This window comes from Agelaius phoeniceus, chromosome 6, assembly GCF_051311805.1.
Source record: "Agelaius phoeniceus isolate bAgePho1 chromosome 6, bAgePho1.hap1, whole genome shotgun sequence".
NCBI classification, from domain to species: domain Eukaryota; kingdom Metazoa; phylum Chordata; class Aves; order Passeriformes; family Icteridae; genus Agelaius; species Agelaius phoeniceus.
This window is the reverse complement of record NC_135270.1, coordinates 39,236,821-39,380,999: the sequence shown is the minus strand read 5'-3', so window position 1 is coordinate 39,380,999 and position 144,179 is coordinate 39,236,821. Positions and strand designations below refer to the sequence as shown.

The 144,179-nt window shown below is 39.0% G+C and overlaps 1 protein-coding gene and 2 long non-coding RNA genes across 4 annotated transcripts in view; 2 read left to right on the top strand and 1 right to left on the bottom strand.

The window, feature by feature from the left end:
* Positions 1-6,381, top strand: part of MBIP (MAP3K12 binding inhibitory protein 1) — a 15,757-nt gene extending 9,376 nt beyond the window's left edge. Inside the window, exons 6-9 of one of the 2 annotated variants that reach the window (XM_054635726.2) lie at positions 450-602; positions 2,851-2,948; positions 4,263-4,301; positions 5,438-6,381. In XM_054635726.2, the coding sequence (XP_054491701.2) occupies positions 450-602; positions 2,851-2,948; positions 4,263-4,301; positions 5,438-5,545 (398 nt within the window). In that variant the 3' untranslated portion in view covers positions 5,546-6,381. Of the gene's footprint in view, positions 1-449; positions 603-2,850; positions 2,949-4,262; positions 4,302-5,434 lie in introns of both variants that reach the window. The other variant, XM_054635725.2, reaches the window with a different exon arrangement.
* An 84,570-nt stretch (positions 6,382-90,951) lies between these two features.
* LOC143694222 (uncharacterized) lies at positions 90,952-141,565 on the bottom strand. Its single transcript, XR_013182575.1, has 4 exons — positions 141,429-141,565; positions 94,102-94,213; positions 92,185-92,318; positions 90,952-91,230 (listed from the first exon to the last, which is right to left on the bottom strand). It is a non-coding gene; the product is annotated as an uncharacterized LOC143694222 (long non-coding RNA).
* LOC143694221 (uncharacterized) lies at positions 110,153-136,794 on the top strand. The gene is made up of 4 exons (XR_013182574.1): positions 110,153-110,277; positions 120,885-120,926; positions 124,948-125,028; positions 135,790-136,794. It is a non-coding gene; the product is annotated as an uncharacterized LOC143694221 (long non-coding RNA).
* Positions 141,566-144,179: the final 2,614 nt, after the last annotated feature.

Sequence of the window (144,179 nt, the reverse complement as noted above, 5' to 3'; positions counted from 1 at the left end):
TGCTGAGGTTTGTATTGGTTTTTCAGTTGTGTACCTCTCTTCATCTTCATGTATTTATGATGCTTCCTGTAATATTAGTCTGGCCTCTTCTTTGCATTCACAAAAGCTCTCATGTGCAACTGCTGACATAGATATCAAGGTTTCTGCTGTTAATCAGCAGCTGATGACAAATTCTCAACACTGCCATTCTACATGAATGTATGAGTAATTCTTTTGCTTTGCATATGTAAAATCCAGGGGTTTTGTTAGGTTTAGTTGCTCATGCAAAAAAATAAGAAAATGCTTTTACTTGAACTTTTGATCTTACTGCGTGTGGGGCCCTTCATATGCAAGACTTATGTAAAACTGATTTGATGCAGTTTTTTGTGTTTCAATATTTTGATTCTTTTAGTTAGATCTGTTTTGTGTTTCATGTGCATATATGTGTAATTTATTTTCTCTTTACCTAGTTTCTAGGGTAGTAAATACGTATGGACCTCAGACTAGGTCTGAAGGAATGCATGGGTCCAGTCACAAAGCCAGTGTACCCATGCATGATTGTGGAAACCAAGCTGTTGAGGAGAGATTGCAAAACATTGAAGCACACTTACGGTTACAAACAGGTTTGTATGATGTTATAATTTTGATGTTGGTGTGCCATTTTATATAGTTATGATTACTGTGGTGAAACTGGGCAAGTCTGTAAAAACTGTAAAAAAAGTGGCTAGATCCACTGAAGAGTTTTGTTCCCCCAAGTACAGTGATCTAGTGTTTAGGGTTTTATGCCCAATTTGAGATGCTGAGTTAGCAAATGTACACTTTATGTGGTAGCAAATAAGAGAGAGGCACATCAGAACAGGATTTAAAATAATATGGAATATCTGGAGATTGGGTTTCTCCATAGCCACTGGAGTCCTGCCTTGATCCACTTAACAGGAAAAGCTGAGTTTAGGACTAAGGGCTGCTACATGGACAACTTGTGGGCTGGTGGTAGAATCAACAGAAAGGATGGTCTGAAACCTTTTCCTAAAGATGAAGAATGTTTCTTGAAATAAGTTTAGGCATAAAGCTTAATTCCCAGAATGTGGGAAGCTTGTTGCCACTACTTCTCTTTAGGCCTGCAAACATGAGTCCGTACCTTTCACTAAAATAAATGCCATAGCTGTCAGGCTGCTGATGTTTTTTTAGGTAGTTGATTTCCTCACCCCAGCCCTGGTTTTCCATAATATGGCACTGAGGCACAATGAGGCACTTACCAAGGAGGAATTAGTATTTTTCTTGAAAAATATTTTCAAAACAGAACAGAAGCCTAATCTCCATCTAGTTAAGTGAATTTTCTACACATGACACTGCAGACACACTTGATTTTTTTTTTGTCTTCTGAATACTGAATAGATGTCAATCCATTATCTTAAAAATATTTGGAAATTGACTCGATTGGTAGATTCCTGTGACTATGTAGTGGATTAAAGTTCTCTGGTAGCAAGGAGAGTAAGATATGCATAGATACTCTTGAGGCAGCAGTCAGAGCTTGATGCTTAGCTCTCTAACTGTCTCAAAAATAAGCTGGCTTTTGTGCATAGAAATAGAATTTGGAAGCAGCTGGCCAGCATTAGGGTTACAATATGTAGCTTTGGAGTTTATGCATATATCTCATATCAGGGACAACAACTGGAAGTAGTTAAAGAGGGCTCCTTGCTTCCAGGCCGTGCCTCTAATAGGTGATCAGATTTTGTTTGAAGGAATGGGTCAGGTAAACTATAGTATAGGTTAAGAAGATGGAAGCATGCAATACCAGCTCAATTCTTGTTCAAATCAGCAGTCATGGGGAACATCTCAATACTATTTGATGCATACCCCAGCAGCTGTGCAAAAAATGCTAATCTGAGCAGGTAAAATGCCTTAGCTACCTGTTCCACCAGTTTTTGCTTCCAGCAACAGAAAGAGTTAATCTTGACTTGCTGGCTGTTTTTCAGAACAGCTTCCAGTGCTAGTACTGCTCTTTTCCCTGTACATTAAGGGAAAGCAATATTAAGAGTGATAGGTTAGCCAGTTTAATTAGTAGGTGCTGAGTGTTGAGTAGAGGGCAGAACTGAAGGAGTGAAGCTACCTGCACAATTGTTTCTCTGAATGGACAAAATAAATGAATGGCAAAAAAAACCCCAAACCCCACATTAGTGCTATTTTGGTCATTTGTGGAATAGAACTGTCTTGTCTAACAGACCCAGAAATAAAAGGAAATGGGTGTCAAAAAGCAAAAGCTTTCTATGGCCTTGGTTGTCAATACAGTTCAGAACCAGACTATCATTTAAATTGGAGTAGCCAGTACTTAGTTGTGATAAACAGTTATTTCATATAGTTCCTTCATTATAGAACACTATGGAGTTCAAATAAGATGCTTGCTAAGGCTGATCTTTTGATCAGTTCTATCTGTTCTATGGGGAAACAAATCCCAAGCTGCTGTAGAAAAGATGGAAACAGCAAATGGGTTGAGTTGGGATTTTTTTGGTTGTTTTTGTGGTGTCAGTGGGTTTTGTTGTGGGCTTTTTTGTCAGGGTGGTTCTTGGGTGAGCTAGGGTCTTTTTTGTTTGTTTGGTCATTTTTTTGATTTTTTTTTTTCCCCACACAGACATCAGCCAACTACATGAAGTTGTCTTAGTGCTTTCATTGACTACACTTGCTTATCAATCAGGTTTTACCCTGAATTATATTAATTATCCTTCCTTCATATTATCCCATCCATTTGTTTTGTTCAGCTACTGGTTGATAGCTTATCTTGAAGAATTCAAATGTTAGACTTGCAATCTTTAGTTAAATCAATTATTCAAGTGATTTTCCTAATTTATTTTGCATTGCTACTGATGTATTTAGGTGGTCCAGTACCAAGAGACATTTATCAGAGAATTAAGAAGCTTGAAGATAAAATCCTTGAGCTGGAAGGACTGTCTCCTGAATATTTTCAATCTGTAGTAAGAAATTTTCCTACCTTCTCTCAGCATATCTAAATGTATTAATCCTTTTGTGCTTGAATCTTTGATGTACAGAGAAGAACTTGAGTTGGAGCGCAGACACTTTTAATAAACAGCTCTGGATTGGTGTAGTGGTTACGTTACATGTGGACCATCTAGTCAAGGTCATATTTACCTAATTTGTCACTCAAAAGAAGAAAGTGTCTGTTGGGGGGAAAAAAATTGCTGCCACCCAAGCTTAACTAATTTGTAAGAAATGTGTCAGAAAGTTTGTATTTGTCCCCCTTGCCTTAAAATCTGAAGTGCTTCTTATGTCAAGAAAATTGACTGAAGTTTTGATTTTTGATACAAATAATTAATGGCTTGAAACAGCTGAAATCATTTGGGCTTCTGTACATGATCTGATTGCTAACGATATGTGAATAACTTCCAAAAGGATGAGGGAGTAAACTGTCTGAAAATTGCTTCATGTGATTCTGTGACTTAGTTTCCTTTATTTCTGGTTTTCAGGCAGAGCTCTGTCCCTCACTGAATAATACACCTTAACCTTCACTCACCAAAGGGTATTAGGGCAAAGAGAATGTTAGTTGTTACTACATTAGGCTCTATTTGATTATAGAAATTTCTTATCTGTTATCTTGCTCTTCTTTCCCCATGTAACAGTAAGACTGTCTCTTCTACCTTTGTTGATTGCAATTTAATTTATATCTTCTCCCTTGAGACTAGCCAAAGAAGAGTCAGTTAATAAAAATCAATAGCAATAGTGCACATTTTTGTTTAATTATTTTAATTTGTGTTGGAGACCAGTAAAGTTCTTTATTTGTGAGACTATTCCTTCTGGCTGAAAACCAGAAGTTAAAACATGCACTTTCATAAGCTGAGATTTCTATTGAAAAGGCTTTAGGACCTCTAGAAGGAGGATCAGGGGGAAAATTGTGATGGTGGCAATAGTAGTTTTGCACAGTAATTAGCACATTTTATCTGAAGTTTTGCATAAATATTGGCGTGGATATAGGCAAATTTTAGGGATGAAAATATTGACAATTTCAAAAGCTCAATTCTGTCTGAAGGAAGCTTCAGTTAAATTGATAGTTGTTGACTGCCAAGTGTGGAGAAGCTTCAACAGCTTCTGACTGCTCTCCAGTAGTATTTCTCATGATCCAAAGTACTTAATTATGAAAAAGGTTTCTTTAATCCATGGAATGGCAGTCAGTGGGATTTTTTTATAAAGACTCTTAACAATATAGTTACAAGAATTATTTGTGATCTTCTGTCAATGCACCATTAAGTCTGTTTTGATTGTCTTTTCTTCAGAGCTGTTCTGGCAAGAGGAGAAAGGTTCAGTCTCCCCATGTAAGTGCTATTAACTCTTGTTTTTCTTAAGTTTAGGATGTTTTGAGTGGAAAGTAAGCGGGAGTTCTATGAAGCAAGTATGTAAGTTGTCAGAAGTAGCTGCATCAGTATTGGATAGTTTGCTGTCAAAGAGAGTAGGAAGGAGACAAAAAGCTAATGGCTGTTACAATGAAATGAGTCTTCTAAGAATACATACTAGGGTTTTCACCAGTTAGGAGGATGATTGAATAAAACAAATCTATGATGCTGTTAATCAAGCTGAGAGAAACAGGCAATTTCTGCATTCTGATCAGCCTTCTATTAATGTCTTCCATTTTTGTTTTGTGGCATAGTGGTTTTTGTTGATTTTAAAATTATTTTTCATTTTGCTTTATTGGTTTATGAAAAGACAAAAGTGGAAATGGCTGGCTTGGCAAAAGTACTGCAGAAGAACCCAACATTATAGCAGATATTAACCTGTCAGTAAGAATTGCCATTTTTGCAACACCATCACAAGGGAATGCATTTACCATGTACCTCTTAGGCCACAAGAGAAGTTATTGGCGCAGGTAGGACCGTGGCTGGAACCTTGTCTGCTCCTAGCTATCGCCCTTGGAGACAGATGGATTGGGGAGAATGCTTAGAATGGGCTATGGGCCATCTGAGACTTGAGAAAGTAGGCTTGTGTAGGAAAAAAAAGGTCCTGCATAGGGTGAAATATTTTTATTAAAAGGATGATGACCTCCTTCTATAAGAAAACATAAAAGATTACCAAGTTAAGTGGCACAGAGGAGCTTGATGTTGGGCAGTAGGCAGAAAAACCCTTTAGCTGTAAACCCAAGTTCTGCAAAATCTAAGTAGTCTCATCCAGTGTTTAATATGAAGAGATTTCTTAGGGTGGTTTATGAGCAGACTAAACAAGCATCTAATAAAAGTAGCATGAATGTATTGATCCATGATTAGGACTATCTTTCTTGCAAGTTTACATTCTTTTTCCTTTAAATTTAAATAGGCAAAGACTAGATTCAGACAATTCTGCAGAAGTAGTTCTATCACTTAGTACAATATGCAGTGACCTCAAGTATCAAGTGATAAGCCACTTCTCTAGCAATTACAAGATGTAAATGATTGTGATTTTTATTTTGTTCTTTTAGCAGAGCTATTCACTGGCTGAACTTGATGAAAAGATCAATGCTATAAAACAGGCATTACTGAGGAAAACAAAAGAAAGCAAGTTCAAGGAGGCTGAGCAGCTTCTTCGATAAAAGTGTTTTCAGAATCCTCATCATGATTTACACGTACCTAAACCATAGACCTGAGCAGTGTTCATCAGAGATGACTAGCAATGAAGACATAGCATGCATATAAGCTCCCTTTGGATGATCTTGAAAGCTTTCTTTCAGAGTAACTTGTTTAAAAGCAGCCTTATTAATGAAATAGTTACTTTAAAATGAAGACTGTTTCAGGAATGTCATTCTAATAATCCGTTCCCTTCTGTTATAAAGGAGGACTGCAGCATTGTTTGTATGTGAAAAGTCTTAACCTGCACACCAAAGCTACATCTCACGTGTTATTCTTGGTGACTAAGTATTCAAAAGGAGTATCTTTTGGATACTGTTCATGTAAGTAGTTTGCACAGACTTCTGAAATTAAATTCTTCCTCAGAAATACACTGACTTTGGGAAAAAAATTACCTAAACCTTGCAGAATGCATGCTTTCTTGTGGGATTTTTTCTGGATTTGTCAACTGTTTTCACCGCTGTTAGAAATGCAGCAAATTGCATTTGTGTTGTGACAGGTGTTTATGGAAACCCTGTATGTGTAAATAAAAACTGTTCTTCACCTTTTCAGTGTCTTGTGGGAATTCAAATTTCATGACGTGTTCACAAACAATGTATTCTAAAAATCATCCCAGAGGAGATTTAGAGGAGCATGCCAGCAAGGCATCAACTTCCCTTTTATATGCATGCTTACATGATTGAAGCATAGATGCTAGCTTAAAGTCTGACCTTTGGCCAGACAGTGAAGTGAGATTGTGTTGTGACTTTTTGTTTGGTTTTGTTTGTTTTTAATAAACCATTTTCTATTTATATAAGTTTTATTTACTGTCTGTTATTATTTCAGTTTAGAAGAAAAGTTGCTGTTACCAAGAGAGTTTTAATATGACTGCTCTAAGCAGAGCAGTTTACTTGTTTATGTCCCTGTATTAGCCTCTGTGACAGGTGTTGTGAACAGTACTGACTTGGCACAGCCTTTGAAGAATAGTAGGTGTTTTCTGTGACCTCGTCTTTTTATCCAGAATAACATTTGTTATAGCAACTGCAGCTAATGTTTCTCTGGAGATAAACCAGCAGAGATGAGAGACAAGGCTGCTTGAGCTCTTGTCCTGGCTCCAGGAAGGGTGACAGTATGATGGTAACCTCTGAGGTGCTGCTTGTCCTTCCAGGAAGAGATCTGAGTGCCTCAGATACAGCAGTGGATATGAAGAGGTACTGTTGCAGGTGAAGATTGTTGTGTGTGGTACATATCAGTACAGTATTCCTACAGACAACTTTTGTTATATGAAGCCTTGCTGTTGTTGAATATCCTAACAGTATGTTTTATGAGGGATGTTTTGGTGAAGCAGCACAGTGAGCTGTAACTTTCTTACTTCAAGAAGCTTTACTTCTTTTTATGGTCCTCTGGCCTTTGGAGTCATAGCTCCAAAGAGTACAATGTATAGTTGCCAAACCACACCCTTCAAATGGTTCTTGAAAGAGTGGTAGGAGATGGCTGTTACAGGGCTAGGGGGAATGGCCAAAGGGATGTAGCTTTTATAAAGCTGTAGCCTCCACTCGTGTGCATCATAATACAAGTACTGGTAGCAGAGGGTGACATAATGAATAGCTGAGGAAACAACAGTGGGTGTACTCTGGATGGTAATTTATTAACCCTATGTAATCTATCAAATACATGTGACAGACAAACTTGATAGATGGATGTGGTGTGGCATTCATCTTGCTTTGTTCCTAGTCATTCTTTTGCCATTATTTGGTTTCAGGTCTGGCAAGCTGTTGAAAGTTTCCCTTCCTCTGCTGTATGACTTTATGCAAAGAGGCATAGAGAAGCAGGATGGATGCTCTTCTGTGGTTCAGTGCTACTGGTCTTACCAGTTTATCCTTCCTTGCCTTTTGTCTCCCTGGGTTTTACCTTCTATGACTAACTTCCACTGTCAGGACTGTTTCTGCAGAATGATGAGCTCTGACCACGGCCCCATAATAAAGTGGTTGTTGCTTTGACCTCTTTCACCCCCCTTTTTCCAGAACTACAAATTCTTCAGTTCTTCCTCTGCATATGAACACTCCAGTGCTTGCTGATAAGTGCAGCTGCAGTAGCTGTAGTCTGAGGGGTAACCAAAGATTAAGCAAAAGCAAAGGAAGTGCATACCCTCCTCTTGATGTGTCTCAACATGTAGACTACTGACTGAGAGAGTAGGGGGTGGGTACTGATGCTAAGAACTCCTCTCAAATGTCCTCAATGAAGGTGAGACAGACTTTAAATAAAAAGCATGCTTGCTTTGAGCCTAAATCAATGAAGAATCTGCTCTATGCTAATTATTTCAATGGCAGTGGATTTGCTCACAGGCTGAGATACCATCTTACAAGAAAACCAGAAGAAAAGTTTCTCAAATTACTTGCAAAATAAAGAGCTCTGGACTGACAAGCAGGGAGCATGCCTGTTGCTGTACAATAGATGTTCCTGCCGTGATGCAGACAAGTAGAGGTGTCCACAAAAGCACTTGTATTCTTTCTCAGGAAAACTTCAGAGAAAGATACTGGTGCACTCACAGCCTTCCATCCCTGAGAGAAATGCAGCAGATGGAAGTTTAGCAAGAATCAGAGGAACCCTGAGCCCCTTGCCATCAGGCAGAAGGGGGGGACCTGAAAGATGGGAGGGATTGGAAACAGGTCCCTCTTTGGAAGGCAGGAGAATGCCCTACCAGCCTTTCTTGCCATCTCAGGTGCACTTGTGGAATTGGTATGAGATTCTGGAACTTGATAATCAAGCAAGTGATAGTGAAGGAGAAGGTCTACCCAGGGGCTCCCCCAGAGCAAGTCAGTCAACCAGACACATTGCAACTGTGGGTTTTAAGAAAGAAATAATGGTAATTGTTGTAGTGATTTCATTCTCAGGGAAACAGGGCCCTGTATGCTGGCTGGATACATCCCAAAGTCTGCTGCCTCCCTGGGGTTCAGGTAAAAGATGTTCACTAGGAGGCAAGTAACATATGATTATTACCCACTTCTGATTGGCTGGGTTGTCAGTGATGAGGCAGAAGAGAGAAGTTCTAGAGCAATTAAAAGGGACTTAGGATGCTAAGATAACTGGCTGAAGGGATAGGAGCACAGGTGGTGTTTCCCTCAATCCCTTCTCTAACAGGGAAGAATGATAAAAGTGAGCTTTTGCCTTTCCAGTTTTCACTGTAAATAACTTAATGGCATCCTCGTACTCTTCCTGAGTTGCCTGCCCCTTTTTCCAAAGGGTATAAACTCTTGTTTTTCCCCTGAGTTCTAGCAAAAGCTCCCTTTTCAGCCAGTCTGGTAGTCTTCCCTGCTGGCTTGCTTGTGAGCACATATGGACAGCCATATATACTGCTCCTGTACCTTTCAGATTTCCTTCTTATAGTATGCTAGCCTTTAAGCCACATGTTGATCAGGTGGGTTCTCCTGTTCCTTTTATCATTCTTCCCTGTTACCACCCAGGTTTGGGTTACACAGTATTCATTCTGTATAAAAGGTGTTCCCATTTGGGAAATCTTGCACTGGACATAACTACAACCAATTGCAGGATGATATATCACAAGGTTCAGATTAAATTCTGTGAACTTTTCCCTCATATGTCCAATTAAAATTGAAATGAAAATTAAAATACCAGGTAATTAGGAATTGCATTGCTTAATTAACACCCCCCGAACAGGGTTAGCATTGTTCTAGTGTACAGCTATTCCACACTATCAAAACCTGCAACCCTACTGTGCTGTAAATTCACTGGAAAAGACAGAATGACCACTATATGTATGTCCTGCTGGAGAGATATTGCAAAGCATTCCAGGTTGCCAAGGAACTTATCTGAGCTGCATCTCTACTGCCCTGGTGTTTGCAAGGAGCACGCTAAAAATCCCTGTAGCCAACCAAGAACTGAAAGGATAGCCTTGTTTCCACTGCAAGAACTCAAGACAGACTTTTATCCCAGGTTCAATGTATAAAATTCACATATGAAATTCTGTCTCCTTATTTTTGCTTACCTGAATGCTGATCTATTGATCTTTCCAGGTTTTGTCTGAGTCCAATAGTCTGTGTTTCATGCTGCACTTCAGCTATTAAGGGCTTCCAGTTACAAGATAAAAAGGATAATTGTACAACACTGTAAATTTGGCATTAATTATTTGAGGAAAATGTCTAAGAGCATCACTATTAGAGCAAGAACATTTGTCTCACATTGCTGTTTAGCACCTTGTGCAAGAGATGTGGTAAAATATCAGAGCTCATGTTACTGTGCAGTTCTGCAGTGCGTGCATGATCCGTTTCCTTGCTTCAGGCTCCTCTGAGTGGGGAGCGATTCATCTCTAGGAGGCTAATTTCTTACAGTTGAGTGCAGGATTTTAATAAATAAACCCAAAAGTGAAGTGCCCTTTTGAACAGCCCTCATATCAGCAGGTAATATCAGTAATTTAGAAAACTCAAACCATTCACCATTCTATCCAATGTATTGTGATCAGTCCTGGATTATTTATTTATTTATTTAATACATCACAATTTATCTCTTGTTTTAATTAAGACCTTACAACAATACTGAGAAATTTTAACCCCAGAATTTTGCTGAAAATTAATTTTTTGAAGGATGAGCAGGATTTACCCAATAAAGTAAATTTTTGATTGATCAGTTTGCAAATCATTTGCACTGGTGAGAATAAACAATGCATTTTCTACAGTAGCAGATGCTGTAGCAGTAGCCATCCTCTCCTCAATGAAAACCTAGAGAGAAGGCTTTGAAGGGGCAATAAAAAGTCTCTGGAAAGATTCCCTTACAGAATCTTACCTTTTCCCTTGCCCCATTAAAGTGGGTGTTTCCCCATAACCCTTCCTGTGGAAGAGCTGTCAAATGTTCCAGGCTTCTGTAGCTGCAGGGCTCTCCCTTCAGCCATGCTCACACAGGAACCCACATAATCCTCTCACATCTGCTTGCTCCCTCAAAGCATGGCTGAAACTATCCCCAGCCCTGCAGGCTCCTAAGGATCCAGGCAACCTGTCCACAGGGGCTGGGCCACATTGCCTCTGCTGCCAGCATTGCACTAGCCCAGATTAGTTGCTCCTGTGACTAGGAAGAAGGTTTGATGACATGTCAGATAATCCATCCTGCCCAAGAGCAGTGAGACCCAGCTCAACGGGCCTCCAGGACTTAAGGTTTCTTGACATTTCTTCCTAGGATATGTGAATTTGACTTCTTCTGACTTTAAATGCTATCTGATGGGGGAGAGGTGGGAGAACATACTGTAGAAAATCCAATGATTGAGAAACGGGAAAAAAGAAAGCACAACTTAAAACAATTATTTTTGTAGATCTAATGGAACTGCTGCCTTGTCATGGACAAAACACTTAAAAATAACAATGAAAAGCATAGGCATTGTTTGAAGGTATTATTTAGAAATAATCTAAATTTTTAAAGGTTAATTAGTGTAATTTACCCATCTTGATTATTAAAAAGGTTTATATATGAACAATACACATAAGAGTTCAATCTATTTTATTTCCACAGTTAATTCATCCACATCTGATTAGCTTTTTATGACCATCTAATTGATTTGTAGAATTCTGTCCGGTACAGATGGGCTACTGTTCATGACTACTTTCATAGCATTTATATTATTGTTGCTCTGATTTTTATTCAAGGCCAAACAGAGGGGAATATAAGAGCGTGATGTTCACCTAAACATAACAATGACATAAAATTTCTATTTGGCTCTGAGACAAGAATACATTTGTGGAGACAATCTACTATGAATACAAATAAGTTGTTTATACATAAATATAATAACATTTCTTACTTAATTATGAACTATTTCACCGGTTCTACAATATGCTGTTACCAAGTTTTGCAGCAACAGGCAGGCTAAATCAATGGTCACAAACTCATTTGGTTCAAAACTAGAATTATACACCTACTAATGCTTGTGAGAGAAAAAAAGCTATGCCTTTGTAGCCTGTTCTGCAATAATTCTAATAACCCTGTAATAGGTAGTCTCTTACACAGCTGTACATGCATATGCTGCATTATTTCATACATGGTTAATACATACAGAATTTTGCATTTAATGGAAACTGTCAGTCCCCCTTGAGTCATCAAGGCCAGGGGAAGCTGGATAGCTGCTTCCCATCAAGGAGTCTCATCTCTTAGTGAAAACACAGCATGAGCAAGTCTTCACCGAGCTCTGGCCTGTCTCTTGCTCTGTTTTTTTTCTGAGACTTCTGGGTATATCAGGAGTAGTATGAAAGTTCTGCATTGTGGTTGCCTTTAGACAGAGGAATTGTTGCCAACCCAAATCCTGAGTCACCTAAATTATTTAAGTAATGAAGAAAACTTCCCTTAATTTCCTAGTACTCTAACCTCCACTTTATGTAGTTGGAGCTTCATGAATGTAACTTCTGTGTGTATCAGCAAAAAGCAAGATGTCTGCAGAGCTATTACAGTAATGAGAGGCATACTTTATGCCAGTAATTTTGTACATCTCATGTTTGCATAAGCTAACCAGCTGCTTCTCTGGCCAAGAAGGCATGTAGTATCCAACAAGCTCAAATCCTGAACTACAGCCTTTGCACAAAACTCATGAAAGAAAGAAAATATACAGATTGTTGCCTTCATGTATGCATCCATTTTTCAGAATTTGTTGTCACAAGTATAGCATCATAGAATGGGAGAGGAAGGCAGAAGGAGCCATCTGTTCAATACAGACTGAACTACCATTGATGGAAGGCAGCCTGTTCAGATAACACAGCTAAACAGATCCTACTGCCTCTAGCTTCAGTGACAGGGTGCAACATCACACTTCCCAAATTATCTACCACAGTTTAACACGAGACAGCACAGGAATTCCTCATTGCAGCAGGAAACCTTCATTGACATGTTGCAATGGCTTATGACAAAACCATTTCTTGCATTGTGGGGATGAGAGACCTTCTCTTCTCACATTCATAATTCTTCATTAGTATATGTCCCAAACAGCAAAGGAGGAAAAATACTACAAAATGAAGAGTATTTAAAAATCAGTATGTGAAAAGTTGCTGATTGCTTCTCACCCATGGAAAAACATCCTCCAGCACAGGTTGAGGGATGCATCAGTTCCAAACTCACACTTGCAGGGAGAGTTTCATCTCCATTTTGGTTTTACAACAGCATGTATCAAATGAAAACTCTTCTGGCCAGTAAATTTCCCTTTCATACAGGACATGTATATGGACTTGTCTTTTAGCTGTGGCAGAGTGTTTCACTGAGGGCCTCTAATGCAATTACAAGTCAAGCAAGCAGTGAACAGAAAAAATAGATATAGCAAAGGTGAAAAGCTATTTCAAATGCAATTTGAAACAAGACAGAGAGTCAACAAGAGACAATGTAAGGTTGTTCCAGGTATTGGAGCTGCAGAAGAGAAGACACTTACCCAGCACAGATAGCTATACAGGTAGAGAAGAGACCAGGGTGTTACAAGATGTGCCAAAGGGGAGTGCCAGAGACTGACCTTGCAGGATGCTACACAGAAGGGCTGTTAGCACAGAGGAGATGAAAACAAAGGAAAGCAGTCTGACAGGAGAGGAAGGAACCAATTCTGGTTACGTGACTCTGACAGGTTGCTGCTGCTGCAGGTTGCACAGACACCAAGAAGTCTAAAGGTTATCAGGTCATTAAATGCATAAAGGAGAGCTGTTTCTGTGCAGAAGAAAACCAGACTATTAGTCCCTCAGAACCTCTCAGAAAAAGGTATTTCTGACTCCTAGCGACACAGAGCTCCATGATTCTGCCTGCAACAGCTACAGGCTTCAGGAACCAATTTTCTTTCAAAATTACAGCTTATAACAAGGGTTCAGGGTTCTTGGAGGATTAATTAAGAAAGGAATCAGCTTCACAATCTAGTTTTTATGGAGATTGTATAATCATTTTTGTAACTCCATTGAATTTATTAATTACAGAATATTTGTAATATCCTTTCACTATGTCAGTCATCCAAAGACTGCTGTGTGGCAACAGTGAATGTTACTTTCTTGTGTTTTTCTGATGGAAAAAAATTAGTACAGCAAGATTTAGAAAAACAAGTTTAGCAGGTACTAATCACCAAGAACATGGCATACCTTCACAGCAAGAAAGAAATGCTGCCACCCTCCTCACCCTATCCCAGAATGCTCCCTGGGACTACAGCCACTTGGTATGTATTTTAGTCACTCCCATTCTTGACAAGTTAGCTGTGCAATCATGGGTCCCTTTCCCACCTGCTCTGCCTTGCTCAGATTACAGCCCTTGTCCTCCACTTTTCTGCCAAGTTTTTGGTGATCTTCTCATTATTCACTGCTTGGAACATATGAAAAATCCCACTGGGGTAAGGGAAGTCCTTGAACTGCTGCCAGTGTGTCATTATAAGGATGGCATGCTGGTCTCAGTTTTAAAGCAATGCACCCTGGTGTCATGTGGGGTTCTACAGCTGAAGTCAGCAAAGGCCTAAAATACAAAGGAGTAGAAACAATGAAAAACAAAGAATTCAATTAGACTAAATACAAACGTCTATATTCTGGGAGAAACAATATTATCATGGTTACAGCTCTCCCTGGAGACTTAGCAGGGATTGATCCAGTGCTTTCCCATCCTCACCTTACTGGTGAAGCTCTGTGCAGGCCAATTGCTCTTTCCATGTTTATCCTTTGGTTCCCTGTAGGTAAATGGGGATCATAAAAACCAGCTCTCTTACAAGGTTGGTGTCATGATAGATCAAGGAATGTTCAGGATGCATTTAGGTCCTGCACTTAAAATGGTACCTGGAACAAGAATAAGCAGACTTTTCAATATGATCTTTTCTTAGCAATGCTATGGAGCAAAGGCACGTGAATTTTATTGTATTCTGCTGCTGCAAGACTTTAGGAAAACTGGTCCTGCAGCTGAATCCAAGCAAGCAGAGTTTTACAGCTGCTGAAACCAAAGGAGTGCAGGCAGAGCTGTGTGTGCAGGCAGTTTCACCACAAAATGTCATCACAAACTCCTTGAACCACCAGAGCACTCTGCTTTCCCTTGTGGGTCCCTGCCTGAGCCTCCTTGGCCCCCTCCTTGGCCCCCTCCTTGGGCCAGTCCCACCACCTGCCACCACCACTTGTTCCCTGCCCTTCATCCAGGTGGGTCTGAAAGCAGAAGCAAGACCTCAAATGGGAAATCCTTACAAGCAGCATAGCAAAACTTTTTTTTCTGATAAAACTTTTGAGCCATTCTGTGTGGCTGCTTAAGAATTTATAATTATTCTGTTTCCATTTTTTGACCCAGAAAAATTAGTAAAAAACAATTTGGAAAGATGCATTCCCTTAGGAAGGAATTGTTTCTGAAAGCATTTCTTTGAAGGAAAATGAATTATTAGTGTCTCTCTCATCTTGATACTTAGATGTCTCAAAGAAAGAAACAAAAACAAAATCCAGAAACTTACACACTGTTTTTATCTCTGCTTGTTTCACAGAAATAATGTTTTCAAATTGAAAGGAATGAAGGGGTGTGGGAAATATTGAAAAGTCATGAATCAATTTCAATCAATTTTAATTCCAGTATAAGAGGAAGTAATGCCACTTGTCGAAAACAAAGCAATCATTTCTGACAGCTAGATTTGCAAGAGATTTATTGCTGTCTGGAGAGAGGTAAAGCTGAATGCTTCCCTGCTTCTACCTCCTCATTAATTGACTTCCAGCGCTGTTTGATATATTCTAGCGAAGTTTCTTTTCATCCTGTGACTCCTACTTTCCTTCCCTTAAATCACATTCCCACACAAAGAGAATTACTGTTTTTTCCTAGAGTTTTAACTTGAAACTTGGATTTTGTATGCAGCTGTTTTATAAAAATATTTTTATTAATGAAAGATATCTTGATTTAAAACAGATGTTAGAAAAATCTGGAATGATAGTTAGATTAGAATAAAATCAAAAATAAAGATAAGACTGGAAAGATCATCAAGTCCCTCTTTTGTGTCATTTTACTGTGTTTTTTTACAAGCTGACTTTTCTGATACTTTGTGGTTGAAATAAGCCAAAATCCTCTGACAATGCTTATTCATCACTTAGCACCCAATAATAATTTTGACTGGTTGTTGCCTAAACATTTTACTAACTAATTTCCCCCTGAAATCTATGAGTGTTATGGATTTTACATGGATATATTGAAAAGTTGAACAATTTTGCTTTTGTACTACAAAGAAAGGCAGGAGCCTCCTCCTTTGGAGGAACACCACAAGGACTCAGCCTTCCCTGAAGGTTTGCAAGGAAAACACCCCAGTGGATGTTTTCCTTGGAAGTGGAGACCCCTTGACTCCTCCAATGAGGATGTTTGCCCAAGTATCTTCAGGTTGTTAAGAGCTTTAATTCATTGCTAAGTCCTTTAATTCATTTAAAAACTGATTCTTCCACATACAGTGAGCTCAGGTAAACCATGAAACAAACATTCAGATGACAAATGGCACTGAACATCAGCTTCATTATCAAACCTATTTAACTCAGTTTTTCCACTGCTGATTTCAGGTTTTTGAACTGAGGAGGAAAAATTCACTGCTCAGCAGAGTGCTACCTTACTAACACACTCAAGACGATGTCTGTACCTAAAGGGTGCTTTTTCCTAGACTGTGCTGTTGCCTTTGGCAGCACTAGGGTTTGAGAGACATGTTTGTTTGACTGTACTGGAATTGTTATCAGCAGTGATTAAATATGTTTTTTAACTTTTATATTCAATTCTGCACATAGATGTTTGAAAAAAGAAAAAAAAAGAAAAAAAAGAGAGAGAGAAGACAAAAAGCCCCCCACAACAAAACAAACAAAAAACCACACTGCAGTGTGTACTCCACTTAAAATACACAGTAGCAGAAGAGGCTTTAACTTGGAAATTTAAAAATTTGAAAATTAATTAATTTACTATTCTTGAACAGATGATATATCTCCCTTTTCTACGAGATGTGATTTACACACTTATTCATACACATGAGGGAAGAAGCTTGATTGGTGCCCATTACTTGTGTAATTTACAGCAGCACAGTGAAGGCAGCTGTAAGGGCTCCTTGCATCATTAAAGACCCATAGGACTGGGCCCATCTTTTGTTACGGATGTTGAGATTGAGATCATTGTAACAAGTAACTTTCACAACTTTCAAAATACTGAGAAACAAGTATTTCATCTTAGATTTCACCCCTGAAGTCTGTCATTACCAGTTAACTAACTGTTCCCTCCAAAGAGAGCCCACAAAGCTAAAGTATATTTTCAGACATTCAAGAGGCTGTCAATGTGACACCCAGTCTTCCAGGCAAATTCATTAGGCCAGAATTAAATACTTACTGTGGAGGAAAATATAGGAAGAGAAACTTCAGCCTTTGTCACCCATACTTTTGTTAACCTAGACTTTGCCAGATTTGCAGCATGTCACAACCGGTGCTTGCCAGGGCCATTGAGGCAACAGGAATGCATTTGCTTTGTGAAGTAGTTTCCGCTTGCATGTGACAAAGCAGCTAGCTGGCTAGTCAGCCCCAGTCAGTGTCTATTTATGGCAAAATGTCAAAAAAGAATGTCCTGCATTTGTGGCTCAACAATAATGAACATGGCTAAATCTGAAAATGAACAAAGGGAAGTGAACAGCTTTTTAAATCCTGAAGAACATTCGATTCTTGGTGTCCTTTTTGTCCCGATTGTTTGGGCTGAAGGCTATGAAAGGACCACCTGTTGGGCTGCCATTTTGGGATTGTGCTAAATGCAGGGATTGCATGAAAGAACACTTTCCAAAATAACCTGGTATTATTATTCACTTATTTTATAGTAAATCTGCATTCAGAACCTGCAGGAAAGTATAAGGCTTTTTTTCCTAAGTGAAATTTAAAGCTGTAAGTTCTCTATAAACACATTTACTGTGGATGCATGATTTTATAGTGACAATCATGATTTTTTTAAAGGAGCTCAATTAAGCCTTTGATACAGCAGTAAGTTCCTCTGTAATAGAAAACCAACCTTGTAAAGTAATAAGATGAAGGAGTGATTAAGTTATGAAGGACTGAGTATCTCTGCGGTTTAATTTAGCAAGAACCACTTGCACAAAATGTAACTCAGGTATTTATTTTGCTCCTGGCACAAACTTGAAATTTTTAGTGAAGGCAATTATTTTTTAATATCCATGAGAATGTTCTTGGATATAATTTGCTTTTGCTCAGAGGCTGTACTGAATTATGCTAGGATTTTACCAAATTTTGAGAAAGTTTACCATAAACCAGTAGAAACATATTTTATTTAAAAACGTGCAAGCACTATTCTGTTTTCTATGGATTTTTTTTGTGCACGGTCAAATGATAATGGTTTGTTACATAGTAAAATCAAGACAAATGTTGCCTAAATAAAAAAAAAAAGAAAAAAAATCATTTGTGTTCCAGAAACATCATATCATCCAGCTGTGAGTTTCGAAGTTGAGATATTCACACATAGAAACTTCCACCTGATTCCAACAAACACACCCATTAACGTATTAACAAAGCAAACCTTTCTATGGCTCTTGAATAATCTCTATTTAGAGCCAATGTTAATAACACGTAGAAGAGCAAGGAACAAATGTGTTTTCCAAAATGTTTTCTTTTTACACCCATGGTAAATTCTGAAGATTTTAACATTGTGTCCCACCTATAATCTTATTTTTTCTTACATATAGATGCCTATGTAAATTTATTGACATTTGTATGGTATTTACCAGGATGAGCAATGAGTCTTCTCTGTGCCTATCTGAACTTACATTTTCATATCATGCTACACAACACATATTTTGAAAAACTTTATATGAATTTTATCTGACTTCATGATTGGAGCTGGTTTACACAATTAATTGGAGGGATAGCAGAGAGGGTTTTCCACATGAGCAGCTGGATGTATTTCCAGCTGCTTTCACCAGTTTCAAGAACAAAAGTTCTAACTAAAACTCAGGCAGTAGATCTCATGGGTTTTGCTTATTTTTCATCCTCAGAAAATTAAGGAAGTTTTATGGCTGAAAAGGAGCCATAAATATATTAGTGTAGGTAAAAGAGATCTTGTTTCCTAGAAACCTCTTGTATATCTCAAAGTAGCAGAAACTGAGCTTAATGTACCACTATTTTTGCAAATAAACCAGGATTTTAAATATATCACAATCAGTTAAAGTGACTCTTAGAAAATAATTATTTTGTTGGTCAAACAAAACTGCTAGTCAAGCAGATTTTTACATGTGGATTGAACTATATTTCCTCCATTTAAGAAGAATGAGATTTTATGTGGCTATCTGTTCAGAGGGGGAAAAGGTGAGGTGGAGCAGTGTACAATGCACGAGTATAAATTAATGTCTGGATTTATTGTTCACCATGCTGTAAAAGGTATGTACTACATACAGATATTCTATCAGAGAATTATGGAAACTGGAGCTAGTGAGCAAAAATTACTTATGTCTGAATAAAAATATATCTCTTTGGGAGAGAGATAACATGTTTGGAACCCTGAGGGTTAATGAGAGGTAAACTGGTGAAGGGGGGAGAGGAGATAAGGGAAAAAACAGAAGCTGAATAGATGAAAGAAGTGATTCAGTGGGAAGCATTGTTGATAACAGCTAGGTGTCAGAAGCAAACTAGAAAAATGGGAAATGCTTTAACATTGGCAGGAAAATAATATTAAAAAAAAGAACTTATACCACATAGTAAAAAGAAAATAAGAAATAATAAAAGGCTTTCAGGCTTTCTTTGGTACGCATCAATGAAAAATAGTGCCAGCAAGCAAGAAAGAAAGCACTGAAATGGAACCTCTCTGAAGGTATCTTGGGGAGAGGGGCTCATTGTCCCATTCTTTTCACATCAAGAATTTAATTTTACATTCTCTTTGTCTGTCTTGAGATATACTTGCTGTTATTCTACACTGGTTACTTTTTTTTCCTTTTCATCCACTTAGGCAGCCTACCCTGGCAGTGAGAGAGCCAGAATGGGAGAAATCTAGCCACAAATTAAATCATCTGGCTGTCCCCTGCAATGTGATTCTTGAATAAAGTTTTAACTGCACTCAAATGCAGAGTGGCATCCTCTTTCCTGAATACTAGAGGGAACTGCAGCTCTTTAATTTCCCTCATTTTCCGTTCCCATTTTAACATCTGTCTTTACAGAGCAATTACATGTCTGTAGCATCCAGATTTCATTATGCTCCTGCTACACAGGATGCAGATATACCTTACAGAACTTGATTACCTATACTTCACTTTAAGCAACTTCTACAAAAAGTACCAACTTATATTGTTCCTCTGAAAAGACCTACAGTAAAATGTTATTAGCAGAACATAAAAAAACCCCCAAAAGCTATTTGCTTTTTAGCACCAGGGACATTCCGGTTCTTATGTACGTAAACTGTTTACACCCATCCCCCATGAATTCCTAAGACAGTTTCTCTTATATTAAGCTTCCTTTTGGTGCCCATAGCAACACCATCTAGTACTGAAATGTTCCTGCAGGGTTTGCAGGAGTCCTTTCAAAACAAGATGCTGATTCTGCAGTTATTGCACACCCAGCTACTTGTATCGGATTTGTAGGCTGTATCCTCAATAGCACATGGAAGGCAATTCTTTTGGCCACTGACTGTCCTCATCACCATTAGGGACAAAGCATGTTATGTATGTTTTGGTTTGTTTGGATTTTCTTCCCAAAACCAACTTGAGTTTTTTTGAGTTTTGCATTTTGAGTCTACTTAACTGTTTGAAGAAATGGAAGAAGGGGGTGAGCTTTGCAATTTGAGATGATTCTGCTATTTTATTTTCGTTTATCTATCTCCAAACACATGGACATGCAAATTGATATCTGCCCTCTTGTATGTAGTTTGGGAGCCACTTTCTGATCTTAGGAAAATGGTGTGAAGGTAGAAAAGGTACACTTAGTTAAGAACCAAACTGGGAGAAATTCATCGGGAGTCCCAACAGCTGGCTCCTGCAGCTCAGGAACTTTTACCAGAGCTAGCGTACTGAGAGCCCAGGTCCTTTGGGACACAGGGTAGCAGTCAGAGTCACCTACAGTGAGCTGGACCTCGGCAGAAGCCACAGATGTACATGGTGGGGCAAAAAGGAAAAGCCTGTGTCATTGTCACTGCCCCATGCACCTGTGTGCATGGGGATTGAGGAGGCTCTAAAGCTGCTGTGTGAGCCTGTGTGCCTCCATGCCTTGTGCCTGCATGCTGGACATGGCAGCAGATTCCCATTGCAGTGCAGAAGGCTGAGGTATCCCAAGGTGTGCTCAGAGCCTCATAGTCCCCGGTTCCAGATTGTCAGGCTGAAAAGAAATTATGCTGCTTTCAACCACCAGAGTCATGCCCATTGTCAGTGCCAGTCATCTATATGATTTTGGCTAAAAAAATGGAAAGGATCAGGGTCGTGACAATACTTTGTTCGTTCATTTTGAAAACTGTATTTCATTTAAATTCTGTGTTGTGCCATGCTGTGTGCTAGTAAATGTACCCTAGGATATTTTTAAAGCTATGAAAGTTCAGTAAATGGAGACTTCTCTGCAGGACTCAGCTATTAAATCTTTGCTGGAAAGTGGGAGCCACGTCCATTAAAAAATTCATATTCTGGTAAGACTAATCACATCTTTGTGCTACTAAAGTATGCTTGAATTCAGATGTTAATCACATAAATATTTGCCAGTTATACATTGTGCAGAACAAACGCCACAGTTTGGCAGGGTTAAATAACCCCTTATCTCTGAAGTTATCTTGAGAACATGGAAATATTTGGGACATGTGTTCAGGGTGAGGTGGAACACTCGCCACAGTGAGGTAAAAACACTCCCTTCCCTTGCCATCATTTAGCAAGAGAAAAGTTCACCTGGAGTGCAGCTGCAGGACCCTGTGCTGTGCACAGCAGTGTAGGCTGAGCTCTGCTCCTGCTCTGAGCACAGGGCCCCTCCTGGGGACAGTGCCAGCAGCACCCTGAGGAGGGCAGGGATGCTGCTGGTGGGTAAAATATGGAGATAACATTTGGCCTTTGTACAGAAAGGGGACAAGGGGTGGTAAAGCCCCCTTGTCTCTGAGAGATGCCTTGCCTGTGCTGGCAAGGAATCAGATTGAGGTGTGCAGCAGGCTTGTGCTAGGGATGGAAAAACAAGGCCTGGTAAAAGGGAAAGCTTGAAACTCCTTTGGGGGAGATGGGCCACAAATCCCCTTCTTCTGGGCTGGCTTTAGCAGTCATCCCAGAGCAGGAGTTAAGCTGGACAAACAGTGTCTGGAGGTGCAGCATGCCCACCTTTCTTCCTTGCAATCTTCACATATACTGTGAAAAAGGTGTGATTCTGAATAATTAAGAATTTGAATCCAAGTTTAATTTTTAATTTACTGTTCATTAAAAAAGAATAGTTTTTTATGGCTCAAATACCCTTTTCAACTCACAAGGAGATGTGAATGACTCCTAACATTACTATTGGGCAATCATATTTTTATCTGATGTCATTCTTCCTACCCCGCTATAAATTCCCCATTACTGATAATTAACTCCCTGTATGGTCATTACGATATTGCTTTGAGCAAAATCAAGATCTCTGGAAATTTCCTTTGTTTCAAGTCTGGCAATCTGGTAAGCATATCTAGCCCACTGGACAGTTTCTTCCACCCTTCTGGGAATATAGCTCGTGCAGAGGAAAACAAAATTGGGGGTAGTATCGTCTGTGTTGCAGGAACAGAGGATTACAGTGGGGAGGAAAGGATGAATTTGCAGCCCAGCATGGATCTGGCAGGATTTATTTGGTAATTTGATCAAGAAGTGCCACATTAACATTTCTGTACTGGACAGGGTCAGAGCACAAGGCTGGAGTTAGAGGGAGCATCCAAATGTACCAAATTGCTTGATCCCAGCTGGCACAAACAGGACTAGTCAGGAGTTTGAAAAAAATAGAGCCAAAAAATCTGGACCAGTACATTTGTTTATAAACACAAGGGCTAGAAATATAATTTTTACAATTGGCTTATACTGAATCATAGATTATCATCCTGGGTGGGGTTTTGCATTTGTTTATTTGGTTTTCTGTACTCATCTTTCTATCTTTTTTTTTTTAGGGAGTGTTTCTTTTATGCAAAGGAGTCCTGCTCCTATACTAACCTTGAGAAAAAAAACATTTTCGTTGTGATGGGTTTTAAGTAGAAGCTGCAAAATCTGAAAACATTTTCTTCCACTTTGTAAGAAAATTTCTCTTGTGAAGATGCATTAATCCTGTAATGTTAACAAAATATGCAGTTCACAGTAGGCTGCGTCTTCCTTGTATTTGTTTGCTATTTAGATTTCAGAAAGAGCCAAGATGTGGAGTCCAATTCATAATTTAATTAATTCTGGTTTATGCTTGTATAAATCTGTTGCTTTTGAGTTATTTTAAATTCTTTTGGATTAATTAAAATTAGTAAAAAAAACCTCTCAATACATATGCTGCCTCTGTCTGAATGTCTAGAAAGTTCCTGGAAAAACTCACAATGAAGTTTTTCCCCAAGATAGTTTCTAAGGATAATAATAAATCACATGCAATGCTGTCTGTGTGCATGTGAGGAAATGCACATTTTATTTAAAAAAAATTAAGAGAAGAAAAATTACTAAATGCAAGAATTCCTGTGTAACTCGTGGCTGTCAGGTTGCTCTCACTGCTAAATCCTGTCCCATTTCTTAATCCAGATTTGTTGTCTGTGTTTCTTGCAAGGGAGATCCTAGCCTCCCTTCCAAAAAACTGTTTTGCTACGTGTAACTGCAAATGAGAGGAAATCTGGGCTTGTGCCCAGCTATCGTTAGCTTCAAAAAATTCTCTCTTCTGATAGTCAGAATCAATATTTACCAAGTCAAGAAATGCCACTCCTCATCTGAACACCCTGAATGCTTGTACCCAGTCATAACCCATCCCTTTGTTATAATTTTGCTCTGTTGAGCGAACACAGGTTCTTTTCCTGGAATTATGAAAAATCATAATTGTTGATAGAAGAAGTTATTTTTTAACAACTAAGGCAGTAATCAGATATCTGATATAAAAGTCTGGAGAATTAAGCATAGTTAATTTAAGAGAAATTATGAATTTCATCCCTGAAACTATAGAAACTGTGCAGATTAGTTGCTTTTAATCCCATTTAACTACAGCTGCCCATTTCATTCTTCTAATCTTTCCTCACAAAAACATCCTTCCAACTTCTCAGTCATGTTTTCTATCCTCCTTGGAATTTCTCTCTATTTGTCTACATATTTTGAGCATAAAGAGAGGCCCAGGGAGAATGCAGGATTCTAGCAGGGATTCTATCGCCATTGTGCTAAATCCATAATTAAAAAGGGTTAAAGTTAATATATTTAAGCTACAACAGCGAAACCACTTGATCACACATGACAACAGAAGTATTTATAATTACAATGATTGTCTTACCTCTCAAATGGTCAGACTTAGAGTGTTTAATCTGTATAGATTTGTTTTCTATAATGAAGATTTTAAGGACATTTCCAACACAGTGCAATTTCCACTTGAATTGTGGAAAGTGAACTATTTTTAAAGGGTTTTAAAAAATCTTGATTTTGGTCTGCAAATAACAACCTCCTTCACTTTAACACTGTTCTTTCTATCTCAGTGTGGCAGGACCCCTACGTTACAGCAGCACCCTCCGTATGCAGCCACAGAGCAGGCAGGATGATGCACAGTAGGAACCACAGCTGCAAATAACATTTCCAAAACATTTTTCTGCACTTTTACTGAGATGCTTAAATAACACAGTTGTGATGAGGAAAACCCACATGTTCAATCCATCAAGCATTAACTGAATGCAAACAGAATTTGCTTGTGTAAATTTTATTATTTAAACGCTCTCTAAACTGCATTGAAAAAAGCCCAGCTGTGTACAGGAACCCCAAAGCTATTGACTGCCAGGGTGTAGTATTACACTCTGAGACAGCAGAGATTACAGTCATACAACCATAATGTCCTTGGTTTATTACTTTTCTGACCTGAGAAAACTGAAAACTGAGAATAATTTTAAATTCAAGAGCAACATTTGTGCCACTGATGGGCATGAACACACTGCCTTGGAACCCCTCTCATGCATTGGGACCCCAACAGGGTGATGACAGTTCCCACCTTAGAGAAGTCTCTGATCTGAAAGGCTTCCCCCAGGCAAAATTTCTCAGTACTTTGCATTGTCAGACTCACAGGCATAGGGTCCAGGAAGTTTGGGGATTGGGGTTTTCTTTGTTTTGTTTTTTGAGTTTCTTTGGGGGGTGGGCTTGTGAGGTTTTTTGGTGGGGTTTTTGTCAGGGTTTTTTTTTGTTTTGTTGAGTTGCTTTTTTTTCTTTGTTTGAGGGTTTTTTTGTGGGGTTCGATGGTTGGTTGGTTTTGATTTTGTTGTTTGGGGTTTTTTTTTTTGGGGGGGGGGTGCTTTTTGTTGTTGTTGGCTGTTTTGGGGTTCTTTTCCCAACCAGTGCTGCTCTGGAATTAATCCAAACCAGCTAACTTGTGAAAATAAACTGTGTTCTCTCCAAAGACTAATTTAGTGGTACAAAGCACATATGCATGTGTACCTTACCCCACCCAGACACACCTGCACAATTACACACACACACACACACATACATTTACATGAGTAGATTATTTGCATCTAAAAATTAATTACTTATCTGTATGCACACGTGTTATTAAGATTTATAAAGACTACGCATAGATTTAGCTACAGGTTCTCCCTAGTTTTCTAAAAATTTGGATCATAGTATGGTCCTGATGCTTTTCATCCCTCTGCTTTTTACCCACACACCATCAGCATGTGATGTTCATTTGTATACAGTATAGGCAGGTGTCAGGAGAAGATGTATACAACCTATGTATCTGTATATGACCATCATGCATTATTTATAAAACGAGTTTATTGCATATACAAACAATAATTATTCTAAACATGCAATTATATATCCATATTTGTACGTCTATATAGATTTTTTGTCCTTAATGGAAAACTTGAACTGCAAGCAGCCATGTCAGAACTCAGATGGTTAACATTCACTTCTTGCTGTTTTATTGCATATTACTGTGCGCTCCTGAGCAGCAGGAGCAGATTCAGGCAATTACAATCAAGTCAGGGCACACGCCGTGGCTGAGCAACACGATCATGATGAGGATACTGATGAGGCACTTATCGAAAACCCCACATCATCCACACTCATCAGCCACAACATGTCACCCCAAATGAGGCATCAGCTGCCTTCAAATGGCTCATTGCACACTGTTTACAGCTTTCTTTGGACCCACTTTTGATTTTGCGGTCAGGACTTAGTTCAAACAGCAGCTGACTGGCACTGGCAAGCCTCGGGATTGAGCCGAGCTGACTTCCCAGGAGTCGGGAGTGTTTTGACACGGGGCCTGACCAACGGAGAGGAAAGGTCCCAGTTCAGCCCCCCCAAACATCAGTCCCTCTGAGAGTGGAAGGATGAGTTATTTCAGAAGAGTTTGAAATCAGAAGAGGAGGGGCAGCACAAGAGAGGGGAAAAGCAAGCAAACAAACAAACATCCCAGCAGCACTTTCTAGTATTTTTTATTTCCTGCCTCCACCTTAACAAGCAGACAGCAAAGAAAAATCTGGCAGAAACACTTTGGACCAGAGCCCTGTCCTTGCTGGGACCCCTTGAGTCACTTCCATGGTGTGAAAGGGTCTTTAAAGTGGGAGCACAAGTCATGGATTCTCTATTCAGACTGTGTAGGACTTACTCTAAGCTGGTCAGAAAAGTTTTCCTGAGCTGCAAACTCCCCATTACTGACTTGGACTCAGGGAGACCTTTCTTTCTTATTTAGTTATTTCTCCATAAAGCAAGCAAACAAGAAAGAATGAGCAAGGAAGGATGAGAACACATGAATGGTTCCTTGGGATCAGCCCCCTGCTTGAGTGAGGGTCAGGGATGAGCCAAAAAGGAAAAACTCCAAACCAGAGATACAGACAGAGACTCCCTCCAGCCAGCTCCAGCTGATGGGCACTCAAAAGAGGGATTTAGAGATTTACTGGAATAGCAAAGATCATGTCCAGACCCTTGCCTAAACCAAGTGGAGTGAGAACTCTGATTGGTTACTGCCACAGAGCATCACCCTGGGCTGAACTGGAGATGCTTTCTCCTGCCACCCCTGCATGGAAACAGGCATTTCTGCAGCACGGATTAGAACTAATTTGTTTTGACAAATAGAGATTTTCTGCTGAAAAAGTGCTGTGTCATGGAGCCCCTGACACTCTGCCAAATAGAGGTGAAACGACCTCGGGGTAAATAGAAATCCAGTCCTTGAACTTAAGATGTTAGCTGATGAAAACATGTACTAATCAATTATTGTCAGTTCATATCTGTTTATGTGAGAGACTGGAAAAAAATGTAGCTATTTTACCTTATCCCTCTTTCTTCTATATCTCACAGTAGCTCATGAAATTATTTTATTCATTAAAGACAAAGATCAAAATCCCCAGACAATTGGCTTCTATACCAATTAAAAATCTTATTTTACAAATAGACAAGCTAATAAACTGAAACCTGATTCACCTGATCTTCCATGGCCATCTTAGGGCTGTAAAGCAAATAAACTCCCTTCTGAGTTTTCAATTGAGGGGTAGGATTTTATATATACATATATGTAGTTACCTTTATGGTTACAATGCAGACTGTCTCAATAGTTCTCAAATTCTACAAGGCAGCAAATTCCCTCTGGATATCAAATTGTAGCATCATATTGCATTGTGAAAACATTTGAGGCAAAAATAGAGGATCCATGAAGGTTTTCCTACATTTATACATATATTTGAGGGCTTTTTTTGTTTGTTGTTTTCATTTCTACCCTATGTTGCCCAGTGCTTCTTCTCTTAGGGGCAGATTCCTTCTGCTTACAGAGATTTTATTTACTGCTAAATAGAGGAATATTATTTTTCAAAATGGCAAAATAGTTCTAGGAGGGACAGAAAATAATCTGTACCATCTGTTTATCAGTCTTATTTACTGAGACAATATTTTTTTTTATTTTCCCAGGGTTAGCAAATATCCTACACAAGTCCTAAACCCACTAATACCCTCAGAATAGCTTTAACTTATTGTTAGGACTCCTATCATGCTATCCTCTCTGTGGTGCTCAGCAATATGAGCAGGAGGAGGAGGAGGTAAGAGTGTGCATGCGTTAGGATGTCACAGCATAAAATCCCTGAAAACTGCTTGACCGAAATAAAATTGAGCTGCTCGGCACAGCGCTGCAAAGACACGAAACTCTGTGTGAATGATGCTAGATAAGAACTGAAGCACCGGTGGTAAAGCATCCTAATTACAAACCTGCGGTGCAGGCGGAATAATGGACAGAGTGGCAGCTCTTGTGGGTGTGTAAAAAGGAGTGGAAGTTTGCATTTTGGTGGCTGTATCTTGAATTGAAAGAGGGGGGGAAGGTAAAAGAGAGAGAGTAAGAGACTGTGTGTGTGTGTGTGTGTGTGTGTGTGTGTGTGTGTGTGTGTGTGTGTAAAGAACTGTTTTTGGGTCATCATCTTACGCTCTTTGTGATGCACATTCTAATTTAGGCAAAAGGGATGCATCTTTCAAATGCAGATCATGTTTGCATTAGAAGAGCAATGAGAACACTTGTCACTTTCAGAACATTTATGTGCTAGAAGTACTGTTAGCAGAAGAGCAGTTTAGATAAATTCAAGACTTTTTTTTGCTGATCACAAACATTAAGCTTCACACCTGAAACCCTCAACCCCCTGCTGTGCTCTAATCCTAGCACCATTCACCCTTAGAGACTCAAAGTGCTGTGCCACTGCTCTCAAACATTTGATTGCCCTTACTTTGAATGCCACCACCTGCAAAAATGCCTTTTTATTCCCTTTGAGCCTCTTGAGAAGGAAGTAAAAATGATAATTCATGACAAACATTAATTAATTGTTTACAAGATGATCTTTTCTTTTTCTAACTTCTGTTCAGCAGACATGTTGAGCTGCAAGACTCCACGCTTGATGCCAGAGCTTGTCAAGAGGTCTGCATTGTTGTTTATCACTCAGGCATAGGATAGACTGCAGGTCATTGTTTCTGCAGTTCAAGTAGGACTGTCTAGTTCTTGTTTGAAGAATGGAAGTGCCATGCATGAGTTACCCAGCATAAAAGAACTACCGGTTCTAAGGAGGAACGGGGATTTAGCTTCTACTGCAGAGTAAATAAACATTTTTCACCATCTCTCGCTCCATGTGATTTTGGAAAGGTCAAGAGGTGCCATTACAGTATTTTAAAAGCTTCAAATTATGTTTAAATAACGTATCACTAAACTCAGAGAAATCTTATCGGAATTTAGGAACCTATTGTCGTACTTTTAGTTCTTGAATTCACCATCGGGAGGAAGACGTGTTTTGAAAGGAATGTGCTGTTGTTAGGAAGGCTGAGATTACTCAAGGCTGGACATAGCTTCTCCCCCAAGCTAAAGCATAAACCCTTCCTCCCAGCAATGATTTAACTGAGTCCTGAAATTCAAGAATCAGATTGACCAAAGATGTTACAGTTGTAATAATTGACATGAGTATCCCAATGACAGACTAAAAGAAAAAAGTACAGTCACCTAAAGTTATTTAAAAATACAAAACAATGCCACCAAAATATTGAAAGCTGGGCTGCAAAATTTCTCTCACAGAATTATACTTATGCTGCTAAAGGTGAGCAAACAGGTTTGGAAAGGAACTCAGCTGCCACTGCCTGGCTGAATTCATTATAAAGTGTGCTGACCAGCACCTTTACAGATCAAAGCTTTTGTTTACTCCTTTTTTTTAAATATATATAAACATATGTTTATTTACACACATGTAAGCATACATCTTGAAAATGTTGCTCTAATCCTCTTGAAAAAAACAACCATTCCAAGAACTTTAAACCACATCAAAAGTCTGGCAAAAAAAAAGGTAAAGAGAGTGAAAGGTCTTACTTGTAGGAAGTGTACAGTAATATAGCTTCTCGCTGAACTCTGGTTTCCACATTCCAAATTAGGAGCCCTTAGATCACGGCTGCAAGGCTAAAAATCAATGATATTTTCTGAGTCAATACTAAGGGTTGCACTTAACAGACGTGGAGACTAATAAGGTATGCAGAAGGAGTAAAAGCAGTGCACAAAAAATTCAGGCCTTCATCTTGGCGACGATCCAGCACAATGATGTTTCAACCAGATTTGAAAAAAAAAATAAAAAAAAATCAATAACATCTGTGGTATAATGGTTAATTAAAGAAGCTCTTCAGCAAAGCTCAAGATGAGAGGCTCGGCCTGAAATTCAGACAGCTGAAGCTTGATTATCAGGAAAGAATGCTTTTTTAGCTATGAGTGGATAGGCCAAAAGCTGCAATGTGTGGAAATGGGGGAAAAATTGCTTTTATTTTAACTTTCTTTAAGTAATCAATACATGGTTTTCACCTGCATTAGGAGCTGTTCAGAGCAAAAGCCTCTTTCTATATGTCTATATAAATATAATGCATTCCCTTTGGAATCTATAGCTTTAGAAAAACCCAGCAAAGATAAGCAGAGTGGCTGCCTGATCCTAATTCACAAATTCTCCACTTTCCCTCCCCAGCCTCAGTGCTTGTGGCTGTGCCTTATGTACAAAATCTATCTGATGGCAGATCCCTTCAGCTACATTATCTTTTGATTTAGTTTAATTTTAAAGGCCCGAGCCTTTTAAAGATCAGTCCTGAAAGAATATAATCAAAGACTGAATATTAAAGCATGAAATCTGCAGTAACCAGATAATTCTATTGTCAACTTCTGCATTTTTCCATCCTCTTCTTTTTTTGGTCATCTCTATCTAAAATATATATGCACAGATTTACAGCAGAAGGGACTATTTTAATCCATGCCCTGTGTGATATTGGACAGAGGTTTTCAGCTGGTAATTCTGGTGGATTTTAGAGAATCTCTTATTTAGAGATTTCACATTACAAAAAATCTACTCTATCTCTTGGCAAGTTGTTCTGAAAGTTAATTAGCATTATCATAAAACCACCTTTTTTTAGCCTGAATATCTCCTACCTACTTGTGTCTTGGTCTGCAGAGTTCAAGAGCCCTGGGCTGTTAGAAATCATTTCTCTGTAGAAATTACAGATCACAGTCATGCCTGGTCTTCATCTTCTTCTGGTAAACTAGAAAAGATGGTACCTCTTTACACTCTTACAGTAGACAGACTTTTTAATGTAGACAGATTTCACAGATTTTTTCTTGTAACTCCTTTTAACTTCAGGCTCTTTTTCAAGGGCAAATAGAAAACCCCCCCTCTACTTTCAGTGGCAATGTCACCAATGCTTAACATCAGGACTCCGCCCTCTACTTACTTTTTTCCCATCGATCCATCCAAAAACTTCCCAGCTGTGAAATCCCTCACTAAGAGCTCAATTATTTTAGCTACAATTATATCAACCCTTTTCTCCAAAATGCATGTCCCTTCCTTAAAAACAAGAGCAACATTCCTTCTTCCACGGGGTGAAAATAACTTGCATTTGACCATGTTACAACAAAACCTGTTAGAGTACAGCTCTGGAAATACAGCAACTCTTTCGTTCTGCAATGCTAATCAAAACCTCTCCCACATATTACAACTATTAGGAGCATAATTTTCTGTTTTTCAGGAAATTACAAAATGCAATTCAAACAGATGGCAAAAATGTTTTAACTTATCCAACAGATGAAGTTTCAGGCAGAAAAAAATTGTTGGGTAAAAATTATTTATTTGAATAATTTAAACATCTAATTCAAATTTTTATGTTAAGCTAATGTGGTGTCTATTTATGCACTGCTTCTTAAAATGTACATAAAATTAACTATCAAGACCTGTTCCAAAATGTTTTAAAAAGTTATTTCTACACTAGCACAGTATTTCCTTTCTTTTTGCTGGGTGCAAGCTCTTGAAAGCATTACTTTCTCCAGTCTTTACAAATCTAAGGGAAGCAACATTGCTCATTAAAAATTGTTATAATAAATGAGCTCAATTCATAATAATAAGCATCTAAGAAGTCAGGTCATTCTTTTTGAATTTTAAGGCACAATGTAAGCATAGAAATAAAATCAGTAGTTGTGAAAACTCAGAATTTTCAGGGCAGGGCTTCCCAAAACAATCGGGATCAATTTACTTATCCATCCATTTAAATCAATGTTAGCTTTATGGCTATTTTCAAAGGGAGCAGACCAAAGTCAAGAGAGAGTGCAAAGTAAAATCCTGCCCCCTTAAACTTTCTGTCAGAATTCTTCAGATTCCTCTGGAGTTCAAGTGGAATTTTCCTCAGCAAACAGCATACCCAGTGCAAAGATCTTTTATGTCATCAGCACTGAAGAAATGAAAACATCAGCAAGTACATATTTGGAAATATAACTGCATTCATAGTCAAGACCAAAGGAGACAAACATCATTTAGAAATGGCTGCACCTGATTTACTCCATGTAAGATGATGTCCATCGGTGCATTTGGTTGTATGTGCCAAACTTATTTTAGCATGCAAATTCTTCCTGAATTAAGTTTTATTTGATACCTATATATGACATCCAAAAACAAATAATAGTATTTTCTTTCTGGGCAAAAAGTTCCCCATCCCCTCAAGACATATTGCAAAGCATCACATTAACTGTTCCCTGCCATGATTATAAGCTCCTGCAGGCACTGGACCAATTCCAATTGCCCCGTCTCACACAAGGTGAGAAGAGCAGTGGTGAAGCCTCCTTGTTCTCCCACAGCCTCCAAAAGAGCCAAACACTCCATTAATAAAATAGTTCTGCCTTGTAGACCTCCTCACATGAATTGACAGCTCTCCAATCTACAGCAGCCCCCAGTGAGATCCCTTGCAAGGGTCGTCTGAGCAGGCAGTCTGCCAAGAGATGACACACTGAAATGGTGTCATTTCTAAACCCAGCTTTAATAATGATCTGGCATTCAGCTAGGTCCATCAGCCCTACTTCCCACAGCTCCATTTAGGTAATCAAGTAGCTCATTATTATTTGGCATGTGTGGTGCATACTCATTGTTCCAGGCAGAATTCCTCCCAAAAGGAGCAGGGCCCCCAGCCAGATGAATGGTGGCTGTGAGGGCTGCAAGAGCAGGCAGTGGGCCCAGCACTGGGTAAGGATTTGAGGCAGTCACATCAGCACTGGGCTTGCCAGTCGTGCTCTCAGGATCATGGAGAAGGCCCAGGAGGCAGAGATCCGGCTGAGAAACTGAGTTAGCATGAAGTTTGTATGTCATCCACGCTGACTGAAGTGTGGCAATAGACAGCCTTGAACTTCCCTGACCTTTGTGGACTCTCCAACAGGACCTCAACACCAAATTGCTTTTTGCCTCCTTTCTCTCAGAAGGTCCCAGTGGAACGTGGCTTGGAATTGGTCTACTGAGTACACAGAAAGCATCATCTATGTCACACCTTGTAGTGTGTGTCCCATAAATGAGTCCCAGAAATGTCTTTTCTATGATGTGACATCTGTGTCTGACCCGGAACTTAATCAAAAGTAACCTTTGTAAATCTTGGCCCATATAATCAGAATATTTTTCCCTTTTCCCTAAAACTTGTTCCCTCATGAAGGTTTCCGAAATCCGCTGGACATGCAGACACCAGAGGCAGGATGTGCAGAACTTTGGACATGAGACCAGTGTCTAAATGACTGTGTCTGTTCTGTTGGTCTAAACATAGGACTGATATGACTTGGATCTGGTCACAGCACCAGCTTAAACACTTTGCATGGCATTGCTTCCAATTTGAGTTTGAATAAACAGACTGTAACCATGCTTCAAATCTGCTCATTTGTAATGCCCAGGAATACAGAAGAAAGCTGAACTGCATTTAACAATAATTTCTGTAATTCCTTCAGACCACTGAGACCAAACAGGAGCTTGCAGAACATTCTTGCATCCCTAGAAACCTTAAAAAGGCCAAAGATATTCTTAACATATGTCTGAGTAAGATACTGAGATAAGGCAAGTCACTTAAATGCTGGCTTTAATGAATCTAGTAATAAGATTTCTAGTAACTTGTTTAATTTGGAGGATTTTTCATCCCTGTCTCTCCTAGAAGGCTGGTTTATAATGTGAAGTGGCAATCTTTGAAACATGGGAAACATACATACTAGAAAACAAGGAGATCACCAGTGTAACTCACATTCTTTAGCCCAAAAAAGAGATACCAAAGGTATCTTTGAGTTGTTGCAGAATTGGGGCAGTGATGTAGAAATGTGAAGCCCTATATTTAATGCCTAACTTCTCTGAGACCAAAGAGTAACTACACATGTGCATTGCAGTGGTTGGCTGAGCCTTCAGGCAGAGATTGCTCTCCTTTGCTTGCTTTGGTCTGAGCAGAGACACGCCTGTGTTTCCTCTTCCTGCTTTAAGCTGCAGATGCCATGATAGAACTTTGCCTCAAAAGAGGAAACGACTGGCATGGGATCCCCATGAAATTCCAATGTGTTACTGGCTTGATGTTTTTCTCCTGTACGCTAAGGGCAGGAGTGCCAAAGGAACACTCCTGACTGGAATCAACGAGAGACAAAATTCAATTATACTTTGCAGTTCAGCCTCTGAAGTCTTACCAGCAAAACATGATTCAGTGTGAGATACTCCCACACTGCTTCAAACATGCACACATTGATATGAACACACTTCTGCAAAGTCTGGAGCAACAGAGCAGCTGGCAAAATCAAGAATTAACAGACAAACTGCATTCCAAAAGAGCTCTTGCTCAACTGCCTCTCTAAAAGTACCAAGAGCCACATGCCACACTGATAAAAGATACCTATTTCTTCCTGTTGTTTTCTTACCTGTGTTTTGAATTATGCAGGTTTTCATGCTTCAGTGTTTTGAAGAAGATTGTACAGACTGCAGTGCAAAAAATGGCAGGTAAAAGCGGATAGAGGTGATAAGAGTTTAAATAAGGTCTACCTGAGTCAGAACAGCAGTCAAGTAATGGATCTCCTTAAACAAATTAATCCAAAAGGCAGAAGTTTCAGTTTAGAGAATGTCTGATTCATCTATGCACCAATTCATACATTCAGATTAATTATGTCACCCCCCCACAACCACAAAAGAAATACAGCAAGAGGCAGACCTCTGCTATCTTTGCAGAAATTCACTCTTTTGACTTCTGGGAGTTACTCTGGGTTTAAAATTAAATAAATGAGAGCAGAATCTTGCCCATGAAACTATAAACTCAGCTGCTATCAGGCAGTCTTAGAATTCACTATTAATATCAGCACTGAGAGCTATTCTGATTACAATTGCAAAAGAATATTTTATATCCACTTTTACTATCTTATTCAAATACAGGAAATGAGTCAATCTCCAGCGAACAGAAAAACCAGTCAGAAGAATTGAAGAGTCATATTATTCAGCATCCAGCTTTGAAGTGAAGGAAAGGAAAACTGATTCCTGCAAATAGTCTGCAAGTGGAACTGTTAACATATTGCAAAAGATCATACCCACAGACTCTCTTGATACAGTGGTTTCAGTTGTTCTCTTCAAAGCACACACTGCCATGTGGATACCCCACTTCACTAAATGCCAAATAAGAGCAAAAACTACTGAACAAAAAATGTCTATCAAAGTCTTCCTGAAGTAATTCAACATGAAGTAACTTGGATGAAGAAAAGTGAGGCTGATACCTGCAATTTGTATTTCTGTCCAATGCTAACAATAGCTCTCCTAAATTTAGGATTTTTGAGCACTAGTATGTTTTGTATAGTTCCTACTTAAAGATGCATTTTCTGTAATAAACAGCTAGACCAAATACACTTGTTTCTCACTATAAACAAAGTATTTAAAATAGAAACCAAATCACTTGTCCTTCCTTGGTGTCAAGGCTTGAGCTGGCTTTTCTCTTGGAGCTCAGACTCTCTTCTCCTTTAATGAAGTATTACAGACCAAAAGAAAAAAGAGGCACCAGCTAGTTCTACTTTTATCCCTTATTTTTCATTGAAAGCGTGTGCCTTCTAATGCTTTTAAGTTTAGTTCTTAAAATCTACATTATGTTCTAGCTTTCCTGAATGGGGGAGTGAAGCCATGGAGGTAAAAAACAGATTAAGGACAGGTTGTACAAGACTATCCAGGACTTTGGATATGATTGTGGGTGCTTGGTTCACTACATGCTTGTAGTGCCATCCACAGCAGAGTTTAAACTACCAAAGATATTTTTATAGAACAGCCACAGCATAAAAGGAAGGGATGCATGAGCCAGGAAATGACAAAGAAAGTCCCAGGAATCATCAGGAAATAACCTTAGTGAGGTTTGAGCTGAGGAAAACTGTGGAGAGGAGCTCTTCCTCTGGGTTTGCATTCAGAAATTGCCACAGCAAGGAAAAAAAACAAGTTTCCTTACCCGATCATTTGCCATTTTATTTTCTTTCAATGATTGCCCTGGAGATATCCCAGGGAGTCAAGTATCTTACCTGTCCTCTGAAAGAGCAGTGTTCTTGCTCACTGGACTTAGAAAGCCATGCTGCCATCTCCCCTGCAGCCAGGCACAGGAAGGCTGCTCTGTGAGTTGAGAGTGATGGTGCAGCAGAGCCCGAGGTCTGGAACAAGGCCAGGCACAAAGTTGTGAGCTTCTCATTGGAAAGAGGGGACAAGACATAAAGGGTGGTCTTTATAAGAGAGAATTTAAGTTATAGATATTCCATAATGGATAGAAATATTTTTTCTAACATATGATTTCATATCTTTTAAAACATTGTCATAGGGTACTTTGAGACACTTCAGAAATCCTTTGAAAAAGTGTAAATTACAAATTTGGATGATTTCTCCTAAATATCAATGTTGCAGTTACAGTAGTGTGTGTCTAGGTCCCTTCTGTAGGTCTTACAAGTATTTTACATTTAACAGGAGGAAAAATAACTGACAAATCAAATGAATAGAAATCATCAACAATGTGTATTGAACAACCCCTGTAGGTAAATTATAAAATCATTTAGTATGTTAATTGTTTTCAAATGACATCTCAAACTCCAAATATTGAAGTCTGCTTTGTCTCAACAAACCCAGGTTACCAAGGTCATGTTAACTACAGAGCTCTTCTGATGCCTGAAGTCACTGAGTGGTGGGTGAGACATATGTCTCCCTTCCTCTTCTTTTTTTTTTTTTTCTATTTTCTTGTTCAGGATTTGGGTATTTTTAACCTAATGGACAATAAAAGCTTTCCTGGTCCATGGGCAGAGAGAAGCCCAAACAAGCTCGGGGCAGTTGCAGCTCCTCAGCAGAAACAGGACCATGATTCCCCAGGGGAGGGGAGAGGGGCAGGGGGCCCAGCGCAGGCTGAAGCAGCGAGCGTGTACATCCTGCTTGCCCTCTGGAAACACGGGCACAGCCTGCCTGGGGCTGGACAGGTGGGGACTGAGACTCACATACCTTCCTCTGGGGGCTGCTGGGAGCTTCCCAGCTCTGTCTCCAGAAGCCTTAGGTTAGCCTACACAGAGACACTCAGGAAAGCTGAATTAACTGAAGAAAAAGATTTAAAGAATATGCATTAAGCTACAAGAGCTTTGCTACTTTGAGTAGTAAAGTAGTGTTTTCTGTTTGTTTTCCATTAAACTTAGATTGTCCAGAAAAAGATATTGCTTCTTCCTTAAAACCTCCCCTGCCTTCTTCACTTCAGCCCTAAGACTCCCTTGTTTATTAATGAATTAGCTCTAGTGTACCTGTATCAAGGCAATGACACAAAATTCACTTTATAACAAAATAGGAATATATCATTACCCTAATAGACAAGGATTTTGAATTGTGAATCTCTTTGGCTAAATGAAACCCTAGCTTCCAAGAGAATTTAATAGCACATTGGTTAGCTATTACATAAAGCTGAACCCACAAACTGTCTGTGTTGCAGCAGAATTATGGAAATTTGACCTGACACACAGGGTGTTGTGTCAGTGCTCTCTGGCTCTGCAGGAGGGGGTTGCTTTCACACAGCAGCCCATCTTCCTGTGTATGTGTGAGGGATCCTCAGGGCAGCATGTGTTCACCCACACAGCTGGAGGGGTTCAGGTCTTCTGCAGCAAACCACTGATGCTCTGCACACGTGGTCTCAGCACAGCTCAGCTCCCTGAGTTTCCTACCTTTCATCTGTTTATGTCACTGCCCTATTGTCAAAGCCTTTTTTGTTTGTTGATTATTAGTTTATGTGGGGAGGTAAAGGAAATGGGTCTCTGGTTTATTAACATTTTTGAGTCTTTGTGTAAGCATATCCTCTAAAGTTATGGCCTCTCTTTGAAGGTAAATTATATCTTTTCCAATTTTAATTAACAGTTCATGAGTGGATAAGCTAAATAGCCATTTAGAACTATGGAAATGTAATTGCTCCACCATCTGGTCAGCTGTAATATTTTATGATGACTATATGAAGGAATAATATCATATTTTTACTACCACAGCAAACCACCATGACGCTTTCAGAGCACAGTTGTGCTGATCTGCATCCTGAATTAGAAGACCAGCTTCCTGGATGTCATGGCTGATGGCCAGGTAAAGTATTATTTATACTTCCCTTCACTTATTTTGAAGTTACTGCTTACAGATGCTTTGGTTTAGCATTGACCTTTGTAAAGTAAGCAGGAACACTGAATGAGGTATATGACATTTTAATTTTTTCATATGCAATTCTGATTTCTTCTGCAGTTATGCAGAGCGAAGGAAGAGTTGCCATTCCAAGACCAATGTGATATTCTTTGTATTTACTCTGCTACTTCAAAGGGAAGAAAGAAAAATTACCATAACAATGCAGAATTCATGTGTCACAACGATAATAGAACTCTATTAACTTGCTGGCTACTGAGTCTTGGCAATTTAAATGTAGCAACACAGTTTTGCTGCAAATGTCTGGTCACAGAGGCCATTCCTTAGACGCTATTGTGGAAAGGATCTACAGCACTGGAAAAGTATTTTTATTTCTGAAAGGAAGGACAATGGTGAGAAAAACGGGAACATTATCTGCAGAAATTGACTTTTTTCTTTTAAGTGGATGACTGGAAAATATGTAGACCTTTACAATAAGAATGTAAATTTCAGACACAGCTTTGGCAGATTTAAAACTTTGATGAGGTCTTGGGTAAGGACAAATAGAGAAGGGGTGCCATATGCAGAAATTGATATGGCCAAAATTCTGTGGCAGTCCATAGGAACTTTACCACTGACTTGAAGGATTCCAGACTCCATCCTACACTGGAAAGATCCTAACTGTATTTAACAACTTGAACCCAGGCTGTTATGCAGAAGTGCAGTGAAACACATTAACCAGAACACTAGATACAGTAACAGGATCAAGGTAGGGCTCATATCTGTGAACAAACTGCTAGTGAGACTTTTATGTGAGCTCGACAAGTTGTCAAATAATTCATTCACATAAAGAGTCAAGATATTGTACTTTGCAATGCCATTAAATTTCACATAGTGAGAATTAGCACAAAGAAAATATCCAACAGAGTCTGGTGGAATCAACTTCCTTGTGAACTTTCATTCCAGGTTTGCTTACTAGCACAGAGAGGATTTTGCTTGTGATTTGCAGGTGGAATACATGCATTCTCTTGCCCATCTGAGGAAAGAATCAGCACTTTCAGAACATTTAATTTTTTATCAACACAAACAGAAATATCAGATTTTACTCAAGTGTTATGGGACGGCAACCTGAGCCTCCCGTGAAACGCGACCCTGTGCAAACAGCTGGCAGTGATGCAGAACAAGAGGCCCATGGTTATCTAGGGCTCCTAATGGCCATGTCTGTGTTAGCATTTGGGTTTGGAGGAGCCCTGAGGTTTTGAAGCCAGTCATCCCCACTCACACTGGAACCTGTGTTGGTTCAAACAGGATGGGTTTGGTGCATTCTGGCTGGATTCCCTCCCTTATCGCATCCATTGCTACTCAGAGCTTCCTGATGCTGCTAGGCTTTGGGTTTGTCTCCCCCATTTCAGACTCTTTTCAGGATGTTTTTTCCTTTCATGAGCAGTGCAGTCCTATGCCACAGCTGGGATCAGTTCCAGGGCTGTGCACTAGAGGGCAATTACAGTCATACATTCGCCCTGCTTCATTACAATAATATTCTTGCAGTAATGCAGAATATGCTGATGCAGATATCCTCAATTACCTGCAGGATCCTGATGACTACAAATCACTCTCTGCAGGCTAGCAAATGGTACTTTTTAGCTGTCTCCATTGTATAAAATAGCTTTGCATTTTGAAAATTACCTGAATATCTTATTTTTATCCACCTAAGAGAGGAGTCTCCTTAAATAATCCCATTTTCCACTGATATCCATTTAGATATTACTTCTTTATCTATCTTTTTTAACTTCAATTTAAGAATGCAACACCAGTGCATATATGTCTCTATAGCCAGATATTGGAAAACAATTCAGAGTTCAAATCACTGTTTTGTTACATGAGATTTTATTTATGGTTTTATACGTTTTGGAGAGAAATATTCCCAGCTCTGCAGTGAGTAAAGAGATATCTTCTGTAAGAGCCTGATTTAAAACCATTGCTCTCAGTGCATTTTGTTATTTAGTTCAATGAAAACAGAGGAAACTCCAAATATTGCTTTTGTTGCCAAGACATTAATCAATTTTTAGTTTCTACAAAAAGAAGGGGTGGAGGGGTTGTTTGTTTTGGTTGGTTGGTTTGTTGTATTCCTCAGACAAGGACCACATACAGTTTAGGAGTTTGTATGTCACCTGCTTTGTGACTCGCTCCTTCCTAGCGTTGTGAGCACAGCAGCCTGCAGGCAGGTGTGATGGAAGCATCTTTAATGTCTGCCAGGAGAACACCTGCCTGTGAGACACAAAACTTGGTGAGACCTCAAGGAAAATCTGCCTAAGAACAATTCTTCATGTGAATTACTGGAGACTTAGGTAAATGACTGCTGCTGGAGCTGAAGGAGGAGGCAATTGCTAATGGCAATAATACAGTTTTCCAGGATTTGGTCAAGCAGAAGTCATGTGAGCTTTTAGTGAGGCAGTGAGGACTGAAGATAGATTAGGAGACCTTGAATGAACTTAGAGGGAAGAAAGCAGTTTCTGCTCTGCTATTATTCAAGTAAAGCACTATAATGTCTAAAACAACCAATATCTGTTCCAGAATCACTGGACCCATGTTTCCCACCACTTTTGACAGCAGATTTACAACTCTGGCCATCATATATACATACTTCACTGGAATTAGAACTAGAACAGAAATAACTGCTGGCCAAAATCCTCATCTCACACACCTCTTCTTACATGAAGACATGAGCCAGGCTGCTCCTTACTCAAGGCCCAGCCTACTTGCTGAGCTTCTCCTATCAGAAACTCCCCAAGCCTTGAGACCCACACCATGGTCCTAGGGACCACAGCATCACCCTTGAGACTTGAGGTGATCCTTTTTATGGTGAAATATGTACTTGGTACTGCTGAGAGAAGTCTGGAGACTGTGCTCTGCTCTAGCTTTAACTTCCCCACAGCTCAGAGCTCACCTCTAAAGACCCCTCCAAGCAGCCCACTCCTCTGTTCAGAGCAGGTGTCAGAGGGACCATTCCTGGTGCTGTCTTTTCAAGGAAGTGTGCAACTTGATGCCTCTAGTCCCTGAAGGAGCAGCTGTTTCTGTTGGTACTATTCTGTCTGAGATGAAAATCATCCATCTTTTCCCTTTATACTTAGAGGGGGCTGGAAAAAAAGTCTGTATAAAGCTTTAGACCTGCTATTCTTACTGTTGCATTTCAATCACTTCTCAGATTCAGGGCTGAGTTGCTTGTCAGCTTTCCTTGTGCTACTTAAGACTATAGTCTTCTCTTTTCTCCAGAAAACATAATTTTATTTATAGGCACATTAGTTACAAGAGGCTCAATGGAAAGAAAAGTGAGGGCCTTGAACAAGGAAGAGAAGATGATGGGTGACCAGAACAGGACAAGGAGAAAATGCAGGAATGGCATAAAGTTAAAAAAACCCAAACAACCAAACACTGAAAATGCAAGGCAATATTCAACCAAATATCAGACTTAGATGGTGCTCCAGATGTCTGCAAATACCCCTGCCAGCTGCAGTTTGGTGAGTTCTCCTTGCATTTTGTCCTAATCATAGAAATGGCAAGGGACAGTAAAAAAGAAGAAATTCCTCCCTGCGTCATTTTGCTTCTGTGGGGGACAGGGAACAGAAGGAAGTAGAGTGGGGAGAAGAAAGACTTTTGTTGTTCTCCAAATAGCTCTGGGGGCAGATTGCTCTCTTGCTAAAAGTACTAGTGCATAAAAAACCTTGAACAACTTGTGGTGAAGGGCAATTCATTAATTCCTAAAGATTATTAGAGTAATATTAATTATGGATGGGAAAGTCAAACATGATAAGCCCAAAAATGCAACTCAGATCAGAATATGGCTACTATATGGAAAGAATAAACACAAGAAGCAGGAAGGAAAAATTCAAGTGAAAGAATAAATATACTGTGTAAACATTACCATTTGTTTCACTAACACACCTATCAGCCTTCTATTTCTAACTTAAACCAAATGTTTCTTCTTGAGTTCACAAAAGTTCTCAGTTATCATGATTTCTAAATACCAGGGAAAGAGAAATTAAAAAGTGAGATGTTTGAACCCCACAAGCCTCCACAGCAATTTAAAGATGACACTCTGCTAAAAAAAACCCATTTTGTTAAAAATGCTCAGTTAAAATCAAGCGTGATGAAGTATGTTTTGAAAACCTCTTATTTGCAATATATTAAAGAGAAAGCAAATATTTTCATGATTTTGAAGCAATGGGAAGACCAAAGTCAGGGTTTTACCTGGTATGTTTTTCCAATGGAAGTAGAAACTATCTATCAAAATGTTGCCTGTTCTCAAGAATAAAAAAGGAAAGAAAGAACAAAGAGAAGAGAATGGCGTTAAAAATAACATCTGTATGGTCCCCAAACTAAATTATTATTTTACCTTAGGTTTCACCTCAGATAATGATGTAGAAGCTGGGAACAAAAGCAGCTTGAATAATGAGGAATGTATCCAGAAATGTTTAGAATATAATTTTCTATGTTAGCTGGTAGAAGAATTCAAAGAGCTCAATGTGTTCAAGGAAGGTACACCAAATAACTTTCTTCCCAGACTATTGAAGGGACTGACATATGAAATTTTGAGCCCTATAGAAAGGAGTTAAAATAAAAATCTGTCAAGTCAGAGAGGGATTGTGTGACTGAAAAAGAGTGAGCATAACACCTGCATCTAAAACAGAAAGAAAAGGAGACACGGGCTAGAACAGACCAGTTGTAGCCTGACCTCAGCAGCATGAAAAGATTTCCAGAGTACAAATGATACACCTCCCCCCCACCCCTCCCCCTTTTTTTTTTTTAAGTAAATAGGCAACTCAGGGGCAAAAGACGGCCTTCTGTAATAAATGGCCCCTTTACAACCTTCTGGGAATATTCCTTCCATGTTCCTTATTTCTGTCTTTGCCAGGCTCTGACCCCTCTTCCCATATTGGTGTCTTCTAGACAGGACCTCCTTCCCTTCCCTTCCCTTCCCTTCCCTTCCCTTCCCTTCCCTTCCCTTCCCTTCCCTTCCCTTCCCTTCCCTTCCCTTCCCTTCCCTTCCCTGCCCCTCCTCTTTGGCTTACAAAAGCAGTTGATACTGTGTTTCCACAGATATTAAGTGACATATTACTTATGGGATTGTGTTACCTGGACACCAGTGTTGAAGCACAATCTTTTAAAAAGCTGATATGAAAGGTCTGACATATGGGTCATCCTCATGAAAAAACAGTAATTAGATATATGACATTTAAAAACATTTGAAAACACAACTTTATTAATAATAGGCCATGCCTTCAATTTCTTACTAATAATTCCCTTCTGTATAGAGTAAGTGGATAGAGTAAAACTGTGACTGCATTATTCAAAAAGCTTTTGGGCTGGCTGCACGTTATTGACAGAATTCCTCCAGAAATACCCTTTCAAGTATTATAATACATATAATTTTTCCTTTAATGATGTGTGAAATCCAAAGTGTCAGTCATGCTCTGCAGAGCTAATAAAGTTAATTTTTGGCATAAGTGGCACATGGAACCAGCACAGCACACCCACACAGCCCACTGCCTCCCCACTCCCTTCTTCACTGGGACTGGAAGGGAACCAGACCAGAGCAGAGATCTGTTCACATGTCTGTGGGGAGGAAAAGGACAGCATTTCCACCTCAAGAGCAGATGTATTACAGTGTTAGCCCCCCACACTCAGCATCAGCATGGCAGCAGCCACCTCTATCAGCTCCTGATTTATCTTTTGCTTTCTCAGGGATTTGTGAGGGGACCATGAGTCTGGTTTGCTCCTTCTGAATGCCTTCAATTCTCTTATTTGTGAGAGCTCTCTTATTCTTCTGATTTGATATATCAGCACATATTTTTATGTTTTCTTTAAATTTTCTTGGGGACTTCTTCTCTGAGCCATCCACCTTTACAGGTGCCTGTAAAGGTAGAGCAGGCACCTGCCTCTACCTTTACAGTTCTCCTAAAGATTCAGATTTTCAAATTAAATAGGCCACCTTAAGCATACACCAGCCTGTTCAAGTTACCCCAGATGCCATGCACAAACAGATGGAGGCTCTGCTGTCCCATTTCTAGTGGAAAAAAGTTCCACTTCCCTATGATGGATCTTCTTTCTGTGCTTCCCCTTATGGCTGCCTGAGGGTATTTAATGGGTTGGAGAGTCTGAGGAAGAGCAAGGAGGCGTGATCTTTCATGAAAAGCAGAAAAGTTGAAGAAGAAAAACCCCAGATCCTCTAGTGTTTAGCACTCAATAGGTAAGCAGGAGAAAGCCAGGTGCAGAAACAACAGGTGTAAGAGAAACAACAGTACAGGTGTAAGAGAAGGGGACAGATCCAAGGTCAACAGGATGCCAAGGCAAGCATGGTAGCTTGCTGTACAAGCCTGATGATGGCCCCAGCCTTGTTCCAGAATCCTCTGGATTAATGTGTCCTCTCTCCCCAGTCTCCAGACTAGGTGGGGCTGACCTCAATTTATCTTCAACACAATCTCTATACTCTTAAACTCTGCATTTTCCCCCTTTCTATCTAATTCCTAAAGTTTCTGCTAAGATTTATTGCTATCACCCAGATTTATTCTAACATCTCCCACACCCCACTCAATTTAATCTAAATGGTGTCCAGCAAACAATCTAGCCTTATTTGCCTCTGTCCCTCTTTGTAGCACTGATATCTACAGCTCCAAGATGAGTATGATGGGCTCTAATGCTTTTATGTTGAGATATGAGCTCATTACTGGTCTGGGAACTTCACTTCCAAAAAGCCTGAGCTCAGCTGCACTGAAGGCCTTTTTGGTGGTGCTGGTAGGTTCTAGATGACTGCACAAATGAGATGGTCAGCATCAGTACTTGAATAAAATGCAGTCATCTCAGAGGGTGAGAAGCAAAGGGTTTTGTACATGTACAAAACAAGAAGCATATGGGGTAAGGATCACTATGGAGCTATCTCTAGCTGGGTACAGAGTTCTGATATGAAGTTGGTGCTTGGAATCTGGTAGGCAAGTGGCAGAGTAGTAGAAGTTAGCAGCCTAAAACCTCTTGTACTGCTAACATAAGGAGATGATGGCAGCATGTGATGGCCACTGCATATAAAGCCCTGCTCAGCTTTGCTGTTAGCTTGTATTCTAACCCCAGTTTCCTGTGCTTGGCCCATGCCTGGCATGCAACAATCTCTTCGGCTTATGTGGTGGAGGTGGAGGACCTGCAAGGAACACTGATGGCTGTGCCAAGCAAAGATTTGCAGCTGGTAGGAAAACCCCTGGCCTTTGTTTTTGCAATGGCTGAAGGTTCCTTTATACAAGTTCAAAGGGCAAGGGTTTGCCTAAGCATTTTTTACACAGTGATTTTAATTGTGCAATAAAATAACTAATAATTCCACATGATATCTAGAGTTGGCTGCGAGATTTCCCCAGCAGCCATCAAGGGTGTGAAAGAAGGCATGACAGAGTATAGAGGCTACAGGAGTGGGTAGTATAGAAAAGAGTAGCCAAATTATTCAACTCTACAGCATCATTATCAGATAAACCACTTGGAAACATTCAGGGTTTGTGCTCACTGCTGTTTTCAAACTGTTAAAATGCCTCCAGGCTATCCCCAAATACCTCCGCATTTTAAAACAGCAGCTTCTCTTCTCCATCCCAGTCCCTAAAATGCATAAACTGCTCTCAACAGTAGAAATCACAGACTCATTTGTCAGCAACTGCAGCCAAAGTTTTCTTCATCCCTTTCCTATAAAGAAAATATCAGAACTTCTGCCATGTAATTGGGAGCTTTTAGAGGAGGCTATTAGCAGAAGGCTAAATTTGGGGTATTTCATTATCGTTATGTCTGTCTCTTGATTTGTGGCACATGTACAGTTGCAGTTCAAGTTTCCTGGAATTGGAAGAGAAGTCTGCACAAAATGCCAGGATAAATTTTAGAGTGATTACTAATATGCAGAAGGGGTTGGTTTAAAAACAGCAAGCCATGACTTCTAATCAATGCTTGACATATGTCCAGTTTTCTAAAATTGAAGTGAAAGGTGAGGCTGGTTATTCATAACACAATCCAGTCTTATTTATTTGCATCCACGCATTTGAAAATCCAAGTTTACATTTTTAAAGCTAAATAAAGTTGCCTTGTGACACTCATATTGTATCTATTACATATTTCACTTCAAAACCTCATCTCTCCTAAAGCCTCTTCAGTGTGCTTGAAGTAGCACAGCAAAAGAAAAGGAATTTTCAGTTTAACTAGAGCACTGACATTCTGTTACACAATTCGATCTTGTCTATTTACCAGCTCTCAAAAAACAGAAGACACTAAACAAAACAAAACAAAAAAATAATGCTGAATGCATCCAGCCAGCAGTGCCATAGGTGTCTGAATGCATTTGTAGCTTCCCTCTCACTCATCAGTGTAATTGTTGTCATCTTATTCCATTTTTTGATTAGGCTGGTCCGCCAAGCTCCCAGCTTTTCCTGGCCAAACGTTCTTCTGCTGGTTGTCATGGTGACTGCATTGTTAGCGGGGAGAAAGGCTCTGTTGTCTGCCATTGTTCTGTTGTGCTTTAGGTAATGCACGAGGCATCACAAGTGAAGTGGATGGACCTTTTTTGCTCGGCATCATTGCCGAGTATTGAAAATCTCACATAAAAAAGGAGCAAATAGGCCCTGACCAAAGAAATAACCAACTTCTTTTTTTTTTTCTTTTTTTTTTTTTTTTAAAGAAAGCACGCATTATTATAAAGAGGTAAAACAGCACTGGCGGTTAACTGAATAATCGAAGAAAATGCTATAGAAATCATATTTATTAGAAGAACAATTGCCATGATTTGGATGTTACTATACAAGAGTAACCATTTGGCAATTTAGCTTGAATATAGTTTTTAAATATTCATTTCTCCAGCTTGCAATGTCATTTAACCTCAGATTCCATTTAGGTTAAAACACTACACTCTAGGAGTTGAATACAATAATTTAGTTTTTTAAATTTTAATCCATGAATAGCTGCTTTTAAAGTAAGCTACCAGAGTTTATTCCATTTTATACCATTGTCAGAGTATCTAATCACTGGTTTTTGGTTTTTTTCCCCGGAAAATGAGGTTTTACTCCAATTTTAATTAAATTGTCTGAAAAAAAAAATAAAATAACAGGCACTACTCATAGGTTGACTTTGACACTCAGAAAATTTCTTTAAGAGACAGACAAATTACACAAAAAGCCTGCAGAAAGTTCTTCAAAGAAACTTATTTAAGTGGATTACCAGACAAGATCTTGCCTTTATACTATTATTAATTAACACCTTTTCAACAGCAAATACGCATTAAATACTGAAAAACCTAAAGCAAATCCCAACTGCCTTAAAACAATCAATAGTATATGGTTTGGGAGTCCAGTTTCCAGCCTCTGTTCAAATTCATCTGCTGATCCCATTAAGGGAAATCAGCAGGGTACCAGCATTTCTCTCCCAGCATTCCAGGAGAAAAAACACCTTCCAGCAGAACCTGTCACTGGATGTCACCAAAGTTCCATGAATTTGCAGGAAAAACAGCACAATTTTATCAGAAACACTCAAGAGTCTTAAAGAAGGCAAGCAAAAATAGGTATGACAGCCAACCCAGCTTACCTGCAAAGCTGGCAAGGCCAGACCTGCGCTCAAGCAGCTGTGGGTGTGCTCACTGTCTCTTGTGGAGCCCCTGAGGCTCACATGCTGTGGCTTTAAGCTGCCCAATACCTGGAGTGACAAGAGGTTTACAGCTGCTGGCACACGCATCTGAAAAAGTGCCCAGAGGGACTTAATTTGGGTTGTAATACATACTGACATACATTCTTCCCCTTCAAGTCTGTAAAGTGAGAATGAGATTTTTCTTTTTCTTCCTTATTTAGTGAGGTTTTTTTTTTTCCTGATGGGTTTTTGAGACTAGGAGACTGGAGCTGTACCATACCCCATGTGTCTCCTGCACTGGGGATTGCTGGTGGAATGCACAGCACCTATTTTGCCTCTTAAATACTCAGCTATGCATTTGTCAAATTGGGAATCTAAAAGGAAATGGTAGGAGATGCAGATTGCCTTGCAGGGGAATCAATACAAACATATAATCTAAAGAGTAGCTCTTTGACTAATATCAAAATAATTGAGGCAAAGATGAAAAAAAACCTTTGCCATGAATATGAAACTTTTTAATAACTAATATGTGTTTCAGGAAAATGGTGTGTCCTTTAGGAAAAAAAAAGTCATATCACAAAGTTTGTCTGCTTTTAAACCTCAAGAGTGGGGACTCCAGAATAACAAAATTAATTGGACATCTGTGCCACAAAGACTTCCCATGAGTACTACCTCTCCAAATCCCCTATCATTTCTAAGAAATGTCATTTCTTAGAACTTATAAAGTTTTCTAAGAAACGACATTTTTAAGCTAGAGAAACTGGCAGCCTTCATACAAGCTGCCAAGGAACATCAAAGAATAGTGATGCTGAGTTTGCTGTGGACTCAAGCTGGCCCCAGCACTTGCTGGACACAGCAGCAATCCTGCTGTCCTCACTCCTCTGCTCCAGGATGCTCTGGACATGTGCCCAGGACCCTGCATACAAACACCCCTGAGACTGGGTAGTAAATCAGGATTTATCATGCTCACATACATGCACACAGATTATTTACTTGCACAGCAGCAGCAGGTCTGCACACAGCCTTGCATCAGCTAATGCCAGCTTCATCTATGGCAGAGGTATAATTCCTGATGAATTCCTAATTCTCTTTTAATTCTATGAAATTACTATATAGCCCAATTCATTTTACCCTTATTAAATTCAGGAGAGCTTTTCCATGAGGGATGGCTTCAGAAACACTAATATAGGACAATTGCTGTTTTTTGGAGAGCTCTATTGCAAGTGTATTGCCTTCTCAGCTGGAAAGGATGATTACTGATGTCTGAAAAAGGTACTTACAGCTTAGTACACAGTAAACATGTATTCTGTTTTTCTTTTGCTCTGTTAAACAATATAATACATAGCAAAAATCTACAGAAAAAGCAATCAAAACAGACACACTTAAAGAAGAATCCCAAAGCTTCTTAATTTGTACTTCATTCTTTCCATCAGCATTTCCACCCGCATTCATCACTGAATATTCATTCCTGCTTCTGTCTTTGGGTTGAATGTGGCAGCAGCCCAGCAGAGTCACACAGGTATTCCCGTGAAACGGGTGACAAAACATCCCTCCCCCATCACTGCTGCATGGCGGGAGGGTCCCCAGCCCCTCTCTGGTTTGGGAGAGCCGAGCTCCCCATCAACCCCCTTTCCCCCGCCTGATGCGCTGAGAGCTCCCCCTCCTGTTACAGCCAATCTTAACTGCAGTCGACAGATTAATATTATTACCTCATTTTAATTAATTCCTCTCCTCAATTCAAAAAAGCACATCTGGTGCTTTTCAGAGCCAGACAAAGCTTCTTTCCTCCCATCCTCTCCTGAACATCAATTAATAACTTGGCAACAAAAAGAAAAGAAGTGTTTGTTCTCTGTACCTAACAGTCACAAGTGACAGAGAGAAAGAAAAGGGACTTGCTACAGACAGAGGTCAAGGGAAATGACAGAACTGCCAAATCTTCTGTGTTTCTGCAACTCAGCAGAGCTTATTAGTGACACAGCTACTGTGGCAGTGCAGTTTCCAGACCAGGAATTGTCTCACATCTCTCCAACTTGGAAGTCCACGAAAAATGATGTGTAACTTGTCTCACCAATTCAGGCAAGTGGTTAACCATTGGCTCCCAGGCAACTGCTCAAGCCCAGAAGGTCATTTCAGACCTTACTGAAAACATTTCAACACTCAAATCCACAGTTCAATTTATAAATAGAAGCGATTCCCCTTCCAGAATTTCTCAAATCTCTAAAATCTCCTAATACAAGTAGAAGATATGCAGCATCCTGAGCCCCCAGTCTTACACAGCTCTGTGCCTTGCGAACACAACACAGTAACCAGTGGCACAGAAGACAGTGAGGATGAAAAACAATTCCCAGTTCTCCAGAACAGGTGGAATTCTCTTTGACTGGGGAGATAAAAATAAGAGATGTTACCATTAAAAAAAAGAAAAAAAAAGGCGGAGTTTGGCATAAGAAAGGGCAAAAGTTTGTTATGACCATTTGTGCAACATTAAGAGAAGCAGCACTAAACTCTGACTCTGGGTATGTCCTCACTGGCCTATGGTCTCCCACAAGACCAGATCTGCAAGCAGGGAGAGGTCAAGGCCAGAGCTGAGGCCAGGATGTGCCCATCTGGCTGGCAGGGTGGGTTCACCAGCATGGGCCATGCATTGTGTGGGCAACCACTGGTGCTCTGCAGGTGGGAGCTCTGGTGGCCATCAAAGCCTGCTCACCTCAAAGTCACCATTGGACACACATTCAAACATGGCTCAACATTTGCCACTGAATTTTGTGACTGTTTCCTCTTTTCCAGCCTGACCTCAAGAAAGATACTTGATGCCAAAAAAAGTACATGAAACTTCCCAGGATGATAAACATCCATGAGAAGTAAGGAGAAATGTCACTGAGTCAAAACCAAAAGTGAGGTAGAAATGAAAGGAATAATTTATTAGTTTTTCACAAGTGAACTGGTGTCATATTGTTCTGTGTTGTCTACATGCAACTCCAGAATCTCAGTTTTTCAGTTCTCATTGCAGAGACAGGCTTTGAAATTACTGTCCAAAATGGCTTCCTTCTTTTAAACTCAGCATCATTGCTAACTCAGTAATTGAGATTTGTGACTTGCTTTGGAGCTTGTCTTTCCCTTGGAATTTCGTTTTGTTGATGCCTTTATCCCAGCTTTGTAGCAGCTACTTTCTTCCACCTTTTTATTTTATCTCCTTTTTTTTTTCCCCCCTCAAAGACATTTAGTGTGGATTGCTCTCATGTGATTTCAGTTCTTCTTTGGAATCTGATTTTTAATGCCAAAATACCTCGGATACTATTTGAGGTGCTAGTACATGAAGTTACACATTTCAAAAATCCAAATAGGCATGAAAATGAGATAAAAACTATTTATGCATAATTTATATCAAACACAAACATGTATTTTGTATCAGATGAAATGTCTTCTCACAGGCTGGAATTTTATTAGATATGAGGTGAATTTCATGACAACTAAAAAAAAATCAGAACAAAAAAGGGGGGGGGAAATAGCTAATAAACACAGATTTTAAAAATGCAAAATTTAATTCAACTGTACCAAATCATAAGTTTCAGGATACTAGCAGCATGCTCACTCTTAAAACGTGCTTTAAAATTTCTGTTTTATTTTTATTATAGAACTGACTGCCACACAAAACAATGTAAGGGAAGGAGCTGTGTTAGCTAATCTGCTGTAATCCTTTCAAATCTCTGAAGGAACAACAAGCACTTGATAAGCAGGGTCAGGCTGGGGCAGGATTTTGATAGGAGACATCTAAGGAATGTCTAGGTGCTTCAGGAAGGGGATGTGGGTGATTTAGCAAGATGGCTAAATCAGCAAGCTTTCTCCCCCTCCACTTCGGTAAGGAGTAAAGGGAGCAGACCATGTGCTGCAGACAGAGCAGCCTTTCAGGGGAGACAGGTGTGGTACAAGAAATCCCATTCAAGGTATTGTTTTATCAGGCAGTGGTTCTAACAGACACCAGTTCAGGTAAGCAGCACATTTTGCCTTGTTACTGATGGATAAAGTATTTCCCACATCCAGTCCTAAAAATTACATGGTGTTGTCAGGTGCTGTTAAGCCATGCCATAAACCATGCTGTTCACCCATTGTCTCGAGCCACTTCTCTCTTACACACTTTGTACATGTTAAAAATGTGTTTCTGCAAAGTGCTTATAAATTGCAGGAATGCCAGCTGCGCCCATTACAGCTATCACCCATAGCAGTTCTAGTGTTGGTTTTAACAGCTGATTATATGTATAATCACCCAGAGCAGATGATATGAAATACCAGAAAATATTTTTAATTAACTCCCCACAAAGTTCTCATCTGAACCGGAAAAATAAATAAGGTAGAATTATTTTAGAAGGACGTACCTTGCACTTCTGAAATATTATACAGGCTGTGCTGGCAAAAACAACTGCTCTCCAAAAAAATACTTGATTGAAAAGTCAGTACCTGTGACTTACTGAAAGAAATGCAGCAGTTTCAATGAAAAGAGTAAAAACCTCTCAGACCTCATTTTATGCTTTTTTTGTTTCCACTGAGCATATTTTAAGACTAATCAGCCTTATAAAAGGTACCACTGTTAATCTACTGTTTGTCTTCATCTTCACTGCAGCTGCTTAGTAGATAGAGAGCAAACAAAACCAGAATAAAGGTCATTCCATTTAAATCCTTCAGAGTGGAAGACAAGGACTAAATTATTGCTGAGAATTACATGAAGGAAAGCCCAGGATAAGATACATATTGTTTATTATTTGCCAGACCCATAGTGGTACTGCATTTACGTATTTGTGGAGGGATTACATTAACATTTTATGAGATTAACTGGGATAGCACAGGGAGATTCTCTGATATAATGTCCACACAGAATAAAAGTACAGACTGTATGTGGCATATATGGATAGTGAGAAATAACCCAAACTTTCCAGCTACCAATCAATTGTAATGCACCAAATATAATTACATTTTTTCACATTAAAAATGTAAATAATTTTATTACTTCTTATCATGCAGAGCATGTCTGAATCGCATAGGATCGTTAAGGTAAAAACCTTAATGGATCATTTTGTTTTCTTTCATAAGACACCTTAAACTCGTACTTTCACATTTTTAAGGCAGAAGGAGCAATAGCACAAAAGATCACTTTTATGCTAATAATAGGAAATAATTTCACAGTAGTCAAACATGACTACAAAACCCACAAATTTTTTCTTCAAATTAGGAAATATTCCCTCGAAGCCACTCTATAAATAATACATAGTAGGTTTAGCGTAATCTTTAGTACGAGAACGCGCGTTCTTTAGAGCCAACAGTAACACCACTTCAAGAAGGAAATGCTGTGTGAAGAGAGGATCTTGCAGCTCTCTCCCACTTTAAAATCAAGTACATAGGCTCCAGAATACCGCCAGCCCCCAGGAGCCTGCTGGCTGCGAGGTGTGAGTCAGCTCCAGCACTCCGACCTCTCAAGTGGCCGCAGGAATGTCCCGGTGTGGCTCCCTGCGCGGCCGAGGCCTTCCCGCACTCAGCCTCTGCAGGCTCACTCAACACCGAGGCTGGGCAGACATCGAATATTAGCGGTAGGCATCCACAAAGGGAAAAAAGAGAAGAGAAGAGAAGATTTCAGGAGCTTGAAAAGGACCTCTGCCCACATATGATGCAGGTGGGGGGGTGAGCTGCTCACAATGTTGTGATCCGCCCTAGGAAATGGGCCCTGGTGAGAGGGGTAACCACGCACACCAACACAAAGTTTGTATCCTTCTTTTTTCAAGGAACAATTTTCACAGGAGGTTAGTCTCAAACACCAAATCACTGCAGATTTACAGACAGCCTCAAAAAAATCCTCTTTTCCCCCACCCCTTTCTCCTGCTCTCCTTTCTCCTCACTACGCATGAGATTTTTTTGCTTATCCTGTTTGGTCTCCCAGAACTCCTTCACCCTTTCAAGCTGAGTAGAGAGTGAGATCCTTTAACCACAACCATGCACTGTCTGTGTCTGGGTTCTGTGAGAGGTGACAGCAGGGACCCAGACCAGGGACATGACCCCCAGGGGACCAAGCCATTAGGACTCACTGTGTTTACAGGTCACACCAGTGATTCCTGCAGCTTGCTAGGAGCCAGCAAACCTTTGTGAGGGAGTTTTGCCCCAGTCCCCCAGATATCTTAGCAGCACACTGAGTCAATTGGATCATGTTCTTTTGGTCGCATCCCTTTTTTTAACAATTCACCTGCATATGTTTCATCTTATGTGGCTCTCCTGGGCTTTGATATCAGTAACTGGATGAATTACAAAAGCAAACTAAAAGCTGTGGGTCATAAATCTCTCAAGTGCCAATCACTAGCAGTGGAGTTTCTAGGAATACCCACAAACAGAAGATTCAGGATGAGGCAAGACTAAGTGTGGGGTTTTTCTCCCTTTTTTAAGGAACACAAAATAAAAAACCCTGCTTTATGTTCTATTCTTCTCTGTAGAGTATGCCTGCTTGCATTGGGAAACCTAACCAGTGTCTGCATTCCCCATACAAAACACACTTCATTTATCCATTTAGGACATACATAACTTTAGTGTCATAGTGCTAAGGACTTTCACTAAGGAAATAATGAAATACAGTCAACTATTGGGTACAATAATACTGAAGATAACAGTCATTACTAGAGGCACTGAAGAAACACATAAAAATTCTAAAACTGTCAGAGGTGACATCTGCGAATTATGTCACTTGCACTCTTACATCTCTGAAATGTCTTGAAACACTTACACAAAAATGTCACTAACATAATTCACCACAGGAATGTTACAAGGATGACAAGGATGACAGGGCTATATAGGAAAATTGCTAGAAATACTTAATATAAGGAAAAAAAAATCTTTATGGCATGTAGAAAAGGAGAAAAAGATTATTAGTCACATGCTGACATGCTGAAAGCAGTCTGAATTTACCTTAAAGTGCAAAAAAAAACCCTGAGTCCCCAGACATGTATTATTGTTTTAGAATATTGGAATTCTAACTAGAGCTCAGGATTTAACACCCTCTGTATCTGGAAACATATGAACATATGTGTCTGTATTTTCTTGTGTGCACATAAGGTCAGAAATTCTTTCCCCCTCATTCCCTGTTCTTTCTGTGAAATGCTGCTACTGTTTTGTTTATTGTCATAAACATCTGCAATCACCACATTTATGTGTCATTTCAAGTACTAGAATAATAAGAAGAGACAGAGGTCTGTGGAGAAAAACAAAAAGTCCTAGGAGGCACAAATGGAGAACGTTGCTTCTAGCCCTCATTTGTTGGAAAGAATTATCAAGAAACAAGTCACCAACAGACATATGTCACCTAATGCATCCACATGCATTTCCATCAGCATGACACCTGCCAGTGGTGCTGGCAACTGCTTGAACTTTAATTCTTGATGATGCTAGACTAAGTTGATAGCATGCATCATTAACAGCAATTTGGGAAACATATGTAACACCACACAAGGGCTGTTTGTCCAGTTTGATGACATTTTCAAAAAAGAAAAGTTGTATGGCAACACATCAAAAAGGGCTTTATGTATTTGTAAAACACTCTTTATTGTTTTATCAAAGTTGACCTAGTAGTTGGGATAAAAAAAAAAAGAAAGGAAGAAAAGGATGGTATCCAGCTTACAATTATAACTAAGGAACTAAAAAGTTATTTATTTGCAAATGTTAGTCTCTTGAAAGGAAGTTGCATAGAGATTGAATTAAATAATTTATCTAACAAAGAAGGCATTATATTTGTAATATGTAAATATTGACTGACTTAGCTAATGAATGGCTGTGTATAAACAGACTCCCTTTTTTATTTCCACTGGAGTCTAGAGCAGACAGCTTTGTATATTTTACAGTCTCTTGTACCTGAGCCAACAATTGATAGCGGTGGAGATCAAAGCCTTGATACAGAGATGCCAAGCAATTTGTGTATAAATGTGCTCCTTAAAAAATGATAAGAACACAAAAGAAGTTTTAAGATACTTTTGTCATTGTTTAAATGGTAAATAGCTAATTACTGATGAGTTATGTTAAAGTTGTACACAATGTACCAACAGGATGGAAGTCAAACAAAAGCTTTCCATTTTCCCCCCAGATTTGTAAATGAGAAGATATTTTACACTAAAAACAGCCAGGGCTCTTTCTGTTCTCAAAATTAAAATTTCTTAACTACCTAATTATTTCTTCAGAGTTTATGCAACAGGCTAGGGTGTCATTTTTTCTGCAAAATTTAACTAAGGTATTTAAGGAGATAACAAGGAAAAAAAATGCCTTCAGTGTCCATAAGATACTCGCTAATAATGTCTGCTCCACTAAAGTAATTTTTAACACATTAAAGTATATATTGGCACATAGATTGAGAACATTCAGTTCAAGACTCAAGCCTCTTCATGGTTTCTATTAAAGTTATGCTGCCTAATTTATGAGCAGGCTGAGCATGTTATGCTTCCATAAATCATTGTGTAAAGAAAAGTCAGTTAAAAGTATAAAAGCAATCAGATGTATTTTACAACCAGCTTGCTGAGATTGTAGAACTATAGAGAGTCCTACAATGTACTACAACTACAACTACAATGCCTTCAATAATTTGAAAAACTCCATGTATTATGCTTGTGTTCCTATATATTGTCTGAAGGGTTAAATTGTGTGCACAAGTATTTTCTACTTATATAACAAAGTACTTGGCTTCTTCACTTTTTATTATGCAATAGAAGATAATAAGTCAGAAGTAAAAATGTAACACTTAACTATAGCTCTTAGAAATGAACATTTTAACCCCATCTCTTGAGTTGTTTTCTCACACTGTATCAACAAAATTGGCTAGAACAAAAGGGAAAGGTGAATAATATCTGAACAACAGACACTTACTTACTGCTGTGTAGTACTAGGAGACAGGCAGACTGGAGAGGAGCTGAGAGAGAAAGGCGCCTCTCCATGCAGATGTGTTTTAAAAAGAAAAACAACAAAACGCTCTGTGTGTGAGTGCAGTGTGTGTGTGCATGTGTGCACATGTGTGTTTGTGTATGTCTGCAGAGCAACAGGAAGGGAGCGTTGGAGGGACTGGAAATACATCCACTCCAGCTTTAAACCAGCCAGCTCCAGCCCCAAAAACACAGTGAGCATGCAGTCCAGGAACCAGAGCACATCCCAGCCACTGTGATCTCAGCAGCAACCTCTGCAGCAGCCTGGGTTCGAGTTCCTGCTGCCATCACACCCCTGCCTCCAACACAGACTGATCTTCTGCAGCAGCAGCAGCCTCGCAGGCACAGGCAGAAACCTACAACAGTGCACCCACCACCTCCCTGTCCCACACCTTTGCTTTCCCTGTGCCTTGGGGGAAATCTGAACATGGATTTCTCTCTCCAGACACCGCTTGCTTTACCCAGCTGTAAAGACATAGGCCTAGAAATCTAATTTTACTACTTTTTACTCCATTTGCTCTAGTTAAAAAAGTTGCAGAAGTTGAAAATAAATACTGAGTGGGAGTAAGTCCCTTTACTGCTATATACATAAATAGCTGTGCTCATACTTACTGTACTGCAATCTAATCCCAGGCCAGCAACAGATGAAAAATAAACATCATCAATCATAAAACTAACAGTAAGGCAGAAGTGGGGTTTTGCTGCCAGTTAAATCTAGGTTTGACACGTAAGAGTGACCCTAGTAAGGCACTCTGAGATTTCCAGATGGAAATACAGAAGTTGGGCATGAGTTGAGCAGCAATATTACTGCTACAGGACCATTTTGCATCTCCCACCAAGGGAGGAGAAAGCCCTAATGTAACAGTGGGAATGGAACAGGGGTCCCACACAACAGTGTGGGTACCACAGCTGGGATGCTGAGGGAATATAGAAAAGTATTATTATTATTATATCAGCACCAAATAGGGAATATGGAAATAAGATCAAAGAATCATACGTTAAAATTTAAGAACACAATTAATCCTGAAGATTTGCAAAAGGTGAATTTCCATACTGTTATATGATTCTACAGGTTGTCAATAGTCCTTGCAATCCAATTACTTACATAACTGCCTGGGAAGTAAATGTCTCTCTTCTAATTTTCTTGCAAAATTAAAAGGAAGAAGATAATTAGAAAATTCAAACGAAACACTGATACTGAAACCAATTTTAAAATTTCTAACCACAGTGAAATAGGCTGTGTTTTACCGTGTAAGGCATAGAAGCAACATACAATGATTTGACATTTTAAAATAAATATTTTCAAAGAAAAATGCTAAAAATAGCTCTTTCTGTATTTAAAGGTCCAATTCAACCATAGATAACCACTAAAACATAAATTCCAATTGCAATCCAGTTACAATGCACACCAAGCACAAAAGCCCTCTAATGATCTTTGATTAGTTCTTTATTAAATTCATCAAGGGAGCAAAGAAAATTTAATAGTCTTCACCATTTGTCATCTTTCTGATTACAGTTTTGATTAGAACTTTCAGCTCTTATTTTCTTCTTTCCTAGTCATGGCTATTACTGTGATAGCACTTCTTTCCTTTAGTTTAAGAAGTATGAGATAGAACAAATGGAACACATTCGCAATTAAATTTGTAAAATATATATGTATTTAACTAGGTGTGTTAATGCCCAAAAAAAGCCTAGTTAAGAATATAAGATCTTAAAAATGCAAAATAGCCCTTAATGGAATGTCTCTACACTCATGCCACAAAAATTTTCATAGCCTCAGGTAAGTAATATCTTGATTAATATCTTAACTAATCAAATAACTTAAAAATACCCTACACACAGATTTCTGTAGAAGAAGAAAAAAAATTTCCACATTTGAAGAGTAATTTTAAATTTTTAGAAACATTTTTGAGTGTGTTTTACTGTTTTGGTATTCAGTGTTGATTCACTTATTCAATACAAACAAAGAGTTGTTTTACTTTGCATTAGTGATACCTCTATAATAAAAAATTGGAAAGAAACTGATTGAAATGGATGAAACAATTCTCACAAAACTGAGCACAATGTCAGTAAAAAATGTGTGCATTTCAATCTCTGTTAGAAATGTTGAAACTTTTATATTCCCAATACAAATCCTTCTCTGTCACCTTCTGTATGAAGCAGGCCCTGATTCACTGTGAAGAGTGAAGGGAGTTGCAGTTTTCTTATTTACAAGTATTACTGAAAAAACCCTTCAGCAGCAAGTACTGGTTTAATTAACAAAGGATACATTAAGCAGGCACTGGGTAAAATCCTGAAAAACTCCTGAACCAAGGGATAAAGTCAGGAAGCCCATCTTTAGCCCGAGGACGTCCCAAGCACTGGGCTGAAGAGCCATTATTTCTCTCCATTCTTATATCCCCAGACCAGGGAACCTTTAGATCTTCCTTAGATCTGAATGTTCAAAAGAAACAGAAGGTTTGAGCTGCACTCCACCCTTTGTGTATCCTGATAACTCTGCATTTTCAGGATGCTTTTTAACATTATGTCATTACAGGAACTGCTCTACCAAACCAAAATGCTTATGACATATATAAATTGCTTTGTTGCAATTCTGCTGAATATTAGGCTCTGTATTTTACAAATCTGCATTTCCAAGTGCATAAGTGAGAACTTCCACTAGCTAATCTGACCTCTTTTTCTTCCTCACTGGCTGTTTACAATCTCTTATATGATCTTGCATTTGCAGTATCACCTGCTTGTTTCATCTTATATGATGAAACAAGCAGGTGATACTGCAAATGCAAGATGTTATTTTGGACCTTTCCCTTGTGTATGGTGGTGCATTTGTCGTGTGGTCCCAAAGGCAGCAGTCATTTGTTTGTATCACATTTGGCTTAATAGTCGTAGCAAGGGGAAAAATGTGGAGAAAGGCAAGGAATAATGGAGGCATTTAACATTGGTGTTTACAGTAAAATTGGTACATCTTCAGTGCAGCAGACTCATGATGTGACTTTGTCACTATGAAAGGCTTCATTGTAAAAATAAAGCTTTTCAGTCATGAAAAAGCATCATCTTCAGCACACAGAGCTTGCAGAGAGCCAGAAGTGGTAAAATCTGCAGAGGGGCTGATAGCATCATTGAGAAGTCAAAGTTTTACACCTCCTAACTGTTCTTTATTAGAAAATGATTTATTCATTATAAAATAGGGTTTCAAAATGATAATGGGATTAATCAATATGTTAGAAGAGAAAGTATTGAAATAACTTCACGGTTGGCACAGCCAGTTGTCGGATCAGCTCTCCCTTTCATAGGCACTTGTTATAACAGGCAGGGGGCTAACCCTCTCAGACATGGAGCTAATCAGTCCTTGAAAGTCACTTCATCCAGTGGAGTGGAATAATGTACTCTAGCATCGTTTGTCCACCTCTACCATTTGGAGCAATGTTATTTAGACTGTCCATTTTTGCCTCATCAGCTTCCATTTCAAAGAATTTTTTCCCCCAATGTCATCTTTTATCAGAACATCAGGTTAAATGTATTGTCTCCTACTATCCCCTTTGTAGTGGGCATTGTAAAGACCAGTCTGTGAATATATAGCAAGATAAAGAAAATGCAGCTGCATAGTTGGAATAGCTATTCTTTAAGCTTGATTAAGTTCTCACAGAAAGAAAAAAAATCTGGACAAGAAGTAAGATCACAATTAATGACCAAGAACAATATTTCCAGCAAAAAGTTAACTTAATCAGCTTGCTGAACTGCAGGGTCCATTTACAATTACCATGCAGATTGGGTAGCTTTCATCCTTCAGGCAGTGCACGTGCCTGCCCACCCTCTGCAAACAGATGTTCTTTGTCTCATTTTGCAATATTTGTTTCTGCCCTCCTCACCACAGCTGGCTGCCTGCCCTGCCTGCAAGAATTGGTTCTTTTCCCCAGTCTGGGCTGGGCCTAATTGAACATGAATAGATTCCCTGGCCCCAAACAGGATCACTGAACTTGAAGAAGACAAAAGCTGATGGACAAGGACAACAGAATCAACTTTTCTTCACAACCAGCTATGCCTCACTGTCACTCAGTGTTATCAGAAAATTAAATGTTCGCAAGGAAAGTTTTTTTATAAAGAGGTATGTCTTTCTCCTAGTACTTGGATATTCCTCCTTGGGAAATTTCCAGAAAATTAATAAAAGTAGGACTGGATGAAACAATGTTGACAATTTGATTGTATTATACACAGAATTTACCTGTTCAGAAACCCTCTTAGTGTGTTAATTCTACTATTTGATTACATTCATTTTGTTTGTAAGGCAAATGTGTTTTGCTCTTGTCATAATACTGTCATTTTAGATGATCTTTTCTCATGTCTGGAGGAGGCTGGTATCAGCAAGGAAATAGACATATTTTGGCGTTTGTTGATCCAAATCAATTCCTAAAATGAGCACACTTAGATTTTCCTCTTTGTAATGCAGCAATAGTATGCAAGTGGCTATTTAAAACATTGCTTACTCAATGGCCACCACAGGGCTTCTGGTGACTCCAGCTGTGTCCCTGTGTCTTCCAGTGTTTCCCATTACCTATAAAAGATCACAAAAAATCAATTTTATTTTGCATAAATGATTGCCACTTATATATCAATAGCACAAAACATGGTGCATGGGTTTAAGAGTTAGCACTACCTTCCCTGAGCTGGGAAGAGTCTTGCTGTCATGCAGAGGAGAATATTGATGCCAGCAGGATGTTTTCAAGAGGTTTCTGTGTTTGGGCCATAGTGTAAAAAACATCTTGCTCAATTAGCTTTTTCCTTTTTCAATGTCACTGTGTTCGTAATCACAGTGCATAATATACTTATTCCTGACCAAACAGTTGAAACAGAAAGGAAGCTAATTTGAAACCAACGGCAATTCATTATGCACATTTTTCTCTTTTGATTAAATGATTTGTTCTTTAAAATAAAAAAAAAAAAAATTGGTCTTGTATTGAAAACCAGTGAGCTTTACTTTAGGAAGACAAATAAAACTGAAAAACCAACAATCCCCTCTCACCTTTTCCTCCAGAAGAAGGAATTTTCCATGGACTTTTTATAACTGAACCTATTTTTTTTTTTTTACTTTTATGAATATGTAATTCACTTATTTCATCACAGTGTGTGTAATACATCTTCTAGAACTTCCTACAGACCTTGGTTCTCTGCTGTCCTCCCAGCCAGTGAAGCATAAGCAAAAGTCATTACACTAAAATTAAAAGAAAATGAGGAGGAGGAAGAGGAAGAAAGATAACCATCCTGAGTCACCTTTGCTGCTTCCATACAGGAATGATTCCTGATACCACTCATTTGAATAGAAAAATGAATTGTGTTTTTTGCTGACTTTTCCATCTAGTTACAAATGGCGTTACTTGAAAGGCTAACTCAAGTCTTTTGCACTGTGAGAGTAATAATGTATAATGGTACTTATGTGTTGTAAATTAGGCCCTCGCCAATAAACATCCTTTTCAACTAGATACTTACTTTCTTGAATTTCATAATATAGCAGAAATAACCTGTGTGAAACAGGAAATAATCTATGTGGAACTGAAAAATTAAGTTAAGGAAAAGTTACTTTGATATTCAGCAAAAATTATTGGGTAGTAATCAGTTTCATTCAACATAACTTTCTAAATCAGAAATAGGAAAAGAGAGCAAATTAATTTAGAGTCTTCACATCACAAATCACAATGATGATAAAGAAGATAGTTGCAGATAACGAGATGTGTTGCTTTCAAATATGCCACATGATCACAGGCTTATTTATATACAGTTAATGTTCTTTGTTTATCCCTTTGTTATGATTCTGCCAGATTTTCGTTTTCTATCTTGCCTGCTGTGGTTCTTCATCATTATATGTATTTCTCTCACAAGAGAAATCCTGCTAAAATCATAAGTGCTTCTGCATTTGAGTCTGTAAGCAACTGTTCACTGAATCATCTACTTTACATCTACATGGAGGAACAAATTGATGCTTAATTGTTTTATGGGAATAATTGATGCTTCAAAGGAGAGTAGGGGACCTTTCTGCAACTCTCCTGTAAAAATTGTTTAAAAGCATTTTAAATTCAATATCTTGACAATTTCTGCCTTAATACATCAGGTGAGATCTTAATTGATAAGTCAGTGGAAGTTGTAAGCTGAAATAAATCCAGATAATAGCTGAAGGCTAAATTGAATGGATTGCGTATCACCTGTATTATTAATTGAAATTAATTAAATTGTTTAAATTAACAAAGCATAGTTAGAAAAGGAACATGCAGTTATCTTTCCAAAATGGATATGGCATCCTGAGACTTAGCTCTTGAAGGAGGGACACAGACCAGTGCCCCCCAACTGCCTGTGCTTCAGTGCTCTTCTGCAGTGCTTTCAGCGTCCTGAGTGAGCAGACACTACTCCCTCACTGTCTTTGCTTACAACTATCAAATCTCTCCAGTGGCCTCTCCTATGACTCCCCACCCTAAATGTATTTCAAATCCTAGTACAATTATGGGTAGCTACGTGCCACATTACCTGCTAAGATAGGTGCTTCATGCTGAAGTTGGGGGATATCTGGCTGTTACTATTTTTCTGCAGTCTGACATTACAGTGCAATTGGAGCAATGCTTCTGAAAGACCAGTTCAGTACATTAGCTCTCAAATATGAAAAAATACACTTTCATCATGGAAATTATTCACTTATAGCAGCACTTCAGCAAAACATTGTCCACACTGACCTTGCAATTATATCACATCTAGTGTGTACTGATTTACATACTGTATGCTTTTCCACCTGTAATTGAGGCTATTAAGCAGAATGCAGAGGCTGAGCTCCACCCTCTGTATCTACCAGATTACACAGAAGGTGCAAGCTCAACAAAACGTGCTGGGGATGCTGCTGCTGAAGCTGCACTACGAGGGCTCATTGCCCAGCAAAGGAACACTCCTGCCTGGCAGATGATTCTCAGCATCTTTTGTTCAGTAAAGGTTATTCCATTCCTAGTGTAAATCCCACATGCTGCTCAGTAAAAATCATTCTAAAATAAGCTAATCTGGAAAAAAAGGGAGACATTGGGATGACACAGTCTCATTTTTAGGATTAGACTGGAATTAAAATTTTAGATTAGATTAGAATTTTTTCAGTAATTTTAATGCTGCTGTTTGAATTGCTCCTTGGAAAAGTATTTCTTTGTATTTTTGGTAATTTGTCGACTGAGTGAAGAACTTCTAAAAATGCTGAATTTTTAAACACCAAATGCCTTTTAGATTTAAATAATCATTTGCCCACAAACTTCAGGATTTGGGAATGAATGTGTCAGGTTCCTCTGGGTCTTGAAAATACCAGTAAACTAAATCACTACTTTCATTCATATAAAAATACCTTTAAATATTTTATTTTACAACACTTTTTGTTTTGTACACTGTTTGGCTGTTAATGTACTGTGAGCTGAGAATAGTCATGGCCTAATTTGCTTCTGAAAACGTGAAAAATGTCTAAATCAGAAATGGCCTGAGGGGAAGGCCCAGGGGAAATAATAATATAAATGTAAAGCCATCTTGAGATCTTAATCTGGAATACTATTTTACATTGTTCTTGCCATATAAAGTAATTATGGGATCAACTATTAGAAGACATTGAATTAGAGCCTTGGATGGCACCAAAAATCACTGTTGTGAAGGACAGGACAGGACATTTGCATGTGAAAGGATTGTGAATAGTATCTGTAAAGAACTGTGAAATTACTTCCATATTTATTATTATAATTTTGTATCATCACAGTCTCATTTCAGCATGACCTGCAAGAATAGATTAAATTAATGTCATTTTCTCTTCTTGTTAACATCTTTATCACAAGAGCAAGCTGTCACAATTTTAGTGTCTAGAATAGTCTGCGAATTACGGAGGGCAGGAGCAGGACCATTTCCCCATTCTGCGCCTTGGTTTGCTCACCTCTCCCAGTTCCTTCTTCCTTCCCCACCACGCAGAGTGACAATCAACATAAAAGCTCTTTGTATTCTACCCTCCAGTAATAAACAGAAGACTTCACTATTTTAAACCTCAAGGTAAGTTAAAAGTATAGAAGAACAGAACTGAATGAAAAAAGAGTGGAGAAAGAGGAGGTTTGAATGGAGGCAAGGTTTAGAATGGATTGCACAAGAAAATGAAAGCCAGTGTATACATACATCTTTAATGTACATACAATACACATGGCTAGAACACACACTGTCAAAATAATTGTTTTACACTGATGATAAGAGAAAAATCTGGCTCTAGAACTTCACCAGTAGTTTTCATGAACAAGTATTTTGAACGTTAAAAAGACCAAATCTCATAAGAAAAAAAATTAAAATTGGGCTTTGGGAATGTTGTCTTGTTATATAAGCATATTATGAAAAATTAGAGATTATAGTTGGTAACTTTTGTTTTATTTCTGCCTTCCATTTTGCCATTTCCTTTTTCTTCATTAACTTCAAGTAAATGGACAGGAAAGGAATTTCATATCAAGGAGTGGACGTCAAGAATTTCAGAACTGAAATTTTGAGACATTTTCAGAATATTTTCCAAAAAATGAAAAAATCTTTCATTTGGATACCTGTTGAACAAAGCGTTCAGGGCTTTGAAGCTAGTCAGTGGACAATTGTGTGGAAATGAACATGGACTCAGAAGAAGCAGTATGAGCCACATTTGGTTATTTAAATCTACTCAACATTCAAGGCTTTTGGAAGACCACACATCTGCTCCCTTTAGTTTTATTCTGCTTGGTAGTGAGCAGCAAGGTGAAACCAATGGCTTAAACAAGTAGACAAATTGTTTTAACTGCTAGTGAATGGACTGGGGGTGGCTTCACCAAAACAGGGTTTTCAGTACTGACAATGCAGATGATCTTCCTTTCTGACCATTCATCTAACCATTCCTTAACCTCTATCTGCCAAGCTGTCTGGGTTAAAAAGAATACCACAATTTAATACCAAGAGAGCATTTGAACAACAAAGCTGACAGAACTGGGAGTACAGTGATGAAGTTTTGGACAACCTGCTGTTCCTTCTTAGCAGCAAATAAAGTGGTCTGGAGCATTTTTTACCTGCATAATTCATAAGGGTGCTTCTTAGAGGAAAGTAAAACCAAACCCTCGTGGAGTTCCAAAATAATCTTTAATTTCTCTTTGATATGCTGAATCATGATGGCTGATTTTTATCAGAGATTTTTAGTCTACGAATATCCAAGGGTTATAACTGCAGACCAGTTTCCAGAAGGATTAGAAGACTAAGGCATAATTTGATGTAGGTCATGTTGTTGTCAAATGATGGCTTTTTAACATGGTATATTTATATACTAATTCCATTGTATGCAAAGGGTGATTACTTATTTAATGAAGAGTCTTTGCTGGAACAGAGTTTTGTCACAAGATAATGGTCTCATGCTGTTAACTAAATGGGAAATCATTTACTGTAAAATATATACACTAATTTATGAGATTACCTTGTAGAAGCAAAGATCCAGCAACGGGATGTGGGCAAACATAAGAAAATATATTATGAGAGAAAGAATATTTGCTTGTTCATAACAACAAAAATGGTAAGACACAAAAAACCCCCTACTTTGTTTCATCTTTGTCCCCAAATACATATACTGTCAAAAGCTAGTTAAATCAATGCATGCTCTATGTATTTGTGGGAAAAAAAATTCCCTCAATGGTGACTGCTACAGAACTGCAGAATTCAACCCTTCTGCCACTTGACACTGGTAAATAACAAAAGGTTATTTTGCATGAGTTTCTATGCCTCTTGGCGTAGGTACCTTCCACCCCTAAGTACACATGTTCTGCATTCAGCACGTGTTCACGGAGGGCTCCCAACTCCTCTTTCAGTTCCTCTGTTTCTATTATCAATATAAATTAATTTGCATATAGGAGTTTCCTAATATTCCTGAATGTGGTGTTAATATACAGCTATAAACTCAAAGTGTTAATCAGGACTAGTGAGGCAAATAATCTCCCTAAGGGGAAAGTGTCAGTTACATAATCAGAATACATTAAAATCTGGTAAACCGCATGTTTTTAATAAAAAAGAGCAAAATGAAGGGCTGAATTTATAGCCAGCAGACAAAGGTCCCTTAAAAATAGACCTATTAATGCGTCCCACAAGGTCAGATCAAGGATGATGAAATGAGAATTGACCAAACACGAGAGCAATTCCCAGCTAAATAAAAAGCCAGATATTATTTTCTTCACTGACAACAGAAAATGAACATAGAGACAAGAAAGGTTGATCACTGATGCCAAAAATGTGTTTTCCATTCTCTGAGCTTTCTAAAGTCTCTTCTTTTATCCATTTTCTATTTTTCATCATATTGCCATTCTCCCTTTTTTGTCAATGACCTTTCTTCTGTCCAACTCAGCTTCTGTCTAATGACCTGAAGAGGCCTTCTTCACAGCCTGGAAAGCTTTATATTTAAGATCCCCCTCCTTCATTAGAGTGAAAAGTGAACAGCCTCTATGTGCTGGGTGTTAATGAATGTGAAGAAAGATTTTTTTTGTATGTGTTTTACACATTATGTTCTTGACTCCTTGAGGTGCTACAATAAATTGCTGCGCTTCATTTACAAGGAGTGATAACAGAAGCAAAATGAGGATCTGGCAGCAAATTACTTCTCAGTTCACCCTGGGTCAGGCTGCTGGGGCTAATGAGAAGAGGTGCTCTAATTTTAAACTCCTCCTCAACCAAGCTATTCTTGCATTAATGTTCACTGCTATAAATTGTAAAGTCAAATGAAGGAGCACTGTTGAAAATTAACCAGTATTTTTATCTTTTGAGTACCCAATAGAACATATTTTGGCTTCTAAGCCTGGTGGTTATCAAAGGCAGCACAGCTACACCAGCCGCTCCCGCCTCACCACGGCAGGATGCTCCCCACACACACACACACCACTGTTTCTGCCTTTTCTTTACTTGAGAGGCAGAAATGGTATGGCTTTACAACCAGATTATAATTTAACTCAAAGAAGAAGGTGTTTAAAGCCAGCCTTTTTGTGTCGCTTTAACAGGACACTGCACACAGACATTAAGATCGTGCAGAATTACTCCATCCATTTAATGCTGCCACATGTTTAATGAATTGTAATTGTGTATCTGGAAAGACCCTGTAAATCACTGACCCATTTGTGTCTATGAACTCCTTGTTGCTATAACCCAGAGCAGGATTTGAGTAGTTAATGAGAAACTAATGCAGCACCTGCTTCTCTCATGAAATATCTTCCTAAGCCTGTATTTTGTCAATTTGATAAAATCAAATACAACATAAATAGGAAAAATAAATAAACAGAATAAACCCCCAAATAAATAAACCCCAAACCAAAACCATAGTGGAAGGTTCACAATCAGGGAGTTACACATCTTTGAAGAACATGATTCCTGATTTTCATGACTGGATTTTTATTGATAACTTGGCACTGACTACAATGACATTAATATATTTGAAATATATATCAATGATATGGCATTCATTTTTTGTGAGATGTGTCTGTCCTGGTACATTCTTCCATGAAATTACTACATAACATACAAATTAACCACACTACCCTACTCTAATCATTGTAATCAGTTATGTTTTCATGTGTACATTACTAATATATAAGGTTGTTGTAGTTCTTGTGTGTGGTTTAATTGCTTGTTTTTGCATATCTTGTGTGATTGATGATGTTCTAGAAATCTTTTCCCCGAAAGGAGACTTTCTAAATTACTTTGTTTAGATGCTAATGATTGTATTTCATTAGTGGCCCTCTCATCCAGAATCATCTTTAAATGAATGAATATGCCATAATTAAAAATCTGAATTATGAATTACTTTGAAAGGAGACAACATTGTCCCGATTTCCCACTGCGACTCAGTGTTATTTCAATTATGTAAATATGTTTAATCATTCCCCTTTTGTTTTTCTAATTATTTAATATTAATGTTGCTTTACCCCTTTATTGCTACAAGAAGGGATATGGCATCTTAAATGAGAGTACTTAGACAAGTGATACACAGATGACTAGATTCAAGCAGACATTTACCAGAATGCATAACCCATTTCAAAAACAAACATGCTATTAACATTCATACTAATATAGCAACACTAGCAGTAATTGCCCTTCATGCATGTTTTGTCTTTATAAACCTAATGTATTCACAATGTACAATCTCCAATCAATTTTCCTATCAAACTTAAAATCCATTTGTATAACTTCAGATTCTCTTGAAGTGCAGATTTTAAGTAATGAGATTTCTCTGCCCAGAGGCTGCACTTTTTCAGTAGTTTAAAAAACAGATATAAATTATAAAGCATCTGGACATAAGGTCTTCTTTTCTCACTGAAAAAGGCCATTTTATTTTATAGGATAGGCAAGCAAATTATTTCCTGTGAGTCTGAGCAACCTGAAAAAGTTAATGTTCCTGAAAATTATGCATAATACTGCACTGCTACTGAAATTCACAAAAGGAAAGGAATGTGAGGTTAATATCCGTAAAATTGTCAAAATCATAAACCAACATTAGGCATTACACACACTACATAAGAGAAAATGAAAATTAATTATATTTACAGATCATAGAAATGCTATATGAGTTTCTAAATAGATTATAGTCTAAACCAAAATAAATTGGCATTTGCTTTGAAACATCCTGAAGTAGAATTCCTAGAAATAAGAGTATCTCACTCCTCAGTAAGACTAGCAACACAAGTTCAGAGAATTATTTAAAATATCTATTTGTAAATAACCTGATGTATAGAACCAGCATAGGAGACAGAGAGAAATGTAAGTTTTATTTCTATATGCTTTGAACAACACTACAGCGCTGTGAAAAAGTGAGAACTTATTAGTGGAAGCTAATGCATCTCTTTCAGTTTTTATCAGTAAGAACTTTTTTAATTTAGAAAAAAAAGTCTTTATTTTTAATCATAGGTCTTACATTTTGCCAGTGACCACAGGTCAAAAAGGGTAATGAAATGTGCATGAGTATTATCAGGGAAATCATTCTGCCACTTCCAGTTTGAGTTTATTATTCTCTGCTTTGCAGTTTTTGCAGAGAGAATACTTCCAATTAGCACTGCTGCTCTTTTAGCCTCTGAATTACCCTTGGATTATTCAATACAAAGGAAAAAAATTGCTAACAACACATTCTTGTTTGGATTCTTTAAAAATAAAATTTTCCATAGGCAAGGATAGGGTAGTCATTTTCCATGGACTTCTCTGTACTGATATAGCCAAAGTGGTGAGCTTTATTCATCACATCACTCTTGCCATTGGATGAAGGTCTGCCTGCAAGCAGATTGTGCATTTTGTCAAAAACACACACACACGTACAACCAGTTCAGCAAGCACTATTACAACATGTATTTTTATGTAGATGTATTTTTTGGCACTAATTCTTCCAAAGTCATCTTTAGTGGTGCTGACATTTTCAACCAAAAAAATGACACAAGGTAGCAGCTGCAATTTCTGCTCTATTACTATTTTGTGTGTACGTGAGTGTCTGTGAAACACTGTGTGTGTGTGAAACACTTCATTTCTCTAACTAAATAAAAAAAAACTAATAGAAGCAACCCCTTAGTGTTTCTGCACAAGAGTTCCAGTGAACTACCTTTTCTTCACAGACCACATCTCTTGAGAGACAATACTTTGTAAAAACAGTCAGAGGAGAAGAGAAGAGAGAAATAGATATAAAACTTTAATGGGCTAGTATGTTAAAAATGAAAAAAGCAAATAGCAGGAAGCTTAGCCTAGCAGGCTCCATTTTATATGCTACATTTTTCACAAGCCAGTTTCATTACAAAAATTAGGAATGGTAATTGCGACATATAAATGTAAAGTGTCTCTCTTGGCCCAGCACAGGGGATAAAAACCCCCAACCAAATCCCAAACTATAATGCCACTCTCTGTTCTCAGGATTCTTAAGTATGCAAATAGTTTTTCCACTTAAGATCTCCCAGATACAGATCTGGTCAAAGCAAATTACCCAAACAGTTTGCATTCATCAGAAAGGAAAAGAGATGATAAGGCAGATAAAACCAATGATTGTAGACATTTTGAACAAAAGCCTGCCATTTTACAGAGGAGATTATCTTGTACTCTAATTCTCTAGTTATATTAGTAGCAGAATCTTATTTTCATATTATAAGATAATGTGAGGTGAAATGGTAGATAAAACCTGCCTTCCCTGAAGTGAATGACAAGATTTTAATTGACACAAACGGGGTACTTTTGTTCCAGGGGCTTTATGCCATGTGCAATTTTTTCAGTGGTTTTTTTGTACAAATATTAGCCTTTCTAACTGAGTTCTTTAGCATTCAGCATTATTTGTGCAGCCTATGTTTCACCTGCTCCCATGGAATTATTCATCTCAAAACAAAAATCATCTAGCGAATCAGCTGTAATTCAACTTTCGCGTATTAATTTTGTGAATAAAATTTTCTTTTTCTTTTACATTGTAGGTAAGATGGCCATAATGCATGGAATTATGATGCAGAATGTTACTCTGTGAAATGTTATGTATAATTTATCTTCTAACAAAATACAAAGGTAGAAAAAACATCTTAGTTTTTGTATAAATGCTTATAATCCTTGTCCCATACATGTTCCCTAAAGTCTATGACTTTATTACAAACTTTTTTTTGTCGAATCTCTCATTGCTTAACATCTAGGACCAGTTCTTCTGTACCTCTTGAACACCCATGCTCTGCACAACAGGATGTTGAGCATGCACCTCTTCCCAGCTGAACACAAGGAGTAAGAATGATGGTGCCATGAAGCTCTGGTTCATGTGTTACAAACCACTATCCACCATGCAGTAGTAGTGGCCAATTTTAGTAGCTCCATGAGTGCCATCCCAAAACGAGAATGATGGCACAGTGGCCAGTTATCTGGGTGAGTATAAAAAATTTTCCAACATGTCTTGGGTGAGAACAAAAACACATATTAGGAATAACAGTACAAATATTTGATGAAAATATCAATGAAACAGTTTTTTACAAAAGTAAGGAAGATTAAACAGTAAGACTATAAAATAACATGATTAACACAACACACAGAAGCTGAAAAAGCAGTTAAATTTATTACAAATAGTATTCGGGTTATGCTTCAGACTTCTGGGTTTATGCAAATATCTCTGACCCATTTAAAGAAAACCCAATAAATTCCTTGTCCTCCCTGCAGGGGACATAAGGAATAATAGATTATTATCCTCTTCATAACCATTTGTGACATACTGAAAGACTTGTGTCCTGTTCCCTCTTTTGTATTTCCCATAAATTGATACAGACACATCATGCTTTCCACACAGTTTAGCAAATATTTAGCAAATTCTTTATCAAGCCTGTGGCTTCTCTCTCCAGAGACTTGCTTTGTCCTGGAAGGGCCATGTCCAAAGCTGGACACAGCACTAAACAGGGATACCCAACTCTCGCATCCATAACCTCAAGCTCCCATTAACACCTCTCAGAATGGAGTCTGCCTCTTTTTCTGCAAGAATTCCTCCAAATCTTTTCTAGTTCTGCTGCTTTTTACAATCTTCCCTTAATGATCACCACTGGGATCACTTCTGATGCAGTGGATAAAGCTAGTCTGACTCTTACTTGTAAATGGATTTTTCTCAGATCAAAGTCTTAGATTAACCTTTAGGAAAAAATGAGATATTTGTAATATCTAGTTCATTTTAGAACAAACTAATTATTCCAGACCATAACGAGTGACTGGCAGTGTCATTAGTAAAGATTGTCACCACTAGCAAAGCCCATTTTATGACAAAAAGCACTTTATGACAAAAAGCATAAAAACTGAACATTATCACAAAGTTCTTTTTACCTGGTTCTGAAATAAAAACATTAACAGGCATATAAGAGGTTTTAGTAGAATCAGTTCTTAATTGCTTACAGCTTTTTCAGCAGATGAGCATATTAAACTCATCAAAACAAGAAAATCTATAATTTGAATAACACAAAAGATCTAATTTAACTTCCCCTGTCTCCCCAGAGCTAGTACTTACATCACTGAGATAGTTCTGGATATGTCCCTGTAATTGCACAAAACACTTAAAGAAGCAGAATCAGAAACAGCTTCAGTTTTATTTTAAGTAAAGGAGTTGGAGGAAACGCTTCCTTAACTGAAGCCATAGGTCAGGGAAAGTCAAAGGATCCCAGGCCATGGCAGAAGGCAGATGCCAGGTCAAGGAAGGGCACCCCTGGTCCAGGCTTGGGGTGGTCAGACTAAGAGTCAGACTAGCTGGGCATGGCAAGGATAAGCCAGGAGCCCAGAAAATGAATCACAGAATTGTGAGGGTTGGAAAGTACCTCTGGAGATCAGCTTGTGCATTTGTGGACATGGCTTCTCATCCTGTCACTGGGCACCACTGAAAGGACTCCGGCACCATCCTATTGACATCCATCTTTTAAATATTAAATACATGGATGAAATCCCCTCTCAGTCTTTTCCTCCTTCTCCTCTCTAGGTTGATGAGACCTCACCTATGCTGGCTAAGCTCCTGCCAGGCTGGTGAAAAAGGCAGAGACCGAGTGCCAAGTCGGTGAGGCGTCACTATTGATTTTAGAGGGTTGAACATCAGAAGGAATAACTACTATGTATCTAAAATTGCTAGACTCACCATTTCACGTGGTAAGAAATGCCTGCTGAGGTTGCACATTGTTTTCAGGGGCAGGAGAATCAGATTCAGACTACCAAAAAGAATTGTGGTTTTCTAGTTCAATGGCTGACCTGAGACATGGTGGAAGTTTTTACATTTTATTTTTAAAAGCCTGCCTCTTCAAACCTATTTTTTACGCCCACTTCCAGGTTCAGCATCTTGACTCTGAAGTCAGTTTTAAAATGAGACACTGAGACATATTTACTTTTAAAATATTGAAAGAATCTCAACTTATTTTCGGTCTTTTCTTTGTTCTAACTCATTACTGATTTGAAGCTAATTTTGTAGAAAGTTTTGATTCCTTTCAAGATTATTCCAATGGAAAAGCCATACCTACATATACGTATATGTTTATTCTATTGTTTCCCCTTCTAGCAATAAGACACTGTCTAGTAATAAGACAATTTTTGAGATTTGCTGAACTGTTACAATTATGTGGTGAAGCCTGTGATCTGAGCCAGGTCTTGCTTTGCTAAAACTGTTTTTTTACACAAAGAACGTACATATAATTCTTTTTCCCAAAACCCAAAAGGAAAAGAAACAGTTCATCTGGGCATGCTTCCAAGCCTGTCTTTTCAGACAACCAAGCTCAAAAGAAGCTTGTCTTTTCTGCTCAAAAGAAGCTTGGTCTTGCCTTCTTCTAAGGGGAAATGCCACTCCCAAGTTCTCTTGCCTCTCCTGCTGCACCTCTTGCTTTTCTGCTTCCACAGCTGTGTTCCATCTACTGCCTGAGCTCTGCATTACCAAACAATGGTAATTTCCACCATCCCCCAAAAATCATCATCTTAGTCTTTCATATTTCTAGCTATTTTCTACTTTGGACACAGACTTCTCTTTTTTCCTTGTTTGCTTTCATAAAGGAGTTTGACTGCCTTCTTTTATTCAGTTGAAATTAAGTAAAACAGTGTGCCAAATAGCTTGTCTATGACTGCCAAAAATAAGCTTGCTGGAAGCCATTCCTTTCAATGCCATAGACCTGTCCATAGTCCAAGTGGAATACAGAACAGAGATCTTGTGGAATATGTCTCTGATTCATCCCCACTTAACTAACAGTTCTTAGTTGTTTCTTATCCCAAATATCCTCTTAGCCATGACACTGTGCCCTGGTTCATATTTCATCTTCTAATGATGCCTTTGAAACCAAAAGAAGTCTAAAAACCCCAATATTTTTCAAGATACACAATCCAGGAGATCTTTTCATTGCTTGTAGAAACTTTTAACAAGACAGCTGAGCAAGGGAAGACATATAAATTAAGCTTTTTCTTCAACAAACTTGAGGAAGAAAAAAGGACTATCCACCACAGTATCTGGTCATGTTGCTGTAAGGGGTTTTAAAACATCTTGTAGCATGAGGAAGGCAAAGAGATGCCCTGGCAGAGAGGAAATAGCCCTAAGAATGCTGAGCACCTCTCTGGAGTAGCATGGAGAAGCTAATAGCCAGCTTTCAAGGTAGCTGAAATGCTGCAGCACCAAGCAATAATAAAAAGAAGCTTGTTTTAAAAACAACCTAAAATTGTGTTCTCTTGTCTTCTATATTTGTCCCCATGGTCACAGACCCCATATTATGTATTCCTTATTTTAACAGATGAAGTAAAATTACTTTTTTTAACTGAAATGTTGTGATAAAGCAGGACCACTTAGAAGCACACATGCATATCTTTCCAAGATCGTGTGCAATGCTCCTGCAAGAACTGAGTCCTGATTTTGCAGATAAAAAAAATTTGCTGAGTTCCCCAAGGAGCTGCTGGCAAGCACTGGAAAAATTAGTGAGGTGCAATATTTTAGTGACTAAAATGTTTCCAGATTCCTCAAGAAGTTCTGCCTAGGATGAAACACTATGAAGCTTTCTCTCAACAGCTTCTAACCTTAAATAAAAGGGAAAATGAACAGTAAGGAGATCTTCTTTCTCCCCCTTCATCATGAATATCACTCCTATGCACTGGATGGAACCACTACTAACGTGCTAAGACTAAGACTAGGATCTTTTATTCTGGGAATCAATCTAGTCTGCAGAGGGGAAAATGTATGGCAGGTGTTGGGGGAGGCATTGTCCCACTACTCTGCTGAGTAACAGGCACAGGTGAACCAAATTTAAAGAAAATAACCATTTCAGCAACCCCTCAAACCACCATATGAAGTAGGAAGTGCAATCACGTACCACCTATCACAGAGCAAACTGCAGATGTGATCTCATTAAACCCTGATTTGATATTATGCAAATTTTTCTTTTGTACATTTCCACCTAGACTTTGTTAATACAAGTCTGTGTTAGCTCCAGGTGAGAGACACAACCAGGAAGGGCAATGTTTTGGTAGTAGTGCTAAGAACAACTCCTCCACCAGAAGAGAGCATCTCAAAGGCCACAGCAATCTCTGGCAACCAGTGTTTTTAATATGAGTCCCTGATCTAGCCCTTCAGATAGGATGGCCTTGACCCCTGACCCTGAGCTGATGTGAAATTCCTACAGGCCACACACAGATTTGCAGAGAGAGGGCAAAGAGGCCTCCAGGTCTCTGGTGCTCTCACACCTTGCTGCTCCAACAGCTGGGCAGCTTTCAGGTTCAAACTCAAAGTACAATAATTAAACCTGTTGCTTTTCCAACCTCTGAACCCTGTTCAGAAACAATGTTTCTTCTATGCTGTATTGGCACTAGTAGAATCTGTTTTGCTGTCACATAGGAGTGTGGAACCCAGGGCATGGCACAGAATGGTAACGCTGACAGCAGTGTTAGAGCAATAGTCAAAACTGCTTTTGCCCTGGCAATATGCTATGTATAACTTTGTATTTCACAAGACTTTGCCATTTATGGTGGAGACATTATTTCTTCTCATCTTTTAAGGGTTTTGGTTTTTTTTTTTCTTTCAGAGCAATGTTATTTATAGAAATAATTTTCAATTTTGACCCCCAGCCTGAGATCTGGCAATTTGAGCCCTTTTCATCAGTGTTAGCAACAGTATGGAAAAACTAAACTTTGGGATAACACCATACTCAGCTTGTTATAACTAATCATGCTATACAGAATCAGCTGGTTAAAATATGTGAATAAACAACTAAATATATCTATGCATTTTGGCATCTGCAAGACATTCTTTGTGGAAATCTACATGGCAGATTACTTAAGGAGCTTTCATAAGGGACACTGACTGTCATGGAGGGCAGACTAGTTATTGTCTAATGTATAATAACCTTCAACCAAGCAGAGCTTTCTTAATGGTTGGAAAAATTTTATGAACTGCAAAGGACAGTACTACACTAAAGTTGAGAGAGAGAGAGAATGATCCTAAACCACAAGAAAAAAATTGTTTCTCTCTTATGAAAATGTATAACTATTGTGAAAAGGATATATGGGTAAACTCCCACAAAATATTTGGATAAAACATTTGCATGAAATGCTGGCAATGTTATGTAAACACTGTGATTAAATGTCTAATTAATTATTATTATTTGCATTACATCCATATTTGAACATTCTAATTGAAGGACAGTTCTGCTGAGTTCAATACTATACAAATATGTCAAGGGAAAAGCTCCATTTCCCTTGTGAATCTGCAATCCAAACAGCAAATGCAAAGTAGAAAGAAAAAGAAATTAGGAAGTGACTCAGCCAAGAGCATATAGTAAGTCACTGTCAGAATGATGGGAAAAATAAATTCAAAACAACAAAAACATTCCGTCAGTCTTATGATATCAGACCCCATTGCCTCAATTTAAATCATGAAACATGAAAGCATGTGTAGCTCTGTTCATTCAAAACCACATCTTCATTATCCTTCTCCTATTACATGCCTCTGTCTGTCATGTTGACTTGGGGAGTGTGTTGGAGACAGAGACACCACTCACCCTGATGTTCACGTGGCAAACAGGGAGAGTTCATTCTCAAGCCCTTCCTTACAAAGGGCATTTGAAAAACCTGGTCTGGATATTTTGATTGGTCTGATCTCTACCTCCCTTCAGGCTCTGGCCAGTGAAATGCTGCAGCCTTGGGAGAGATGTGATTGGGCAAAGCCCCTGTCAGTCAGCCCAGGGGCTGCTTAGTTTGCCTAGCACAAACCAGTTAGTATGTGGCAAATCTGTCCCTATTTACAACTGAACCTTCTGAACACAATCAAACATCTGAAAGGCACAGATATGCCTTTCCTATTTCACAACATAATCTGGAAGTTTAGCCCTTCGCACACTACGTATATTTTATATGGGACAGTACAATTTGTGAACTTCACACAAATAAACCAAAATCAAACAAACCCCAATAGATCAAGTCAAGCACCCACTGAAAAATACCAAAGGATGAGATGGGCAAAGATCCCTCAAGCAGAAGAGAGCAGTCCTGCAATGATGTTTGAAGGATGAAAAAAGGTGTTCTTACTAAACAACATTCCCAGATCCAAGGAGGAGCTCAAGCTTCCACAAAGCTGGGCTGGTGTTTAAAACAAAGAGCAGAAACAGCCAGCCTCAAAAACAGTGTAAGCAGAAAGACTTTCCCTTTGAGAAATACAATTGTAGAAACTGGATTCTCCAGCAGTTCTGTGTCTTTTTTTATGGTGCTACAAGAGAGCAGCTCTCAGGTTGTGGAACCTTGCACTGGGTCAGTGGTACGTGCTGCTCCCAGCTGCAGCATCCTGCTGGTCCCACAGCTCCTAGGCAATTGGCACATAGCAGCAGCAGCCTGCAGCCAGAGCAGAGTACATCACATCCACGTTTATAGCTTTTCTACACATTTCTCTACTTTTTAATGGAAGAAGATAGACATTTTAGCTGCAAGGTATACAGAAATCTTGATAGAGACTGGGAAGCAGGAAAATCTGCTAGAACAGTGGGATGAGAAAAAGGAACTTGTGTAGCTGTATTTTCCCTAGAGCATTTTTTCAATTTTCATGGAAGAGTATAAAAGAAACTTTTGTTAAATACTTCTGGCTAAATACAGAAAATTCAGTTTTGGAAATGTTGCCTCTGTGACTTGTGTTGCCACCCACCATGGTGGACAAACCTTCCCAAGCTCAGTACAAGGTGGTTTCCCTTCCAACTTAGTCATCACTGCCAGCCTTGATAATGTGTGATAATGTGTACAAAATCATCCTTGCACTGGAGTCCAGCTCAGAGAGACAAACAAACCACAATTTCTAGGTGGGAATTACTGGGTACATAATATTGGTGGTAAGCTATGGTTTTTGTTCAACCAACACTTCAATCTTCTACTTATTTTGGAGTTTTGTTCAACTCCAGCCTCAACAACTTCAGTCAGTAAAAAGGCAACCCTTTCAAACCCCTCACGTGGGTTAGAAATTTCAACATTGTTAAGGAAAGCCTGTATTATGAAAAGGAGGAAAAAAAGACATTAATTAATCATTGTCTGCCTTATCTGATGTTGAAGAAATTTTTCAGGCAGAAGTTTTCAACCAATCTTATAATTAACCTTTATTTCTACTCTCTTTGTAATTCACAATTCACAAGTATATTTGCACCCAATTGCAGAATTCATGACCCAACCTCTGCAACTGTATTTACAGATATTTTAAATATAAAACAGAACCCCCCAAGAAACAGCATCTTCTTCTTCCATTTCTTCCCCTCCTGCTGAAACACACCTCAGAAATCTTTTAAAAGAAAGATTGTGTAATAACTTGCAATCAATCCCAACACCAGTTTTACTGCAGTTACAGCCAAGCTATACTCAGGACCAGATCAAGGGATAAGAAAAAGGTAATTTTCTGTCACCTTTGTTATCCATTCTCATTTCTCACACAGTAAAAAGCAATGAGCTAGTTAAGTTATCAGGACAATTTAGAGTAGTCTTTCTGAATTAGTTATCTGCAAGGAGCCTCACACATCTGTCCCACCAATGGCAGAACTCCACAGTGAAGAAGCAGAATGAAATCACCTCTTCCCACTACAGGACTCCAAATGCAGAAGGAAGCTGGAAAAAACAAGACTAGTGCAAGGTCACCACATCCAGGACTAGAAATGGCATAAAATCCTGCATTAAGTGTCAAAGATGTGCCTAAAACTTCCAAGAAGATCAGACTCCTGTTTCTCTCTGTAATAGGCTGTTATGACTTTTGATCCTCAGACCACTACAATGTTATCTTGAGGATAAACAGTAGGACTTTGCTATTTCTATAGGAAAATGGATATCTGCTGGGATCTCTGAGGTTCCTCCTTGCTGCCCCTGGTAGCAACACCTTCTCCTGCTTATTTGTGACCCCAGCAAGCCATCAAAGCTTCCTACAGCATTCCAGAAAGCGTGAGAGGACAGCACCAGAAGGTGAAGCAGTGACTAGCACTTGCCAAAGAGCTCTGAAGAGCCCAGAAGTGTTGCAGATCACAGCACACCACAGAGCTGTCCAAGCTCAGCAAAACCTGGCATACAGCTGAATGCCTCCACAGCCAGGAGGGCTCAAAGCTGAAGGAAGTCACAATTTGTAATATTTCAATTCACAAATATTTATTACAATATATCTTGGAAACGTTTTGATGGGCCCATGGACTTTACGGCTATTAATGACACCAGAAGCAGAAAAGCGGAATCTCTGGTAGCCTGTTTGAGATGAATACATTAGCTGTGATCAGAGTGACAATCTGGGTAGGAGGAGCTGAGTAGGCAGCAGCCAAGATACAGATCCCTTCCTTTATGGCTTCATCAGATGTATACAACTCTGAAGGGATAAATATCTCAGCAGCTTTTCTGGTAAAGGGCAGTTACCAATTCAGTAGCACCAACTGGCTAATGAGGAACTGAATTAACAGAGCTGACAAGAGCTCAGTTCCCCCACACTGCTTGGATTATAGTGACTAGGAAAAGAGAGCAGCATATATCCAATTCATGAAGGTGTGCATTAGACCCACCTAATCTTGCTGCCCATCACAAGCCCCATTCTTGCACCTATAAGAGTTGGAATTGGTTCTACTATAAGTATGATTTAAGTAATTTAAACTTGAATAAAGTATATTATCTAGTTCATAATCTAAATTTTAATGCTGTATGTTAACCAAAGCTAAATTAATCAAAACTACTCCGCAAAAAGCCAGATAGGAGAAATGGGCACTTTAAGTATGGTTTTAGGCAAGTGGTCTCCTTTATGAGAACCTGGGATTTTGCAATCATTATTTTGTCTTCTTTGTGCCTGAAGCTTTCGTTCTCCATGATGGTTTGATCCTTTTTGCCAAGTCTCTTCAGTTGTAGAAAGCTTTGGTTTGCTTTCCAGTTCAGGTTCCTGTCTGGTGCTTCTAATCCTCATTTTCATTCTTGACAGTTAGTCATCTGATTTCTTTGATCCTTTGTAGAAAACCTTGAGCTCCATTTTTATTCAGATTAGAATCCAGCGTTGAGAAGTAATGTTTTCTTTTCCTTGTAGTTTTGCAGCCTCTAGCTTGTTAAATCTTGTTTATTTTTTTCCAAAATCTTCAATTGCTGCACTTGAATTTTCTGTGGTTTCAGGCCATGCTTCTGACCTACACACAGCATCTGTGACAACAGTTATCAGCCTCTAACAATTGCAAGGGGTGAACGTCTTCCATGTCTTCTCTCTTTTTCAGTTCCTAATTGTTGTTTAGGAGCTAATGCTGGTGTACAGCACTGGGAGAGCAGTAAGTTACCCAGCTGCAACAGGCACTGCTTGGACTCTCACAGCCTTCCAGGTGTGTAGGACAATAAGATCTTTCCAGGTCTTCCAGGCACTGAGGTGGGGGAAGCACTCTGAGGATCTCCACTGTTGAATGGGAAGTGCCTAAAAACCCTTGAGAACTTAGGGGGTCTAGGCTGGCATCTCAAGGCACCACCACAGCAGAAATGATAGCTCCAGCCAGAGTACAGCCTCTACAGGTGACTGACAGACACAATTCATCCAGCTCATGCAAAAGAGGATGGCACTTGACTTTAGCACAGGTCATCAGGATGAAGATGCTGGTGGACAGTAGGATCCCTTCCTTGGTGTGCCAAAATGATCATGAATTCTCAGTAGCCAGAATGGTCATCTGAAATATCGCTCCAGTGTGATCCAACTGAAGTTTCCTGGAGGTTCCTGTCCACAAAGAGGGAGGAAGATTTTTCAGTTGAAACCAGTGGAAGCAATAAGTTGAGTGGGGTAGCGGAGTTGTGGTCTTATGAGGTGACTCAACTGCTACAACATCAGTGTTAACTGCTAATTCCTTGTAGAGGACAAGGTGTTTAATCCTCTATTTGAATACACCACTGTTCCTTAATTGGTTTAGCAGTATGGCCAGTGCTGTTGCAATTAGAACAAAGGTTCCCTTTGCATAAATCACCCAGCAGTGTATTCTGCATCTCCATGCGTGGGGCAAGAGAGGACATTGAGTTTTCAGCTTCAGAGCAATACAATGTTCTTAGGCCTCCTTTTGAAGAATCCCACGAGGATTTTTGGAACCATGATTATTTTCCACCAGAAGGTCCCTCCTGGAGACTTCAATGCCATGAGTTTAGGAATTTTTCAGCCACTGTTATTACAGCAGTATTTAGAATTACATGAGATGTAATTCTAAACATCCTTAGTGTTAAGGATGCTAAACCAAGCATACCCAAACTTTTGCATTCTCAGACAGACACAAACATGTTGAACACTTCTCTGGGGCCTGCCTTTCTATAAGTAGAACAGACGATGCCTGTACATGAATCCCAAAGGTTCAGAATTTGGCATAGAAGACATCAGAGATGCAAAACAGTATTGAACAGGCCTTGCAGATATAGACTTTGAAAAAATAATAATTTCAAATAAGAAAAGGAAAAAAGCTCTTCACACCTTTGCAAAAAGATTTACAGATTTTAAAGTTTGCAAAAAGGATGAGCTGAGCAGTCACTGGGTTGCATCTGAAGAGTGCTAGGGAACAGCCATTAAATCTGTGTTCTTTATACTCCTGCATGGAAGCATGAAAGTCAGAGTTTATGTACATGTTCTTGAAAGATCCTGCTATTCAGATGTCTGATTTCTCACATGCATGTGCCTCCCGGTCCACACTAATGAGTACTCAAGGAACACAATACATTGGCAAAACAGAAAATAGAGTCCAAACAAACAGACAACATGCAACAATGCCAAGAAGCCATGAAAATGCTGGTTTAAGACACTGTTAACAAATTTTAAGGACTGCCAAGTTACCTAGTTCCCTTAAGTATAGATAAAGAGGAAATTAAAAGCCAAGGGATCATTGCAGAAGTCCTTCTGAATGGGCCTTTTCTATAGGAGGATTAGTCACCTGTTTGTCCAGTAAGACCCATTATTTGTCCAATAAACACCAGTACATATATATATATATATATATGCATTCATTCTTTACAGTTTTCATTATACACCTGAGACGCTGCAGATACAAACCCTGAGTGGGAAAGAGATGTTGAATTAAGTTTTCTTAGTAATTACCCTAAGCAGAGATGATCTTTTGTCTCTTGGTCTTATCTATCAGGCATTAATTACTTCCCTGGTTCCCTACAGCTTCAGAGTTTTCTTTTCCTAAGCCTCTTTCTCTTCCAAATACATTTCTTGCATTTCTTACCTGTATAGAGCTACTGAGCCCTTTGTTGCCATAGTATCCTTAATTGTTCCCATGTCTGTCCTCTCCTGTTTTCTACAACATACAATTCAAAAACTTTTGCCATCCAGGATCTTATTTACTGACATAAATCACATAAGTTAACAAGAGAGATATTAAAGAGACCTTTAACACTGTGATATTTGCAATTTATAGTTTTGATTTAGCCACTTGCTAAGACTCGACAGAAAACAATTTTCTGTCTTCTAAAGCTTTACTTCATTGTAACCCATAAACAGTGTAAAATAAGAAAGATGCATTCAAAAGCTAAAACCTACAAATATAAAAGCAAGCATCCCTCAATTCTTAAAATAGAGCTTTTCAAGCAGCTTGTCTAACTATGGTGTTCCATGTCCCAGTGACATCTTCACCTCCCCTGGGATATTCATGCTGTTTAGCAAAGTAGGTAAAGCATTTTGTCCAGATGGTAATTTGTGCCCAAAAAATGCATGACTCATGAGGATAGTCAAAGAATAGGCTAAATAAAATCAAGGGGGGGAAAAGTTCATGTTACTTTTCTTCCACCTACTCACACTACATTCTGGTTCTGAGGCTGGTGGCTGGTGGACAAGCAGGAATAGCCACATTTGCTTCTCTGTCATTGGATTGCACAGATATTTATGTGTACATACATGCCAAGTAGTTATTCATTCATAAAAGAAACAAAGCCAAAACCAAAACACCCACAAAACACCAAACAACTTGTGATTTATTTGACTCATAACCAGAACTTGTAAAGAGAAAGCATACAAAGAACTAGCAATTCAGTAGTAATATTCTGGGCAGGAAATTTCACCAATAGATAATATCTATAACAGCCAGTACAAGATTTTATTTTCATGGAACTTGTTGAACAAGAAGTACCAGATGAGCACCGGGACACGGGGTGTGTGTAGAGGTATCGCCCGGTGAGCACACCTCACACACCTCCCGGTCCTGCATTTCCCATTGATGTACCAGAGCCACGCTGACAAGTATTCCGTACTTTGGGAAGGGAAAGCCGAGTGCCGGGCGCGGATGCCGGACGAGCAGCGAGCCCCGTACGGCCGCGGCGCAGAGCCCGGCGGTGCCGCGGCCAAAGGCGGAGGCGCAGAGTTTAGGAGATGCTAAAGCCGCGGAAGGGAAACGGCGGGTCCATTGGCTGCTGCCGGCTTGGATACGCACCGCCACCCCACCTGGCAGCGGCGGGAACTCCCGCTCCCTCCGAGGGACACCCGTTCCGATCCCTCCGGGGGACACCCGTTCTGATCCCTCCGGGGGACACCCGTTCCGCTCTCTCCGGGGGGCACCCGTTCCGCTCCCTCCGGGGGACACCCGTTCCGATCCCTCCGAGGGACACCCGTTCTGATCCCTCCGGGGGACACCCGTTCCGCTCCCTCCGAGGGACACCCGTTCCAATCCCTCCGGGGGACACCCGTTCTTGCCGCCCGCTCCGCTCCCGCCGCCGCGCCCCGCGCCGCCGTGTCCCTTGTGCAAGGGCGCCATCTGGCGGGAGCGGCGAGTGGCGCCGCCGGGGCTCCTGTCCCTCCGCCTCAGAACACCGGCAGCCGGGCGGCCCCGGGAGGCTGGAGAGCCCCGGGAAGCCCCGGGCAGCCCACGGAAGCTGGGGAGCCCCGGGCAGCCCACGGAAGCTGGGGAGCCCCGGGCAGCCCATGGAAGCTGGGGAGCCCCGGGCAGCCCATGGAAGCTGGGGAGCCCCGGGCAGCCGCGCGGCCCCGGCTCCGCCAGCAGCACCGCCTTTGAGGCGCCCGGCACCTCGCGGGCCAAAAGAGTAGGAAAGGTGCTAAAGGTGACTCGGCAGCGCGTCGCTGGAAATGCCAGGGCTAAGGCAGGGGAGAAGTCTATTTTTTAATTTTTTTTTTTTTTTTTCATGGAAAGTGTAATTTCGAAGGGATTTAGTCACAAGACAGTAGCTTGTCATAATAGACCATTATTCCATCGTCAGAGTCGCGCACGGGAAGTTCCCAGGGCCCGCTGGTCTTCCCAGAGTAAAACACAGGGCGCAAGAGGAGAGAGCCGAGCAGGGACCGGGTTCTGCGAGCACGGGAGTTCACGGCTTGCAGCTCTCAGCTACTGAAATAACTACTTCAGGGGCAAATTTAAATGCGCGTATAATCATTCACACTCATGAAAAACATTCGGGGAAAGATTCTTATCAGAGGCTGGAGCTTAAGTGAAGTATTTGGGGACTGGCCACCCCCTCATTTTCATCATAGGGATGCCGAATTCCTGTTCCTCTAAGGAATTTTTTTTAAAAGCTTCTCAAAGATTTTATGCCTGGATGTTCATGTTTCTCTGCAGCAAAAAGATGCTATTCTCTGTATCCAACAAACCACACTTACGGTGCTATTTTATATGCACATACTTTTCACTTTTTTTTTTTTTTGGTCTACTTACAAGTTTTCCTCTTTTAAAAAAGTGCAACCTGCAAACCTGCGCACACACAAAAAAACCCCAAACCCAAAAAAACCCTGGCGAGTCAGAATCTGTAGTAATTTGCAGCTCTCTCCTTCAGAACTACTGCCTCTGAATTTTAAAATTACTTATCTCAAGAGAAATCGGTATGCTGGCAGAAGAATAAATCTCAATAGCTGTATAAGAATCTGTATTCATTCAATCTCTTGTTGAGGACTTTGCTTTGTAAGACAGTATTTTGTAATATGTCAGGTTTTGCTTCTCTGGTTCTTTGTTGTTTAAACTGACGAGCAATAAGCTACCTTTTCTTTTCATCCTCCATCACTAAAAAGTTAGCAATTTTCCACAACAATAAATGGAGCATAGTAAAAAAAGTAAAAACTTACAGTGAAAAATGCTTGGAAAAAAATCTTGAAAAATCATACCTACTCTTGTTTGTAATGTGTGAAATTATTACAAGTATGTTCACTATGAGGACTATTGATAGATTACTCACAATTTAGCTAAATTCAATGAACCACATACTGTGCCCATCTCAGTAGGTGACTCATGCATTTTGTATTTCAAGTATCAAATGTTTGCCAAAAACAGTATTTAAAAAAGTAGGAAAATGGTTCAAAAGGGCTTGTGAATAGGTTGGGACTACCCACAGGCAGCTCTTACTTATGTTCTGACCACTTACGTAGGATTTCATGGCACTGCTGTAGTGTTCTGCTAGAAGTAGTGCTTAGCCACAGCAGCCCCACCTTACGCACTTCATGTCTTTTTCTCCCATATATTGTACATTCTTTAAATACACACACATTAGAATTTAATGCAATGCTTTAAAGCAGTTGTGTTTTAAAGAGAAAAGCCTGCAGAGTAAACATTTTCCCTACGGAGTTACTGCTCTGTAATTTTATACACATTTCCTAATTTTCCAAGCACCATGCTTTGCCCCTCTAAATTTCAATGTAAAAAAAAAAGCAAACAAATCAGCAATGTCAAAAGAATAATTTAGCTGATCCCTGAATAATGTATAATACTATTTTAAATCAAATATTTCAATATAAAGCTCCAGAATCAGGTCCACAAGAAGGAACAGGCTTCAGTCCTCCTGGTGTTGACACCTTTTCACAGTTTCAACACCTGCAGGGTGACAAAGGATGCTGCTACATGTTGATGACTTGTAGGTTAGCTTAGATTTAGGCAGTTTTCCAAACTCTTTCATACAGAGCTCAGAATGCATCTGCATCTTTTTTACCTTCAAGTAAGAGTTACCTGATCCCAGAATATTGTGCATTTCATATGCACAACATCCATGTATTATAAACTATTTTGTGAAAGCAGACAATCATGTGCCTTTGTGGTGTGGGATGAAAGGGGACAATTTTTTTTTACCAGGACCTGTGAATTGTACACATTTATAGAGGGTGTGACTTTCAGTGTCTGTTTTCTGGATGCCTTAGAATGGGTGAAATATTTGGTGAGATATTTTTGCATGTTTGATGACTCCTTTAATTCGTCACTAATCATCATCTTCTTTCCCAGCATTCCTTTGGCATTTTCCTCCATGAGCTGGCTCTATATGACAGAGTCCCTTCTGATCCCTGGAGGAAGCCAGTACAGTGGCATCTAAAAAGTGATCAACCTAGAGTTCACAGAATCATAGAGTGATTTCAGTTGGAAGGGCCCCAGGAGATCACCAAGTTCCAACACCCCAGCCAGGGGCAGGGACACCTGCCACTAAACCAGGCTGCCCAGGGCCCCATCCAAGCTGGCCTTGAGCACTTATGGGGATGGGGTTCTCTGGGTGACCTGTTCTAGCATCTTATATCCAGTTCCTAATATCTAATCTAAATCTACCCTCTTTTGGTTTAAAGCCATTACGCCCTTGTCCAATCACTGTGTGTCCTTGGAAAAAGTCTCTCCTGCTCTCTGGGAGGGGTCCAGGGAGGCTGCTATAAGATCTCCATGGAGCCTTCTCTACTCTGGCTAAACAATCCCAACTGTCTCAGCCTCTCTTCAGCACCTCTTGAGAGTTGCTCAATCCTTCTGATCATCTTTGTGGCCTCCTCCTCTGTGGGTCATGTTGACTAGGGATATATTATAATAGAGCCTCTATTCTGGCCTTATTACCAAGCAGTGCAAGATAGCCCAGGAGCCCAGTCCTCAGGGAGACAGGGAGCCCAAAAGCTGGGCTAGCTCATGGCCATCGCTGCAGGCCACCCTCTAGCAAGCTTGGTGATTGGCAGCTCTTTAGTGATTGCAAGCTCTCTTAGGATCTCAGCTCTTGCTTGCTTGCTAGGTAGGGAGCCCTTGGCTGAGGCTGCAGCAGACGGTGGGAGAGGAGAAGGAGAGGTCCTGGCGTTCCATAGCCGTGTTTATTGGGGAGTCTGTCAAGGGTCCCAGAGACAGCTCTTCTTCTGTCAAATGGGCTAAAACAGCCCCTTTTATAGGGTTAAGGGAAATCCAAACTTGACCAATAGTAAGGGTTAAGTAACATGGCCTATGGGGTTACAGAGATAAGCTATGGGGCGGGGGTCAGAGAGACAGGAACTTATGTTGCTGTCTCAGCAGTTCCTATTGTTCAATCCTCCACGGGGCCTTACCCAGGTCCATGGGGTTTACTACAATATATTAAGTTGATGGAGTCACAACTTCCCTATATATGCAGAATTGCTGCAGTTAAGCATAATATTGACCTCTGAACTTTATTTAATAAATTAAAAACCTAGCATGAAGCCCATTTCATTCATTGCTTTGTCAACCACTTCACATTTGTACCCTGTGTTTCTTGCAAAAATTGTCAAAAGAACACATGTGGAAAAGTATTGTGGGAAAACATTTTATTTATTTTAGATTCATTTAACGAGATTTAGCAACCAGGCAGCAAATAGGAAAAACAACATCAGTATGCCCAGACAATTCTCTAAAGGCCTTTACCAACTGTTTTGTAACAGGTTCATTAGCATCCTGCCTATGAATTACCAAAATTGATTTCTTCATATTGATGTGGGTGAAAGTAATGATACTTGAAGGAAATAGAAAATTTTAAGCAGAGAATGTATACATATTTTGCTGGTAATATAAACTTGTCCAAGTGTTCTGCATTGGGAGTGAATGCATGTACAAGATGGAAAGTCTCAAACAACATACAGATTGTATTTCTTAATACTCTAAGATTGAGGCATTGCTCCACTTGGGAAATCATGTTAATTGTTAAATGATGACAGCTGTAATATTAACATTTTTAACAAGGGGCCAGATTATTGCTTTACTATCCATGCATCATGCTAGAAATGCTTTTTAACATCAGAGACTCAATATTTATCAAGAGAATTTGATTTAGTAATAACCAGTATAACAGTACTCCACAGTTTCCATTAGTTTGATTGAATGTTATATCTGTCTAAGCAAACCAAGCATTAGGCGCTTCAGTGAAAGTCACTTGTCACGGAGAAAAATATAATGCATGAATATTTCATTAGTAGATGAATACCCATAAAAACTTTACTTGAAATGCTTGAAAGCACCTACTGAATGCTTGCCAGTTATCTCATAAAACAGAGATGGTAGTAATGCTGCTGTTGAAACAGGAAAAAATCTATTAGATCATTTAACGTACTAAAACAATTATGGTATAATTATAAGGAACATAATTATATGTTCTTGATGTCTTTAACAGTGCAAGCCTCACTAATTAACATTAGAAATTCAATCAAAACAAATTATGCTTTAAAATTTAAGGATGAACTTAAAGAGAAAGATCACATTTACCAAGTCAAACAAATATAACTTTAAATTCCACCTATAGTAGGCAAACTCTTCATATGTATGTTTGCAGTCTCTCTCTCTTTTCATCTTCTAAATGTTACTTAGTGTATTTGGAGATATATTGAGAGAGAGAGAGAGAGATGTATGCATACATTCAAATTACTTACTATTATAGAGAGCTATAGTGTCAGTTTTGCCTGAGACAAAGTCCAATTGGATTCTTGTGGCCTTTAGTTTAAACTTTAAAGGAAGAGATTCATTCTGTTTCTGGTGTATTTGGGTGTTCTCTGCATATACCTGCATTGTGTATAAACTTACCATAAAATTTTAATCTCCGATTCTCCTTGGTTTCTATTTTACTGTTCTCTGTTGCTTTTCACCTCTCAGGACTATGGGACTTTTTATAGAACAAAAAACCCACCAGTTTTTGGGGAAAACATTCCATTCTTTTAAAAAGTTTAGATATGTCATGTCAGTAGGACAGCAGAAAAGATCTGCCCAGACCTTTCCCTGTATGAACTATTCTCTTTGAAAACATCTGTTTTGCAGAACTGGAATTAGCCTAATTGCTTCAATCCTGTTGTCATTCTTAGTTTTCCACTGGAAGGGATTTCTCTGAGGCTCAGGCTGGTTCCAGTCAAAATATACAGGTTCTTTTTTTGTTTCTTCGTAAACAAACATTGTGTTTCACATCAAATAGGCATCTATGGCTCTGTCTCAGTTACCACTGTGCTCCACAGGAAGGATGGGCACTTGCTTGTAGCCCCTGCATCCCTTCAGAGAGGGAGGGGACTTCCAACCAGCTGGGATGCATTTCTCTGGAGATGTCCAGTGAAGCCCAGCTCTGTGAGCAGCACAGCCAGTCAAGGTATACAGAGCAAGAACACTTGAAAACTTTGGACATATATAGAGTAATATTTAATCCAAAAGAAACAACCGCCATTTTTTGTTCAGTATTAGAGTGTTAGATACAAAAACAAATTTCAAAACATCTGAATTGCTTATGGAGTGGAAATTCCCCATTTTTGGCTAGCGTTTTTCCTAGACTGCTACTGATAGTCTGATAATTCTCAAAAAAATCTTGGTGTGAGGACTATGAGATTTCAAGTCCTTATTGACCATTAGAAAAGCTGGTACTTTAGACCCAAGTGTATTCCCAGAAATACTGGACTTTATCAGAGCACATCAGCCACAGCAGTGATCAGTGCCAGTGAAAATGGGCAAATTTTTCACAGAATAATTGCATTGGAGTATTTGAATTCTAAGAAGAAAATTCAGACAACTCCTTGCATAATTTGATTAATCAACACCTCCTCAGTGAATAAAGAGTCTCTCATGCTATTAGAGGTTGAATGGATTCAAGAGCTTTGCTGGAGAATGACAGCAAAAATTGACTGAATAACACAGAAACAAACTTGACAAGTCCTCCACATATAAGACTGCTTTCTATTTCAGGTTCTATTCCATTCTTACACAGAACCAATGATGGGATGTCTTGATCCTCCATATAAGCCCTTTAAATATAGCAGTGTAATGCTTTTGTTTTTATGTGACAAAATATCCCTGTTATGGTTGGGCTGCCTGCTCTGCTTTCACCCCTTCACCACACAATATTTCTCAGTGCAGCTGGAGTATGGAGAAACCCTCTACAGTTTTTCCCTGAGAATTTCTATACTACATTACATTCCTTCTGTGAACTGGAGTTTTCAAAACAATTTTATTCACATTTTCACCATATTCATATGGTCAGCTGTGCAATACAGTAGGCTTCTGTTATTTGGTTTAGTTTGCAGATGTTTTTAGTAAGGCTTACAATAAAATATTTTCCAATGCCTACCATCATCTTTCCTCTTCTGAAGAACCACCAAAATACCTCTGGGGCCCTGGCATGCATTTCGCTGGTATTTGGAATGGCAGCACACAATGACAAATAAATAAATGGTAATAAAGAAAAAAATGTCACATCAATTTCACTTTGAAACAAATGACTGCAAAGCAGCTGATTACAACTGGAGAGAAGATGTAGAAAGGTAAAATGCTGGTAGTATCAACTGGAGTGAATTAACTGGGTTGTTACTCAGGCACAGTCTCAACAAGAAGATTGACTGTCAGAAGGAGATTTTAGTGGTGTGAAAACTTGCATTGCATTTCTTCAGCACACAGAAGAGCAATCTACCTGGTTTTCCCAAACATTACAAAATCAATCAGGCATTTTCCCTGTCTGTTGTCTGCTGAGAGGGATGGGGAACCCTAAAATGAACAGGAATGAAAAAGACCAGAAAATCTTTATAGTACACCAGTACATTTTGAAGAAATATAGTTATTTCTGATTTTTTTCTTAAAAAGGAATTTTTAAAAACACTTTTGGAAGAAAATATAGCACTTATTGTCAATTTGCATATTTGGCAAATAAAGGGAGAAGTAGTAGAAAACTGCTGGACACTGCAGGACACTCAGACTGAGTTTCTCATGGAGTTTTCTTTTCCAAATTTTATCTAGCTATTACAGTCATTTAAAAGGTAATTTTTAACAGAAATTCCAACACATGTACTAATAATTTTATTTTTTTCTCTTCTGCTTAGAGCCTGTTGTGGCATTGGTTACAGTTGCTTCAATAACTTCCTTAAACATCTTCAGCCTATATATCACCAAGTTAAATATGTCTTCACCAGGTCCAGGAAGGATTTCTTGGGAATGTGAGGGAGATTTCCAAATCTACTTGTCTGAAAGAACCTGACTTTTATTTTCAGATTTGAAAATGTTAAACTATTTTTTCCCAGTTACCTGAGATGCACATGTACTGCACATTTCTTCAGTATTTTAAATCTGTAATTAAATGGGTTTAGCAAACAGAAAATCAGTCTATAAGGTGAATATCCTGGCCTTGAAACCAAATACTCTGAGCCCATGTTAATTTTTATTTCACTGCTGCAAATATAGCTGTACTTTTGTCTTAGATGCAAGGATTTCAACATCTTGTCGAAGTATTACACAGCAGAATTAATATTCTTTAACATATTTTATCTGGTGATCAGGATAAGAAAAAGTAAAGTCCCTCCAAAATAAGCTTACTGCATTCTTAAATTGTGTCTTGCTAAATAGATTTTAATCAGTGTTATCCATTCACAAAAATTAGCAATGTGATGCATAACAAGAGCATAATTTGCTGTACTGGGACAGTGACAAAGCAGAGTACTTACTTACCCTGTAATGGCCATTCAGATCAGAAAAGAAAAGGGGAGGCACACCAAACTGATTAAGACACATTCTGACCTAATGACCAGGATCTTGGAAAAGTGGTTCTTCAATATTCTCAGCTGTTAATTCTCACAGTTTCACTGTAGGATAGCACAAATGAAATGGGGGCAAAGTCAATATTGGTGTGCTTAAGTTAATGGCATGGAGACAATGCAGCTATAATATTTTCATGTGTCCACTTATGAACTGTAACTTGTGGTGTATCATTAGACTCTGCAGAGGTGCAATAGTAATAAAAGGAGAAAGCAACATCTGTCCTCAGAAATTACTTTCCCAAGGGACAAGCATGAGAGCAGAAGGAATAGCAGAGGGGTGGGTCAAGGAGCATTTTGCCATCTGAGAGAGAGTAAAAAGAGTGAGCTACAGGTAAGATGAGAAGAGATGAGAAGAGATGCCATATCTGTCATCCTTCAAGGAGTGCTCAGAGAGGATGGGCTCAGTAGGGAAGTGCCAGCCTCCATTAGGGTAAGTTTCCACCCTCAGCAGTTAAAGCAGGGAGCTGCACTCAGTGTTGTGCATTGACATTCAAGCAGGAAATCTGACATCCCTCTTTTGTCACACTGATGTAACAGGCTGTGATTCATGTCTCTTTAGAGACACTTTCCCAGCATGGAATATGGAACTGTGGCCCTTGAGGGAGAATAACAGCATGAAATCTGTGGGTATGTGCTCCTGATGAAATCAGCATTTTCTTCAAACCTTCCTCTGAAGTCCAGAATTTCCAGGACTTCACGTGAATGTTCAGCATTTATTTTCATAGCTACTTAAGCAACAAAAAGATTTCAAGGTAAGAATTGCAGCTAAGTCATTTCTGACTCGCCCATCTGGAGGACACCCCAGCTCTCTTCAGTAATGCAAGTCTTACCTATTTTATTAACTATTGTATTGCTATTTTATTAACCAAACCAAAAGGTACCACAATGGCAGTGCCCCATTTGCCTTGCTGTCCAGGTTTCAGATGGGATAGAGTTAATTTTTTCCTAGGAGCTAGTAGTACAGTGCTGTGTTTTTTGGATTTAGTATGAAAATTATATTGATAACACACTGTTTTGGCTGTTGCTAAGCAGTGTTTATGCTCACTCAAGGACTTCTCAGCTTCTCACACCTCCCCAGCAGTGAGTCAGCTGGGGGGACACAAGAAACTGAGAGAAGACACAGCCAGGACAGCAGACCCAAAATGACCAAAGAGATATTCCATATCATAGGGCATCACAAACCAAGGGGAAAGGTGGCCTGGGGCCACTGCTCAGAAGCTGGCAGCAGTCCTAAGAATCCTAGGAAATGCTGACTTTCTGAATTCATTGCTTCCTGACTGGAGGTGTTTAAGCTGGTCCATTTTACTGTGCATTGCAACATGCAGATATTCAGTTACCAATCCCCAGCAAATGAAGCAGTAACCAGCAACATCATTAAATGTCTTAACAGAATTTTCTGAATTTTTCCTGCAAATGTCAATGTTTAATCAGCTGATGGCAGCATCCTGATAAAAATTATATTTATTCATTAGTTCTATATCAAGTTAAAGTAAAGCAATTAAAATTCCTTTACACGTCCATAGAAAAAGTAGATTTAAAAAAAAATCACTGTGTTGATTAGAAATTTAACAAAGAATAAGTATTGTTGATTCTAGAAGTCTTTTTTTTACCCTTCAAAGAACAAGCCTTAACGTACTAGAGGTCACATTTTAGATCTAAAATATGGACATAATGAGACTCATTTCTTTTTTACGGTGCTTTAAAATCTCCTGATGAAAAGTGCTATATAAGACCTTGATATTATTATGATTAATGCTCATAATCACCATCTTGTCAGTACTTTTTCCCCTTCTGACCTTCTAGTTTCCATGTAGTAAAAGGCACTTACCTCACTGCTTGATCAAGCTCTTAAGACAGCTCAGGCAGCAGGTTTATGCCTCCTTTCCAGGAGGTGGATTCAAGAATCTACCTAGGTGGCTTGATAAAAGAAATGGGATGCTCTGGAAAAAAAAAAAAAAAATAGAAAAAAATTCTAAAAAATCATTGATTCTTATTTATCCAAGGAAGTTTTTCTTCTCCTCAACTCTCAGGCTTTTTTCTCCCTGGGTCACTGTCCCTTTAGGTAGGACATCCATGGAAATCATTCTGAGTGATTTTATTTGAGATGGGATGCATTAAGGATGGTGTTTCAGCAGTGAATGTTTCAGCAGTGAATGTTTCAGCAGCACTCATTCCACTGCAACAACTTCAGGCTTGTGGGCAAAAATTGGGGTTATCTCCCTGTTTTATTTTGGTTATTGGGCATGAACTGCTGAGATGCAGCCTCATCAGAGACAGAATTTGGAGAAGTGAAGAGAAGTTAAAGGAATTGTGTAAATTACACTTTGGTGCTTTTCTGGTTGTACTGGCATTGGTGTTTCTCACGGGCTGCAAAACAGCAGCCTGCAGACCTTTACAGGAGCTGCATCCTTATGTGAGTTATCAACTCCACAGCCCCACCCTAAAGCAAAATGCAAACTCACTCAATAAAATCCTGGTCTCAGCAGCATTAATGACAAAACCTCCTCTAGCACTGGACAAATGTCATCTATCCTCTGGCTGTGTAAAATATTCTGGAAAGCTTTGTTCACAGGTAGAAGGACATTGTCTAGGTTTTTTTTTAATGCACACATTTCAAAATAATGGTCTGAACAAGTTTTTTAATAGATGTCTTTGTAAGTTTAACCACTGGAACTCTTTCCCCAAGAGAAGAAGTCCCACTACCAGCCAGGGCTTATGGAGTGTAAATCCATTTATAATGAGCTTCACTCATACTTTTCTGTAAAAATAAAAAGGATGGTTTTTGTAAAATACTGAAGATGCTTGAATATGAGATAAGAGCAAATACAAAACTTCTCCTAATTTACTCACATATCTGTAATTGAGCTGTTCCTAAAGAAGAGCATTAATGTGTTCCTTTGAGTGAAGGGTGACAAATTTCTTTCCTACTTAATACTATTCCACTGTGGTGGAATATTGAACTTAAATGAATTATAGCTACTTTAAAATATTTTAATTAAACTTATCAATATATTAATCAATATCAATTATGAATGTTTATATTAAATGCATCAATATAAATCTGATGATGCTGGACAAACTGCTTATATAAAGAGATATGATTTCATATAATATTCCACTGCCACATAGCTATATTAGTATATCTCTACACCACTGGAGATATCCAAACTTACAGGAAACTTTAGGAAATGGATATCCTGAAACAAAGAGATCAAGTAGGGACTTCTCTGTTATTGCAGATTAACCAAATATTATTTTAGGAACTTGCTTCTCTTCTGTTGCAATGTTTGTTTCTGTGTTTCCAGGTAGCATTTCTCCTTATGAAATAGATCAGAATGCATTAAGAAAACACTTAATGATATTGTAAATAGAATAGCTGAGCAAGATTATCAAGTAAAGCTACTTGATAAAATCAAGTAAAGTTAATTTATTTTACCTTTCTGTTAGTTCATGTCTCACTACTGTAAGTAGAACATATTTGCATTCTAGGTAATGTGACTGACCTGGGAATGCCAGTTCCCTAAGTTCTGGCAAGGAGAAATTTGTTACATATTTAAAATGAGCAGAGGTCAGCATTTTCAGGCTATGATCTGGCAGTGCTAGAGCAGGCTCCCCACCCATGAAACCAATGTAGTGCTTGTGGTGGTATATCCATAACTCTGAGGCAAAACTCTAGTTGATATATTTCCCTCTGGAAAATTAGAATTCATTTCCTAAGTTAATGAAACTACATAATGGTTTTGGCATTAACAAACATATGACCTACATTTTTCACAAAACAATTGACAACTACAAGCATTTTTTAAAAATACAAATATCTCTGGAAAAACTCACTGAAATAAAATCAGTCAAATTCTATTTTAAGGAGGAAAACTCCCTAGATTTAACTGAAACTTAAACCAGGAAACTTATATTTGGAATAACCATGTAAGTATTTATGTTTCTTGCCACTAAAGTTCAAGACAAATTTCCAGAACTACACACATTCAGATGTTTAATGAGGTCTAAAATAATAGTGGTTACACATATTTATAGCTGTTTTGACAAGCTGGTAAGATAATTAAAAGCACATAAACTGAATACCCAGGGAGTAGGCTTTTTGTGCATCGGATTTTCTCTTTTCATGACAATTTTCCAGTGCCAAGGTTCCTACAACAGTCAGAACATCTAAACATTATAAAGAATTAGTAAAATCCAATTTGATATTTTTCCTCTGAAATTGCCTATATACAGGTTGATTTCCAACAGGTTAAATATTCAACTGTGGGACAAACCTGCAGATCACTTGGTTTTGTCTTACTTTGCAAGTAGGGGCAGCAGGTGGTATGGGTCTCATATGTTTGCTATTTTCTTTGCAGCCATCCTTAATGTTGTTTTAGCTTGGGTGGTACTGGAAAAGAGGTGGGGAAAGGGTATAAGGGAGTTTGATATAAATATCAAATAATATAAATTATTTGAGTATAAAGTATAAATTTTATTTCTTAAGGTTAGCTATCCAGATTAAAAGGTGGGGGGGAAAGGCCTGTAATTAGCAGGAGTTGCTTAACTGTTACTCAGGAAAGAGGCAAGGAGTTCATGAAAATAATATATGAATACATATATTCTCATTCTTCAAAATGCCCCCCTCACAGTAAATGTTTAAGCATATGTGTAGGCCAGTGTAGAGGAACTGTCACTAGGGCCATCAGAGCTTGGTCTTTGGAAAATTTTGTTATCCAACAAATTTAATAAGTCCCAAATTCACCTTAAAATCTTCCACTTTTCTTGATAGTCACAGGCAGGTGATCAACCCTTTTCCATGCCAGATCAGTCACTCTCCACTCAAACTCAGATGTCTCTCTGAAATAACCTTGGTTTATATTATTTTTACATTTCTCTGTACATTTTTCTCATTGCTTTGCTGAATTAGTTGTGTTTATTTTTACCTCCCTCTGCCAGCTGCACAGATACCACTAGCTGTGAGACAAAAACCCTCACAGCTGGAAACAGCCTAAAATAAGCACTGGGATGATGCCACAGATACACAGCATCAATTAGCAGTGGGAGCAGCTGTTGCAGCCAGCAAAGACCTTCCTGTGTTTGGTTTGCAGCCTTGTCATTTAGCATCAGATGACAGCACTCCTCATCAGGATGCAGTCATTGCACGGAGCTGCGCCGCAGTCATCCCAGCCCAGGGGGCCAGAATAAGGCTTTGGAGCCACTTCTATGCAGCATAAGCTCTATTTTGAGACTGTAAGTAGTGCACAGGGAGTTTTTGCTGGCCCTAACACATCTAACCATCCCTTATGGGGAGCAAAGCACAGTGAGAGCTTAGTCACTGAGGAGCTGCCCTTTTTTTAGGTGGCCTAGATTGATGGGAGTTCTGTCATCTCAGTGACACTGTTCCAAGGACAATGCATGGCACAGAGGCCTCAAAAGTCACTGATGATGGTGCAGAGCTGAGGGAGTGTTATTTACATGAAGTCATCTTTCAAACTGTAGCAAAGATGGTGGCTCAGGCTTCTGCTACTTGTCCATGATTTCACAGGGAGACAGACAGAAAGAGGGCAGGACGATGAGATGAGAAGGAGAAAAATATGGTGCAAGAGAGAGGAGAGAGAAAGGGACACATTAAACTCAGGTTGTAAATTATGGGCCAGATAATGAGCCTGCTTCAATAAATTAGTGTTGTTAAACCAAATACAATTATCCTCCCAGTACTCTCTGTGTATGCAGGTTGATATCCTCAATGTTGTTGTTTCACCAGGAATCCAAGACACCATCACACATCAATCTGTTATAACCCTGCTGTGGATCATGAGCAGAATCACTTGAAATGACTTGCCAGCAAGAGTTTCTAAATGATAAAACAAATTTAGGTACTGTGTACAAAGCATTTGGAGGGAACCATAGAATGAAATGCATTGAAATAAGCTTGTCTAAAACAAATTGCAGCTTGGAAACACACAGAAATTTCAGTGCCCTCTAGGAAGAATGCTTTATAGGAGCAATTTTGGTGGACAGGTGACTCACATTAATTCCCTCAAATGCTTCTTCTTGCAATTCTCAATATATGCAAAATTAAACATAAAGATTGTTACTAGATTAAACATAAAGATTGTTACTTGATTAAACATAAAGATTATTACAAGATTCCAGTAGGTCTTTAAGAAGTACAAGCAGAGCATAGAAGAAAATAGGGAAATATTCAGCCATATTTTTGTATATACATTGAAATAACATCATCACAAAATACAACACTGTTGTAAAATAAGTTCTTTATCATTGAATTGTTGTATTTAATTCTAAACATAGTCATTTGTACTGAATCCAACCTCAAATTCATTGAGGTTTAATAGTTTTAAATTATTCTTTAAGGGAAATTAGTAATGAAGAGTCAAATCCCTCACAGTTGAATCACCAGGAAAATATGAAGTGAGGCATTTAATCTCAGTTCACAATGGGACAGTTCATCAAGAGAGTTAGTAATCTTTATATTACTCACACAAATAGTAGGAGGTTTAGGGGTTTTTTTCCTTAGAAAGTATTCCTCTGAGCTCCAGTAAATGCCAATGCCAGACCAGAAGTGCATTTTCCATGCCTAAGTGTTTCATTCCTCCTGTATTTTAAAGCCTCGGTGAAAATATTAATTACCTCACCATGACTGTTTCACAGACCATAATTCATGTAACTTCAAAAATTCTCAACAAGAAGACAAAATAAAGTCAAAAACGCCACAATTCCTTCCCTTAACTTGCTAAAAGCAGTCCACAAAACTCAGCCATAATTTGCATCATACACATTGAAAAATGCTTAAACCTTCAAGATATCTATAAAAAGTTGTTGTAGATACTCAGAGCTGTGCTAATTTTTATACCTAGAGGTACTATGTCTTTGCTAAACTACCCTTATACTGATTTTCTTGCCTAAGACTGTCCAAAATGCTTGAGCCTCTTTTTCTGCTGAGCCCAGGGTGTTGGGTCTGCTTGGTCCCCCACACCCTCCCTCACCTTATGGTGGCGGTGATGTCTTTTTCCCTCATCCCTTGACATCACTGCCACCATTGGGCTGCTCTCTGTACACAGCCATCCTCCTCTCATCTGGGAGGAAATGGGTGATGTCAGCTCCTCAGATCAGGCTGGCTCCAGTGGGACAGTCTGTCCAGCTAATGCAAGAGGGCGTGTGTGCCAAACACAAAACCTCAGTGTATGTGGAGTCCAACAATCCTGACAGGGCTCCTTGTCTTTAACATCTTTGCTGTCTGGAGTTATAGACTTTGAATACACTGCATGCAGCTTCTGATTTTAATACAAATTTACCCTTACACTTTGTGTTACTATTGGTGATGCCTACATAAGCATTTCTATTTTAGTTCTATTATGTAAGGACATTTCCTCCACTGTTTTAGTCATCACACTTCAGCTGAGCTAAAGAGCTGGATTATATGAAAAATTTTTTGCTCACTGGAGATTACTGGTGCAAATCCAAATGGTTTAAAAGAAAAGAATACCTGGTAGAAGTTATTGTACACCTTGTGTACAGGAAGGTTATGTGCAGGCATCCACACCACAAAACCACTCCCCAGTTAGAATCTGGCCACAGTCCTGTGGCAGTCTCAGATGGCATTCAAATAACAGAAGAGCATCAGAGACAACATCAGTCTTTAATCCACCACAGGTAATCATGTTTGGGCCATGAAGAACATGTGTGAGTACAGAAGGGCAGGAGTGCTGCTACCAGCCCTGTCTGCACTGTGAACAAACTTAGGGCCTCTGTTCTTGGGCTGTCAGTGCAGGGCCTTTCAAAAACACTAAATTCATGTAAAAGTGCTGTAAAGTTTTATTAGGGAAAAAACACCCTTTAAACAGTTGGTTCAGTTCTCTGCTGAAGGAAACCTTTCTCCTTGAACAGTCAAAAGTGCTCAGACCAAGACAAAAGTACATTGGGAAAGTACATTTAGCAGAAACTGGCACCAAGCTAAACAGTAATTTTCACATACCAAGTGTCACTAGTGCCTAACTGTGGTTATAAATCAGGTGTGCCCATGCATTTTCTACACTGAAAACAAGTCACTGAGTTATGCCTGAGTTTGTGCTTCACTCTTCCACAGTCCAGACTAAGCCAAGACATATAGCACCGTGTATTAAGTGAAACTGCTCTCAAGAGCTTGTCAAATTAAACTAAACAATGTTACATTGCTCGGTGGGGTTCTCTTCTCTTTTTTTTTTTCCAAAGAAATAGTATATGATTTTAACTATTACAGCTGAAAACAAAATGAGAATGCCATCACTTTCTCTTTTATTTTTCACATTCCTGTTACCACATGGCAGGTAATGCAGCAGTAAAATGACATTAAAAAAATGGACAAAGATGCATAAGTGCCTTTGGAACTTCAGCCCATTGGGCTTTTGTGGCTAATTTCATATATATTCAGTGTCTGAAAATGTATTAGGGTAGATAGGTAGGTAGGTAGGTAGGTAGGTAGGTAGATAGATAGATAGATAGATAGATAGATAGATAGATAGATAGATGGATGTACTGAAGAGCCCAAGAGTCTAATTCTGATTCATTTATGCTGAAAATCTGTACATGTCCTGTACAAATAGTATCAAAATAAAGTGAATTACCCATGCACCTTTTTTACAAAAGTAAAGTGCTTCCATGTGCTTTTACACACTATGTATATTTAAAAAGTTGCCTCCATGAATTAGATTCAAGAGGAGTATGCAAGATATTGATACCACTTTAAGAACCCAAATCAAAAATACACCATTCAAATCATCAAAACTTCTGCAAGTTTCCACAAGAGAAACCTCCTAGGAGACTGAGTTTCTGCACAAAGAATGAGCAGAAGTGCTCAGGTCCTGAAAGTACTCAGCAGTTTGATGTCAATCTCACATCTAAATGCACTGACATTCCCAGAACAGGGAATGTTCCATCTACCTCACCCTCAAGAGCTGACATGTCAGATATATCCTGAGGATGTCTAACCTCAAAAGAAATGTGGCCATTCCCTCATTCCAACCCTTCTTGTCCTAGCCAGTTGTAGTAGTAGTAGTATCAGAAGTGTTTCCTTGGGATCAGGAAGGATCAAATCCCCCTTAGATTTCTGTATTTCTGTATTCCATGTAAGCATCTTAACCACCAAACTGCATCAAGCTGCCTGCTCTGCAGAAGCACATCAGAGACGCGCCTCACCCTTCGCTCGTAATGATGGATTTACAAGGTTACAGAGACACTTCTTCCTCTTCTCCAAGATGACTTTGGACAGGAGGCAGAGAGACAATTCAGGAACTGGAAAAGCATGATTCTCTTTTGCTAGTCATGTCCCTAATGCTCCTTGGTATTTCTTCCCAAGGATAATTATAGTTACTCTTCACCCTGCTCCCTAAATTTTTCATCCAGAGAATGTGGGATTATTGATGTATATTCAGTGTGTGGCAAGACACTTGGAAGTTGGATCCTGCCTTGCAAATCCTCCTTGGTAAGTCTCAGCTCAGTTGTTTAAGGAACCAAAACTCTAGGTTTATTTATTTCATTTTCAGTTAACTCACTTAATTTGGTTTATGACTTTCAATAAATAGAATTCACATGTCCATGTACCTTTAGAAGCTGAGTCCTCAGCTGATTTTGAAGCTGTGGATTAGGGTTCTAAATTATTACAAATCCATAAGAAATTTTATCAAATATTACTTCCTTCAGTATTTGCAAAAGACTAAAATAGCTAGAGATAAAAAACCTCAGACCTCATTAAATATTGTAAGGTCTCACTCTTGCTTCTAACCTAAAAACTGTAAAATAGATTATGTAATGTAAAAGCAAGCTATAATTGGATGAAGTGGGACTAAAAAATTGCAGGTTTATGTTCCCCCCTAATATTAATTCTCTGCCAAAGCACTTCATTAAATCTCAGTTACAGGTCATAGTAGCACCATTAAATAGTAGGATATGTTAAATAATTATGTACCAAGCACGGGTCTCTATTGCCTCACTTCACTTTGTGAAAAAGGTAAATGTGATTTTGTGAGGCAAAATTTCCATATCCACCAGACATTTATAGATCAGGAGAAGGAAATAGATTTGGCTGCAGGATCCCCTGGTGTTCTTCCTCCATAAAGTATTTTCTCAGGTTACCTATGAAATCAGTGAAGCAATGGTACAGCTGTTCCTAAAACATGCAGCTAGAAAAGATTAAAACTAAGGGAAACATATGCCTTTGTTCTTCTTAGATGAAAAAACATTTGATAATTCTTTTGCATTTTCAGTGATTTGACTGAAAAAAGTCAGCTGAGCAGTGTGAGGTAATAAGGAAGCAGGGAATACCTGGGTCTGTAAGGGCAAGCCTGATGCTTGACTCTTCCCTAATGCATGGAAGAGCCAGTACCAAGGAAGGGCAGCCATACCATGCAATAGCCTCCTTCAGCTTGCAGATCTGAGGCATTCAACCTGGATCTGTGCTCTTGACAGAACAAAGGATCCCTGATCAATGACAGTTTTGGTTTCCACTCTGGCCAGCTGGTGTTGGCTAATGCAGGGCATGTTCTACCACAGCAACTTAGAGAAGGAACTCATTATTTTTTAAGTGAATAGTCTGGTTGTTTTGGTGGTTTTTTTCAATAAACAGTTTAGAAGTTCAAACTACACTATCATCTAGAGTTTATGATTTTTTTCTCTGATCTACTTTATTAAAATAAAATTGATTGCATTATGTAGAGATGGTTTTATTCAGCTTTTCTGCTGCTGAGCACTCAGACTGGATAATTGGCTACCTTATACATACATAGTCTGTATAAAATGTGGTCCTTTACACTCAGGATAATTTGGAGGGAAAAGCATCCTAGACAGATGTCTACTCCATGGTTTATAAGAGTATGTGATACCATCCTCACTTCTCACAGCTAAACCTTTGAAAACTGGGAGATTGACAAAGGGACACAAACGTGAAGAGCATTCATTAAAAGATGTAAATAGCCAAGATCCGTGCTGTTTTGTTTCAATCTTCTTTATCCTGTTGAAAACAGGAAAGCCTCCTGTCATGCAGGCTCAGGGATTTTCAGGGCCCGATAAAGGTTAGTGACATTTTCAATTCATGTTTGTTTTCATTCTTTAATCATGAACCCTGTGTCAGCCTGAGAAACCAGCTGAGCTTAATCCATAACCTTTTACAAGTGAAACATTAACGCACAGCATGTTCTGTTGTCTTTTTAAAGCAATACAAAAGCAAAGGGAGGGGGAAAAAGAGCCAAACATACATGATAAAACATAGCAGCAACCAAATGTGAAGGTTACTTGAAAGCATTTACAGTTGTGGACAATAGCATATATTTAGGTCATTAAATTCATCATGTTCAGATGTCATAACTGCTGGTGTTTTTCACAAGAGCACTCAGGACAGAAGAATAGAGGCAATAAATAGGAAGAGCAAAGTAAAGATTATCTAGAATTTTATCCTATATTTTGATAAATAATCTAACACATTTCAGTACCATTATTTTTGATTGGTATTAACTATGGAGAAAATATCCAACTAGTTTCTCCTCTTTCCTTCTGCAGATTAATTCATTCCACTAGTTGGCCCTGCAAGTTTCACCAGGTGAGTGGACAATGCTTTAGGGTTTTGTGGCAATACAGTGCAGCAGAGTGAATTTTGTGCAAGGTCAGACTACTGGCCACATATGGCAATCTTCCTGCCCCACCAAGCATGTGGAATGGCACACACTGAGCAAACCTGGAGAGAAAAACAGCTCTGACTACAAAGCACACAGGGTCAAGAAAGGATAATTATTTCTCCAGCTTGTAAAAGCCATCATGGAGAAAACCTGACCTCCTGTGTCTCTGTTGGATAACAAACACAATACACGTGTATTAAAGAGGTTCTTGAGTTACAAACTTTTATTACTCAGAACAAGAAACCATGTTAATTCATAGAGAAAAATAAAGAAACAGCAGTCAGAAGCTGTCTGAAAACAGAACAGTAAGACATAAGTAAAAAGGTATCTGATTTAAAAAACCAAACAACCTAAGATGAAAAGGGAACCCTCAGGAAAAGTGACTATTAAGTTTGAATTAGTGCATGTGCCACAGATAGTTCCTGTGAAAAAGAAACCTACACACTAGCTTTGTAAAGTATTGCTGATGTATCTGAGATTATAAAGAGATGCAAAATAAGGGAGATTTCATAGGATATTTTTTTCTTACCTGAATATCTGTGTTCAAAACATCTTTGGATTCTCTATATCTGTGTGATTGGATTTGAAGAATAGGCTGAAAAATTATAGAGGAGAGGGGAAAAAGAGAAAGGGAGAAAGGAAATAACTAAAATGTAGGCAGAGTGATGTGTACACACACACATCCACAGTAAAATCCTAGAAGGGCCATTTCCTTAGCAAACCAGTTTAAAACATTGAGACATAATTAGAGAAAGTTGACATGTGAAGACAAAAAGTAGAAGGATGTTACTCCACTGATGATGCACCAGATGTGAGCCTGTTGCCCAGCCCAGGCTGCCTGACCATGACATTTTGCCAGTACCTTTGTGTCTGCTGGCACCACAGCATTGAGACTTTCTTATCTAGCTCAAGGCTAAGAAAATAAAAAATGTTGAAGCTGAGGCTCACAGAAACAGCAAAGTATTACACTACCTTCAACATGTTACTCTCTTGTGCAGCAAGAAGTTTGGCATGGAGAGCAGGACCTGCATGCAAATCAGCAGGGAAATCAGTCACCGTATCTGCCAAGTGCCTTTCCCTCTGGTTTTTCAGACAAAGTTACTGGTTAGACTGGAGGCACAGAGCCACAGTCCAACCCTGACTTCAGGAGCAGAGTGCGGAGTGCGGAGACCAGAGTTCCAAGTTCTGCTTAATTACCTGACCTGCTCCTGAGGCAACATAACTAATTATTGAGGACATAGTGTAGCATTACCATCAAATCCTGAAGAAGCAAAAAGAGGCTTGGGAGGATTAAAAAGGCTTTTATGGCTGGGGAAGTATGTATGAAAGAAAGTCTATTAACAGATGAGGGCGATAAAATTAATTGCAATCCAAAAAACAGGTAAGATAATAGTCTTGCTAAATGAAAAATAGAAAAAAAAAATCAACTGAAAAGTCCACCAAAACAGCCATTGGTAGTCACATGTAAGACTCTACAATTTACTTATACATTTTAAACTTGTTAAATTTAAATTTATAATTTAAATTTACAATTTAATTATTTATACCATTTAAATATTTCATTCATCCTTATGTATTATGAGAATTAGCTAAGAAATTTATTCACTCACTGATTATTATAACTTCAGAAAGTATATCTGCATATTCAAGCATGACCTGTGATGATGTTGTAGCAGTTTCCAGAGGATTCTCTAGTTTGACTCATATCTTTGTGATCTCACCAATCCATCCATCTTCATGTTGACTAGCCTTCTCTATTTTATAACTCCCTTAGTGTTTCCCTAATTTCTTTTCTGAATGTTTTGCAATTCATAGTTTAAGGTTCTCAGCTAGTTTTTAAGAGTCCCTTTTCTTTGGCTGTATTTCTACTACTAAAGAGCATTTATCTTTAGGACTTATGTCAGTGTATGTGCTTGTCTTTTCCAACATATTCAGGATGATTCATGTCCCTGGTTAATTTCCCATTCTCATCTCCAGAACTGACTGTATTGCATCTGTCACTGCAGTACAGAGTATCATGCTGTTAATGTATCAGTTAAGACAGCCACACCACTGGAAACTCCTGCTCCTTCCATCTTTCAAAATTCTTTCACAGGAGGTTCAAAATAAACTTTATATTCATGTTGAAATGACATTTTTTAGTGCCCAGTCCAATGGAATCATTCCTTCCCATTTGTTCTTCCCACTGGGGTTTGATACTGATGACAGAGGCCTGTGGTGAGTTCAGTGGCATGCTGTTGAATCTGCCATCCCCCTAAACCTTTGAGATAAGAGGTGTCAAGCACTTTCTAAATAATAAATAAAATAAGCAGTTAGTGGGTGATGGTGTTTTTTCAGTTCTGTGGTTTCAGCACTGTGGATGGTTTAGGTGTTTTCCCTCCTCTGACACAAGCTTTCTGTACCATGGCAATATCCTCAGCATTTGCTTCCCATGATCATACAATACAAGGAGATGATTTTTTTTGAAAGTGATATCAGTAAGATGGCTCAGCTGTAACACTGTTACATCCACATTCTTTGTAATGGATTAAAAAATTCCCTTCATCCAGTCACAAATGGCCAATTTAAACATCCATACAAAGCTGCAGATATTCACAAGATCAGCACAAAAGCCGTTAGCCAGATTTTGCAGTTTTGCTGGGGCACCGTCTCTCTGCAATGCTTTCCTGAGCTGCATTTTCAGATCAGCACACATCACAAGTAGTAGTAGTAATACCTTAGTGGTACCTATGAGCTGTGTGGCCCTGACTTTTTTCTGTGTTTCTGTTGTCTTAGACTGTGAGTAGCTGTACAGGTTGGCAAAGTGAACACTGCATAAGTGCAAACCATTACCTGTGGCAAGTCTGGCCACAGAGACCTTTTTATCATTACTTCTTCTCCCTGCTTCTGAAGTTGAATGCAATTTGCTGTCTCTTGTTTTACCAGCCTTAGAGTTTATCTGCCCCTTTGCTTCTATGGTTCCTTATCTGCTGTCTATGTGTGAGCTTATTTTACCATGTCCCACCAGCTCAAACTCTTGCATGGCAGCATGGTCCAAAAAGGCCTTAGAGCAGAAACTGGGCTTTACAGACAGTATTTCACTGCATCACAAAATTTTCACTTATGAATCATTCACAATGCTCACAATGCTCACACTTGGTCTAGACATCAAGTTCTTTCACTTTTTAAACTTCAAAATGTCACTGTCTATTGAACATTCAATTTCTGGCCCTGGTTGGGTTTTTTAATTTTATCAGATTATGCTTCTAGGGTGTTAACTGAGGAGAGATCAGGACTGCTCAGGTTACCAGGACCATTATATGAAATTAAATGCCTTTCTGCATTATTACATAAACCCAGATCAATGTTCTCTATTAGTTTTGAGAATTCCTATTGTTAATAATCTTAACTCCTGTTACAGGAGTGACTGATGGATTTACTTGACTTTTAATGGGCTTCTCTTGGTGCCAAGAATTAGATCACAGAATCACTAAAACTGGGAATGAGGAGGTGAAACAGCAAAACAGAGCAAAGCAGAAATTTCAGAGTTTGGAAGCCCAGAAGTGGGTAATGTTAGGCTTCTAGTTCCTTTTGAACTCCTAATATCAGGGCTGAAAGACTGATGATCCCAGTCAGCCTCAATGAGAGCTACTGTATTCTCAGCATCTCTCTGAAAACCTAACCCTCATCATTCAGTCCCCATGTGGTTTAGTTGTTTTTGAACAACTTTGGAACAGGTTTGGAAGCCATGCCTAAGAGCAAGTGGAAAGAACAGGACTAAGCAAGGGGAGAGAAAGCAGTGTTTGAGCACTATGAGATTGTTACTGATCACACAATACAGATCTTCAGTTGCAGTTTTTTCCAAAGGAAAAAACAAAAGGTCCAACACCTGGTGTGCCCAGGCCAGCACTTGTCACCCAACACATCACCTGCTCTCACCCACAGCTGTGCTGAAGTTAGCAATAGTCTTTAGTGTCATATCACTGCTATTTGTTCACTGCCTCAACCTCCCAGAGGGCTTCCCCCATTTTCCAGATGCAAATTGCAATAATTAAAACAAAGTCTCCACTGCCGGTGCCCTGAGTACAGAACCACATGTTTCAGGCTGTGCATTAGGCAGAACTTGAGGCAAACTGAGCCCAAAGTCATGAGGCTCTCTCCATAGTTAGCGGGAGGTGGGGGTTGAAGCCAATGGGTATCCTTGATCTTTAGCATACCATTTATTTCATTACATCTAATTTGGTTGATATTATCAACATTATTACACTGATAGTTGTTTCAACTCAGACTAATTTAATTGATAGAATTCTGTGTCCTTGCTATTATATGAGACAATTAGCTCTCATTAGTTCACATTTCACTCATTTTCCACTGACTGATTGCACTACATACTGATACTTGCTATCAATATGTAATGCAATCAGTCAGAGGAAATGTTGGTATAGTATCTCTAAAAACTATCACACTTAACATTCTGATTGTCTTCAAAGTACCAATATTTTCCTATAACTTAATGGTTTCATAATGCAATGTTTTGTATTAATAACAATCTTTTTAAGGTCACACAGTTAATCACATACTGATTAAACAGTAGTTAACTAATGAGGGTGACAACTTATTAATAAATTGCAGATTATACATTTCCGTTATTCATTGTAACCTTTAAAGAGCAGAGCTAAGACTGAGGGTTGACTTAAAGACTTTTTGCCTCTTTTCACATATATTCCTAAGGTTTCTTTCCCTGAATTCTAGGCATTATTGTATGCTATTGCCACAGTCCTGCTGTAACCATATGGACACCTTTAGCAAAGCAAGAACATGCAGCTGATTCTTAGATACAAGGGTGAAGGGGTTACTTGAATTGTACTACTGTTAATTTATCCTTTAAGCACCTGCAGCAGGGAGTCTGTAGTGGTAAGGACTGAAGAACAGAGGTCTATCAGATTATTACATCAGAAATGCTAAAGATTCGAAGGAAAGAAAAGGGTAAAAGTGCAACCAGCTTAACATAATCCACTGAGCTTTCACTGAAGTTCACCTCAAAATGCAGCAATAATTTACTCCAAAAATTGCATACCTATTGCATACCTATTTCTCTTCTTAAAAATTTGTATACCACTACTCACTGGTGTGAATTTGTAGCCATGTTTTATAAATAAAAAACTTTCAGTCCTTACATTTCTATGAAGTATAAAATCCCTCAAAATGTCATAAAGCACAGATCATTCTGTGAAAAATAACAGTCCAACATTCTTCAATATGTAATTTGTAAATCTCATCTATTCAACAGCAAACACGTTTAATCAGCTCTACAGTGAATCTGAAATGGACTGTTAGTCTTGAAAAGTTAACAACATAAAAAAGCATAAAATAAATGGTTTGCACTTGGGGACTTCAAAAATTCCCTACAAACATATTTTAAAGAGTAAATCCAAATTAGTCTTGCAATGCTAAATTTGATGCTAAATAATGACAGAGGACATTTAAATACCATACTTACTATAATAATCTGTGTTTGAATCATGGCTTCCATGAACTGGGCTAAGCCTTTAGACAGAAACTAATTGCTACAAACATTAATTTTCAAGTCCCTTTTGTTTCCTACTGCAGGCACCTCTGGATGCAAAAGGTACCCAATTAGCAGAATTCATGGTTCTGATTGTGCATTGTGGGACTAGTATAAACACTGCTGATTACTATTCCACTGTAATGGTGGATTTTTATTTATTTATTTTTTTCTGATTGCTTAATAAGGCCATCTATTCTGCATCAGACACTGGCAGGGCTGCTGGTAAAATCAGTTAGGTCACTTTTTCTGGTCATAGTAGCAGGAGGAGCCTTGTGATGGTAAGAGATGACTAAAGGCATAATTACAGGCTATTTAACCACATCTGTTTCCCCACTTAACATTGTCTGCTCAAGTTAGTTGTAGTTAAATATATAAAAAGGAAAATAATGGTGAAGACACTAAAAATTACTATTACATGGGTAAAACTCTAGGGTTTGTTATAATTACAGAAAACAGAGTTTACCATGATTTTTAAAAGGCACTAATTTATATTAGAGAGTTTCTATACACATACACTCTGGCTGGTTGCTGCTGCTTTTATAGCCTATGTTATTTAAACATCTTTTTGTACAGAAGAATTAGTTGGAACTAGAAAAAAAATGATTACTATCCTTACTTGAATTTTGGTGTACGTCTTCATTCAGTATAGTTACATGACAAGACTCTTTGTGATTTTGTGTTTAAGAACAAATACACAGAACACCACCAGTTCCTGTCAATGGCAATGGGAAGAGCAGACAGCTCTGGGTACCTCCATATGTTTCTCCAATCATACAGGAATACTGTTTTCATCCTTTTATTTATAAAGGTAAATCACTTGTTGTCATTTCTGAATATATTGCTGCTTCATGATGAAAAATAACACATAAATAAATAAGTACTGTCAAAATCCAGCTTGCACATGCACATGTAGCCTGACCATCTAGAGCAGCAACATGTCTAGCTAACATCAGGACACATGTTCTGTTAGTTACCTGCACTCTTTTGTTCTGCGTAGATAAATGACATCATGTAATCAAAATATCCACTGTAACACTGTAGCCTTGACAGAACAAGGAAGATAGCTTGGTTGATTGTTGTAAAACTAAGATATTGAAATATCAGAGCAAATATTGAGCTTCTTCACATCAGTTGCTACCGACAAGCAGATTTTTAGCTACCACCAGTGCAAAACCCACTGAAAACAGTGAAGTTTTGTCAAAATAAGGCAGGTGTCCTTTCTTGCTCTGACTAGGAGTCCTAGCACAAGATCATTTCATGCTTTGAAATACACATAAGGCAATAGAATGACAGTCTATGTCAGGTGGGATTATGGCCCTATTTCTTTTATTTGGGTGGGTTTTGGGGGTTTTTGTTTGTTTGGTTGGTTGGTTGGTTTGGTTTTCAGGCTTGGTTTGGTTTGGTGTTCATGTTTTTTTGACAGGCCGTTGGAAATAAAGGTATAGAAGGAAAAGTTAGTTGTTTTCTTCAGGTTTCCAAATGCTCAGTTGATCTGGGACCTGTTTTTGCTGGATACAGTGGAGGGGAATGATGAAGCTCTGCATCCTCAGTTATGCACTAGCACTATATTTGTAACCATGAGACCAAAAAGAGTTAGGAATCAAATACTTTAAAAGCAAAAATGCAGTAGTAGGAAAGAGGGAGTAAATAAATAGTACAATCCTAACCTCCCAAGTGCATCAGAAAAGAACATCCTTTCAGAGCTGAACATCCCAGGATCAGATGCAAGAGAGGGTATAAGCAGCAAGGGCACTGGGGTGCTCTGCTGCCAAGGAGCTGTCGCTGCACCTCATGTGCAGTGCAGGCAGAACCTGCTGATTCTATTAAATCTGTAGAGGCTTCTGTTAACACAGGGTGCAAAATGATCTTTGCTTGGAGATATTTGCTTGGAAACAAGTAGTTATGACAATGCACCTCCCTGCTGTGCATGCACTTTTGTACACATGCACTCACCTATGCATATACATGACATAAGATCAGAAATGTGATTGTGCAGGATTGAGAGATTCACTATTCTGCACCCTGCAGAAGCATCTGTATTTCAATTACATTGCCTGTTCCTGGGATTAGACTTCTCATTTTCATCAGATTCTCACTGGTGGTAATAGATTTAACTCTGACCTTATTCTTCCTCTATTTCCACCATAAAGGATGAAGAAAATGAGAGCATTGCTCCTGTTATCAATTATTGATATTATTATTGCCCTGTTATCATTATTGCCCTGTTCCATTATTCTGTTTTCTTCTAAAACAGAACTACCCTTCTAGCATGTCTTACTCTTGGCTCCCTCCTTTACATGTTGTCCAACTGCAAGCAGCTAAGACAAATTTCTCTGTACCTTTCACTCCCTCCCTTTGGATTTTTCAATCTGAAGTCTTGCTCTTGAATTGAAGGCCACATAACAACTTCACTCCTTCAGCTGCACTAGCCAGCCAGGCCTCTTTTAACAATTCTTGCAAAAGAGTAGATTCATTCTTTAACCATTTCTAATGAGCTGTAACTAAACAGGTTTCCATTGCACTATTTACCCTCAGTAATTTTGGATGTTGAAGTTCCCAGTGTCGCAACATCCATTCTGAGGAGGAAAAAAAAAAGAGCATTAAGAAAAAGAGATATGAATATGATACAAAAAACTATAAGCTACCTGTACTATCAACTGAATTTCTTAACAACTTTAAGGACAGCCTGAAGTGTCTTGTGTGGTGCCCTGTGTGAAGAGCCAATGCACTCAAACCCTGCACATCACACATCATTATTGTTAAGAAATGGCCAGTCCATTTTCTTCAGTTTCTATATTTCAGGTACCTATCATTATCATTTACCTCTGGCCTTCTTTTTTAGCTGATCCTTACTGGCCTTCATCTCATGAATCAGTTTAGGGGACAGTGCAGCTTCTCCATCTGGAGCACAGCAGCTCTACAGCATTCTCCTAAGCATGGGCACTGCAGAGACAGGCAGCATCACACACACACAGAAGGTGGACCAAGGGGTTCTCTCTCTCTGTCAGGAGAGAGAAAGAGGGCTACAGACATGAAATGGTCATATATTCTGTGTATATGTTCCAATTTCATGACAAAGTCACCATCGAATGGTTCTGCAGCTCATGTCTCCCATTATCAGCAGGTTCAGGATGAATCCACTGTTCATGTAGTGGTAATGTGCTGTAATTTAATCAGTCATAAACACAGTAGGTAATCTGTGTCAAGGCACTGTTTAAAACACAATTTTATTCACCATTTTCCCTGGGTAGGTAGGCTGAGAATGGTCAGGAGCACCAATATATCTGAGGCTGCACAGCTCTGCCAGCTGCTTGACTTCCTGCCCATACCAGTGTGGCTTGGTGGCAGGCAATAGACCTGGGGATGGCAGTGGACAATAGATTTGAGATAGGTAATCACTTCTCTAGCTTCAGTTTTTTCTAATAAATTTATTTCAGGGAACTGAGGCCTAAACAAATCTTTTCCAAATTTAGAGAAACAGAGGTATAATCACTTTTGTCCAAACTCCAATTCTCTCTTGCAATGATCAAGAATTCTTCTTTGAATTGACCTGTGTTTTTTGCAGACAAAACATGTGTTGCATGTGTTACTGTTTATTTCCCATAAAAATATTCTAAACCCATTCTCACAGATTTGTTAATCCTTCATACTCACACAATTTTTCTTTTATTCAACTTATTTTTAAAATTACTATTACAAGTTATCATCTTAATGTTTTTCAATAAATGCTTGCCTTGTTTGCTGAAATAGTAGAGAGGGCAGGAAATTGTGACATCAACTATTCTGTACTAATAAACATGAAGAGTGTTTCTGACTATTACCAGAGTTTTATAATAGACAAGGCAGTATTGGTTGATTGGGCTTGGGAGAAGAAAAGATGCTGTGAGTTTCTTTGAACTACACTAACAAGTAACAAATTAATCTGGCCTTTGCTAGCTTCAGTTGTTGCAAAGCTTACTCAGATGGTGAATATGTTCATAGCTGAGTGAAAAATATCTCAATTCTTTGGAGATGTGCTTTTAGTATCATTACTGGGTTTTGGAAAGGAATTTATCACTTTTTGAAGCATTTGACATTGAATCACCTGGCTACTGGTGAGACAAAAATAACTGCATCTCATTCACAGGGTCTTTCTTTAGCATCTGTATCTGTAATATAAAATAAGGGAATGTATTCTGACTTACTCCCTACTCAGCAACATCCATGAATAAACATCTTCTAAAATTATCAGTTTCCACCCCCATTAAAAAAAAAAAAACAACCCAGATTTTATTTCCTGTAATACTATCATCACAGGATCTGTCCCTGGTATTACTGTAGATGTTTATCTCTGACCCTTATCTCTCCTTTTCATTGTTCCTTGCAGCATCCTCTATTTTATGGCACCCTGTACCTGCAGCCAGTGCTGGAAAAATTAGCAGGTACTTTTGTTTTGCAGAATCCAAAGTGTTTCTCTGGGTATAATGTGCCCAGAAGATATTTTTGTTCCTTAATTTCATCTCGGAAAATTTATATTAATTGTTGAAGCACAGGTATGGTACCTAAGCATTTTTATATATGATTTTGGCTTGTGTTTCATTTTTTGACAAAGTTATTCAGTTAAAATCATATATCATTTTGATATTTTATGATACTCATCTGATCATTCCATAACAAAAATTTTACCTGGCATTGTAAATGAAATTTACATTCCTCCTAGTGTTCCTTTACCACTCTGCTGTAGAACTGCATTGAGTTAGTTTTGACTGTCTTTCTTCCAGAGAGCTGATGACATCATTGTAGCCTTACATGTTTATAGATACCTGCCTTATCTCTTGTTCCTTTTCCTGTTCTAAGCTGAACAGTAGGGTTGCTTTTGAAGTTCTGCATGGTATTAATATATGCAAAATATCTCAAGCCCCTACTATAATGGGGAATGGCATTCCCCATTATAGTGCTTTTTTTCCTAGCCATTGACTTGACTGACAAAGGTTTAGCTTTTTCATAAAAGTAAATTTTTTTAGTAGTATCTAAAGACATTCTGGTTTTGGATGGGGGAGGCAGGGAAGGTCCTCAAAAGCTATGGCATGTTTTTCCATGCATCAGTAGCTTATATCAGCTTATAACCTTCAAAGAATGCTCTTACAGAAAAATATTAAAATGGCCACACAATATCAGTACAGGCTTAGTGTTCTCTCTTACAGCCCTGTTGGACATTTGCCATTTTCTTGTGAAGATTTAAGGCTTTTACAGTTGCTAAATAAGGTTTCTTTCACACCCATGTGATGAGAAGCAGGAATCTAGGGTGCTGCCTTTGCTGCTGTTTAATATTGTTTTGTTCAGCTTGCTTTGTGCTGATTCACTCTAGGATGGGAGTCACTCTTGCTGTTATACTCAGTCCTCAAGCTGAAGTCTCCATTTCTCTTCCAGATAGGCTGATCTCTCTCATAAGCCTTTCCTGAAAGAACCATTTCCAGAAACACAGCCTAATGCAGCACCTGTACTCAGAGATGCTCACATACCCAGTAATTAGAACTCAACCACAATGTACAAGCACTAGAGATGATTATATAGAATTAACAAAGGCACAGAAATATCTCATGTGATTCCCACTGATCATAAATCCTTTTATTAAGCATTTTTAAGACTGAACACTCAGAAAGTTTAGATACATAACAAGAAAATATTTTAAAATCGATACATTTTTTGGCTTCATACATTGGCTAAATAAACTTTAAGAAACATATGTAAAAATTATTAAACAACAGACAAAGAGTGAATAACATTTTAAAATTAAAGGATGAATTATTGTTAATATAGATCTCAAGTTCAAACTATATATTTTACAAGAGAAGAGTCTGGATACAGTTTTTTTTATTTCCTGTGTAGTTTCTGATTTCTTGTGTTATTTAAATCTATTTAAATCTACCCACTATGCCAAGCAGTGTTACCAAGCAATCAAAATCTGGAAGCATACAAGTGTCACTGAGGACAAAACATATAGATCCTGTATTTTGAAAAGCATGTTACCCTTTTGTGTCAAAAATACTATCCAGCAACTTTGTTCCAACTGGATGTCTACCAAAAAAATAAGACAAGTTGAAAATCAGTGGAGTTAAACCCCTTGGAGAGATGTAATACTGTGAGTATAATTGAAATGTTAATAATTATGTTCATGCTGATAATTACCAAGAATAGTTTGGTATAGTAGTTACAGAGCTCACCTTTCACCTCTGGGTCTTGGATTTGATTTCTACCTGGGAGTGCATGAAAAGAGTTCAATTATCTCCATCTGCCTTTTAGTGGAAGGATTTTTCCACCCCTTTCATACTTCAAAAGTAAACAAAAATAAAAATAAATGGACAGAAAGAACATTTCATGCTCCCAACAGCTAATTGGTATGAAGTTCTGGGCGTTATTTTTGATAAAATTTGACAGGAAGTATTACACAGTTTAGACCATTTGGAAAAGACACAAAATGACGGAAAAAATGCAAACTGAAAAGAAATCACTACTCCTTCCTCTACCATTCCTTTAAGTATTTTGAGTATAACATACAAAAATTACTGTAGTGTCATAATGTAATGATAAAACACTCGTTTCTGTGCAACAGCCTCATAGCTATGAATCCAACTTTATCAACACAACACCAACATTTTAGCACAACACTTGTCCTATTCAGTCTAACACATAATGAGAGAAGGAAATAAATTACAGTTTATACACAGGATTAACAACCGAAGTTCAAAAAAACACATTAAACAGACCCAGTATTTTGGTGCTGGGTTTTAATTAGCCCAATTTCCTCCATCTACCTGCCACATATAGCAGGAAAAGAGTAACACTTGCTGGATTATGTAGGGATCTAAGCACATGGGTCTCTTAACTTTAGGGTTTCAGAGATTTTATCAAGTTCTGCTCATTTTGCTGGGCATCTCTTTAACACCATGATAATAAGAGCTGGGCAATAGCTGAAGCCCTGATGCAAAGTTATAAGGCAGTATGCCACTGGGAATTTAACAACCAGTGAAGCTTGCTGTATCATGAAAAGTGAAATCTCAGGGAGTCCTGCAGTGATAGGCAAAAATTAAAAAAATAAAGATAAGAATTTAACAGCAATCATTGTTTATGAGACAATGCAATTAGTTTCCATCAGTTATATACCATTTACTATAGTAAAAATTTATTTAATCTGTGAGTTGTGCAAGTCTGAAAAAATACCCACAAACACCAAATCCACCATGTTTCCATAACAGGCAAAGATGCATTCCTTAACTGTATCAAGAAGATCATCCAAAGGGGATTTTATTCCATTCCTATCTGAAAGCAATGCCATCATTATCTGTGCTTTCCTTTCTTAATTGTTCTAGAAGCTGAGATAAAATAGGAAATGAAATAAGATCTAGGCACCACAAAGAGTATATTTTAGAAAATTTAGATTCTAGTACTTTAATACCACTAGACTGGAAAATAAATACAGTTAAAGCCTGGAAATGAACAGGAATTCTCCCATGGATTTCAGCAGCATTCAAGAGAAATTTGAAATAAATGGGGCTAATAGCAAGAATGTGAGAGTATTCAGCTCAGCTTAGAATTGAAATATACAGAAAGTGCTCCAGTTACTGATAGTAAGACATCCCCATTGCTCCATTCCTCTCTCCCTTTCCCTGGTTTTAGTTACAAGTGCTTTGATTTTAAGTCAAAGGGTAAATACTGTGTTTATATATGCTTTGTCCCTTTTCTTTCAGCGGTGTAGGGAGACGTAAGTGAAACAGAAGGTACTGGGGGTAATGCAGTCAAGCACAAGGCCAAGATTTTTTGAAATCAAGATTCACTAACGCTGCTTCACTAATTCTGCCTCAGTTAGAGGCAGATACATAGGGACAAAACCCTTTCCTTCTGTAGAATATGTCCATGCAGTTTCCTGCTTAGGTTATGCATAGTTTTATTTTTCTCAGAATTCCCCTGGCACAAATCAAATATATGTCTTACAACTATGACACCTGCTCCATTTCTTCTGAGCACCTTACTTGCTTGATTCCTTCTGTGTGGTAGAGCCAAGTCACTTTTTCTAATAAAAGTACTTTGTGATTCTTTGTGTCTCTCTATGCTAAGACAAGGTAACCCTAAGTGGACAAATTAGCTACAAGAGGTTATTTAGATTCATTTAGGTTATAAAAGACCTCTGAGATCATTGAGTCCAAACTCACCACTGCCAAGTCCACCACTAAACCTTGTCCCTAAGTGGCATATCACACCTTTTAAATACCTTCAGGAGTGGTAACTCACCCACTCCTCTGGGCAGCCTGAAAAAAATTTTCCTAGTAATTTTTTTCCTCCTGCAGCGCAACTTGAACCCCTGTCCTGTTGTCTTGTTGCCTGGGAGGAGAGGCCAACACGCACCTGGCTACAGCCTCTTCTCAGGCTGTAGAGACCAGTAAGGTCAGCCCTGAGCCTCCTTTTCTCCAGTCTGAACACCTCCAGCTCCCTCAGCCATTCCTCATCAGGTTTGTGCCCCAGAGCTGCCACCAGCTCTGTTGCCCTTCTCTGGACACACTCCAGCCCCTCAGTGTCTGTCCTGTCAGGAGGGGCCCAGAACTGACCACAGCACTCAAGATGTGGCCTCACCAGTGCCCAACACAGGGGGACAATCACTGCTCTTCTCCTGCTGGCCATGTTATTTCTGGTGCAGTCCAGGATGCCATTGGCCTTCTTGGCCACCTGGGCACACACTGGCCCATGTTCAGCTGCTGTCACCCAGCACCCCCAGGTCCTTTTCCACTTTGCATCCACTCTGCCCCTGGTCTGTAGCACTGGCTACTGCAACCCAAGGGCAGGGCCCAACATTTGGCCTCATTCAGCCTCGCACAATTGGCCTCAGCCCATGGATCCAGCCTGTCCAAATCTGTCTGCAGAGCTTTCCTACCCTCCAGCAGATCAACACCTCCATCCAACTTGGTGTCATCTGCAACCTGACTAAGGGTGCACTCAACACCCTCATCCAGATAAAGGTACTAAAAATGATTGAACACAAGACACTGAGCCCTGGGGAGCACCAGTAGCAATCATGAGCCAAGTGGATTTAGCTCTATTTGACACCACTCTTTGGCATCACCCATTCAGACAGTTCTGTACCCAGCAAACACTGCACCTGTCCAAGCCATGAGCAGACAATTTCTCCAGGAGAATGCTGTGGGTAATAGTGTCAAATCCTTTGCTGAAGTCCAAGTAAAAAACATCTTTCCCTCATCTACTACACTTGTCACTTTGACATAGAACATTAATTTATTAACTGAACAGTCATTTATTTAACAACACAAAAGTTTGTTTTCACACAGCTAGTAGGAAACTTTATGTGTGAGCCACACTTCCATTTGGCAAAAATGTTCACCATTTACCATGTCTACAGTTTTAAATGCTACAATTCTGACACATGAAAACACTAAGTACCTTACTAAACATGGAAACTTCTGAATTATCCTAGCTTTTCTTTGTAAAGCATCAGGATTTTTCATTCATCCAGTGGCATTTGAAGGTCTTCCTGAGAAGAAAAATACCAAATGAGTCTTGCATTTACTGCTGTGAAATTAACACTGTAGTCCCTGCATAAAAAACCCAATAATATTTGCATTGAAATTGCTAATTATGTGGACATAATAATCTGTCTGGTAATAGAAGCACCTGAAAAAAAGGAGAAGAAGTGCAAGATAATTCTGTGGCTGTGGGAGCTGTAAGATGGAGGGAATGAAAGCATTTGGAAAGCATCCTGCCCCAAGTCTCACCATAAAAGGACCAGAGTCAGAGGAGAGGAGCTGAAAGGCCTTGCTGTGCACATTTATCTTATCTGAGAGATGTGCACAGGCACAGCACTGCAGGACTGTGCAGTGTGTGACAATCTGCCCATGCCCTGCTGCATTCTCGGGCTGCATTTCACCTGTGGCATTGCCAGTCACATTTTTAAAAAATTACAAACCTGCATTAACAAGAGTCTTACAGCAAAAGTTACCTGGCAATTAAAATGTATTTTGAAAACCTTGAAGTGATAAAATGCATAAGGCTGCAGGGAATGCCTGAGACACAGGAAGGAATAGGGCAGGGAAGAAGAACCCCCTCAGTTAAACATAATCAAAGGCTTTGATATTAAATGTTCAGCTGCTGTAATGTACCCACAGAGTTTCAAAACAGTTACTACAAGGTTTTCACTCCTTGGGCTTTAAAACAGGAAAAATACTAAACCCCAAGTGAAACTGTGAAAATAGAGAATCCATTAAAGATATTCTCACAGTAGGGCACAACAGTCCTACTATTTAGTGGCTTACAGATGGTGGGTTTGCAAAGCACATAGTTATCAAATAAATGACAGATGAAGGAACTTAAAATGGTGATTTCAAATCTGTATTTCTTTAGCCTTGCTCTATTTAAGAGAGGTTTCTCTAAAAAAATGTTTAGATACCAAAGGATTCTGGCCTTGAATCTCCTTTCACACCTGTTTTACGTGGTTATCTCATGCATTCATGATCCCTATCAAAAATATAAACAATTCCACTTCTTCAGGTATAGCTTGACTTATTTGTGTCCCTGAATCCTCCCATTTCTCAAGAGGAGAGATATGGTGCTTTACATTGTCATTACATATGTACTCTGTATTATGTTTTTCTCCACTACTAAATGTCCTTCTTGTTGACTTCATAAGCATTTCAGTACATGTGAGGATATAAGCAAACACAGCATTTCAAGCACAGATGCATTAACACCACGTGTCTTGCAACACTGCTGCTTTTCGTTTGTGCACTTAGTCGCAATGTTTCACCAGTGCCAGCCTGTGCTTCAATTGGCAACTTTATATTCATTTTTCTTATCTTTAAAACTCCACCCATTTCTAAACTTGACTTCTAAAGAGCTAGTCTCCAGTTTTTATGCACCCTATTGATCTTCTTTCCTGTGCCATATATATGAGCTTTCTCTTGCTTGTATTTAACCTTATTATCAGATGCAATTTTTCAGTCACGCACCTTATAAGCAATTTTTTGTTGTTGTTGATTTTGTACTATGAATGTTCTAATCTTCGCCCATATCTTTATTTTCCTTGGAATTATCTCACTGTTCTAGACCAGCATATGTCCTCACATGTGCAGCCAGCTCCACTGTGAAAGCTGTTGCCTGTTGTGCACTTAACACAAGTTTGTCGAAGGTCCCAGAACACTCACTTGCTCTGAGACCTGGCATTACACAAAATAGTGGTCTAGGTCATCGTTATGCTCAGCTCCTTTTCTTCCACTTTATCCAGCTCATTTTGACATTTCCAGGTTCTAACAGCTGCTTTTCCTATTGGAAAATGTAAAACAGTGTGAAGAGGCAGTGGGTGGGCAATACTTCAGTGGAAGAAAAACAACTCTGTACTCTTTCATATGTTGCTCTCCTTTGATGATATCACAGGTCTAAAGAAGTACTTTCACACCTGCCATCAGTGGGACTCCTGTAAGTTACTCCTCTGTACTCTCTTCTTCCTCCTTTAAGGTGCAAATTTTACACAGTATTTTCTATAGGCATGAGTTGGGAATGAAATACCAATTAAGGCACTGCTTGTCCCAGCAGCTGTCGGTGATCCCTCTGCCAGCAGCCCAGTGCCACAGCACAGGCAGCTGCTCAGCCAGGACCTGGAGCAGGCTGGCCAGAGGATCCCTGCCCAGCATGATGGGGATCCCCAGCCCTGCACAGCTCCCACTTGGGCTCAGCTGCAGCTTCAAACAGGCAGATTCCACTTAGCACTGAGCCAGCTACATGAGGGACTAGTAAATTGTCTCTGAGGTCTAGCTGAACTAGAAATACCCTTCATTTTTATCTTAACTTTTTCCTTCTTATCACTGCTGCATTTTTTGCTCTCTGTGGAATGACACAAATTTCCCACAAATTTTTTCTTCAAACAAATGCAGATTTCTGCCACTTGATCAGCATTTTCCTTATGTATAGATTATCATTCACATTAAAATTGAATTGAAATATTTTATGACATTAAAAGTACTGGATGGCCAAAGGAAAATAAATCTACCTTGACCTGTCCTTTATCACTCTTGGCAGACCCTGTTCTAGTTCATCTGACATTTTGGCATCTCTAACTGATTTCCTTTGGCAAGTCATTGACTGAGTTTTTTAAACACCTGGGTTTTTTCACTGGTTTGGTTTTTTTGGTTTTTTTTTTTTTGTAAATAAGTATGCATGCTCTACACTACAACATGTTAGCTTGGTTAAAGAGCTTTTTCTCCATTTTTCCACAAATACTGTTCTGTTGCAAATGAAGTCGTAGGGCATTGGTTTTCTGCGTGTCTTTGTAAATTGACTCTGCTTTTTGTTGTTGATGTTGTTGTGTGCCCTCCCTCTTCCCTCTGTCTTCTTCATATTTCTATGGCTGGAAGACAAAACTGAGCTGGTTATTGAGACAGTATCATTTATTTGTGTTCTTTAAGCAGGCTGTAGCAGAGCCAGAAGATAATGGGCACCTCATTTATTCAGGCTTTGAATGATCATATTTAATTCCCAGTGACAGCTGTCTTCACCATATTAGCATTGCAAATCAGCACTGTTTTGTAATGGCCTTCTATTGAACATGATTCAATTATGTGTGGTCCGTAGCGAGGCAGGATACGGTCTTAGTATCTATAGCAATATTTCTGCAAGCTGCTGCTCTTTACACTGCTCACATTTAAGCTGTCTGTTTATCACAATGCTTTCCTTGAACTACACTGAACTCTCTTCATTTTGCAGCAAAATAAAGAAGAATGAATATAATTTGTTAAAGCAGTTATCTGGTCAGCTATATTACATACCCTATCTTCTCTATACATGCCTGGAATCAGGAAACACTTGTTAAAATAATTGTTATTATACTTAAAACATTTATGTTACAAAAGTCATTAAAACAGATTTAAATTACTACACAGTATTAGATGGTACTACATACTAAAGGTCAATGCTGGCTTGAAGAAAAATTGTAATAACATATCCAACAGGTAAATTTTGTGTTACTGTCACAGTTTTCCAAGAAAAGGGCAGCTAGGTTTAACTTTGATAAAAGAAGTTAAAAGTCATAAAATATTTTAAAATTACAGTTTCAAAAGCTTTCAGAAGCCCTATTTCATTTACTGTGGAATGCCTAAATCCTGTGCCCCATAAATGCTTCTTTTCCTGCATTGTGAGCAGGATGTGTGCATATGACACTTCAGACTATGCTGTTGAAGGCCTGGATTTCAAGATCACAGCTTAAAACGTGTGTGTGTTAGTTATAACATAAAAACCTTTATAAATTCTGATTCCAGCTGTAAGATAAGTTCTCCTATTGTGTTAGGCAGCCTCCAAAAGAAAAGATTTCTCTGCACAGATTCAGCAAATACATGCTTCAGTCAGTGCAAGGTAAAGCACAGACCTTACTCTTTTCTTCAGGTTTTCCATTCCTATGTTCTCTACAACACCTAGCTTTTTTCTTGCAGAAATCTCATTATACACAATACAACTGTCTCTAGCCCCAGGGCTCTTAGCATCCTTCATCTCAGTGACAAAGTGCACCTATAGCAGAAATACATTGTTTATTCCACAAACCAGAGTGCTGGGCCATCATTCTAAAGTATTTGCTAGATCAACAAGATGGAAGGTTTTTTAGTCATATACTGACCTTGAACTGTTTAAAGATACTTTCTAGGTAATTGCAACAGAGGAGCTGATATTCCCAGTTTGAGGTTGGCCCAGGCAAAGATGCCCCAGGTGGGGTGGAAGGTGGCAGAAAGCCACACTAACCATACTATTTCCTCCAGTGACACTGCACTGGATATCACTATGCATATATCACATTCATCCACTTTTTAAAGGATTACTTAATGAATTTTTTTTCTTTTTTTTTAAAGTCTTCATTCAAAGCTTTCCTCTCCACTGTCTCCTCCAGCAGATTCTGTTGTCTTTTTTGCAAAGATTTGATACATGTTAATTTCTTGATTGTATTTGATTTATGAGATTTTACTACATTTTTGAAACCAAAGAGCTTATGTGAAAATAATGACTGCTTCATCCGAGAGGGTCCACTGAATTTTTTTAAAGCAAGATCCATTTGTTGTTCATGACTGGGTTTTTTCATTTATATCAAATTGTACACTCACCTACCTGGGAAACAAACTGGGGTTTATGGAACAGTTTCATTTATTTTTATCATTCCTACTGCATTAAAAAAAACCCCTATGTATGTACAAGAAAATACCTGTACATGCTATTTTTGCACATGGTCCTCCATGAAGCCACTCCAAGAGCCTAACAAGAGTCAATTACATTAACAGAGTCTCAGGCCCCAGTCTTAAGAGGTATTTAGATATATATAGTGTCCAGAAATTACATGCAATGTCAAAGTCTGCTCTGGTCAGACATCCAGAAAAGGGAGGTGTCTTCATTTATATTACACTGCTTGAGCCTTTCAACTGGCTAAAAACTGTTAATAAAGGGAATTAAATAATACAAATAATGGATAAGGGAATAAACCATAAATTTTTAGAGTCACATTCTCTAAACTCCTCACAGACATTCAGAGATTTTTAAAAATTAGGAGGAAGTTGTTCATGTTTTTTAATACATTTTTTCTTATCTTTTTGTAAAACTGCCTTGAAAGATTTAAATAAAACTCTTTTTTTTGACACAAACTAACGACAGCAATAAAACTTTGTTTAAGGATGAATAGTAGAACAATGTAAAAGAGCAAAGGAAAGCAAAAACACACATTACAAGCTCTACAGGGAGAAACACAGTGAAAGGCTTTATGAAACAAAGTTAAGGAAGAACAAGATCTTATCTGTGCTCTTCAGTTCTTTCTGAAGAGAGAAATAGTAAATGCTAAAATGGGTATTTCCCCATTTTGGAAAAATGGGAATTCCCAAATTTTGGTAAAATGGGTATTTCCATTGTGCTTAGTAAACAATTGAGCTATTCAATTGTTTGAGTAGTTCAAATAAAGGCATGAAGGAACTCGTATATATCTGTCCTTGGTTTGACTGGGATAGAGTTAATTTTCTTTCTAGCAGCTGGTACACTGCTCTGTTTTGGCTTCTGTGTGAGAATGATGTTGATAACACACTGATATTTTAGATGTTGCTACGTGGTGCTTACCCCAAGTCCAGGTCTTTCAGTGTCTCATGCTCTGCCAGTGAGGAGGTACAAAAAGCTGGGAGGGAGCTTGGCCAGGACAGCTGACCAAACTGGCCAGGGGAATGTTTGACAATATAGAATGTCATTCCCAGTGTATAAACAGGGGGGAGTTGGCTAGGGAGGACTGAGCACTGCTTGAGGGCAGGGTGTACATCTGTCAGTGGATAGTGAGCAATTCTATTGTGTGTCACTTACTGTTCTTGGGGTTTATTACCCTCTCTCATTTTTTATGTCCCTTTTCCTCCTCTGTCTCCTTCTCCCTATTATTATTGTTATTATTATTATGTTTCAGTTACTAAACTGCTCTTATCTCACCCCACAGGTTTTACCTTATGATTCTCCCATCTGTACCACCAAGGAAGAGCATGGAGTGAGTGAGCAGCTTCAGGGTACTTAGCTTCAGGTACTTAGCTGGCTGGGGTTAAAATGCAACAATATCAAAATATGTCCCTTTCTTATCACAGTCTTTCATCTCAGAAAAATTGCACTGTGCCTAAAAAGGAAGAGCCAGGGGAAAGCCTACACTGTGAGAGGTCCTGATGGGGCTCCTAGTGGAGCAGAATGCCATGCTGCACCAGTCTCTCACATGGGTCATACTGTATGACCCTTCTAGATCATTCTCAGGTGCACATTTTTGGATATTGACTTTTGCACAAAATATTTTTCACTGTTTCTTTGCCTAGGGAAATGTGATTTCTCTTACCACAATATCTTCCTCTCATCTAATTTCACACACACACAATCACTATTAACCCAAATTTGAAACTTACAAACGATTGCACTCCTACAGCTTTCCTGAAGACCAGCAGTTAGCAATAAAGTCAAAAGGACAGGAATGTGTGTCTGCCCCAGAGGACCACAAATAGCCTTTGCAGCTGCCAATGCAGCTGGCACAAACAGGAGGTGAGGTCCATGTGTGGCACCCACTTGGTCGCTGTGGTCACTGCTTGGTTTAGGACTTTGAGGGAGGTGGAAAAGGGGCTGTAATACTGGAGACAGTAGACTCTAATCCATAGGCACCCAGGCTCCATTGGCTTTATCACTCAGGAAAAGCTTTTTTACTCTGAAATAAGTAAGTTCTTTTTACATGAAAACTACACAAACAAAACATCACCTCCTGAGGGTGCATTGCTGTTATGTAAGAGTGGTCATGCTTACAGTCAATTACCACAGAAAACCAGGGAGTTTCTTTCTATATTGCTGTATGTAATGGATACTAATGACAACTTCCTCCACCTGTCATGTAATTTGGTGTAATTAATGTAATTTGTTCTGGTAATTGTAAGAAGGTCAGGATCAGAGTTCATGAAATATGAATCACTTCCACATATTCAATATTTATCATCCTGTGCTACCCACACATGCCATTATTGTACAAATAACTTAATTGAGAAACAATAAAGGTTTCTATAAAATAAAATAAACCTTTCATATAAGTAAGGAAACAAAAAGTAAATCCCTTAACACCTTATTGTTCATCCAGAGGTACATGTTCGGTAGCATTCATATAGCATAGGCCACCACTCCAAAATCTCCTAGAAATGCCAGCCTTCAAAAATCTTTACTTATCAGCTGCACTGCAGTAACACTGTTTATGCTACTTGCCCCTGCCTCAGATGAGTTTTTTGCAAAGTACAGAGGAAATTAATGCAAGCATCAATGGTGGAGATAAAGCAACCAGCATTGCTCAGCTTGATCTCAGGAGACTGTGCTCATGCTCTCATGTATTAGTATTAGTTTAGAAAAATAGTAAGCAGGGATTTGGAGGATAATGGAGTAGATTGGATCTGCTTACAGGGATATTCCCGTTTCCCAGCTTAGGGGTCGGTATAGGAACACTACAGGGGAAAAAACAAATGTGTCTGCCTGGAACTTCAACAAGAAGGTGGAGAAGGCTGGGCTTCAATTAGGTTTTCTAAATCTGATCACAGATTTTCTGGCCTTCTTTCTGCATCTGCATTTTTGATAGTCTTCAGGTTTGTTTCTTGATTTGAAAACAAGCTTTCTGATCTATTTCCTGTCTGGTTGCATGTAGTAGTGCTATGTTTTCCTGAAGCTGTTGTTGTTTGTGATGAATGGGAACTACTGGAATAACCTGTAGTGATGCCAATTCACATTCACTTGTAGTGCTGCTGACCAGAGACATAGTAGTTGTTCCAGACTAACTTGAAGATAAGGACCTAAGTATGCAGCAAACTGTTGTGAAAAACCTCGAGAATCAATCAACAGCTTAAGTTTAGTGAAGCAAGGGGGGATAGATTTTGCAAAGCAAGGGAATTAAAGGTAATAGAAACACAGGAAGGGAGACCTTTGCAGCAGTATGAAGAATTGTACGAGGAGCAAAATTACAACAACAGACAAAAAATTATGCCATAGTATTGGAGTCAGAAGATAATGCCAACTTCTGCTACATTAAAAGAAAAGAAAGATTTGAAATGTTGCTGCAAGAATCATCAAGACAGCCTGAATGGGAAAAATAACCCACATAGCAAGCCCATCTTATGTGCCTCATTGACAAGTCTAGCAGCATTCATACTCAGAAAATGAAATTGTAGGCTGGAATTAGAATCAAATGTTAGTAGTTATCTCTGAATTGAACATGACTTCACAGGTCTCTTGGAGGCAATACGAGAAAGCTGGTCTAAGATTTCAATTTGGACAAAATAAGTCAAGACTGGCATAGAGAGACAGGCTTGTGAGGCCTCTTCTAACAGGTTGTCAAATTCATATTTTCACAGGCAGATATGTAGTGATACAGTTCACCCAGATCATCAGCAAAGGTGCTAAACAGGACTGGTCCCACACTGAGCCCTGGGGAACCCCACTGGTGCCCAGCTGCCAGCTGGGTGCAGCTCCTTCCACAGCCACTCCCTGGGCCTGAGCACCCAGACAGTTTTTCACCCAGCAAAAGGACAGAGCACCTGTCCAAGCTTTGCTAGGAGAATGCTGTGGGACACAGTGTCAAAGGCTTTGCTGGAGTCCAGGTAGACAATATCCACAGCCTTTCCCCCATGCACAAGGCAGTCAGCTGACCATAAAGGAGGTCATGCTGCCCTCCCCAGCTTGTCCTGCACGTGCCCTGTGATGCACCCCAGGCAATCTGCTCCATAACCTCCCCTGGTACTGCGCTCAGGCTGGCAGGCCTGCACCTCCTTCCAGCTCTTCTTGTAGGTGAGCATCACAATGGCTGACTTCTCGTTGCCTGATACCTCCCTGGTTAGCCAGAACTGATGGAAAATGATGGAACAATTTCACCAGGTTTCTTGGTGAACAGTTCCTAGGTGGATCCCATCTGGCCATGCAGACAGCACAGAATCCAGTAAACCCTGAGAATAATTTGAGAAAGTGCAGTGTATCTGTTTGGAGAAGATTCTGCAGTTACTCCATCTACAATCTTTTGCAAGTCAATTCCTTCACCAAATAGCCTACCCAAATAAATTTATGTCTTTGTGGTCACTGCTTCTGGAGTTTTTGGGAAATGCAATAGTTTCTCAACATTTTCTTAATAGGATTTAATGAAGGCTACGGCAATGAACCATCAGCACCTTTAAAGGCATTACTTATCAATGGTAGTTACTGACAAAAATGGAGTCACTATGGGTAAGGAGGAAATAAATGCCTAGAGTTTAAATTGAAAATATGTGTTTGATTCTTTAGATATACAATAGAGATATTCTTTGGGAAGACATAGTGCTATTTAGGGAGAGTATTATATTTTTTTAATTAGTTCCTAAAAGAAGAATGCCAGTTGATAAAGTGGTATCCAAGACATTCATACTTTAAATACATTGTGGCACACAAAATTCAAACAATATACATCACGTGTTTTCAACAACTTAGTCACAGTATTTCAGGGTTAATAAAGTCATATATGTACATTGTTGTATATACCTGTCCTTTTGCTTCTCTTCATTAGGAATAAACAGTGTAGTTCTGATCTTAAAGAGAAAATGAGTTTAAAATCATCAATTTCTTCATCATGAATATTTGTCCTTATCAGAGTGGAGGCTCCTGTAACAATTACTATGTATCTAGGCAGCAGCACTACAAGTGAATTTGAATTAGCATCACTAGATTATTCCAAACAACAACAGCTTCAGGAAAACATAACAGTACCACATGTGACCAGACAGAGGATATATTAGAAAGCACATTTTTGAATCAAGAAACAAATCTGAAGACTATAAAAAATGCAGATGCAGAAGGAAAGCCAGAAAACCTGTGCTCAAATTTAGAAAATCTAATAGAACTTTTTAATAATGTCTGACAACTGCACCACAAAAACCTCTTACTTGTACAACATGAAAGGCTACAATCAGAACATCCATTCAGACAGTTGCCTTGCCAGAGAGTACTGGTGTGTACAAAAAAACCATTCCCTTTCACATTCTCCAACAGCGTTATTGCTCTACTACCCTTTAGAAATGTCATGCAATTAATAGAGTACAATGCATGTTAAAATGTGTCCCATATATGAAAAACTATGGGAAAACTTAATTAGTATTAGCATGAAGAATATTTTGCATTGTAGCTTCATTGTTTTAATCCTAGAAAATATGCCTGCTCTCTCCCTCCTTCCTCCAGTTGTTAATTATCACCAGTATAATTGCATGCAAGCAGCACTAGATCCCACTTTCATGTTAAATTGTGGAAGTTTCATTACTAAACACACAAATAACAAATGTGTTGTTTAATGCATTCATTTTGGGTGGATACTTTAGAAGAAAATTCTATCAACTTTGCTTGAAATTTGAAAAATCTTAGTTCTGGCAGCAGAAACTGTACTGTTAAGAGAAAGAGAGCACATCTTTTAAAATATTACAGCCTGAATATTGTTACAAGAATTGACAACTATTTTCCAGTATTTTGTTCCTAGGTAGGAGGAGAGCTATTGTTTATACCTTACTTATATCAGACTCAGTTCAGTGGGCCAGCATTTCTGTGACTGCACAAACCAAAAAGCAGTCTCATTTCAGAAGGCCAAAGCAAAATTGCAGGGATAAGTCACCAAGAAGGCAATTAAAATTTTCCATTTTACCATTTTCAAATGTTTTGAGGAAATATTTCTTCCCTTCATATTAATTTTTTATTAAATTAATTTCAAAATTGCAGTATCAACTTAAAATACAAAATCATTTTCAAGTATGGTCAAGGTTCATGATCTGCTTTTTAACAGCGTGAAGAAATGAAGCCTGATGGTCTCAGATATTTTATTTAAAATTGCAGAGTAACAGCAGGAACTGAATCCTGCTCTTTCTTTTCACCCAATACTTTCTCTTCACTAGCCCACAGAAAACAAAGCTATACAGATACTATCTCACATGGACTGCAAATAAGGAATTTTTTCATTTTGAATATTCCTACTCCAGCATAAATGCAGATCCCTCTTTTATTCTGGCTTCATAAAAGTGTCATTCCAGGAGCTCAAGAACTGAGTTCAGCACAGTTCTGCAAATAACCAGTTGATTCCATCAGGTGCAAACATACATCAAACATAATCAGAAAGCAATTGGCAGTGATCATGATGCATTAGACATGGCAGAGAGGGTGAGAAAAATGTGAAAAGTTCAAGACAGTAATTTTGAAGTCTAATCCTCACTGATACCTGCATTCAATTTGCATCTCAATTTTTGACACAAATTCCTCAAAGCACCTAAATGTGGACACTGAAGCACATGCAATGACACCTGAGCCCTGCTCAGGGAGAAATGTTCTCAGAGTCTGTCTGAGTCTCAAAGATTGGGATGTTTATGCAGTGCCCAAGCCAGCTCTTCTCTTACAGCACAGGCTTACAGCCTGACAGGAGCATTCAGCCCATGGCATTGTGCAATACATCCAACAGCACCAGTATCCACCTACATGTGGTGTTTCCAGCCAGTCCAACGTGACACAGCAGACACGCTGCTGTTACAGCTGGAACCTGTCCAGATGCACACGCATCATCACATGAAACCAGTGCCCTGTCTAATGCTGCCAGAGCCCTTACCCTGGAAACAAATGTCAGCACAAGTCCCAGCTCCACAAGGAAGGACACCCATATAAATGAGCTATGTCATTCTTCAACTTTCAGAAGTGAATATTCCAAAAAAAAATACTCCGGTACCTGTTTATAAATTTGAAATTTCTATAAGAACACTTGGTCCTTGAAAGTTCAACTCAGTATTTCAGTTGTTGAAAGCAATTTTAACAGCCAACCTTTCCATTTTCTCTCATTTCTCCCATGGCTTGAGCTCTAAGGGCTTCATTCCTCCTTGAGTATTTACAGCTTTTTTTTTTTTAACTCAGTATTCTCAGCAGAACAAATCCAAACTGTAGCTTTCTCAGCTTTGTGGTCAGGAGAATCTCGTTTTCTCTCCTCAGAAAAAACCCTCAGGATTTTTCCCTCACTCTCAGTGACAACTCTGCAAGTAGAGTTAGCTTAGTAGCTAACAGACATCTCTGCTTTGTAGACCTTCCATGTGCCAATTCCAAAACTGAAGTTTTGTTCACGCTGGGCCTTGACAGAGAAAGGATCATTGTCACATTCGCTTTGAAGACCTGTGAAGACCCCAACATTCTCAAACGAGGCTGTTTTCTGTTCCCACAGAAATCACACATTTAGTGGGAGCAGCCCTTGAAATTTATGGAAGTCTCCACATTCATACAGTTATAAAGAACAAAAACCACCTGGGTTATAGTTCTTCTGGTACTATTTTGTAAACATAAAGATATTGAGAATACTTAACCATTCATTCCTTCCTAATTTTGCTTCACTAAAGCAAAATTACAGAAAGCATGGAGAAACTGAATTAGCATCCCTTGCTAGATTGTGGAGATATATGTCCCCCATTTGTCCTTAAGCCATGCAATACTTATTGAGTCTCAAGTTGTATATTCTATATTTATTCCTTTTCCTTAGTAACATTGAAAATATTTGTATACCATTACATACATGATAAATGTCTAAAAACTGTCATTTAATAGAAGGTTTTGGTTGGATCATTATTAAGATTTTATTGATTCAGAAGTGCTCAGTTATATGACATTTAATCATGCCGCCCAAAAGAAACCAGGTTAGCTTTTATATTGACAATAGGCTGGGATAAAGGATAGCAGAATCAGAGCTCGCATACTTAGCATTGAATAAACCATATTTTCTAGGCTGCTTTACATAAAAACAGATATGCTAGATCAAACTAAAAACCAAAAGATTTTTCTCAGCTAGTGGCCCACACCTGATGTTAAGGAAAAAAAGAACATATGAAAGAGGGAAAGTAGAACAGTAGCTGCCAGCTACTTCTGTTTCAAATAATCCATCTCATGTTTAATAGCTCTTCACGGTCTTTCTTTACAAAATTGTTTAATCATTTTTTAAACTTATTTGTAATTTTGGCATCCAATGAAAATTAATCTCAACATGTAATATTTTTATGCAGGAAAGAGCTTTCTTTTGTTTGTTTTAAACCTGCTGCCTAATAGTTTCCTTGGGTACCCCACAGTGAGTAATCATTCCCTATTCAGTTTCTTCATGTCATTCATAATTTGCTATTCCTCCCTCACACCCACATTTTGTTGTCTCTTTTCCAAGCTGAGGATTACTGCCACACAGTTATGTCTCACACAAGTTGTCCCATACCTTAGCCCTCCCTCTCTGCTCTTCTCTCTGCCCTTTCTATGTCTATTTTCCTCTACGCTTCCACAAACCATTTACTATGATTCCATCTCATCAATATACATATAATAAAGCTTTCTAATGCTTTTTTATTATTATTTCTACTCTTTCCCAGTGCTTCCTAGTATCCTGTTTTTCTTTTGATAATGGTGGCTGAGATTTGGGCTAATGTCTTAAAGGAATTAATCAGAAGAGTTTTGAGATCTTTGCTAATTTAGAGTCCACCACTATGAGCTTCATCATTAAAACTGTTTTTCCCTCAGGATGTTTACTTAGAATTAATTTAGTCTTTTCTCAACCAACCACTCAACACTAATTCCTTACACAACTCCTTACAGTAAAATTTGGCTATCTTGAATAATTTCATATCTGCCAAAAATTGTCTCATTATTTGCACCCTTTGCTAGATCTATTAAGAATATATTGAGTGGCACACAGCTCCATCCATTCATCTACAAAATCTTTTAGAAAACAATAATCTATCCTACTCTTTTTTCCCCCTGTTTTTTAACCCATTTCTAATTCAGGAATAAATTTATTCCATATCCCATTAGTGGAAAGATGGCTGGCAGTAAAATCAGAGGAAACTGAGAAGTTATACTCACATCCTAAAAGGAGTTACAACTGTATGGATATTGTACGGTAAAATACAGCTGCTACGCCCTGGATGGAAAGTGGCTGGCATGCTCCACAAAGATTCCTGATACAACTGTAAGCACCTGCTGAGGGGGATGGAATGGAGGGTGGAGCAGAGTGGAGGCACCATGGGCCAGGCTCTGTTGAAATCCTTGCAGGGAGGGGACCTCGATGGCATTTTTCAGCTGTTAAAGAGCATAGCACCTGTCAGCCAAGGGAGGGGAGATGTCCTGCTGCTGAGCCAACAGCTGTGGCAAAATCCCTCTCCTAAGATTCACTGGTTCTCTCCCTTGGCTGATTATAGCCTAATTATAATGTTAACACACAACTCCACCCCAAAGTTACCCACCCCAAGGGACAAGCAGTACAACCACCCCTCACTGGGTATGGGCTCTATATTGTTATGACTGTGTCTTTAACAACAAAGCAAGAGAATTGTACATGAGTCAGTAATAAAGGTATTTATGACTCAAGTCACTCAAGCTCCACCTCAACATAAAGAAATAGTATGAAAGTAAGTTGAGAATGGGGTGAAAGTTAAGGAAGTCTCCATTGTAACTGCTGGGATCTGTCAATAAGCTGAATCTGCTTTCCCCCCATAGGGACTCCTACTGGGTAACAATCATACTCTGTGTGTGTGGAATACTTTTACTGGGGATTGGAGCTTTTCTGTGTATTGCTTCAAATGTGTGTTTGCAGTCAGGTATTATCACCGACAATCCCCGAAACTTAACCTGTCACAATTTTATATAACAAAGACTGTTATTCCATGCTGTTGGTTTGAGTCCTTCACAGATGCCAGCAGTTGCCAGCAGGGGGTAACACACGCAAATAGAGAGGAAAACCTACTGAGGGGTCATAAAGTGGGCAGACCAGCTGAGGGATCTCCCTTAAGCTGTTGGCAAATTTCCCTGGGCCGCCCTCCGATCCTCTGACTCTGCCCCCAGCCTGTAGCACTGCCTGGGGTTGTTGTGAGCCAAGGGCAGGACTCAGCACCTCACCTTATTGAAGCTAACACAATTGGCCTGGGGCCATGGATCCAGCCGTCCAGATCCCTCCAGCCTGTTAACACTCCCACTCAACTGAGTGTTTTCTGCAAACTTGCTGAGGGTGCATTTGATCCCCTTGTCCAGATCATCAGCAAAGGTGTTTAACAGGAACCAACACTGAGGCCTGGGGAACCCCACTGGTGCCCAGCTGCCAGCTGGGTGCAGCTCCTTCCACAGCCACTCCCTGGGCCTGAGCACCCAGACAGTTTTTCACCCAGCAAAAGGACAGAGCACCTGTCCAAGCTTTGCTAGGAAAATGCTGTGGGACACAGTGTCAAAGTCTTTGCTGGAGTCCAGGTAGACAATATCCACAGCCTTTCTACTAGGCGGATCAGCTGGTTGTAAAAGTTCAGGCAGATCAAGCAGGACTTGCCTTTTCTAAACCCGTTCTGGCTGGGCCTGATCCCCAGCTTGTCCTGTACGTGCCCTGTGATGAACTCCAGGCAATCTGCCCCATAACCTTCCCTGGCACCAAGGTCAGGCTGACAGACCCACAGCTCCCCAGATCTCCCTTTCTGCCCTTCTTGTAGATAAACACCACGTTGTCTGACTTCCAATCATGTGAGACCTCCCCATAACCAGGCTCACCCAGATCACAATGAAATTGATTCAGGGATACAAATAGTGCTTAATAATTTTTTCTCAATGGCTTTTTTATTACCCAGACTGGTTTTGGTGTTTTGTTCCAGCTCAGTGAGCTCCCTTGAAATAAGATCAGAATGAAGATTTGCTTGTTTAAGCCAGAGATAAATTCACTAAGGCCACCCCAGCAGAGTGAGGACTATTCAGTGTTTGGGAAAAGAGGTTCATATCAAACATGTATTGAATGGTCTAAAACCATGTGCCATGAAGCAAATATTGAACACAATCCAAACGTGAATAAAGGTGACTAAAGACTATATTTGGGCCTCTTACTTTCTTAAGTGAGTATGAAACCAGGAACAACTTCCAGGACTGCCTGAAATTTAAATAATAGGAGCTGAAGAATGTCAGCACCACTGCCAAGAGGAATTTTCCATCTTGTAATTGCATGGATTGCAACCAAAGCCCTCTTCTATGCACTTCACACTAGAAAAGCAATATTTTTCTTTCAAATGCACTTAAAATACAATTAAATATTGCACACAACCACGTTATGCAAGAATGTAGAGAAATCAGATTTAGTCAATCTAAGATACAGACAAGTATCCACTAATCTATGGACACAACATTGAAAATAACTTCAACTACATGTAAATCTGGTTTTGCAACAAACTTTTATTAATAGAAAACAAAAAAGGTCTTTTTTTCTTTACCCTCTTAAAAATTAATACATTTTTTCTCCATTTCTCTACACCTTGCTCTGTTGATTTTTTTTCTGACATTTTTAGATTATTTTTTCTCTTCTTCCATAGCTCTGTACATTCTTTTGTCTACCTGACTTTCTTCCTCTTTTTAGCCTCTCTTGATTTATTTTGTTGTGTTCAAATAGCAGTGGAACATGGCCTCTGTCTAAGTCAGCCTCAGCTAATTTACATTTCTTTCATAAGAGGGTACCCAGGGAATAAAGGCCCTTTTCCCTGATACCTCAGGATCTAGGTGCAGTCTTGTCATAGAGCCATCTTAAAACAGTAAGAATAGGAAACATAATGGCTTAGGGATCTTTACACCTTTTTGCATTCATAGAAAACAATAGATAACCTCCTGTGCTATCTTCTTTCTTCTCTAGTTTTCCATTTGTTTTGTTCAATATTATGTTGTTATAAAAACTGTTATAAAAACAAAATAAAGCTGGTTGTCTCTTTTCTCCAAGTGATACTTCTTATCTCCTTCTATCTCTGTGACACAGGACCGTTCATCTGAGGTGCTTCCCACACAGCAACCAGGAGAACATGGAGCCAGGAAAGAGGAATGGAAACCACATTTGCCTTGCAAACCCTATTTTACAATTTCACCACTGAACTTTGTGGTTATGAGGAGTTAATTTATAGAAAGATGGCCTGTGATGAATATGAGGCCATGTTAACATCAGTGAAATGCCTGAAAATAGTCCTCAGAGAACTTCACACAAATACAGACCCAGGCTCCAGCTGAGACAAAAGCCAGATGAGTTATCCAGGAATCAAACAATCATTTGCACATCTTTTCTTGCCAACATCATGAGGTTTTCAAGGACAACACTCCACCCTAGTACTCCTGCTCTAATTAACTCACAGTGTAATCAATGGGATGAGTAGCTGTGAAGCTCTGAAGAGATTTTGTCTGTGTGTAAAACATTAGACTGAAAGTTTTTGTTGTTGAATATACATCTATTCACATAAGCTAACAGGTGTTTGCTCCACTTTCTGCAATTTAAATGTTTAACCTTCAATTCTATTAAAACCTATTGATGAGAAGAGGAGGTTCTTTTAACAGAGTGCTAGCAAAGCATTCATGAAGCCTTCTCAAGCATACTCTGCCAATTATTTCTCCATGAGGTTCTTGCAAAAAAAAAATCTGCCTTAGCTTGTGACAAGTTCTGTATCCCAGAAGTACCTGAGCTTGAGAAACTGTGCATTTTTCTACATTTAGGCAAAAGTGCTTCTCTTAGCCAAAACCCCACAAATTCATAAATGAAGAAATACATCACAATATGTTCTTTTTAGAGGGTGAAATCAGAAGAATATTACAGCTGTCAGTTTATCTAATCATTAGCATTTTTTAAAAGATCAAATTAAATTCCTGTAAGTGAGAGATTCCTCCTTCAGAAATGTTTTAATTAATAATAAAAATAACCATGAATGCTACTGGGAATCACTTAATTGTTTACACTTACTAATAAATCAAGACATCCAATGCATCTGTAAAAATAGAATAATCGGCCCAATCTTATGTTAATAGATTTGCAACCTTCACAAACATCAAAGTCATAACTTAAACAGTAAATGCCATAACAAGATTGGTTGTTAGCCTCTTGGGCAATAAAGAGGTGGATAAACTCCTTGAATAGAATTCTTTATTTTGCCTATATCTTGGTTGAAGTGTTGGATTGTCACTGATTCTCTTTTTGATTTTTTTTTTAGACTGAAATATCCGTGCCATTAGGAGTTACAGCAATACTATGCACTGCATGGCCTTTGTTACTTGTTATTTATGCACCCATAAATAAAATTCTTTACTAATTGGTTAAATAATCACAGTATGTTTCTTTTTAGGGTTTTTGTTATGTTGTCAAAATAGTTTTGTTTTCCTCTGTGTTGATATAATGGGGTTTTTTTCAGTTATTTTGGAATACCATTGGTAAAGAATTGTCCTGATGCAGCAGAAAACCCACACATATTTACCTTTGCATAAGGCACCTGTACATATTTGCCACATTTCAAGTTATGCCTCATTGTTCCACCTAGCCATATTTCAAATGTAGTCTATTTTCAGTTTTGAGTTGCAGGGGTTTTGGCTGCTCTGCTACTTGCTATGGCATGTTTTCTGTCTAGAGACTCTTCACATGAAGCCACATACCATGTCAAAGAAGCAATAACCAACCTCTGTTCAGATTAAGTCTAGCACTAAAAAGAAAAGTACATCATGTTTCCCACAGAGACTTTAATTCTGGATTTATTTTGAGTTTCATGTTTGAAACAAAAATTATGAGGTCTTGAAAGCAGAAGCTACTATGGAATGTGGCAACATGATTTCCAGTACACTAATAAAATGTTTCTGAAAAATCTTTTGTTAGTTTCTTGTGCTCTTTATTACCTGGATGCAAGTAGACTTAGATGGCTGTGTGCTTTTTGTATCCCAGCAGACAAGAAAGCAGTGGTGTACCTGCAAGTCCAACAGGAGGCAGGAGGAAAGTTGCCCTAGTCAAGGGAGCCAGGACACACAGAGTCCTGTACCCAGAGGAGGAAGCAGCTGCTCCACACCATCATGTGAAGAGAGGCTCAGTGCTAAATGAGTGAGCATGACAGGCAAGGCAGAGGTAACCCACATCACATCTTATAAAGGCTTTCAACAACAAACTGAAAACTACGAGAGGAATCCATGAGCTGAGGCACTGTTGGAACGTGTATTAGAACTGCCTTGCTCAGTAGCAGTGAGAAATGGTTTGATGAATGTAAATCATTTTTCCCACAGAGAGTTGCAAAAGTAATATGTGCAGCAACTGCTAATATGAAAAAGGATCTGCTAGTCCACTTCAATGCTTACATGTAGTTTGTCTTGTCTTTTCACACTGTTCATGTACACAGACAGTGGGATCAGAGCAGTGACCATTCTCAGTGATAAAGAGACCTTGTATTGACAGACACACCAGAAAAAAGGAGAACAGCAGTCGAAAAATATGTATCTCTTTTATAACAAGTTACAAAACTGGCATGGGCAACTTAAGCTGTAGTTAAAATAAGAAATAGAGGATCAAAACAAAAACATTCTCCTTATCTCCAGAGAAAAAAATAAACTAACAGATCATTTTTAAGGTACATTAGACAGACAACTGCTCAAAGCAAAAATAAATCTCAACACCATAGTCTAAGTAGGCTAATTTTGACATTTTTAGCAAGGAAGTCTCTTTGGGCTGTCCAAAAATCAGAGAGTTCTAACATGGCATGGTGGGATTAGGTAACTACAGGCTTGCTCAAAGAGAACATTAAGTACTTGCTCTTGGTCTGAGCATGCCTGGTCACCAGAAGGGCTGGAGAAAGGAATCATTATGAAATTGCACTGGACAGAGTATTAAAATACCCTTAACAACTGCCATGGGATCATGTTGGTAACTGTTTGTGACAGTGGCACTGCACAATTTTGCTGATCAGAATAATAGCATGCTAACAATGGCAGATTTTAATCCCCCTCCCCCTGCTTCCCTGTTAGTGTCCTGTCAGTGATATTTTGCCTTTCCTTCACCTCCCAAGGTAACACTGTCACATAGCAAAATTGCCAGAGTTTTGAGGCAGGTGCCTCTTTTCCTTCAGAAAAACTTCAATAATGTAGGTGAAGGCTATCTTTGATAGATGGTGAGATATTTCTTTGGGAAAACACACCTTTTACAAGTTTTGTGATTAAAGAAAATGTCCTGAAATATCCAAATGGAAATAAATTTATTGGCTGAATATTTCCAGAATTGTTAAATGCAGATATATCTCTTTTTTTCATTCCAGTTTGTGTTATAGCAGGTCTCTTGCATGAAATCAGAATTCTGAAGGAACACAGAGAACTGAGTTTTGCTCCTGTGTCTAGGGCTGTGAAAGAGCCACAAGTCTTGCCAAGGCAAGGCTTTCAATGCAACATGTGACACACCACAAAACCACCAAGCAGAACAAAGAGGATTTGAAGAAAGGAAACAACCAGCAGCTCTGCAGCAGAAGGGATGCAAAGGGGAACTTATCTCACCATCTCCCTGCACAAGCTTTTATTTTTACAAGCCCAAGGACCATTAATGCCATATTAAAATGCTATAAAATTGCTTAAAGCACTTCTCAGGATCATCTGGGATGATATTTCATTCGTTTGCTCGATATCAAAGTGCAGAAAAGTAGCTTGATTGGAATGGGGAGAAAAAACAAAACAAAAAACTATTAGTTGGGTTTTCTAGTGCTGAGGAACAATGTTATTCTGTATCTTTCTTCATACTTGTATTGTTCAATGGAAAGATGTAATTATAGACAAAATGTATCCCCAAAGCAAACTAAACTTATGCATTGCAGGAAGTGAGTTTCCCAGCTTTGAAGCCAAGATGTGGGACTGACAGGTGAGGGGGTTTTAACACTCCTGGATCACATTGCTCCCTCCATCACATTTACAGTCACTCTGTGAAAATTAGCCAGCATAACCAACAGTCATCTCTCACTGTGGTATCATTTCAACTAGGAAAAGTGCTGGTGCAGATATACACTGCAGATTACTCCAAAGAGTAAATAAAACAAGATTATTATTCTTTTTCTAAAGAAATGGTATTTTTTAATAAGAATCTTTTAGTAAACAAGACCATAGCCAGGAAACAGTCTTGTTGTTCTTTTTGGATTTAATCTGAATTGAAATGCAGTAACAAATAATATGCATTTTTAAAAAGACCCTTTCAAACCATACAGCTGTCCTTATGCCTCAGAGTTAATTCTTTAATAATTTGCATGAAAAATACTAAAGGCCAGAAAGTGAAGTAGGGCACAGAGGAAAATGAGATTGAGCTTCACTTTCATTATAATCTCTATTCAACTCAAGGAAAATACAAATTTGTTGAGGCTGGAAATCTTTCCTTTTCTGAAGTACAATTTCCATTTCAATTTTTTAAAAACCTCAAGTATGCACCAGAAAATGGTGGTGTTTTTCCAACATTATATTTTCGTTATGCTAATTCAGATAGAAAGCAAACACTGTTTTTCAAGTCAGATAGATATTTAAGATGTTTATTTTTTTATGTAAATTTTAAGAAATTGCATGCTGTCAGCTTCATGCTTTCTGCTCCTTTCTCTAAGCTGATAAATGCAAAAAGTGTATATCTGCTTGGTGACATTCCCAATATAGAAATGCATACTTTCAACAATGACATGTCCTTTCCTAACATTTTTTTGGTTTGCATTTAACAAAATAACCGCAAATGTCAGGTATTAGAAGGGTTGAAACAACCTTTTCTATTTTGTTGTCTTTAGAACCCCATCTTTTATTCATGACTTTTCTCTTAGTGCTGGAAGGGAGGCTGTGTTGCTATAGCAATGCCCTGCATATCCTTGTGGATAGCTTACAGTTTCACTTTTTTTAAGCAACAAAGAGCCATTGATACTACATGTTGCCAAAGGTTACAAAAGTTGAATTCTAAAATGGAAATATTTCTTCTATAAGGCTACATAGGATATATGCCATGCAAATTCAAATCTTCAAGTAAACATACAGTCCTTTTGTGAATGCAGATGAACCTAGCATAGTACTGTTTGGCTTCAATATAATATTTGGAAGAAACGTGTTTAAAATATAATTGCTATCTACTCTTTTCAAGACATAAATGTACCAAATATGTGACCTACTATTACACCTTTCTGACCTGCAGTATAAATAAAACCTTTCTACATTTTAACAGATCTGGAAAATAAAACACAATCTCATATTCCAATTATGATTTAATAGTAAATACACTTCCAATGTCAGGGAACAGTCACCTTATAGAAGCTTCTCTGCCCACAATGGATATTAAATATTGTTGAGTGTCCTTCAAGACTTCTTCAAGTATGGGGGGTTTTCCTATCCTAATTGATTTCTCTTCTGTCAGATTTGACTCCCATAGATAGATGTTTACATAGTACAAATTCAATAACAGTTCAACAAGTTAAATCAAATAAAGAGTTAGAAGGAAAAAATTAGGGTTACAGGCATAAAAAAGAAATTTATACTCATGATTCAGCAGGCAGCAGCAATTTACTCAGAACAGATCAAAGAAGGTAACATGGGCAAAACATCACCCATCACTACTATGGAGCAGCAAATTAAAGAGGAAATCCGGACTTTTGCACTCTCAAATACCTTCTGTTCTGGTTTTACTGCAGGTGTTGCTGCCTCACTCAGTGATGGGAGGAACGGAACCATCCCAGGAGCCGTTTCCATCGAGCGATTCAGTTTTCTGTGCAATCGCTCTGACACCGCTGCCCGGCAGCCACAAGGGCCAGGTTCCATTCCCAAACCACTGAAACACTTCCAAGGCAGAGTCGCTCTCCGTTCCACACAAAGCTGGCACAGGAAGGCCACCTCTCGACAGACAGCGACAATGCCACCTGCAGCCCCTCCTGTGCCCGGCAGGCTCAGCCCTGCCCGCTCCTCCATGCAGCAGCCCTGGGGCACTGCCGGGGTCAGGCGGGAGTGAGTTCAGGAAAACAGCCATCCTGTCGCTCAAAACACCTGGGTTTGTTTCCAGATCTCACCACATTTAGAAATGCATGAACAGCTGCTAAAACTACTGCAGGGTAGACCACAACACAGGAAGCAAGGGAATATTCATCAAATATTATCCTGAGCATCCTGAACTATTTGGGTTCTGAACCATCCAGCTCCACTATCAAGCAGAGTGGGACATGCAGAGTTAAACAGACTTTGTTTAACTGGAGAAAAAAATTGAGGAAAGGAAAAGTAAAAACATAGAAGATTCACAGGAGCCAAGACTACTGCCCCAACAGAGCCTCTAGCAATTTTCCTGACCCTGTCCTCCTCCAGGTGCTCCTAATCCCATGTTCTTTCTGAGACCCTGGTCTGCTGGAACTGGTTCTGCTGCTGAGGATCTGGTCAGCTCTGCTGCTCTGCCAAGCCACCTTTCACATCAGTCCCGTGCAGCACAGTGGGACAGTGACACGGCAAATCCACTCAAGGACTTTGTCCCAAAGGAGCTTTGGCACCTTTTTCCTTTTCTCTGCAAACCCTGAACAGCAGAATTGGATTATGGTAGCTCCTTTGTCCCAAGGAAAACTAGACTGCTTGAGATTTTCCCAACTTGTTTATAACAGCTCTGTTCTTCCTGGTTTTACAGTTTTATTTTGCAGCTTGGAAAAACCCCTTGGAAGTTTAAGAAGCTGCCAGTAGGGACAGGTTTCACTGCCACAGTTTACCAGCCTATGTCAGCTATCGCCTTCTGAAACAGTCTCAGAGGGACTGGAAAGCTCTGAACTCAGATTCCTGGAGAAGCACAGATCTTTGTCCTCCTTTACATCCTCAGTCAGGCGTATGAGGAAATGTTAACAACACAAATAAAGGACTAGAGTGCCACAACATCAGCTCATATTCTCCAGACTGCCACAGAACATTTTGTAAAACAAATATTTTAACGTTCCTTTTCTTAAACAATGACAGTGCTGCAAAGGTTGCTAGACATTCCTTGCTAGACATCTGCAAGAGTGCTGTGTGTGAGCCTGCTCCCCCATCAGAAATGGTCCACAGAAAGAGTCTTCAGGCCATGACTTCCTTCCCTTGCTCCCTTGACAAACCAGGAGAGTTAGGAGCACAAGCCCTGTTGTACTCCCCCAGACAGCTCCATGCTGCTGTCCTCATGCCCATGCAGCACCTGGGAGTGAGGCAGAGGCTGCCAGCGTGGGATGCAGAAGCCAGAATCCAAGCTGGCTGTGAAACCTGTTTGTCTTGTGGCATTTGATGTCACATCCTTTTTCTGAAACATTTTATCTTGCTACAAGGGGAAATGATGTGTGCAGTAGTGATGGGCCAGGAATGCTCTACTCAGACATTGCTGCTGAGGTAGGGCCAAGGACAGGCAGAACAAAATTCACCCTGTGCCTCCTCTTGTAAGCTTATCTCAAGTATGTGGTGGAGGCCAGATTTTGTGTGTATGTTGGTTGTGATTTATTGGTCACAATATTGATTTTGAATTCAGGCACGGGCTTATCTCTGATGCAGACACTCCAACCTCTCCACTGAAATGGGAAGCACCAGTTCCTTTAAAACCCCACAAGTTGGTCTAGCACAGCTTTTCTAGAGCCCCAGTTGTGGGCACCCTGGGTTTACTTTTACCAACAGTTTCCTCTGTCAGATGCCCCTCCCAGAAGCACTGTTGGGTACCAGGGCTTCCAGCAGGATCCATTGCTTTGGCTTCTCACCCAGAGGCACATCACCACAGCACAGATGGCAAAGAAGTCCCTGCTTAAAATAAAGTTCTCAGCCTGATACAAGGTGTGCAATACTACATGCAGCTAACAGACTCTACACATCAAGTCCCCCAAAATATCCTACACAGCTTTTATTACTTGCACCTCCAAAACCTGGGCCAAGCTGTGACCATGAGCCACAGCTGAGCTGGAACCCAAACTAATCAGGCTCACCAAGTCTCCATTTGGAAAAAAAACCTGCAACTACCACACCTGAATCTTTTATGCTCATTCTCTGGGGCTCTCCCTACTGGAAGGCTGCCTGTTAAAACCAGCCTTAGTGGGTTACACAAAGCAGCAGTTTGAGGTGATTGGGAAATTTTGTCTTGTGGGTTTGTTAAAAATAATTGCCTTTACCAGCTGTTTAATATTCTTAAGGATTTTTGTTTAATGACTTGTGGGATTTAGTGTTTGAAAAGTTGCTAGTTCAGTAACAAATTCATTTGTTGTCTTCTACTTTAATCAAAATTGCAACTTCTGGGTTAGCCTGCTTGCTCTAATTTCCACTGTGACAGAACCTGGCATGATAATCTTTCCCCAGTATAGGTACCTGTAGATACTCCTCCCAAATTACATGCAATACTGAGTGCTGCCTCTCCCTCCTCACAAACCCTCTCTAGTCTTTTTTTCA